Source organism: Lithobates pipiens, unplaced genomic scaffold, assembly GCF_037356315.1.
Source record: "Lithobates pipiens isolate NorthernLeopardFrog02 unplaced genomic scaffold, aLitPip1_a1.2 Scaffold_23, whole genome shotgun sequence".
NCBI classification, from domain to species: domain Eukaryota; kingdom Metazoa; phylum Chordata; class Amphibia; order Anura; family Ranidae; genus Lithobates; species Lithobates pipiens.
Window position 1 is genome coordinate 201,335,913 of NW_027507785.1, and position 136,057 is coordinate 201,471,969.

General features: G+C 44.4%; 1 long non-coding RNA gene and 1 pseudogene across 1 annotated transcript; one reads left to right on the forward strand and one right to left on the reverse strand.

Moving 5' to 3' along the window:
* The first annotated feature begins 21,685 nt into the window (after positions 1-21,685).
* LOC143927017 (uncharacterized) lies at positions 21,686-83,119 on the forward strand. The gene is made up of 2 exons (XR_013262206.1): positions 21,686-21,893; positions 82,343-83,119. It is a non-coding gene; the product is annotated as an uncharacterized LOC143927017 (long non-coding RNA).
* LOC143928952 (5S ribosomal RNA) lies at positions 64,029-64,144 on the reverse strand (annotated as a pseudogene).
* Positions 83,120-136,057: the final 52,938 nt, after the last annotated feature.

A 136,057-nucleotide genomic window follows, 5' to 3' on the forward strand; every position in this document is an offset into this window, starting at 1 on the left:
GACTCTACACCTCAAATACAATCCACCATAGCTCATTATATTAAAGACTCAGGTATGCCATGCTTATCCAAAGAAACTATTCAAGATTGTGTATATCCACTTTCAAATGAAGAATTTAACCAATGAGTGACGCAAGACTTAAAGTGTAAGTCCAGCCTAACACTAAAATCCCTGCACCTGCAGACATCCAGGATCTAACACTAACCTATAAATAAACAAGAAATCAGTATACATACCTTTTTGAAGCTGATCCGATCTCCAGCGGCGGAGGCTCTGCAGAGGACACAGCCAACAATGGCTGTGAAATGAATGGGGAGTGACGTCACCCATAGGCTTACTATGGTGCTTTCATTGTCAGATATGTCCTCTGCACTCGCCTCCACAGTGAAGCCGCAGCAGAAAGCTCAATGTGGGATTGGGTCAGATCGGCTTCAAAAAAATGTATGTACCGGTATACTGATTTCTTCTTTACAGGGCTAGATAAGTTAGTGTTAGATTGTGGATATCTGTAGATGCAGGAATTTTAGTGTTAGGGTGGACTTTTACTTTAAAGCCTCTTTTAGCCCTGATCTAGTTTATTATCTCTGTTACTTATGATGTGGATCTTTCCTAAGGTTACTCACTTTGTGAAGAAGCTGTCCCTATTACACATGCAGTATCACAATTATATTCCATATTCATTTCTGGAGAACATCAAAAAGGACTTAATTTTATAATTAAGTTGGAAAAAGACTTACACAGAACATTCTGTCAAACCCAAAAAATCAAAATTCTTTTTTTTTTCTCAAAAAGCGTTGAACTAATAATTATCAAGAAAATGGTTATAAAATACTTATGAGATGGTATAAGACTCCCTAAAGTCTACATTAAATCAATCCCCAGGTGCTCCCTTTATGCTGCTGATACTTCAAAATGGAGGAACAAAATGAAGCTACATATTTTCTGGGACTGCCCAGTGTTAGCCAACTTATGATCTGATGTCAAGACTTCCATTAGGGATTTGACAGCCTGGCCTCTTCTGAATACTACAGCCGCCTACCTTTTGTAGGATACACAAATATCGTGCAAACATAAAGACTTGCTTATCAAACACCTCCTGAACGCGGTGAAGGCTTGTATACCCGCTGTCTGGAAAAAAGAAGACCCGCTAACCTTAGCATATTGCCATGTAAGAGTTTGTGCAATTCAACTAATAGAACAACTTACAGCATTTATTAAGAAGAAGTCTGACAAACATTTTAAAACTTGGACACCCTGGTTACTATATAGAAACTCACTCTAAATCTGACAACTTTGATAAGGAATTGCTGCAGAGGGAAAATGACTCCCCCCCCCATCCCCCCCTTTGTTCTCATTCCTTTTAATGTCCTACTCCTAGTTACCGCTAACTATGTGGGTCTAAAATACAGATCTAGAAACTTATTGAACTATTTTATTTTCAACTTATCTGACCTTTTCCTACTTTTTTGAAATAGTGATTGTGCTCTAAATATGATCATATTTCCTTCTATAAAATGTATTGTTTAATCTTATGAATAAGTATGTAATGTACCTGTAGCACCCTGATGTTTAGGCATCCCTTGGCCTGCTGGGAGAGCCAATTTATTTTAGTGAGGTCAGGTGATCGGGGTTCTGTGCCACCTGGCGGCTGTCTGGGTGGATGTGTGTTGTACTGCCCCGAGCTGCTAGGCCAGAACCTGAGGCCTATCTCAGGGACATCTGGCTGCTAGGATGTCTGAGAGCCTATCCAAAAGCAGGAGAGCAGCGCAGGGTTGGGACTGCGGCTTGCAGTCTGACCTGAAGTGATGGATCTTCTGGCTGGAGAACCTGTCATGGACAGAGGTAGAGGAGAAGCTGTCGCCACTAAGGGCCCATCCACCTTGTTATCAGGAACCACTGAAGCTAGTACCAGAGCAGTATTCTCACCAACCCGGGCATGGTGAAGAATTGGGAAAATTCAGCAGGTGTCAAGCCAGGGACCCAACCAGGGACCTAACCAATGGAGAGGACACATGCAGAGTAGTCTTTTGCGCCAAGTCAGTGACCAAGCAGATCAGTGGGATGACGCTTGAGGAGTATCTGTGAGTACCAAGCTAGGGACCCGGCAGGGACGCAGGGCTGATGCTTGAGGAAGATACTCAGTAAGAAGATTGGAAGAGCTCAGGAGATCCAGTGGCAGTGGATCAGCGGGTCTTGGTGAAAGACTGGGAGCTCAGTTGAGTGAAGATCTAAACAAGGAGATTGTGAAGGAAGTGAAAGAGTTCATTACAACCTTTGTTAGAAACTGTTCAAGATTGTTGCCATAGTAGATAGTGTGTCTACACATGCAGATGTGGTGTCTTGCTGGATGCCTTTCCCTGCATGATTGTCTACCTATAGAAGTCTTGGAGTCTGCTAATTAACTTAACTACTAAAGGGTATCCTGGCCCTAATCCTCTCGCCCACAGTTCTGTATTGTTTATTCTGTATTATTTTAGCTATTTAATTAGGGATATAATAGAGAAGTCTAAATGTATAAAGTATGATCAGTTACCTACAAAACAATTGCATACTGTCCCTTATCCTTTTTCTTATTTGCACTAACAGTTAAAGCTGAACTCCGGGCTCACAAACTGTCATTTAAATATATTCCTAATGGCTGCAAATGTTATAAATCTTTGTGTACACCAAATGCCTTTGCAAATCCAGATATTGCCTTGTAAAAGTAGCAGTGACATAAGCACTGGCTGTACAGAGCCTGTGCAGAGAACAGAGATGTGGGAGGGGCCCAGAAGCTCCACCCACTACAGATTGTCTGGAGAAAACTACAAGAGGAGGCGGAGACAAGGCCAGTGAAACTGCACAAGGAGAGAAAGCAACAGTGCCTGGTCTTTGTTACTGCACAGATCTTGAAGAAATGTACAAAGCACACCAAGACTCAAGTAGGAATTCATATGACTCTTGTATTTAGACAATATTTGCTTTCAGCTTTACATTTTTAAGCTTTCAATGCATTCCCTTATTCTTGGTCCAAGCTGTACTGATACACAGTAGTGTAAGGCCTAAGTTCTGTGTGTACATGCTGCTAGGACCAGCAGCACAGAGACACCCCAAAAAAGTATGTCTAACTATGTATGAAACTTTAAATTGTGACTATGGTCAAAAATAAGAACAAAATACAGCCTATCACTACAATTAACAAGCTATTTGACACTGAAATGGGTAAATAAAGCATTTATCCCAAAAGGAAACTGCTTAAAGTAGAAACAAACCTAATCCGTAGAAACCTGTGGGCAGGCAGCTCCGTATTGCAGAAGAGGCATGCTAGGTCTCTTCTGCAATAATACACATTACCTGCCTGTTCACAGTTCTCTATTGAATGTACACTGAGTTGTAACCGACACAATGCTGGAAGGTAGAGGTTAGTATATTGTGTATTTGGTTCACCTTTAAGACCCCTTTCACACTTTGTCATACCTGTTTTAGTACTAAACATAGAGCCTGTAAAGCTCCTGAAAAGTGCCTTTTAAGCTACCCCAGTGTGAAAGCCTGAGTGCTTTCACAGTGGGGTAGTGCGCTTGCAGGACAGCAAGCAGCATCTTTGCGGAGGCACGGGGCAGGCGTATACACCGCACCTCCATCGCCCTTGCCTATTGAAATAAATGGGCAGCGCTGCAGAAACGCCTGCAAAACGCTTTGGCAGTACCACAACACGGGCGCTATTAACCCTTTTTTCGGCCATTAACGGGGGTTAAAAGTACCCTGCTAACGGCCAAATAGCGCTGCTATAACAGCAGTAAAGTACCGCTAAAACTAGAGGCACTTTACTGCTAACGCCAGCACCGCCCCAGTGGGAAAGGGGTATAAGTGTTAGCTGGAGTTTAGCTTAAATTGTTAGTCACTTGTGTAAAGTCTAAATCTACTGGTTCATCCAAAACTACGCTCTCCATTGATTGTCACTAATTGGACACTGTCGTCCAAGGGTGGCTATGTTGCTCCACCATAGATACACTGGAGGAGTGAATGTAGCCACCCTAAAATAGGAGATGTGTTCCTGGCCAATCAGCAGATGAAAATAATGGATAACAGTTTGAAAAAAAGAAAACTAATTCATCCACCACAGCCAGTAATTGCTAAGCTACAATATATTGTTTTCGGGTTTAGTAACGCTATAAACTGTTAGTAAATAAAAAGTATCATGGACAGTACTCAGTCAATTTGTTGCAATTGCACTAATATAGCTACAATTGCCTTAAGCATTTCCTTTCTAAAACTAGATTGATGTGAAGATAAACAGTTTTTTGAACAAATATTTTTCACTATTTGCTTGGTAGAATGAGTATTTGCAAATCGCATTTACTCAGCTGCTGCTGTTCCACTGGTAGCGGATAGAGTATCACCCACTAGCAGAAGTCCAGCAACTAAACCCTCTGAGTCTAAAATACATCTTCAGGATGTGGGAATTTAATCTTCCCTACACACAGTTCTTACTTCATGCTTCTGGAATAGCCAACATTGCCGTTTTATTCACAACACCGGGACAGACGGAAGCTGTGAATCACAAATAAACAAGTGTTTTTAATGGATAAGATGGATGATAACTGTGAAAGTTTCCTCCTTGGCTAGTTTAATTAGTAAGACTGACTAAATGACACATTTCCTTATCCTAGGAGTGTTGAAGGAATAAGTCACGTTTTTGGTATTTTTTACAGAAGGCGAAGATTGCATATAAATAAATGCAAATATTACATTAACTCTTCACACCGACATAATGCAAATATGCGGCCTTTGGCTTCAAGGGGTTGTACCGAGGTGATGCCTGCAACTGTACACATTCCCTTGGTACCATTTTTTAGAGTGGACAGTCGACTTTCTTGTAATAACAATTGATGTGCCTAAACAAAAATTAAAAAAGAGTTGATGCTTTAAATGAGGTGCGTAATGATGTCAGTGATAGGTAGTAAAGTGGACACATCAATAATTAATATATAGACATACTCAAAATAGTAACATAATGCAATATTACACAATAATGTCGAGAGCAAAATGTATTATTCAAGTGCCTCATCAACAGTGTGGTATTAAAACATTGTATTCCATGAGCGCATGAATTCATTCAACTATTAAAACATATTCATCATGATTGGGCTGCCTTATAAAACATTGAGAAATTATGCGCATAGAGCTGATTGTGTAAATATATCTCAATATACAGTAATAACATTGGTTCATAGTTGGCAATAGATCATATATAAAGTCAAACATATATGAGCATGATGTAGCAAAGAGGTTGCATCCATGTAGCTCGATGCATTTTGTGGAGAACACTTCCACTTCCTCAGGAGCAGATGCAATGTTGGAGTCTAATAGTAAAGCCCCCTTAGGAAAAGAAAGGGAAACAAAAGGAAAGGAGCCCACTAAGATGGTGAGATATCATACCTTAATTTACTCACATAACAACTCAACGTCCGACATGTGGCGCTGTGAAATGTGGGTTATCTGGGGGTGTCTGCACCCCGAAGCTGTGGGAGTACTGCCCGCGCCCACCGACACATGGTTAGGAGGAGTTGCAAGGGTATAGCGGATCTCCAAAGGGAGGACTTGCAAGGTAATAGTGGATCTACCCGGCTGTTATTATAAGCAGCGGGAGGGGAAGTCCCCCCTCCCGTTGCATTCCGCAGCTCACCTGAGCTCTCCCATCCCACTGGGAGACCCAATCGACCAGCTGGCACATCCGCCGGCTGGCCGGAGACCCGAACAATGTCTGAATCGGCTTTGATCGGGTCTCGGATCTAATAACCCGGAAGCGATGTCATAACATCACTTCTGGTTTACTGAAGACTTAAAGGTGCCAGATTTTTTAAAAATGACAGTATTCAAAACAGCAAACTTGGCATTTTGATTGGTTTTAAGTGCAAAGTAGGGATTTGGGGCCTTATAGACCCCAGATCCCTCCACAAAGAGAAACTGTCCCTGCCTATTACTGTCACAAAGGATGTTTACATTCCTTGTGACAGCAATAAAAGTGATCAAAAATAAAATATTGAAAGGGACAGTGTAAAAATAAAATAAATAAGAAAAAATTAATAAAATAAAATTTAAAGCGCCCCATCCCTCCGAGCTTGTGCGCAGAAGAGAACGCATGTACGTAAGCCTCGTCCACAAATGTAAACACACATGTGAGCTAAATTGAGAAATGATCTCTAGATGGATGTTTTAGGCATCACAGTAAACACAGTCTAAAAATATAATTATTTATTGGTACAAAAATATATAAAGTTGACAAACAAAGTGCAAGGGTGAAGGGGGGGTTAAGAAAAAATGGAGGGGGGGTATGTTGTCCACCCCTCAGCTTCCTGCGATGTTGCACCGGTCGTATTTATGTTTACTCTCGATATTGTTATATCGTTAGATATTTCATAGTTGTTGTTATATATTCTCTCTATTAATTGTTGGTACTTACTGTATATATTTTTATTTTACATAGAGTACCTACCTCAAGCGCCTGAAAAAGCACGTAAGTGCGAATCATGTAGAGCGTTGAGCTCTTCTACCCCTGACATCAACCTACACCAGGCCCATTTTTTGTTATCAATGCTTATAGCTATCCAAGTTCTAACATAGAGTTTGGCCTAAGGGTGGTGGTGATGATTATGTGGTAGCTTCTTTAGCTTATTAAGCTATGAATTTAAGATTGTACTTTGTCAATTTTAGATGTTTTTTGTACCAATAAACGATTATATTTTTAGACTGTGTTTACTGTGGTGCCTAAAAAGTTCATCAAGAGATCACTCCCCAATTTACCTTCAATTAAGGACTTTGCGCATTTTTTTTTGTCTTGCATCCACAGTACCACCCAGTGGTGATGCCTCCCTTAAAAATTTAACACACATGTGAGCTATCGCCACAATCATTAGAGCGAGAGCAATATTTATAGTGCAAGACCTCCTCCATAGTTCTAAAAAGGTAAACTGTAGACATTTTTTAAGTGTCGCCTATGGAGATTTTTAAGTACCGTAGTTTGTCACCATTCCACGAGTGTGCACAATTTTAAAGCATGACATGTTGGGTATCTATTTACTCGGCGTAACATAAGATTTCATATTATACAAAACAATTGGGCTAACGTTACTGGTTTTTATTTTTAATTCATGAAAGTATATTTCTTCCAAAAAAAATACATTTGAAAGGCCGCTGCACAAGTACAGTGTGACATAAAATATTGCAACAATCACTATTTTATTCTCTAGGGTCTCTACTAAATATATATATATATTGTTTGGTAATTCTAAGTCATTTTGTACTGATTTTAAGTGCCAGAAAATTGGCATGAAGGGGTTAAAACTATATTATGCTACAGAAAAACATTGATCAGCCATATGATCACTGACAGGTTAAGATGAAATGGAAGGTAGTAATTTATGAAAGTCCTGAAGGTAAGACGGAGAAGGGACTGGCTATTTGCTGATCCTTTTGTGATATGAAATAAGAATTATAATAATAGGTGCTAATGGCTAAGTCTGACCCTTGAAAAATCCCTTGTTTTCAAAGTGTGATGAAATATTTAAAAAAAAAAAATAATAATAATAATAAAAAAAACGGATAAAAAAAAAACCTTGTCTTTTAGATTTTTAATTTAAGATTTTTGTCCAATATATTAAACGAACACAGTGCTTATGTCTGGTGTAATTTTAAGTGTTATTATCACGTGAGACTATAGTTGTTAATGTCACTTACTCATCAGAGAAAGAAGTGTGATTTTTTAATAATGTGAAAGGTTTTGTCCATGCAGTAATAGCACTTATCTTTTCCTTCTTATAATAGAAATTTATTTTTATTTTCATTTTCACTTTTATTTTTAATTCACAGATATAATCGATTCAAAATAAATTAATAATATTTTTTTCTAATAACATTTTTTCACATAAAAGATTCCCTCAGTCTCACAGTTCCAAATACTAATTTTATATACACATGTATGCATAAATATTCCTTCAGATTTCTCCATATTTCATATTTTCACCATTATTTTTCTTTGTATTTTTTTGCATATAAATGACAGCACACACGTTGATATAAAATCAATACTATTCACTTCTAGAGATATATCAGCATCTATTACATTGCGCTTATATGAATTTTATTAGATTTTAAAAATATAGCACAAAGTCCCAACTCTTACTATTGTTCATTTTTTTAATACCAGGAATTCAACATACTTTTAATGTTTTTAATGTTTTTTATAATGTTTTTATGTATATTCTGTATAGCATTGTAATAATTTATCCAGCTGAAGCCGTTTTTGCGGCACTGCCTATTTAAGCTTGACACTAACGTCAGAGGACCAGCTGATAAAGAAGGCATGGCCGTGCTCCTGAAACGTGTTCTGATTGCCCGATTCCAGTGGTAGGTAGCTCCCAGGTCTACAGTTCCAGATCACCTTCACGCTGGGTTATCCAGCCAGCGTCCACCCGAGGTCCCTCGAGGCTCCAGCTCCACGCTGCCCGCAGCTCACCATCCAAGGATCATACCGGAGGTTTCCCTGGTCTTGGCAGGCCTGCATCCACTGAGCACTATTTGAGTGCAATCCTATTTTTTCCTTGATGATTTATCTTAAATAAATTTATATTTCTGTACTGGGACACATCTGGCTCTTCTCTCCCCTCTCTTGCTTTGATAGTAATGGATTCACTACATTATTTCACTGAGTGAAAAAGTAAAAAAAACAGACCACTGCACCCCAAATTGTCAGTAGTCCGGGAACCCCTTTTCTGCTTACACACAAGATGCAGACTCCTTGCTGCTTCTCACATATAAAAAAAACTTGATTTATCAAAGGGTTCTATTAAGTTCAGATGAGTTACTCCATCTTTGTCAGCAATCAGATTCAAGGCCGCTTTAGCAGTGTAAATCCGATTGGTGATACATTCATCATAAGAATATGAAGTTACATGGCACAGCTTCAAGAAGAAACCCAGCCACTGCCCATGTGAGAAGCACTGTGAAATACAGGAAATGAGCAGTAAGATAATATCAGTAGGCTGTCTAAGTTTAGCACAACTACAGTGTTCCCTGAACAGCATTCATGTCTTACCGAATGATATACTCAAATTGCTCTTTACATTTTTTTTTCTAGCCTTTACTAGCTGTCGTAATGAACTAAGTTGGATGAGATTCATGGATTCGATGTCGAACCAAGCTTTAGCCGAGTCAAGTTTTTCGGTAAATTATACAGTTGTTCTCACAAGTTTAATTACCCTGGCAGAATTTATGATTTCTTGGCTATTTTTCAGAGAATATGAATGATAACACAAAACATTTCTTTCACTCATGGTTAGTGTTTGGCTGAAGCCATTTATTATCTATCAACTGTGTTTACTCTTTTTAAATCATAATCACATGAGAAACTACCCAAATGACTGATCAAAATTTGACATACCCTGGTGATTTTGGCCTGATAACATGCACACAAGTTGACACAAAGGGATTTGAATGGCTATGAAAGGTAACCATCCTCCCCTGTGATCTGTTTGCTTGTAATTCGTGTGTGTATAAAAGGTCAATGAGTTTCTGTACTCCTGACAGACCCTTGCATCTTTCATCCAGTGCTGCACTGACGTTTCTGGATTCTGAGTCATGGGGAAAACAAAAGCATTGTCATTGGATCTGTGGTAAAAGGTAGCTGAACTGTATAAAACAGCAAAGAGATATAAAAAAAGATATTCAAGGAATTGAGAATACCAATCAGCAATGTTTAAACTCTAATCAAGAAGTGGAAAATGAGGGGTTCTAATTAAACCAAACCACGGTCAGGTAGACCAACTAAAATTTCAGCCACAATTGCCTGGAAACGTGTTCGGGATGTAAAGAAAACCCCACAAATAACTTCAGGTGAAATGCAGGACTCTCTGAAAACTTGTGGTGTGGCAGTTTCACGATGCACAATAAGGAGGCACTTGAAGAAAGATGGCTGCATGGTCAAGTCGCCAGAAGAAACCCATTACTGCGCAAATGCCACAAAGTATGACGCTTATAATACGCCAGACAGCACAGAGACAAGCCTCAAACCTTCTGGCACAAAGTCATTTGGAATGATGAGACCAAAATTTTGCTTTTTGGCCACAACCATAAATACTACATTTGAGAGGAGTCAACAAGGCCCATGATGAAAGGTACACCATTCCTACGGTGAAACACGGAGGTGGATCACTGGTGTTTTGGGGATGTGCGAGCTACAAAGGAACAGGAAATTTGGTCAAAATTGATGGCAAGATGAATGCAGTATGTTATAAAAAAATACTGGAGGAACATTTGCATTCATCAGCCAGGAAGCCATACATGGGACGTACTTGGACATTCCAACATGACAATGATCCAAAACACAAGGCCAAGTCGACCTGTCAATGGCTACAGCAGAATAAAGTGAAGGTTCTGGAGTGGTCATTTCAGTCTCCTGTCCTTAAAGCGGGAGTAAACCCAGTTTCAAAAAACACTTACATTCCCGGCATGCCGGGAAATGCTAACTTTCACATTGGTTGTGTTCTCAACCAAACTTTCAAACCATCTAATGGCTGGTTTCATAACTGATCACATGTGCAGCATTATAGCAGTGGAAGAATCATTAGAGGCCAAGATGGCAGCTTCCTTGACTGAAAACGATAGAAGGGTTTACTTCCACTTTAACCACTTGCCGACCGCCGCACGACGATAGACGTCGGCAGAATGGCACGGGCAGGCATATGGGCGTATATATAAGTCCCTGCCTTCCCGCGGGTGGGGGGCCCGATCGGGCCCCCCCGGTGCCTGCGGCGGTCGGCATTCGTTCGGGAGCGATCCGAGATGAGGGGGCGGCCATTCATTCATGGCCACCCCCTCGCGATCGCTCCCGACGAATAGAAATGCTCCGTGACATCACTTCCTCTCCTCACAGGAGAGGAAGTGATGTAATCTCTCCTCCGTGTCGGTATTTTTCGTTCTGGCACCGAGGAGAGAGGATCGGTGAGTTGCACCAACACACCACACGTACAGTAGAACATGCCAGGCACACTCACACCCCCCCTTTACCCCCCGATCACCCCTGCCCCCCCCCCAGTCACAGTGACACCATTGCATTTTTTTTTTGCATTGGTGTCATTTGTGACTGTAATAACTGTTAGGGCAGTTAGGGTTAGCCCCCTTTAGTTCTAATGTGCCCCCCTAACCCCCCCAATAAAGGTTTAACCCCGTGATCACCCCCCGTCGCCAGTGTCACTAAGGCTGGGTTCACATTGCAGCGGTTTATGAGAACGAATGTGATTCGCACCGCACTGCAGTGCAAATCACATCCGATCTCTGTGCGATTCGAGTTCAGCCATACAGATAGTATGGCTGAATTCGCGCCGCACCCGCCGCAAATTCGCACGGGACCCTTTTTTTGGTCCGCAGCAGAATCGGATCGCATGGGTGTTCACACCATGCGATCCGAGTTTGCAGATCGCACTGCGATATGCGAACTGATCTGGGGGTGTCGTTAACATTTCACTGACACTCCCAGCAGTTCGCATAGGGCAGTGTGAACTGCCGCCGGGAGGCATGCGATGCGGGAACCCGCCGCGGATTCGTGGCGTTCCCGCATCGCTCCAGTGTGAACCCAGCCTAATAAGCGATCATTTTTCTGATCGCTGTATTAGTGTCACAGGTGACGCTAGTTAGGCAGGTAGGTATTTAGGTTCGCCGCAACTTTTTATAGCGCCAGGGACCCCCATATACTACCGCATAAAGCCCCCTGATTGCCCCCTAGTTAACCCTTTCACCAGTGATCACCATATAACTGTTACAGGTGACGCTGGTTGGTTAGTTATTTTTTTATAGTTTCAGGGCACCCGCCATTTATTACCTAATAAAGGTTTAACCCCCTGATCACCCGGCGGGTGTCATTTGTGACTGTAATAACTGTTAGGGCAGTTAGGGTTAGCCCCCTTTAGTTCTAAGGTACCCCCCTAACCCCCCCAATAAAGGTTTAACCCCGTGATCACCCCCCGTCGCCAGTGTCACTAAGGCTGGGTTCACATTGCAGCGGTTTGAGAACGGATGTGATTCGCACTGCACTGCAGTGCAAATCACATCCGATCTCTGTGCGATTCGAGTTCAGCCATACAGATAGTATGGCTGAATTTGCGTCGCACCCGCCGCAAACTCGCACGGGACCCTTTTTTTGGTCCGCAGCAGAATCGGATCGCATGGGTGTTCACACCATGCGATCCGAGTTTGCAGATCGCACTGCGATATGCGAACTGATCTGGGGGTGTCATTAACATTTCACTGACACTCCCAGCAGTTCGCATAGGGCACTGTGAACTGCCGCCGGGAGGCATGCGATGCGGGAACCCGCTGCGGATTTGTGGCGTTCCTGCATCGCTCCAGTGTGAACCCAGCCTAATAAGCGATCGTTTTTCTGATTGCTGTATTAGTGTCCAAGGTGACGCTAGTTAGGCAGGTAGGTATTTAGGTTCGCCGCAGCTTTTTATAGCGCCAGGGACCCCCATATACTACCGCATAAAGCCCCCTGATTGCCCCCTAGTTAACCCTTTCACCAGTGATCACCATATAACGGTTACAGGTGACGCTGGTTGGTTAGTTATTTTTTTATAGTTTCAAGGCACCCACCATTTATTACCTAGTCTCACTAGTGTACCCCTAAATTTAGGGGTGTCTACTTTCCAAAATGGGGTCATTTGGGGGGCGTTTGTGCCATCTTGGCATTTTATGGCTTTCAAAACTGTAACGCCCTTAGAAAGCCTGAAGGCGGTGCTTGGTTTTCTCAGGAGAAGCAGCAGAATTTATTTTGGGGTGTCATTTCACATATGCCCATGGCATGCGTGAGCAATATATCATTTAGTGACAACTTTGTGAAAAAAATAAATAAAAAAAAAAAGTTTGTAATTTTCCCGCAACTTGTGGCAAAATATAAAATATTCCATGGACTCAACATGCCTCTCAGCAAATAGCTTGGGGTGTCTACTTTCTAAAATGGGGTCATTTGTGGGGGTTTTGTGCCATCTTGGCATTTTATGGCCTTCAAAACTGTAATAGGTAGTGAGGAGTGAAGTCAAATATTTACGCCCTTAGAAAACCTGAAGGCGGTTCTTGGCTTTCGGGGCCCCGTACGCGGCTAGGCTCCCAAAAAATCCCACACATGTGGTATCCCCGTACTCAGGAGAAGCAGCAGAATTTATTTTGGGGTGTCATTTCACATATGCCCATGGCATGTGTGAGCAATATATCATTTAGTGACAACTTTGTGAAAAAAAAATAAAAAAAAATTAAAGTTTGTAATTTTCCCGCAACTTGTGGCAAAATATAAAATATTCCATGGACTCAACATTCCTCTCAGCAAATAGCTTGGGGTGTCTACTTTCTAAAATGGGGTCATTTGTGGGGGTTTTGTGCCATCTTGGCATTTTATGGCCTTCAAAACTGTAATAGGTAGTGAGGAGTGAAGTCAAATATTTACGCCCTTAGAAAACCTGAAGGCGGTTCTTGACTTTCGGCGCCCCTTACGCGGCTAGGCTCCCAAAAAATCCCACACATGTGGTATCCCCGTACTCAGGAGAAGCAGCAGAATTTATTTTGGGGTGTCATTTCACATATGCCCATAGCATGTGTGAGCAATATATCATTTAGTGACAACTTTGTGTAAAAAAAAAAAAAATATATATTTTTTTGTCATTATTCAATCGCTTGAGGCAAAAAAATAAAATATTCAATGGGCTCAACATGCCACTTATCAATTTCCTTAGGGGGTCTACTTTCCAAAATGGGGTCATTTGGGGGGGTTTTGTACTGCCCTGCCATTTTAGCACCTCAAGAAATGAGATAGGCAGTCGTAAACTAAAAGCTGCGTAAATTCCAGAAAACGTACCTTAGTTTGTAGATGTGACAACTTTTGCGCAAACCAATAAATATACAGTTATTGACTTTTTTTTTACCAAAGACATGTGGCTGAATACATTTTGGCCTAAATGTATGACTAAAATTGAGTTTATTGGATTTTTCTAATAACAAAAAGTAGAAAATTTAATTTTTTTTCAAAATTTGCGGTCTTTTTCCATTTATATCGCAAAAAATAAAAATCGCAGAGGCAATCAAATACCATCAAAAGAAAGCTCTATTTGTGGGAAGAAAAGGACGCAAATTTTGTTTGGGTACAACATTGCATGACCGCGCAATTACCAGTTAAAGCAGCGCAGTGCCAAATTGTAAAAAGACCTCTGGTCATTTACCAGCAAAATGGTCCGGTCTGAAAGTGGTTAATATAATTGAGCCACTCTGGGGAAATTTCAAAACGTGCAGATCATGCAAGACAGCCCAAGAATTTACAGGAACTGGAGGCGTTTTGACAAGAGGAATGAACAGCTTTACCATCTGACAAGATAAAGAGCCTCATCCACAAATACCACAAAAAACCTCAAGCTGTCATTGATGTTAAAGGGGGCAATACACGGTATTAAGAACTGGGGTATGTAAACTTTTGATCAGGGTGATTTGGGTAGTTTCTGTTGTGATTATGATTTAAAAAGAGTAAACACAGTTGATTGATAATAAATGGCTTCAGCCAAACACTAACCATGAGTGAAAGAAAAGTTTGTGTTATCATTCATATTTTCTGAAAAATGGTCAAGAAATCATAAATTTTGCCAGGGTATGTAAACTTATAATCACTCTGTATATACAGTGGTTATAAAAGAAGAATCCCCCCTTTAAAATAATCACATTTTGTTGCTTTGCAATCTGAAATGAAGACAGACACAGTTTTTGTTTTATCCAGCTGTATTTACTAGTGCAAGTTATAACATCTAAGTGAAAGCTATAACACCAACATGTCAAAAAAATAAAAAATAAAATCAAAAAATCAAAAACAAAATCACTGAGTTGGAAAAAAGATCACTCCCCTTATGTCAGCATTTTGATGAACCACCTTTTGCTTTAATTACAGCCTTTAGTCTGTTGGGATATGTTTCTACTAACTGCACATCTAGACTTTGCAATATTTGCCTACTCGTCTTCTTTGCAGAACTGCTCAAGTTCTGTTAAATTTGATGGTGACCGTTTGTGGACTGCACTTTTCAAATCATTCCACAGATTTTCAATGGGGTTTAAATCTGGGTTCTGACTAAGCCATGCAAGGACATTCACCCTTTTCTCCTTCAACTACTGTGTGGTTATTTTCACTGTGTGCTTTGGGTCATTGCCATGTTGGAGGGTAGAGCTGCACGATTAATTGTTAAAAAATCACAATCTTAATCTGGAATTTCCACGATTCATTCATGTAACAAGTGCAGAGCCATTCTCTGCTCACTCACAGCTGTCAAAAAAACCCCAAAAACAACCACCCGGCAATTGTTTATCAACATTGCTAGGCGCTGAGATAAAAAAAAAAACTTTGTATCATTTGGTTCTTTTAGCTCAAGGGATGAACTTCAGTCTGTAAATGATGTCAGTTTAACCACTTAAAGCACAGTTCCACCCAAAAGTAGAACCTCTGCTTATTTGCACATTTGACAGGGGTCGAGGAGGGAATGGGGACCTGTTTTTGATAGGTCCCCGTCCCCACATCTGGGAGATGGCACTGCTGCGCCGTCCCTCTGTATTTCAGCCCCCCTCCTTCTTCCTCCGCCACCGGGCCAATTAGAAAGCGCAGCGTGCTTTGCACATGTGCAGTAGGGAACCTTTCAGCTTTGCAGCTGGTTTCCCTTAGCAGAGATGGCGGTGGCAGCACCTGACAGCCATTCCAAAAATTGGCTGGGTTGCCGACATCGCAGGCTCCCTGAACAGGTAAATGTCCATATAGTAAAAGTCAGCAGCTACAGTATTTGTAGCTGCTGACTTTAACATTTTTTCCCCAGGCGTAACCCCTCTTTAAAGACTAAGCCTTTTTCTGACACTTGTTGCTTATGAGTTAAAAATCTGTATTTTCTGCTAGAAAATTACATAGGACCCCCAAACATTATATATATATTTTTAGCAGAGACCCTAGAGAAGAAAATGGCGGTCATTGCAATATTTTATGTCACACTGTATTTGTGCAGCGGTCTTTCAAACACAATTTTTAGGGGAAAAATACACTTCAGTGAATTAAAAAAAAAAACAATCACAATTTTTTTGTATAATAGGAAAGATGTTATGCTGAGAATCGTGAGAGAATCATGATCTTTATTTTAAGCAAAAAAATTGTAATTCTCATTTTTTCCAGAATCGTGCAGCTCTATTGGAAGCTCTATACTTCCCATTGACAATGGGCTGGCAGAGAGCAGCAGATTTTCCTGAAGAATTTGATGGTATTTTGCCCCCATCCATTTTTCTTCTATTCTGACAAGTGCTCCAGTCTCTGCTGCAGAGAAACACCCCCATAACCACCTCCATGATTTACAGTAGAAATTATGTTATTTGGATGATGAGCTGTATTGGATTTGCACCAGACATATCATTTAGTGTTGAGGCCAAATAATACAATTTTAGTCTCATCTGACCAAAACACCTTTTTCCATGTGGCCTCAGAATCTTCAACGTGCGATGCCTTCTTTATGGTGTCTTCATTTCAACAAAATTTGATTATTTTAAGGGGGGGGGTTCTTTTCTTTACCCACTGTGTGTGTATACACTATATTACCAAAAGTATTGGGATGCCTGCTTTTACACACACACATGAACTTTAATAGCATTCCAGTCTTAGACCTTGGGTTCAATATTGAGTTGGCTCACCTTTTGCAGCTATAACAGCTTAAACTCATCTGGGAAGGCTGTCAGCAAGGTTTAGAAGTGTATATATGGGAATGTTTAACCATTCTTTCAGAAGCGCATTTGTGAGGTCAGGCACTGATATGGATGAGAAGGCCTGGCTCCCAGTCTCCACTCTAATTCATCCAATATGTGTTATATTGGGTGCAGGCCAGTCAAGTTCCTCCACCCCAAACTCGCTCATTCATGTCTTTATGGACCTTACTTTGTGCACTGGTACAACTCATTTGGTGGAGGGAGGAATTATGGTGCGGGGTTGTTTTTCACAGTTTGGGCTTGACCCCTTAGTTCCAGTGAGCATACCAAGACATTTTGGACAATTTCATATTCCCAACTTTGTGGAAACAGTATGAGGATGGACCCTTCCTGTTCTAACATGACTGCGCACCAGTGCACAAACAATATAAAGACATGGATGAGTGAGTTTGGGGTGGAGGAACTTCAATGGCCTACACAGAGTCCCGAACTCAACCTGATAGAACACCTTTGGGATGAATTCAAGTGAAGACTGCGAGCCAGGCCTTCTCGTCGATATCAGTGCCTGGGCTCACAAATGCGCTTTTGGAAGAATGGTCAAATATTCCCATAGACACTGTCAGGAAGATCTTGCCAGTAACAGGCATCCTGTGCTTGCCGTTGCGCGATCGCGTGCCCCTGTGCGTATGCGTTCACATGCGCCCATTAACACCAGGCAGGCTATTTAAACCAGACCTTCACACTGGGATCTTGCTGTTTGCCTGGCTTGCTTCCGACCATCCTTGTTATCCGCCTGCATCCGACCCCGGCTTGCTTCCGACCATCCCTGTGATCCGCCTGACTTCTCTCCTGCTTGATCCTCTGGAACCTCCACTGTCTGCTTTATTACTGACCCAGCTTGTCTGATCCTCCAGTCTCAGTATCCTGGTTCCAGGTTCCGGTCTGCTGTCCAGTTACAGTCTGCTGCCCATTCCCTGCCTCCTGGGTCCAGCTTCCTGCTTGCTGTCCAGCTCCTGTCTGCAGTCGAGCCCCGGTCTGTGGTCCAGCTCCGGTCTCCTGGTCCCAGGTTCCAGTCTGCTGTCCGGTTCCAGTCTGCTGCACCTGCCTGCCGATCCAGCTCCTTCCAGGTTCCTGTCTACCCTCTAGCACAGTCTGAGGTCCTTCTGTAAAGTGCTTCCTGAGTTCCAGACCCATTTCCTGCTGTTGATCCTGCCAGGTACTTGTGCCACTCTTGACTCCTGTGCTTCACCTCACCCTACCAGGGCCCTCGAGTCGGAGCTGCAAGAGAGGCCATCCCCCGCAGGTCGGGCTCGTCCACTAGGTAAGTGACCGACACACTTCTAAACCTTGTGGACAGCCTTCCTAGAAGAGATGAAGCTGTTACAGCTGCAAAGGGTGGGCCAACTCATTGCTGAACCCTACGGACTAAGACTGGGATTCCATTAAAGTTCATGTGTGTGTGTAAAGGCAGGTGTCGCCAGGGCCATCTTTAATATAGATTGGACCCTGGGCAAAATTTTTCTTGGGCCCCCCCCATGCAACTTACCTCTCCACCTACTCTGAGACATATAATAAATAGCAGCTTGACGTAAAATCAGTTTTCCATATCAAATCAGGCAGCAATTGCAGTTACAGCATATCATTACTGCTTACTGACTAGTTGCTAGAGGTTACAGCACACATTACTGCTCACTGATTAGTTGCTAGAGGTTACAGCACATCACCTCCTCACATCAGGGGATCATGATATACCGTATATACTCGAGTATAAGCCGAGATTTTCAGCCTCTTTTTTGAGGCTGAAAGTGCCCCCCTCGGCTTATACTCGAGTCATCGCTGTCTGCCCGCTCGATCAGCGTGTCGAGCAGACAGACAGCGGCCATTCTGATTCAAAAGCCGCGCCTCCGGCTCCCCCTTCGCCTGTGATAGGCGGAACACTGAATTTCCCAGCAGCCTGTGTTCCGCCTATCACGGACTTCGTATCATCCTCGTACTACGGACGAGGATGATACGACGTCTGTGATAGGCGGAACACAGGCTGCTGGGAAATTCAGTGTTCCGCCTATCACAGGCGAAGGCGGCGGCGCAGCTTTTGAATTTTACAATGGCCGCCGACGAACGAAGAGGGCACGGGACGGAGGCAAGGCACAGGACGGCACGGCACGGGACGGGACGGGACGGGACCGGAGGCAAGGCACGGCGGCGAGGCACGGCGGCGAGGCACGGCGGCGAGGCACGGAGGCAAGGAGGCTCGGCACGGGACGGAGGCTCGGGACAAAGGCTCAGGACACAGGTAGGCTGGACACACACACACACACACACACACACACACACACACACACACACACACACGGATACACACACACACACAGGGATGGATGGATGGATGGAGACACACACACACAGGGATGGACGGACACACAGGGATGGACGGACACACAGGGATGGACGGACACACAGGGATGGACGGACACACACACAGGGATGGACAGGCATGTCTTACCCTCGGCTTATACACGAGTCAATAAGTTTGCCAGTTTTTTTGGGGGTAAATTGGGGGCCTCGGCTTATATTCGGGTCGGCCTATACTCGAGTATATACGGTACATGGGAATGCCGCCTTTATTTACATATCAACGCTGACAGCCGCAGCTATTTACTCAGAATTGTCACCGCTATTTACATATGAATGTCGGTTATTTACATATAAACACAGGCTCTGCAGGTGAGTCATCTGCACACAACAATATGGCAGAGCTGGGCAGCATTAGTACCAGCACTTAACACTGAGATATTGGGACACAGCACGGGAATAAAACTTCAAGGGGCAAGGGAATTTAAACCTGGATAGTTGGCAAGTATGAGGCAGCTGTTTTGGGCCCCACAACAATGACAGGGCCCTGGGCAGCTTCCCCTTTTGCCCTGCCTTAAAGACGGCCCTGGGTGTCGTAATTCTTTTGGTAATATAGTGTATTATATATAAGAATGCTTTCAGAAATAGAAGTGAATTGTGGTTAGTTCTCAAAGATGTTTAGAACAACCTACCTACCTTCCTTCTAAAACTATGTGCAAGTGTACCTAGAAGAAAGGAAAAGGGTGGTCACAGCAAATATTGATTCGATTTGGATTTCTTTTCCGATTGTTTACTTTCCATTTTGTTAATTGATAAAAATATACCATTTAACGTTTCTAGTTCTGAAAGCATTCTTAATTTACAGCATTTTTTCTCACCTGCCTAAAACTGTTGCACGGTACTTTATGTACGTCCTCTCAGAAAGTGCCGCTCGCGTGGCTGTGGACATTTTTTATTTTATATTTTTAGGCTAAATTCTGTGCTGCTAGCTGGTGGGGTGCACAGTGGTGCAGCAGCAATAAGACACACAGTCCCAGTATGATAAAATATCTTGTACTGAAATAAAACAAAGAGAGTTCACAAACACCTGGTGGGAAGGCAGCCCAGCCGGGAACACTCACAGTTCCAATAGCGTGTAGGAAGCAGGTTTTTAGCCAAATTGACAGCATCTGTAGAGAGGGGCAGAATGCAGCTTTGTGGTCAGGAACCTTTCCCTACTGCTAGTACTGTCCCTAACAGACAGGGTACCTTTCCCTATGCTACCTACACTACCCAGGGACAAGAGTCTGAAATAGACTCTGCCACATCTAAGATGGCCACCAGAGTAACATAGATGGCTCAGCAGCCAAGCGGATTGTTGCCCCAGTGACTCAGGAAAGCATAGTGGAACCAGGTTCCTCATGACTTTCTCTCCCTCTGCATTGCCGCTGTGGTTGAGCGCCACCTGCAGTGGAGATAGCAGGCTGCACTTGCCCACAATATAGATAATACTGCGTTTATTGAGAATGAGTTTCAGCCATGCTTCCATCATACTGAGACAGCTTTAATGTAACCTGTTATATTTATGGGTAGCTCTCATTTTGATGCTTATTTCAGTGCCCTTACCGTAACCTTATTATAAAGATGTCATTCCTGTTTTTCGATTCTTTAATAACTCTAATATGTACAGAGTCCATTCTGTTTCAGTATCACTGTTTTCAGAATATTTGGGTATTTCTTGTACTTATTCTTTCTGTTTTTCTTTGTATATCTCTATTTGAAAACCAATAAAAGAATTAAAAAAGCAACACTGCTGTCAGGTTTAGATTGCAGGCCTGCTGCCCCCTCCGTTTAAATTCGGAAGCATTCTGATTAGGCAAAGGTCCTGGTAGCATTGCAGCTTGCCTGTCTCATACTGCCCTATTTACATATTCTTTTGGCCAAATCCCAGCATAGGAATGGGTATAAAACAGGATGGATAGCTGAAGCCACATTTACCAGTGAGTTTATTGTAACCCTACATATGAGAATTGTTTATTTGTAACAAATGCTGCTGAAGTTTTGCTGAAATTGGTTGAATTAATTATAAAGAGGTACCCACATTTAAAGCCCCATACACACTATCAGATTTTCTGCTGATTTTTGTCTTCAGAGTTACCAAAACCACCAGGGCCATCTTTTAGGCAGGGCAAAAGGGGCAGCTGCCCTGGGCCCTGTCATTGTTGTGGGGACCAAGAAAGGGTCCAATCAATATTTAAGACGGCCCTGAAAACCATGTAGTGCAAGGGCCTGCCTGATAGCATACAAATTGAAACTCCTAAGGTTTGACCTCATATTATATGCTTTTGGTAAACCTGAAGGAAAAAAATCAGCAGAAAATCTGAGTGTGTATAGGGCTTGAGCCTGTGTAAGGATAAGGCTGCATATAATGGCAAATGCCACCCACCAACACATATGGATTTTAATATTTACAGTAAAATTCAGGTAACATGCTTAGTAAATGATTAGAGGAGCATCCATGAAATGTCATCTTTGTTCACATCTCTTTAGGGCATGATGAAAAACGCTTTGCTTAAGAAGTGCTTTTGTGTTTCCATTTACAGTCTCTGATGTGCTGGTCCGGGGTATTTTTTGTTTTATTGCTGGTGCCTAAGTGATAAGAAGAATTTAAATATATAAATGTGTCCTGTCTTGCAGCTGGGCACTGTATAAATAAAAGGGTAACTGAGAAAAGACTGTGTTAATAAATACCAATGAATGATAATCCAAACAAGTCCAAGAAATGCATCCCAACTCTGAACAGTGTTCTTGTCTGCTGAAAATATATTGCGGTAAGGAGAGTTCACACTGAACATTTATTTTTTCATTTAATATTTAGTTATAGCTTTATACACATAAGACATATAAACAGTATAAAATATACTGTATTTATATTCCAAATTATGTTGCTGTCTAAATAAAAACAGATTTAGTGCAATGTGTTAAAAACATTTCATTTTAAATATAGCGTGTAAAACTGAAAACCATAAATGATAACTATGGCCTGGGTTTAAAAGCATCTTTTATAAACCTGAGGATATGACTCCAGCAGACACAGCTTTTCCTGATTCATGGGCCACACACTAGCTCTGGGGCAGATTCTCTGCAAGTGATGTCACTGCTTTGGAACTAAAACCTCATTCACACTAGTGTACTGATCAGTACACCCATGCTGGATTAACGTAGGGGCTATTGGAGCTGCAGCTCCAGGCCCCTACCTTGATATAGGTCCAGCCACCCAAAAAGGACATGGAAAGCAATGGGTCAACAGGAAGAGATCTCCCCTGACGGGCCCTGCATTCCACATGCACCGCCTGGGCAGGGTGGTGAGATTGATAATGGGCACTGCATGAGCAGCCCTAACAGAAGCCTGGGGCACGCCAATGCAGGGCTCTTACAGAAGTCTGGGGCTTCCATAGTGTTAGGCCTTCGCAGCTGCACTCTTTCAGCTCAGAGTATACGCCAATGCATGGCCCTTACAGAAACTTGGCAAATCAAATGCCAGGCCTCTCTAGTGTTATGCCTGGGCAGCTGCACACTTTTGAGTTTGGGCACATGCCAGTACAGGCTCTTGGAAAGCAGAAGGGTGCCCAGTAAAAGGCTCACCAAAATCCTCAGCACCAAGCACATGATGCTCTTAATCCGGCCCTGATGTAAACACAGCTCTCTGCATGGGTGTACTGATCAATATGCCCATGTGAATGAGGCCTAATATGCAGCCTAGGTGTAAGAAAAATTATAGTTTCCATATGAGGCTCCTTACACTGATATTCTGCCTTGTGACAGTCTCAGTCTCTAAAATCAAATTGTGTGTAGCACTACCCTCATATGCAGGGCAGGACTTAGGGTGGTCGGGGCCCCTGGGCTTGAGTCACTTTCGGCCCTACCTTCTATACATTACCGTATAACACGCGCCGGTGTATAACATGCACCCAAAGTTTAGGAGGGAAGTTTAAGGAAAAAAACTCACATTTAAATGCCCATCAATGCAGCCTTGTCAGTGTCATTTGCAGCCTTGTCATCATTGCAGTCTTGAAGTTTAAAAATGGCACCACAGAGATACATAGTCCTGTGTATCTTTGCGGCTCTTTGGTCCTCTCGCAGTCCTGAGCCGAGCCGAGAGTAGCCGAGTGTACTCGGCTCACAGTCACAGACATCCCAACTAGGGATGAGCTCCAGCATGTTCGCACACTCCACGTGCAGAGCTCGCCAGGAAGTCAGTGCAGCGCGAATCACAGGCAGTGAGACATTGCCCCGATGTGTGCTGCACTGCGCTGACTTCCTGGCGGGCTCTGCACATAGAGTGTGTGAACACGCCGGAGTTCATCCCTAATCCCAACCTGCAAAAACGAATTTCAGGGAGGTGACGCAACAAGACCCCCCACACGACACATTAATACATGTGTGAACATTTTCTGTGTATGTGTGTATAATGTCACTCATATGCAGCCTATGTCACACATATACACATCATATCACTCACATACAGCCTATGTCACACATATACACCTCATATCACTCACATACAGCCTATGTCACACATATACACCTCATATCACTCACATACAGCCTATGTCGGCTGTGTGTGTGAGTTGTATATGTGTAAGACACACTACAGGAGATGATCAGAGACTGCAGACACGGTACAAGAGATGGTCAGAGACTGCAGACACGGTACACGAGATGGTCAGAGACTGCAGACACGGTACACGAGATGGTCAGAGACTGCATTTATGGTTGAACTCAATGTACATATATATAGTATTGCAGGGCTGTGACATTCTATTTAAACTGGTTCTGCAAGATCAAGTCAGTAATTCTTCTTTGAAAAGTGCAACCAAGTGACAAGGCAGCAGCACATTTAATTTCCAAAATAACATTTTTCTTACAGCGATCTGGTCAGGATTAGTGGAGGACAGTAAACAGTTAATGGGTCTGTGAAACTTCCAACCTGAATCAGCAGTAAATCCTTCACAAAAACATCAAACTGTGCAGCTCTGGCTAAATAGCTGAGCTGAAATGGTTAACAGCCAGCCATGTGTGACCTGTCACTGGACACAGAATGCCAGTGGGCTGCAGGGTCTTCCAGAGATCTGATCACAGTGTGCAGCTATAAAGAAAAAACAAAGATTACAGAGGGAGGGGGAGGCTGATCAGTAACATTGCACTGTCTAAAGACACATTTCTGGAAGACATTGACCAGCCAGCATTACATGTGACTGTGCAGGGCTCCCCACCATCTTCTTCCCATTCAGCCAGAATGATGTGTGTGCTCAGTGCTGCAGGATCTTCCCATAGTCATACCTTCCTCTGCTATGTCCTCCTGGGGCTTCAGGTACTGTGCATCTCCATCCCAGCTCCCCCATTCAGCACCTATGTAGTCAAATGTGGCGGGCTGGAGAGGGGGAGGGGAGTTACACTCTGTCTGCTGCACAATACACTGACTTGCTCCTCCAGCCCTCGCTGTTACACATTTCCTCAGCCCCGCCTGCTGTTCACAGCACAGCCCCGCCCCCGCTTCTCTCTCGCTGTTCCAAAGCTCCTAGACGCTGACAGTGGCCCTCTGAGTGACAGGTTCAGCTATGTATCTTGACAGGGCTGCGGGGCCCCCTATTGGGCGGGACCCCTGGGCTTGAGCCCAGTCAAGCCCAATAGTAAGTCTGGCCCTGCTCATAGGAGCTACTAGCTAGGAGGGATCCTCTGCTCTTTGCCTTGACCTTCTCAAGAACCTCAGCCCCTCTGACACACTAGGTTGAGTGTACAAACATACAAAATGACAAGAAATCACTGAAAGTAATACTTAGTAGTACTATAGAAGAGAAAACAGGCACCAAACTAGGTGGTAAAGACAAACTTAATATATTGTCACCTAATATGGTTGGTAACTAGGCAAGCATAAAATGGATTAACCATGGCAATAATGCAATTTAGCATACAGTAAGGTCTAGGCATAAAATTAGATTTGACAGTAGTAAGGCCACTCAGTGGCGTAGCGTGGGTTGTCAACACCCCGGGGCAAGGCAACTAATTGGCGCCCCCTAACCTGCAGACTTTTAGCACGCCCCGAGTCCCTTCCAATACAATAGTACTGACCTATAAAGAAATATTAGAATATCCCCGCGCTACCATAAACAAAGCTACTATGTAACCTAAAAGAAGGTTGCAGCAAACCACCGACAGAGGTGCAAACCCCACCAGGGTAAGTAAATGTAAAATAAAAAAAATAAAAAAATCAATAAATGGTGTTGCGCTACCAAATAATTAAATGAAAGTGCCTAGTACATAAATATAAATCACGTGTGTATGTGCAAAACTATATTGCAGGGGTAACAGACCCCACTAAAATAAATGATATCATAAATATAGCAGTCCCTCAAAAAAAGGAATGAATGCAAATATTCAAAGTGCCTAGCGCCTAAATAAACACAATAAAACTATATCACACTTGCATATTAAAATCTGTAGATCAAATAGTATAAATAGCAAACTCCATATGTGCAATAGTAAAGTGCAAAAAAAATTATCAATAGGCAGATCCAATCAAGTGCATTAAAAAACAAGTGAAATCAAGCAAAAAATAGATGAATAAAAAAACGTGGATCACACAGTGCAAACAAGCAAATTCATAAAGTCCATAAACAGGATGAAGTTTGTTGATATTCACTGACTTATTTAGGTGCTTCTCCAGTGAAAATATAGGTGAAAAATAACCCTCCTGTGCCTCTTCAGTGTTCACAGCACACCAGGTGAAATGGCCCCTTACCTTACTGCTGTAAGGTAAACAGCAGATTAGAGAGATCCAGGGAGTGTATCCCTTTTCTGGCGGATAGTAATACCCGACACGACTGACGCTAATCACTCGTTAATTTTCATGGAGATTCGAGTTTCCCAAGAAAATGGTGCAGAGTGCTCATCTTGCCATGTTATATCCTCCTCCCCGAAGTGGCATTTGCTTGTTTGCACTGTGTGATCCACGTTTTTTTATTCATCTATTTTTTGCTTGATTTCACTTGTTTTTTAATGCACTTGATTGGATCTGTCTATTGATGAATTTTTTTGCACTTTACTATTGCACATATGGAGTTTGCTATTTATACTATTTGATCTACAGATTTTAATATGCAAGTGTGATATAGTTTTATTGTGTTTATTTAGGCGCTAGGCACTTTGAATATTTGCATTCATTCCTTTTTTTGAGGGACTGCTATATTTATGATATAATTTATTTTAGTGAGGTCTTTCAGCCCTGCAATATAGTTTTGCACATACACACGTGATTTATATTTATGCACTAGGCACTTTCATTTAATTATTTGGTAGCGCAACACCATTTATTGATTTTTTACAAATAGTACTGACCTACCTGATTCCTATACTGACCACTACACTAACCTACTTGATTTCAACACTGACCAACCTGATTCCTTTACTGACCATTACACACTACACTGACCACTATACTATACTGTCCACTACGCTATACTATCCACTACACTGAGAATTACACTGACCACTATACTATGCACTACACTACACTGACCACTATACTATACTGTCCACTGTACTGACCACTATACTGTCCACTACATTATACTGTCCTCTACACTATACTGACCACTACACTGACCACTATACTATACTGTCAATTACACTATACCGTCATCCACTACACTAAGAACTACGCTACACTGACCACTATACTATGCTGTCCACTACACTACACTGATCACTATACTATACTGGCCACTACACTGAGAACTACGCTACACTGTTCACTACACTATACTGACCACTATATTACACTGTCCACTACACTATACTGTCCACTACACTGACCACTATTCTGTACTGTCCTCTACACTGAGAACTACACTGACCACTATACTGTCCACTACACTGACCACTATACTGTCCACTACACTACACTGACCACTATACTATACTGTCCACTACACTATACTGACCACTACACTATACTGTCCACTACACTGAGAACTACGCTACACTGACCACTATACTTTGCTGTCCACTACACTGAGAACTTCGCTACACTGTTCACTACACTATACTGACCACTATATTATACTGTCCACTACACTATAATGACTACTATACTGTTCCCTACACTATAAAGTCCACTACACTGACCACTATACTATACTGTCCACTACACTATACTGACCACTATACTATACTGACCACTAGACTGAGAACTGTTCACTACATTATACTATTCACTACACTATACTGTCCACTATACTGAGAACTGCACTGACCACTATACTATACTGTCCACTACACTATACTGACCACTACACTATACTGTTCACTACACTGACCACTACACTATACTGACCACTACACTGAGAACTACGCTACACTGTCCAATACACTATACTGTCCACTATACTGACCACTACACTACTGTCCAATACACTGACCTCTATACTATAATGTCCCCTACACTATACTGTCCACTATACTATACTGTCCACTACACTACACTGAGAACTATGCTACACTGTTCACTACACTATAGTACACTATACTGACCTGCCTACAGTCCCCCCCCCCAGGGCCAGTAACAAGATTCTCACTCACATTCTTGTCCTGGCCTGCATCGGTCCGGGGGAGGAGGAGATAGCGGCGGAGGAGAAGACAGCAGCGGCTTAGAATTTTGCTTGTCTCCCCTGCGCTCCAGCTGCCATGTTTATTGTCTGGCCGGAGCGCTGTGATTGGGCGTATGAGGGGGTCATGTGCGGAGGCGTGACTTCAGGAGCGATCTCAGACTGGCCAGCCCTAAGCCTCACATGACCCCCATACGCCCGATTACAGGGCGCCGGCCCTTTAATATGGCGGTAGGAGTGCGGGGGGAGACAGGAACTTGGAATTAGGAGGAGGCAGCCAGTGACACATACTGGCACTTCTCTAAATGTCGTGCCCGGGGCCACGGCATCCCCTGCACCCCCCACACTACGCCACTGAGGCCACCTCAAGTGCAGCATTGAGCAGTAGTAAAGTTGAATCTACAGAGTGCTGGAAGTATACTGCTGGAGCACATTTATAGAGGCAATGCTAGTCCTAGACTGACTGGGTATGCACTGTCCAAAAGAAAAGAAGGATGGTAGCGGAGGGGCCAGGGAAACAAAGGCGAAAGAATATTTATTACGGGAGGGGCAGTCCTTGGAGATGTTTTTCTGCTGGCTATTGATGGGGCCCTTTAAGAACATCTTTGCACTTACAGATAGTCCCAAGGCAGAAGCATATACATGAAAAAACAGCAGGCTGCATTTTTTGAAGTGCACCATAAAGACTAAGACACTCTTTAGAATTCCGTTGGAGCACAGCACTGAAAGTATCAGTGCTTGCATGGCATGCAGGTGAAAATGCCACTAAAATACAGTAGAGTAGATAGGTTGCACCTCATCACACCAATCACTCTCTTCGCCCACAGCATTCTCCAGAGCTCACCTAAGGCCAACATAAAATGGACAGGTGGAAGGCTATATCTGCACCACCTCCTGAGTTTTGACTTGCTCTGCCTTCCAATGTGTGCATGCATTTGAGTGTTGGCATCTTTGTCCTAGATGTTAAATAACCTTGTCCCAACACTACATATGGCTTAGCTTGCATGCATGCTATGTTGAAAATAAATCTGAAGCTAGGTCTCCTTTTCAGGTTTTTAATATTTATATTTTTTATTTTGGTTTCTCTTTACATTTTGCCTTTTTTTTTGGACTTTGTGCCTATTTATGGCACAAGTTTTTAATAAATGATTACACGGATCAAAACAGTCAGCAATGCATCCCTATGGGTGGGCAGCTGTAAGCACACTTGCGTACAATTATATCTACCTACATCTGGATCTGTTCAGGTTACTCAAAACCGAACTTACATTTTTTTTGTTCAGGACTGCTTTTACTGACGGACCAGAAGTGGGTGGATATAGGTGTATGCAAGTCCACTTAGGTCAATTTCTTCCATGTAGGAAAAATTGGAACGAACAGAAAATCCAAAATGTCCGTTTAGGATCCCCTGCTGAACAAATACTGCCCATGTGAAAAGGGGCTTACACTGACATATATACACTAACTGACATACATACAGAGACATAGGCATACACTGACTACAAAGTAGGAGATTCTGGTTCTGCAATCTTGGTGCATTGAGATGCTGGAGTGTTAGCTTTTGGCAAAGATACTTCCCTCACTCCATAAGACAGCTGTGCAATTTTAGGGGTAAAACAGAATTTAGAAATTAGTAAGGTAAAGATTTAAAGCACACCTTCACTCCAGGGAACTACTTTTACCTCCGGTATTCCTACCCCCTCCGTAATGCCTTTTTTTTTTTTTTTTTTTACAATTTTCTTTTAGTACTGCTCTACCCCCCACAATTATTCTTACCTTTACATATCCCATTTGGCTGCAAAAACAGGGTCTCACAACAGCCAGTAGGTAAAGTTGACATCATAAAAGGAATCGGGGGGGGGGGGGGGGTGATGTTCCTTTTTAAGGGGTACTTTAATGTGAACCTGTTATTTCCTCATGCAGGGCAAACCAACAGGTTCATTTTAATGGCTGACTCCCCAACAACCTAATATTTACCTATTCTTTATTTCCCTACTGGTCCACTCGCCCTCCGAGAGCAAAGCGTCTTAATCCTGTGTATGTTACAAGTTACAACTTGGATCAGAATTCTCCCCCTGCCCTCACCTGTCTGTGCTGGTTAGCTGTTCGACCAATCATCAAACACCAGCCCTGTTACATGGGGGTAAAGGGAGTAAGTTACGTATTGTTCTCCCCCATACTTGGAAGTCCTGGTGGCTAGACAGAGATGTTAAAACGAAAATATAATGCTTTGGGACAATTTAATTTAATTTATTAAACTATTTATATGAAATCCTATATACGTTTATTGTATCTCTAAACCCAATCACTAAAGTCTCATATAAGTATTTATACATCAACATGCTTTCAAAAGTTTTGTTTTCCAATCTTTTAAGATCTGCAGCTAAAAGCAAGATGACCCTGCCATAAAGTTCTTTTCCAGACACCTCTTGTAATCAGATCACAACTTTTCATATGCTTCCATATCAGCCTGTTTCATTTTATTAATTTATTGTGTTTTGTGTGTTCCTTTGTGCTCCTGTCCTGTTTGTGTATTAAATTGGTTGTGAAGGCAGAAGGTTTTTTTACCTTCATGCAGTCTATGTGCTGCTCCCCCCACAGCCCCTCTAATTCTTACCTGAGCTCCCTCGCATTGGAGCCTCAGCTGTCCCCGGACCGGGGCAGGGGCGGACTGACAACTTATGGGGCCCCCGGGCAATAAGAGATTATGGGGCCCTCAGGATTACAGATGGCCGCCACGTGGCAGCCATTTTTTTTTTTAGAGGAGGGGCGCCAAGCTCGGCGACATGCAGGGTGGCAGGAGACCTAGAGCTGGTGACCCAGTAAAGGCACCACGAGCCTCTCATGGGCAGTGCCACCTTAACATCATGGGCCCCTGGGCAAAATACTGCACTGGGACCCCTACCAGGGAGATGATGATCTGTGGCATGCATAGTGAACCATGGCGAACAATGGGCATGGTCAATGGGAGAGTCTTAACCACTTCAGCCCCGGAAGTATTTACCCCCTCCCTGACCAGAGCACTTTTTGCGATTCGGCACTGCGTCACTTTAGCTGACAATTGCGCAGTCGTGCGAGGTGTACCCAAGCAAAATTGATGTCCTTTTATTCCCACAAATAGAGCTTTCTTTTGTGGGATTTTTAGTTTTTGCGCTATAAACGAAAAAAGGCAGACACTTTTTATTAAAAAGCAATATTTTTTACTTTATACTATAAAAAAAAAGTAAGATCGATAGATATACACACACACACATACATACATTTTTCTTTTCCAGAGTTTAGGCCAATATGTATTGTTCTACATATCTTCTACATAAAATAAAAAAATAGAATCACAATAAACGTATATATTGATTGGTTTGCGCAAAAGTTATAGCGTCTACAAAATAGGGGATAGATTTATGGCATTTTTATTATAATTTTTTTTTTTTTTTACTAGTAATGACGGTGGGACTGCGACATTATGGCAGACAGATTGGACACTTTTGACATGCCCTACGGCAGAGCCCCCAGAGTGCCACCTTCCATGAATATCCACACACACACACCTTTGCACCTTGGTGCTTGGTGAGGTAGGCAGCTGGCGGGCAAGGCCTTTAAAAAAAATAAAAATAAAGCCACATGTTGCAGGCTCTGAACTGCACATGTGCTGTCGTAGAGCCAGCGGAATAGTGAACTGCAGTGGTTGGCCTCAGATCGGGCAGTGAGGCATATGAATAAAAGCTGTGCACCATGTTATCACTGCACAGGTGTGCACCCAGACCTGCCTTGCTGCCTGATCCGAGGTTGAGCTCAGCAGTGCACCAATCAGATGGCTCAGAATGGCAACAAGGGCATTTTTCACGGGCACAGGATTGTTGGATCAAATTCTGTTGAGCGGCAGTGAGCACACATGGATCATACAGTATACACACACCCATGCACAGTATACATAAACGCATGCACAGTAACACACAGACACGTGCACAGTATACTTACAGACACACACACACACACACACACACACACACACACACACACACAGTAGTGCACAGTATACACACACACATACGCCTGCACAGTATACATACACACGCACACAGTATAGACACAGACACATGCCTGCACAGTATATACACACACACACACACACACACACACACACAGTATATATAGACACACAGTAGATACACACACACACACACACACAGTATATATAGACACACAGTAGATACACACACAGTAGTGCACAGTATAGACACAGACATATGCCTGCACAGTATATATACACACAAACACAGTATATACACGTGCACAGAGTATACACACACGCATGCACAGTATACACACACACACACACACACACAGTATACACATGCATGCACAGTACACATACAGTATACATATACACAGTACACACACCAGCACTTTTTACTCAAAAAAGTCTGATGGAACACACTGCTGCCTCCATCTCCTGGCATGCTGGGACTTGTAGTACCCCAGCAGCTCACAGACACAGGAATAGTAATGCATGGGAGGGGACTGTGCCTGTGTACTGATGGGCAGGTAATGAGTAGGGAGGTGTAGCACAGATGGGGGGGGGGAGACATTCAGCACATCCTCCAGAAGCAGTTCACTTCTCCTCAGACAAATGATCTAACTGCTTCAGAGACAGGAAGAGCCCTGCTTGAGCAAACACAGCCTCCCCCCTCCCCCTTGCTGGCAAGGGTAAACCACTCATAATAATACATTTATCTTACCTTCTATCAGGCTGCAGGCTGTCCCCTCCTTCTTCTTCTTCTCTCCTCCAGCTGTCGGCATCTCCTGCTCATATCTCAAATAAGCTGCGCTGAAGAAGGGGGCGGGTACACTGTTTTCCCATTGGCTGAGGAGGCAGTGGAGAGGCGGGGCAACTACAATCTCGGAATTTTTACATTAAAAGTATGTCGGTAAGGGACATTTCAGGGACAGAAGTAAAAAAACACAGATTTTTTACATACTGTCCCTGGTTTTTAGTATGGCTGACAACCCTGATGGTTGATGACAACCCCCTAGTGGCCGGGCCCTCGGTCCGTGACCGAGTGGCCAAATGGTCAGTCCACCCCTGCCCCGGACTCCCTCTCCTCACTTGCTTAGACAGCAGCTCCCACTTCTGTCAATCAGAGCCAGTGAGCACAGACCGGGGAGCGGGGCCGAGCCACGGCTCTATGTGTCTTATGGACACATAGAGAAGGACTTGGGAGCGAACACGCACCAGTGTCCCCATAGCAAGCGGCTTGATATTGGGGTCACTGGTCAAGGAGGAGGAGCCAGGAGCTCTGGCGGGGGACCCCAGAAGAAGTGGATCAGGGCTGTTCTGTGCAAAACCACTGCACAGAGCAGGCAAGTATAACATGCTTGTTATTTTTATTTTTTTAAGCTAAACCTTTAATATCACTTTAAATGGTTTAGCCCCAGTTACACACTGACAACCTCTCCATGCTCATTTTAGTTTCACTTTTACTCTAGCTGAGTTAAGCTGGTCATACATTATACCATTTTCTTGTACAATTTTGCCTTAGAGTTGCCTATAACTATGTAGTGTAGGGGTAGGCAACCTTGACCCTCCAGATGTTTTGAACTAAGTCCCATGAGACATTGCAAGACCCTAACAATCACAAGCAGGACTCCTAGAGGCAGAGGCATGATGGGATTTGTAGTTTCACCATATCTGGAGGGCCGAATTTGCCTACCCTTGACGTGGTGCAAGCGCTGATTGGATACTAATTGAAAGTGTTGTTTACGTTTGGCCTCATTCTTGTATCATATATGGCTAGCCAAAAGCCTACCATAGACGGCCATGGTGGCAGGAAAGAAAATCGCTAGATTTCCCCATCAACATGGCCAGTGTTGATGGGGAACAAATGTTTTTTTTTTTTACAGAAAACAAAAAAAAAAACATCCTATGTAATGTAGCATTGGAAGAAACTATACTGGATTTGACTTCTGAGGCTTCTTGGTAGGGTGGCACTGTCTGTGCATCTTGTAGGGTCAATAAGTGCCCATATTTACAGACTGGGTCTCGGGAGGTATGTCTTTTGCATAAATCGACTTCTGGAACAGAAAAGTCTCCCAGTTGTGCTTCTGCACTGTCACGTGCATCTATGATAAACAGTACCAAAATCTATAGGGAGTTGTGCTATACAAAAGTATATGGCATTATGCCTAGGGCTGCAGAAAGAACAAAAATGTGCCAATGCAGCTATGAAATATACATACAGCCATTTTTGTAGCTTAGAACCTACAGCTCATATGTTGCTATTTAGATGGTAATGTTAAAAAATTATTTAACATGCGCAAGCATCCTACATGGCTAATAAAGCCTTTCTCTGTCACTCCCTATTGTTTCCAAAGCCTTATTCAAATACTGTTTATGCTAAAGTATTATATAATATTGTATAAATCACATAACTAATGCCGCACTAGTAAACGAGAGAAAATTGCAAAAGGGGTGCCCCAGGGGATTTTATGGGCAAAGGATGTTAACCAGAAAAAGCAATAACAAGCTTATACAAATATACAAAATGTATTAAATACAAAACAGTAATAAAGTACAGTGCCTTGCAAAAGTATTCACCCCCTTGGCTTTTTACCTAGTTTGTTACATTACAGCCTTTAGTTCAATGTTTTTTTAATCTGAATTATATGTGATGGATCAGAACACAATAGTCTAAGTTGGTGAAGAAAAATTTGAAAAAAATATATATAAAACAATATTTCAAAAATATAAAAACCCATAATTGGCATGTGCGTATGTATTCACCCCCTTTGTTATGAAGCCCATAAAAAGTTCTGGTGCAACCAGTTACCTTCAGAAGTCACATAATTAGTGAAATGATGTCCACCTGTGTGCAATCTAAGTGTCACATGATCTGTCATTACAATACACACCTTTTGGAAAGGCCCCAGAGGCTGCAACACCTAAGCAAGAGGCACCACTAACCAAACACTGCCATGAAGACCAAGGAACTCTTCAAACAAGTAAGGGACAGTGTTTTTGAGAAGTGCAAGTCAGGGTTAGGTTATAAAAAAATATCCAAATCTTTGATGATCTCTAGGAGCACCATCAAATCTATCATAACCAAATGGAAAGAACATGGCACAACAGCAAACCTGCCAAGAGACGGCCGCACACCAAAACCCGGGCAAGGAGGGCATTAATCAGAGAGGCAGCACAGAGACCTAAGGTAACCCTGGAGGAGCTGCAGAGTTCCACAACAGAGACTGGAGTATCTGGTAGGCTTGTGCAATTCGTTTCGTAATGAATCGAAATTCGGCCGAATTTTGCATCTTTTGGACATTCGGATGCATCCGAATAAAAAAATAACGAATTACAACGAATACGAAAGAACTATAACGAATGAATTTGAATGAATTCGAATGAATTCAACATGATTCGGTAATTCTTTAAAGATCAAATGAAACAAAAGGTCAGCTCAAAGTAAATCTTATAGTCCAATCAGCTAATTAATTTTGTGCCGGAGGATGGATTACTGGCAAAGTGCACTCCTGAGAACTGAGTTAGAAGGGTGTTGTATTGTATTTGAGCCGAGGAGAAGAGACGTTGTCATTGTGTGTGTTAAAAGATTCAACAAACAAGCGACTTTCCAAACTACGAATCATTATCATGAATGTCTATACATACATAAATAGCGAATTTCAACGAATACAAACGAATGAATTCAACACTCTACGAATAATAACAAATCATCCGAAAAGGTATTAACGTAACATAATGAATATAACAGAACGAAATTATGTATTTTACGAATGACAACGAACCAAAACGAAACAAAATTTTCCATTGTGCACAAGTCTAGTATCTGGAGTATGTGTACCTAGGATGACAATAAGCTGTACACTCCACAGAAATGGGCTTTATGGCAGAGTGGCCAGAAGAAAGCTATTACTTTCAGCAAAATTGTCACGTTTTGATTTTGCAAAAAGGCACGTGGGAGACTCCCAAAATGTATGGAGGAAGGTGCTCTGGTCTAATGAGACTAAAATTTAACTTTTTGGCCATCAAAGAAAACTCTATGTCCGGCGCAGACCCAACACATCACACCACCCAAAGAACACCATCCCCACAGTGAAAGATGGTGGTGGCAGCATCATGCTGTGGGAATGTTTTTCAGCAGTCAGGACTGGGAAACTGGTCAGAGTTGTGGGAAAGATGGCTGGTGCTAAATACAGGGATATTCTTGAGCAAAACCTGTACCACTCTGTATGCAATTTAAGGCTAGGATGGAGGTTCACCTTCCAGCAGGACAATGACCCCAAGCACACTGCTAAAGCAACACTTGAGTGGTTTAAGGGGAAACATGTAAATGTGTTGGAATGGCCTAGTCAAAGCCCAGACCTCAATCCAATAGAAAATCTGTGGTCAGAATTAAAGATTACTGTTCACAAGCACAAACTATCCAACTTGAAGGAGCTGGTGCAGTTTTGCAAGGAGGAATGGGCAGAAATCCCAGTGGTAAGATGATAGAGACTTATCCAAAGCTGTGGATCTTTTGTGGCTATCACAGCTGGAGCTGTGATAGCTGCAAAAGGTGGCTCAACAAAGTATTGACTTTAGAGGGTAAATAGTTATGCACATTGAGTTTTTCTGTTATTTTGTCCTATTTGTTGTTTGCTTTACAATAAAAAAAATCTTCAAAGTTGTGGGCATATTCTGTAAGTTAAATGATGCAACTCCTCAAACAATCCTTGTTAATTCCAGGTAATGTGAGGCAACAAAACACGAAAAATGCCAAGGGTAGTGAATATTTTGCAAGGCACTGTAGGAACATAGGGTATATAAACCTAAAAACAAATTAGTCAGACTGGATAATTACATAACAGCTATATGCCAAAACACACAGTTGATCTCATAGTAGGAGGTCAAATGGAGTGTGTGTGCATAGAAGTCCCAACATGTTTCGGAATACAGGTATGAGTAATAAATTCCTTCTTCAGGTACTTATTAGAAGCAAGCTGTTTTTTTTTGGAGAAAATGAACAAATGTAGAAATGCGAGAACACAGTAGGTAATAGCATGACATATATATATATATATATATATACACCAGGGCCAACGAGGATTGACCACAAATGTGGGGACGAGTCTAGCACGAAAAATATATATGTGTCTGTATGAGAACATAACATATTAAATTAAGGGGGGATATGCAATATTATGTGAGTGTAGGTGCGTCGTCATGTAGTGCAAGTGCATACATGGGGGCGCAACAAACCATCATAAAAGGTCAATACCTTATATGACCTTATATATACCAATAACAGAGGCACACCATTCCCAGAAGGCCAGGTGGGCCGCACAGGTAGGATATGCAAGAAGTGAGGGCAACAGGACATAAAATCCATCATAGTACTTACTCACATTGGCCATTTATTATAGGTATCTGAAGCATGGATTGCCGTGCGATCTGGCTGTGCAGCAGTAAAGGATTAAGCTTACCTGGCTTATAAAGGAGTGGGGGGGTCATGTGGTAAACACCCATAGTACTAGCAGAGTCCAATAAATCTGGCGGATAGGTGTTAGGTGATCAGGGGGCCCATCAAGGGTGATGAGTCTTACCGATCACCTGTATACCTGATGTGCGTCAGGACTCATCTACTCAGATGATCCCCCGACACAGGCAGGTCCAGCGTCACCGCGCAGGGTGGTACAATGAAGTCAGACATCACAAGGCCGCCGACACGCAGAATGGGCAGTATGTCTTAGATCAGATGGCAGAGACCCTTATGAGCCCAGAGGGATGCCCCGAGTTGCAAATCACAACAAGGGGCTCCCCGTGTTCCGGGGAGCCCTGGTGCTCACAGACAGCAGAGATGGTATATGTAAAAACGAGATCACTTTGTAAAAAAACACTGAGACATATGCGATAGCACATGGATAGGGAAAACGAAGTCCGACCTGTACAAAAAAAATAAAATACAGACAAGTTAATGATGTAGATATAAAACAACAAATAGTGTAGCGCTAAATTGAGTAACAAATCTATAAAAAATATATTACAATCATGAAAAAGCAAAATATTGATATATAGACAATCGTGAATACTGGAAACACGTGAAACACGATAGATAAAGTCCTCTTAAATGAAACTAGTGCACAAGTATTATAATAAATCTTCTTCGAAAGGAATAGAAGTTTCACTGATCAAGTGCAACCAGGGGCCCCTGTTGAAGACATACTTTGTCGAAACGCGTCGGGCTTGCATCTGGCACCCCACATTGCTTTTATCCTGTTTTCTGTGATCACTTGTCATAATTTTGGTCCATTTTTATGACCTTTTAAATAAAACATAATGGTTATTTTTTGACCTGCACCATTTGGAGCTTTCTTTTTTCTTTACTATATTTTTGCGAACCCCCTCCTACATTTGGGGCTGGAACCCCAAACGGGCCACATCTGATCCGGACAACCTGAGGAATATTCCGAGAGACGTCCTCCATGGGCTTTCATCGTTTGGAGTCTCCCCAGCATCCGGCCCGACTATCTTCAATCCATCATTTGGTTCCATATTTGGATCCCAAGCGTTTTTGACTCAACTGTCGTAAGACTGGCGAGTCCACCTTCTCTGGTAAGAGTATTCTACCTACCCTCTAGATCACTTCAGACAAGTTGATACATCTGGTTGCACTTGATCAGTGAAACTTCTATTCCTTTCGAAGAAGATTTATTATAATACTTGTGCACTAGTTTCATTTAAGAGGACTTTATCTATCGTGTTTCACGTGTTTCCAGTATTCACGATTGTCTATATATCAATATTTTGCTTTTTCATGATTGTAATATATTTTTTATAGATTTGTTACTCAATTTAGCGCTACGCTATTTGTTGTTTTATATTTGTTGAACTTTGTTTGTTTGAAGTGTTGGCAGCTGTTTTTTTTTTCTTTTTTTTCACTTTTTTGTGCTGGTTTAGCATAGCGCTGCGTTTTCCCCCACTTTCTAATGATGTAGATAACAGATATATAACTTAATGAGAAATCACTATAACATGTATGTTACACATAGATAATTCAATATCATCTTTTTGATATCTTTGTTATTTCATTATCAGACAAAAAACAGCTTGTTTCTAATAATGCCCTGAAGAAGGAATTTTTTTTTTACTTCAAAATGCGGCTTTATTGAGCATAAAAGACAAGTTAATAACAGCATCGCCTGGCGCAACAGGCGCCACAAACACAAAAAAGTGCATTTCACATACAAGGGTTGAAAACATTTGGGCAGTTGCAAGATTAATACATGAGACAGGGGGCAATGAGGTAACTGTACAATAAAAGTTGGCATGAAGGAGAGAGATATCGACCCCACGGGAGATCCGCTGACGCAGCAAGAGAGGAGCACCTAGTCCTCGACACTACAAGTGGCTGGGTCTTCCAGCCACCCATCCCAAATTTTATTAAATTTATAGGGGCACCCTCTATGAGAGTATAGCAGTTTCTTATGGGGGAGAGTAGCATTAATCGCTCTTATCCATTGTTGTAGAGTAGGGGGGTTGCCCCTTAACCATGTTCTGGCTATCTGCAGTCTGGCCTGAAATAAGGTTTCTTGTAGAAAGATGTTAAGGTATTTATCGCTTTCAGATAGAGAGAGGAGCCCCAGAAGGCATTGTCTAGGGCATAACGACAGCGGGGAGCCCATGCGATCATGAAGGAACTGGACAACTTGTGCCCAGTATCCCTGTATGATCGGGCATGCCCAAATTAGGTGGTAGAAGGAGGCGTCTGAAGAAGTACAGCGGGGACAACGGGGATCATAATCAGGCCTGTACTTGGCTATACGATGGGGCGTGAGGTAGGACCTGTGTAGGACATATAGGTGGGTGAGGCGGTCCGAGAGCCTAGGCGACACCATTTTGTGGTTCGCCAAAGCCTCGTCCCAATCCTCGGTCGACACTGCTCCAAGATCACCCTCCCACCGAGAACGGACCTGAGAGGCAACAGTCAAGGCAGTGGGAGTCAGCAGATAAGTATACAACCGTGAAATCAACTGTGCGTGCTCCAGACCCAATACTGTATCAACCAAAACCGGAGTTCCAAGTCTCGGAACGTGATTGGCGAACTGGGTGTGGAGCGCGTGTCTGAGCTGGAGATAACGGAATAACATATAATTGGGGAGATCAAATTCGTCTTTAAGGGCCTGGAACAATTTAACCATCCCATTGGACACCACCTGATGGAGATAGATGACCCCCCTGCTTGCCCACAGCCCAGAATCCGGGATGAGGGCAAGTTCTGACATATCAGGATTATCCCATAGGGGAGTGTGAGAGTGGAGGGATGGGGCCTGGCTCAACTGTGTGGCAAGGTGCCAGACCTTGCGGTGGTGCGAAAGCATAGAGTGCCCGTGTCCTGAAGTGAGGGGGTGGGGGGGGCCACAAAATAAAAGTTGAAAAGGGTGGGTCAGCGGGCCAGGTACCTGTGAACATACCAGGGCGGTGTATCGGGGCCTGTCAGTGTGATGAAAGTGAAAAAAGTGGGAGAGCTGTGATGCAAGGTAATAAAGGAACAGGTCCGGAAGGGCAGTCCCGCCAGAGTCTGGGGGGCATTTCAAAACCCGCCATGGCAGTTTGTGTCGGGACGAGCCCCAGACGAACGTGTTGAAGATCGATTCTAGGGATTTAAATATACGGGGAGGGATGCGTAGTGGTGCCTGCCAGAAAACGTATAAAAGCTTGGGGAGGAGTATCATCTTAACTAAATTTATTCGGCCCATCACCCCCAGGGGAAGACGGGACCACACCTGCGTTTTGGATTTTAGAGTATCAAATAGGGGCTCAACATTAAGGACGAGGAAATCTGAGAGGGACCTGGAGACGTGCACTCCAAGATATTTGATGGTGCTTGTCCTAGCAAGCGGGAAGGCCGCCTGCTCGGCGGTGGGAGGCCCCAGGTCAAGTGGCAAAATTTGGGATTTGGTCCAATTGATCTGGAGCCCAGAAAAGGCTCCAAAGGCCGTGATGGTTCGCAATGCAGCCTGCAATGAGGGGCCAGCGTCCGCTAAATAAAGGAGCATATCGTCCGCGTATAGGCTGACCACCTCATGCAGGCCGCCACAGCGAAGCCCACGGATGTCAGGGTGAGACCTGAGGGCCGTGGCCAGGGGCTCCACCGCCAGAGCATATAGGAGCGGTGAGATGGGGCAGCCCTGACGAGTCCCCCTGGAGAGCGAGAAGGGAGGGGAGATCCTGCCGTTTACCAGAATACGTGCCATGGGAGCATAATAAAGCAGTTGGAGCCATTTAACAAAATTGGGACCTATACCAAATCTGCGCAAGCATTCCCACAGATAACCCCACTCGACAGTATCAAACGCCTTGGCGGCGTCCAGGCTGACAACCACCCTTGAACCAAATTCAGAGTGTTGGGCTTGTATATTCATGTGAAGCCTCCGAAGATTAAATGCTGTGTTTCTCTGGGGCATGAACCCGGTCTGATCAGGGTGTATCAAGGAGTTAATGACTTTGTTCAGGCGTAGGGCAAGAATTTTGGCCAGGATCTTGACATCTAGTTGGAGCAGGGAAATGGGTCGGTAAGACTCAGGAAGTAGCGGGTCCTTGCCTGGTTTGGGGATAAGGACTATTAGGGCCTCTCCCATGGACTTAGGAAGGGTGGCGGAGTCGAATATATGTGAATATAGTTTAGTCAATTGGGGGATCAGAGTCTCGCCGAACTGGGCATAGAACTCCAGGGGTAGGCCGTCAGACCCCGGGGCCTTAGAGGTGGGAAGCGATGACATGGCCTCTGCCACACAGTCGGATGTGATGGGCGCTTCAAGTTGTAATCTCTGCTCAGGCGTGAGGGTCGGGAAGGGAACAGTGTCGAGGAACGCTTCGAGCTCAACCTGGGTATACTGAGCAGTGGAGGAGTACAGGCCCGAATAAAAGGATCCAAACTCCTCCGCCACCAAGTCGGGATCAGTAATAATTCTCCCACCAGTGTCCCTAAGGGACACCACTACCGGGGGCCTAGGGTCCAGGTGGGCCATATATGCGAGTAATTTGCCAGCGCGCTCCCCGAATTCAAACAGGCGCTGTTTAGCGTAGAAGATGCCCTTCCTGGCCTTTTCATGATGGAGTTGGTCTGTGACCCTAGTTTGTAGCTTCAGCAGGGAGGCATTAGCCTCCGACGGGTCAGCCCGAAAGGCCCGCTCAAGTGCATGCAGACTGTCCTCCGCTTGCTCAAGAAGGCGCTTGGAGGAAGCCTTGTGTCTGGAGATGCGTGAGGAGAGGATCATACGAGCATGCACCTTAAAGGCCTCCCAGACGGAGCCGTACGAGGCGGAGCCCTCGTTGGTGTGGAAAAACGTGTCCCATTCACGCTGGACTGAGTTCAGGTCCGGCAGAACGGATAGCCAGAAAGGATTAAGTTTCCAGCCACGGGGTCCAGGGGGACCCGGCAGACGCAGCCGGACCCAGTAAGGGGAGTGATCAGAGAGCACCCGGGCCCCAAACCCCGCGTCAAGGAGGTGGGGAAGGAGGGGGGGCGAGATAAGAATCAGGTCTATACGGGACATGGCCGAACGGGATGGAGTAAAGCAGGAGTAGTGTGCTAGTGAAGGATGTCTGTGTCTCCATGTGTCCGTAAGGGCGAATTCCCCCAGGAACCTCCCAAACCTAGTAACAGCCTGGGACGGAGGTGACGAGGCCAGCGGGCTCAGTCTATCAAGCAGGGGGTTTATAACCATATTGAAATCACCTGCCCAAACAGCGGGCACCTGGGGGTGCTGGGCCATAAATGTAACACCCTGCTGCAACGCAGCAAAAGTGAATGGTGGGGGAATGTAAAAAGCAAGGATAAGGAGTTCCAAGCCACCGATAGTGGCATGGAGAAATAGAAAGCGGCCCTGAGGGTCCGATTGCAAGCTATGTAGCTGAAACTGAGCTGTTTTTGCAATCAGAACCGCCACACCCCTGGAATTCGAGGTGTGGGGGGCCTGATAGAGCCAGCCCACCCAGGGTTTCTTGAGGCATAACTGTGTCTGGCCTACCAGGTGAGTTTCCACCAGGATCGTAACCTCCGCCCGCTGTGACTTAACATGAGACAGAACCGCAGCCCGCTTAGCCCGATCACCCAAGCCCCTCACATTCCATGTCAAGATCTTAAGGGAGGCCATGTGACATGCAATAAGTGTATAGTCCCGCAAATTTTCCCGCCTCCAATAGCAGTTGTAAACACATTAATAGTCCCAAAAAGAAATGCATAGTGGATAATATTGCATAAGTCCCCTTGCAGTAGAAATAAAAATACTGTAAAATGCACATAACATAAAAAAGGTAACCAAAGTACTGCTTTAGCGCTGGACCGACTAAGCAGGTTCAACTCTCCTGCCACCTCCGGAGGCGGAGGGGTGGAGGCCGGCCAGGGAAACATAGGCTTGTGAGCAGCTGTAACGAGCTGCAGAAATAACAATGTCACTGAGTAAGCCACGGTGGGGGGGCGAACAAACTGCAGAGCGCACATCAGTTGCTGAGGAAGTTCAAAATCAGTACCCAAACAGGACGGGTCAGCAAGGGCCGCCCGAGACTAAGTGGCATAGATACGGGCGTGTGATGCAGGATGTGGGCACGCCGTGCCAGGGTCCGGGGATGGCGTGTTACCCGCAGGGGGGACCAGGGAGAGAAGGGGAGATGGCATGGGGGGGGGGCCCCGATAAAGACTCACATGTCCAGAGTTGCGCTTTGTCCGTGGGCCGGGTGCGTGGCGTCCATCACGGGATCCGGACCTTAAGGATCTGGGCGGCCGGCTTCTCCACGGCGCTCCAGCCAAGCAAAAACGGCCTGTGGATCCTCAAAGAAGTGTGACCTGCCATCTCTGGTCACTCGGAGGCGAGCAGGGAAGAGCATCGCGTAGGGCAAGTGGAGTACACGTAGCTGGCGCTTCGCCTCAACAAACTTGGCTCTCTTCTTCTGTACCTCCGAGGAGAAGTCCGGGTACACTGCGACCGTGACGTTGTCAAACGGTATATTGCCTCGCTCCCGCGTGAGTCTAAGGATGGTGCCGCGGTCGCGAAAATTGAGGAACTTGGCGATGAGGGTTCTCGGCGGGGCCCCCGCCGGGGGCGGCTTTGCAGCAAGGCGATGGGCGCGTTCCACCACGAAGGTCGTGGAGAACGCCTCGCGGCCATAGGTGGTGACCAGCAAGTTCTCCAAGAACGTGGGGGGGTCAGCTCCTTCGCTACGCTCAGGTAGACCCACAAACCGGAGGTTACACCTCCGGAGACGGTTCTCCATATCGTCTTGCTTGGAGAGGATGGAGGTCAGCTGGAATTGCATCTGTTCAGTAACAACTTGAAGGGGATGCAGGCCGTCCTCCACGTGGCCGACCCGGCGCTCGGCCTCTGTTACCCGCTCCCGGAGTCTGTGGATATCCTGCCGGATTAAGGATATGTCCACCTTCACCTCTTCAATCCTGGAGGTGAGGGTCGATTGGCAGAGTGCTATGGCCTCGAGCACGCGGGCAGTGTCGTTGGCGGGCTGTGTGCTGCACTCGGAGGGCTGAGCGGCGCCATCTTCCTCGGCAGGGTTGCGGTCCTCCCGACGGAATTTGTCGAGCTTGGAAGCCGTACCGGAGCGTTTAGGGGGAGACATCTCAAGCGGGGGAGTCCCAGGGGCCGGCAGCGCGAGGATTTCCGAAAGAAAAGGCCCAAAGGATCAGTATAAGGATATGTCTCGAGCGGAGCTCCTACACCGCACGTCCTATTCCATGTAGCTCCAGACCACGCCCCCTGAAGAAGGAATTTATTACTCATACCTGTATTCCGAAACACGTTGGGACTTGCACACGCACTCCATTTGACCTCCTACCATGAGATCAACTGTGTGTTTTGGCATATAGCTGTTTTGGAACTATCCAGTCTGACTAATTTGTTTTGTGCCTACTTTACTACTGTTTTGTATTTTATAAATGTTGTATATTTGTATATGCTTGTTATTCCTTTGCCCATAAAATCCCTCGGGGCACCCCCTTTTGAAATTTTCTCTTTTGTACTGGGATGTGGCGAAGGTTTCCAGCATTATACCTATAGGTGGTTTTCTTTTATCTATACTTCTTCTTCATTACCGGGTAGTAGATACCCACAAGCCCCCCTCCCATTGGAAACCACCCTATAGTTACCAGTAGGCTTTCTTAGCATGGCAGACTTTTGCGGTCAGGCATGGGATGACTTTGCGTCCAAACTCCAGAGGGAGTATGGCCAGAACGAATCCTGTGAATCTGAACTAACATTTTTATTTTCCAGCCTTACCAAATGGCTATCCAGGAACGGCTGTTTGGGGATGATCTGGTTAAAAACATCCAAAGAGAGACCAGTTTAAACAGGTGCTCAAGGTTATGATCAGCAGCCCCAAGATTTGGCCAAGCTACCAGGGGCGTTATGTTTTGCAATAGACGCTATGAGAGATTCTATTCTCCAGGCCTCACGCCTTATGCTTGGGCTGGTGCATATGCATGGAATTCTATGGTTGCAAAATTTGGCAGCCGAAGCGCCATGCAAAAAGCTCCTGGCTAGTTTTCCTTTTTGCGGTGAATGGCTGTTTGGGAATGATCTGGTTAAATACATCCAAAGAATTTCTAATGGGAAAAGTACCCTTTTTCCAGTTAGGAAAAGGAGTAAGCATATTTAATTTAAACAAGCCTCTTCTCCAGTGCCAGGAGCATCAGCCTCTAGGCAGTCTCAACGGCCTCCACCGTCAAATTCAAGAGGTAAACCTCAGGGTCAACTCTAGGGACAAAAGAAGTCCTGAGGAAGGAAACCTACAAAACAAAATACTAAAGCATCCTTATGAAGGGGCGCCCCCACTCACTCGAGTCGGGGGAAGACTCCTGTAGTTCTCAAGGGTCTGGCAGGAAGAGTGTCAAGACAAATGGGTGGCATCCTCAATAACTCTAGGGTACAAACTAGAGTTCTGAGAGTCCCCATCACCTCATTTTCTCAGATCAAACTTTCTGAGGGATCCAGAGAAAAAGAAGTCTCTCTTTCAAGCATTGGACCATCTTTTGTCTCAAAAGGTGATATCGGTGGTCCCCATGGAAGAGCAGGGATTGGGTTTTTATTCAAACCTTTTCACGGTACCAAAACCAAATGGAGATGTCAGACCCATTCTAGATTTTAAAGATCTAAACCGTTTTTTGAATATCCGCTCTTTTCACATGGAGTCAATCTGATCAGTAGTCTCCATCCTACAAGATGGAGAACTTCTGGCGTCAATCGACATCAAGGATGCATACCTCCATGTGCCTATTTTTCCCGCTCACCAGAAATATCTACGTTTCGAGATAGAAAATCTTCATTTTCAGTTTGTAGCCCTGCCTTTTGGTCTAGCTACTGCACCTCGAGTATTTACAAAGGTTCTGGCCCCTTCTCTAGCCAGATTAAAGGCTCAAGGTATAACAATTTTAGCTTACCTGGATGATCTGCTCTTGATAGACCAGTCGGTAGCCCTCTTAGACCAAAGTATGGTCACCACAGTAAACTACCTGGAATACCTAGGTTGGATTCTCAACCTAGAGAAATCTTCCTTAAAACCATCAAGGAGATTGGAATACTTGGGTGTGATCAGGGCCGCTGATAGGGGGGGACCACCAGCCCTCCTGTACTGGGCCCTGCCCTGTAGGGGGGCCCAGAGGCAGAGGGGGGACTCCCACATTATAGGGACTATACTAATCCTGAGCTAGGGTCCCATGTAGTGTGCGTGGGAGGAAGCAGAAAGCAAATTATTTAAACACTTTTGGGAGTAATCTGCAGCCGTATGTCCAGACTATTACATACAGTACATTACACAAGTCCCAGTCTCTTCTATATCAATACGCAGGCCGGGACTTGTGTAATGTAATTGTCTGGACACACGGCTGCAGATTACTCCCGAAAGTGTTTAAATACTTTGCTTTCTGCTTCCGGCTGTCCAACTTCGTGCCCATGTGGAAGGAGCAGAGGTTTTAGAGGAGCTCAGCTTCTGGCTGGTCCCCACGCTCCCAGATCCAGAGGATCCAAGCCCCCCACCCCAGGAGAAGCAATGCATGAGGACCCCAGATAAAAAAAGCCAGCAGGACCAGATACTTGTGAAGTCGGGGGATGTTAGGTGGAGGTAAAGACTGGGCCCAGGCTCTGAGCATAAAGTTGGACATACTGCATACTGCTCTCCCACATATCTAAAATATTGTGGGTATTCACCGTGCCCAGAGTGAAAGTCTTTTCCCTGCTGTACTTTCTATTGCGTTAATATACATGTATATGTATATTAAACCCTGCATTTCTCCATTGTACACAGTCCACGGGTTAGAGGGAGGGGTGCTCAGGTTCAGGCTTATGTGGGGGGCCCCGCCAGGTAGACTGTACGGGGCCCCATGATTTTTAACAGCGGCCCTGGGTGTGATCATAGACACAGCCCAGAAGAGGGTATTCTTACCCCAGGCAAAGATCAGTGCCATAAGCAAGCTGATTCGGGTAGTCAAGGCAAAGAAGAATCCTAAACGCGTTTGCATGAGGTTGTTGGGAAAGATGGTGGCTTCATTCGAGGCCGTTCCTTATGCTCAGTTTAATTCGAGACTGCTGCAAAACAGTATCCTATCGGCTTGGAACAATAAGGTCAAAGCTCTATATTTCCCAATGTGTTTATCGCCAAAGGTGCGCCAGAGCCTCAGTTGGTGGTTTATAACCAAGAATCTTCAGAAGGGAAAATCCTTTCTACCAGTTACCTGGAAGGTGGTAACAACAGATGCCAGGCTTTTGGGTTGGGGAGCAGTCCTGGAAGAGGCTACTGTCCAAGGGAAATGGTCCAGATCAGAAATTACCTTGCCCATCAATATTCTAGAAATTGGGGCAGCGCACTTGGCCCTGAGGGCCTGGATGTTCAGGTTACGGAATTGTCCTGTCAGGATCCAATCCGAAAATGCCAGAGCAGTGGCCTATATCAATCACCAAGGGGGCACCAGAAGTCGTGCGGCCCAGAGAGAGGTGAATCATATCCTAACTTGGGCAGAAAAAAATGTACCTTGCCTATCGGCAGTCTTCATTCCAGGAATAGAGAATTGGCAGGCAAACTACTTGAGTCGCCAGTTGTTCCCGGGAGAATGGTCTCTTCACCCAGATATCTTCCTGACAATATGTCGAAGATGAGGGATTCCGAACGTAGATCTGTTTGCGTCCAGGTACAACAAAAAGATTGACAACTTTGTGACAAGAACAAAAGATCTGCTAGCTTACGAAACAGGTGCCTTGGTATTCCTATGGAATCAGTTTTCACTGATTCATGCATTCCCTCCTGTTCTGCTGCTTCCACGACTTCTTCGCAGGATCAAGCAGGAAAGGAAGTCGGTGATTCTTGTGGCCCTAGTGTGGCCCAGGAGATTTTGGTATGCATAGATCATAAAGATGGTGGTAGGGGACCCATGGACCCTACCACCAAGTCCAGACCTTCTCTCGCAAGGTCTGGTATTCCATCCTACCTTACAAATTTAACAGTTTGGCTATTGAGACCCACATTCTGGAGAAGCATGGGCTGTCAGGTTCAGTGGTATCTACCTTGGTTAATGCAAGGAATCCGGCCTCCAGAATCATATATTATAGAGTCTAGAAAGCATATGTCTCCTGGTGTGAATCCAGGGGTTGGCACCCCAGGAAGTATAATAAAAACAAGAAAAATGTCCACCAAATTCCACATTAATCCAAAGGAAGATGGATAGAAAAACACAGCAATGGATTACTAAACATAATTGAACATGATCAATAAGTCCATTGATAAATCATAAGTCTGAATAAACACCACCGTGATACACAAATAAATGTCACCCACCACCGAATGGAAAGCCGCTTACCAAAGGACAAGCACAAAACAATGTTATAACCCAGCCACGACCTTTATCATCCACAGGGCTCAGGGGAAAACTTTTCAAGATGTTCCAGGTGCTAAGCTCTTTTTTCCATATGGCTTACAGCCCAGAAGATCCTGGGGCATATGAGAAGAAAGGGGACCATAGCATAATACCGTAACATAACAAAATGTATTAAAAAAAGTAAATGGTACTCACAGACATCGCACCATTTACTTTTTTTAAATAAAATGCAGTGTACTGCAGGCATCAATGTAAGTCCTCTGATCTCATGGTGCCCTACTTTTGTTGTGTCTCCCTCCCTTCAGTTGGCATTGCTCTAGGACATTCCGCATAGTAATTACTATGACCCTGTGTCCAGTGATGTACAATTAAGAAAATAGGATTTTTATAACAGCTTACCTGTAAAATCCTTTTCTTTGAAGTACATCACGAGACACAGAGCCCCCCCCCCCCCCACCCCTTTCTGGTATACAAGTGTATTGCTTTAGTACAAAAACTAAGGTACTCCCAGTAGTGGGAGGAGTTATTTAGGGAGTGGACTTCCTGTCTTTAGGGTGTGCCAGTGTCCATCGCCTAAAGGTGGCCTATAACCCACATAGTAATTACTATGGCTCTTTGTCCTGTGATGTACTTCACAGAAAAGGATTTTACAGGTAAGCCGTTATAAAAATTCTATTATTGTGTGGGAGGGTAATCTCAAACTGTGTTCTACTAAAATGATGATTTTCCTAATTGATGAATATCAGAAACATCTAATTGAAATTGAGTAGAACTTAGTTTTAGAGTTGAAATTTAAATCTAATTGAAATTGAGTAGAACTTAGTTTTACAGTTTAGTAGTACTGTGTTCTACTAAAATGATGATTTTCTTACTTGAAGAATATCAGAAACATCTAATTGAAATTGATATTAATATAGATAAAATTTATTCACAGATTAAACTACTGCAAGCTCACTCTTCCTTCCAGGAATTAAATGAAAAATTGAGGACTCTAATAAATCAATACTTTCCAGGAAGGAAAAAAAAATCTTGAGAGACAAAACAGGCTTTTCAGGAAGGCAGAGCCTATAAATGGCAACAGAAAGTAAATAGCAGGGGTACCCAGCGTGGTCCAGTTCAGCCCTCCAGGCAGTTTGGCATGTCAGATACCTCTTATATATCCTCTAATGTCTCCCACCTTTCCTCTAAGCAGTCTATACGTACCAGATGACCTAAAAGTCGGGACGGTGAAACCTCTTCAACAACTATTCCGATCTAACTCTCTTCTGGACATCACACCCATACTGCCTCTGACAATACCAGAAACAAACCAGCACTGGCACAAGGTGAGACTCTCAACATTGGAGTGCCTTTGGCCACTGCAGCCAACACTCCTTAACTCCTTCCCACACAATAAACTCCTCTGGTTCCCCCGATCCAAACACCACTATAAACATGCACCACATGCTGGACAAATTTGAAGTGATTAAAGACCTACATCTATAAACATGCAAGCTTTTATTGAGAAGCATGTTTGATAAAGAGAAGCCGGGATCCGAAGGATGTCGTACGTTTAGTGAATGACAATCCCTGGCGAATCGTCACTCCCTGTTAGAAGAAAGTGACTCCAGAGACTTGATCTTCACCATTGATCTAGAATCTCTATTAAAGAGGAAGTAAACCCTGATGGGTTTACTTCCTCTTTGATTCCCTGCAAAGGTAAAGCATAATGGACTACTATGCATCGCATAGTAGTCCATTATGTGTCACTTACCTGACACAGGAGCCAGCAAAGTCACCGCTGTCACCTTGTGTACGGAGCCTCCATCTTCTCGGTGGGTCTCGCTGAGCTTGCACGAGAGCCGCCACTCGCGGCATATCGCCGTTAACAGTGGCGCGATCAGTGTGCATGTGCACCACTGTCTACAGCGCATGCGCCGTAGACAGCAGTGCCTGTGTTTTGGCAAATATCTCCTAAACCGTGTAGGTTTAGGAGATATTTCTTAGGCCTACAGGTAAGCCTTAATCTAGGCTTACATGTAGGTCAAAGTGATTTGTAAGGGTTTAAAACCACTTTAAAACAAGTAGATGATTCATCCACTCATACTATCACTACACATATTAAGTCATCATTAAAGAAAAAAATCGGATATGTACCCTGCCCCTAGCCCTAACCATGGAATAGCCACCTTTCTAAAACTCACTTGTCAGGAGATCAAAGCCTTAGATCCATCGTCCAATCACCTGGGGAACCTTACTGTAAGCAAAAGAACAGCTTTGAAAAGTCTGTCCAGTAATTACAATTTAACCATTAAGCCTTCTAACAAAGGGGGAAGAATTGTGTTCGTACCTCCTTTCCTAGAACAGCTACCTTCTACTTGCTCCCTAAAATTCATAAAAACAAATTAGATCCCCCTAGTAGGCCCATAATATTGGACAATGGTGCTATCACTGAGAATCTGTCTAGATTAGTGGGCAAACACCTTAGACCATTCGTTCTTGCTCTACCCTCCTATGTCTGTGACACTATCCATTTTTTACAAATAATTGAGGGCATTTAGGTATAGGGTGGCTACATTTTGGCCACCATAGATGTGGAGGCCCTCTACAGTTCAATACCATACTCTAGAGGACTTGCATGCATTTGTAGAGTGCTATCCCAAATTAGCCATCATGAAGAATCCTTTTATGAATTTATTTGATTCAATCTAAGACATACCACCCATCCTGCATGTCGACGGTCTTGCGACGTCTGACGTCATCGCGCCACCCTGCACGGTCACGCCGGACACAGCCTGTGCCAGGGGAATGTCTGAGGAGACGAGTCCTGACGCCCATCAGGTATACAGGTGATCGGTAAGACTCATCACCCTTGATGGGCCCCCCGATCACCTGATACCTATCCGCCCGATTTATTGGACTCTGCTAGTACTATGGGCGTTTAACACATGACCCCCCCTTTATAAGCCAGGTAAGCTTAATCCTTTACTGCTGGACCGCACGGCACTCCACACTTTAGATACCTATACCAAATGGCCATTGTGAGTAAGTACCATGACGGACTTTATGTCCTGTTGCCCTCTCAATTCTTGCATATCCTACTGTGCGGACCACCTGACCTTCTGGGAATGGTGAGCCTCTGTTACGATATCTTTTATTACTGTTTGTTCCGCCCCTCCCCCCGTGTGCACTTGCATGACATGGCGACGCACCTACACTCACATAGTATTGCATACCCCCCCTTAATTGAATATGTTATGTTCTCATACAGAGACATATATTTCCTTGTGGGCCCTGGGTGTTTTCTATGCCAGCCGGGATGCCTCTTATCTCACTCACGCCACACAACGCAATCATTTTGGCACCAGCAACCGTACATCATCGGTGCTGTGGGGACGCACACCCAGCCCCCCAGCCAATATCCAGAGCATTCTCTTATGGCGATGGGGCATTCTAGGCATTGAAGCCCCTCCTTCACATGAATCCTGTTGTGCACTTTAATTTGCTAAAGATAGTTATATTGTAAGTATCACTTCCTTTATTACTTGCCATATATATATATATATATATATATATATATATATATATATATATATATATATATATATATATATATATATATATATATATATATGCCATGCTATTACCTACTGTATTCTCACATTTGTTAATTTCCTCATCTTTTTGATATCTTTGTTATTTCATTATCAGACAAAAAACAGCTTGTTTCTAATAATTCCCTGAAGAAGGAATTTATTACTCATACCTGTATTCCGAAACATGTTGGGACTTCTATGCACATGCATGCCATTTGACCTCCTACCATGAGATCAACGTGTGTTTTGGCATATAGCTGTTATGTAACTATCCAGTTTGTTTTTAGGTTTATATACCCTATATAGATTTGATATACCCTATATAGATATTTAGGTTTATATACCCTACTTTACTACTGTTTTGTATTTAATACATTTTGTATATTTTTATACGCTTGTTACTCCTTTTTCTGGTTAACATCCTTTGCCCATAAACTTCCCAGGGGCACCCCTTTTGCAATTTTCTCTTTTGTACTGAGATGTGACGAAGGTTTCCAGCATTATATCTATAGGTGGTTTTCTTTTATCCATAATTTTTCTGCAAACACCATACTAAATGAGCCTTTGAAGAATCTGGCACAATTTACTAGCAAGAAAAAGTGACAGCATCCTTTCAAAATCATAAAGAGATGCTTGAAATGTATGTATACACATTTCTATGTATTATGCAGTATAACAGTACACTCCTAAGGAGGTACACATGACAAAATGACACTTGTGGGAATAAGAATTTGCTGACTAATATGAATGGAATATATCATAAGACAGTTGAGATAAATTGTGATACACAACCAAATTACTTTAAATTATTATGCCTCGTACACATGACCGGTACAACCAAATAACTTTTTTTTTAAATCAGATAATTTTTTTATTTATTGAAAACAAACACAACACAAGAAAGAAAAACACAACAACAAAAACAAAAAAGAAGACATAATGCAGCAGTTTTTCCATATAGCTATACATATCATAGCTTATTAACGTGAGGACATATAGGTATCAACATTACACGACCTTGTGATCTATATTGACATACCTAACAGTAATAAACAGATCAGAGTGTTTAAGTATAGATGTATTGTCGTGTAGTAATACTGCTATAGTTATGATCATTCGTATTTTTCACTTGCATTTTGTGTCCTTCTGTGTGGCTTTTTCTTTCCTTCCCTTTTCTGCATTACCTAGCAGAGAAGGGTATCACTCTCCCCTAACTGTCGGGGAGCCATGTGTAATAGTTACATCTCCTAACCGTTGGGTAAAGCAAACTATATACAGATCATCAACCTCTGCAGGACTAGATGCTTCTTACTTTTCCCCCCTCCCCTATTTTATTGTAATAGTAACCCCCTTTAAATATCCTCAACCAAATTACTTTAAAGTATTATACCTCGTACACACAACCGTTTTTTCCGTCAGAATAAACTCTGACGGTCTTTCCGGTGGAATTCTGATGGAGTTCCGCTGAAACGGACTTGCCTACACACGATCACACCAAAGTCCATTTGTTTAGAACGCAATGACGTACACCAGGACTAGAAAAAGGAAGTTCAATAGCGAGTAGACAAAAGCTGCCCTTGCGTAGTTTTTGGTCCGTCGGAATAGCATACAGATGAACGGTTTTCCCGATAGGAATTGATTCAGTTGGAAAGATTTAAAACATGTTTTATTTCTAGGTCTGTCAGAATTTTTGAAAAAAAAAAGTCAGATGAAGCACACACACGATCGGAATATCTGATGAAATGATTCCGTCTGACCTTTTCTGACGGAAAGTCCGGCCATGTGTACGTGGCATTACTAAACCCAGGACCCTGCGTTCACTATATCAGGTCTCCCCCTGTACACAGAACATGGAAATGCAATTATTTTAGTAACTATAAAAGCTGAATAGTTTTTCTCATTGGTAGTATACAGCAGTCTTGTGACTTCTATCTGTGTCCGGCCAAGTACTGGAAAGTGGTTAAAGTTAGAAGGTTTTTCATCTTAATGCATCCTAAAAAAGCCTTCTGTGTGCAGCAGCCCCCCTAGGCCCCCTAATACTTACCTGAGCTCCTTCACTGTCCAGCAATGTCCACAAGTGTCTCAGCTATCCTAGACTCTCCCTCCTGATTGGCTGAGACACAGCAGCAACATCACTGGCTCCCGCTGCTGTCAATCAAATTTAGTCAGCCAATCAGGAGAGAGAGGAGGGTGGGGCTGGGCCGCAGCTTCGTGTCTGAATGGATACAGGGAGCTTTGACTCAGCTTGGCTGCCCCCATAGCAAGCTGCTTGCTGTAGGGGCACTCAATGGGAGGGAGGGGCCAGGACCACAGAAGAGGCACCCGAGAAGAGGAGGATCCAGGCTGCTCTGTGCAAATCCACTGCAACAGGGCAGGTAAGTATAACATGTTTGTTATTTTTATAGAAAAAAATTAGACTTTGCAATCAATTTAAAGCTTGTGGGAGAAGTTTTCATTCTCCTCATGACTCCTGATCCTCTGCCTGGACAGTGCTGGCCCTGTACTGATCACATGCATCATCCTAAGAAAAAGAAAAAAACTGTCTAACAATACACACCAGACTGAGCATATGCAGAGTGACCCCAAGGCTTTGTACTATCAGTAAATGGATTGGGGACAGTGGAAGAAGGGGAGGATCAGAGAAGACAGGATCAAATAGCCTTTTTACACAATGTGCAGGATTAACCACTTAGGTTCCACAGTGTGTATAACAAGCATGATTTACTGCATACTGTATACAAACTGATTTTACTGTTGTGGGTTTAGAAACATTAGCATTGTCAAAATGAATAAGATGTTTACAACAATAACTATACATCTTTCTTTAACAATAGTTATTTTCTGTCAAGATTGAAAGATCACAAATTGACTTTTTAAAATCTGACATCCCTGCCAGACTCACACTAAGCAATTTGTATAATCATGTATTCACATATTTTCAGTCTTCACGTCTGTTATGCAAATATAATAAATGACTGTGCTGCTGTAATAAAGGAGGTTGAATTGGGCAATAACAGGATTCACACATGAAGCAATGCCTACTGTAAATAGCTCTGGTTGCATAATGGGTGTAACCACAGAGGAAGGAGAGCTGAATTTATACTCTCATCACATATACAGTTATAGAGGATAATAATAGTTTTGGAGAAATGTATAATTTATTAGGACCACTACATTTACTGTTGCACTGGTATAGACATTCAACATTCTCAACAAAAACGTACATCCATTACATATAATAATTTACATAATATACTATACATATGGGTATAAAATGGTTGAGTGACTGAATGACTATGACAATGGCTGTGCACCCGTGTCCTCCATATGCTCATTCAAAAGGTACTTGGAAGGAAAGGGCAGGAACTTCTATGCTATATGTATGTAACTGCTGGAAAGTGGCAGCGTATCCATTAGGGGGGCCCATGTGCCACCCCCTCTCGCCAGGCCACCCCCTATACGGTAATGGATGGATTCATGCATAGCATGAATCTATCCATGGCTGCCGTGGCTACCCCCCATTCATGTGTCCATCCCCTTTCGGGTCACCGGGCACGTGAATTACTGCGGCAGGAGTGTTTTTTGAAGCACCTGATTAGAGCCATAGGCTTCAAAATCAGGTGGACTTGGGTCGCAAATTTAATATTTGCTGTTGAAAAACTGATCCTCAACCCAGCCAATCAGAAGCAGGTGTGAGACCTGTTTTCCAATTGGCTGTAAAAAGAAGACTCCCAATTGACCGCTGAGGAGGGAGGAAACAGAAGCTGCCAGTGTGGAGAGCAGGAGAACAAGAAGCCGCCGGTGATGGAGAAAGGGAGGCCGGCACCGCTGAGCAGGGGGAAGTCACCAGTAATGGGGTAAGTGCTCTCGACTGACTGATCGACCCACCTGCGGGGTGGGGGTGGCATACTGTTTGCTGCCCCCCCAAAAAATGTTCTCACCAGCTGGAGGCTTGGTGATGAAAAGATCTGAGAGAGGAGCTACATATATATTTTTTTCAGTAAACACTACAGAAGATCTTCATCAAGAACTTTTAAGATGGACTAAGGAGATATTTTGTTTCTAACATTTGTGGAGAATTTCTTCCTAAATGGGAAGTTCCGCTTTATGCCCTTCTCCCCCCTCTACTGTTTTTGGCACTTTTTTGGGGGGGGGGGGTGGAATCGACTGGGAATCCCCCCTCAACCCTCTGGGAAGCATCACAGCTCCCAGGAGACTGTGGGTACCATTCACAGTGGGCAGTCGGCTATGAAGCCACAAGGAATCACAGCTGACTGCCCACAGTAAATATTCCAGAGCCAGAGACCCGAATACCGGCAAACAGTCAGTTTGGTTGAGCACAACGCTGGACCCCTGGATAGGTGAGTGTCCTTTTATTAACCCCTTCCTGCCAACAGTATACATATATACAGTATCTCACAAAAGTTCACATTTTTGTAAATATTTTGTTATACCTTTTCATGTGACAACACTGAAGAAATGACACTTTGCTACAATGTAAAGTAGTGAGTGTACAGCTGGTATGATAGTGTAAATTGGCTGTCCCCTTAAAATAACTCAACACACAGCCATTAATGTCTAAACCGCTGGCAACAAAAGTGAGTACACCCTAAGTGAATATGTCCAAATTGAGCCCAAAGTGTCAATATTTTGTGTGGCCACCATTATTTTCCAGCACTGCCTTAACCCTCTTGGGCATGGAGTTCACCAGTGCTTCACAGGTTGCCACTGGAGTCCCTTTCTTTTTTTTTTTTTTTTAAACATATTTTCTTCTGGAAAAAGCTCAAAAGTACAAATGAACAGATATTTCCAACAACAGGTTGTATACAAAATCAGCGGAGTTACAGAGTATTAGAGTGTACATAGTATGGAAACATACTGAAATTCACAGGACCAAATCTGTTTGGGAAATAGAACCGACTAGGTGCTCGTCCGGTGGATAAGCAGACTACGAGCTATCTGGTGTGGTCCATAACATATTACTCTGGAAGAAATTGCCCCAAGGTCTTTGAGAGGATCGATTAGAGGGAGGGTCAAGGGACTAATAATATAGCATGGTGGTTCAACCCTTGTGAAAACAAGGGGCTGGCGCGTGTACTGGGACATTGCAGGGGAAACCCAGGTGGGGGTCCACCTAGGATGGGGAGGGCTACGTGTTGTTGGGGGCGTGTGGTATTTACATGAGCTATCATGTGTGTACGTCTATTTTGGGATGGTATGGTACTGGACTAGGACGGGAAGGGAGCAGGGGGGGAAGGGAGAAAAAAAAAAAGGGAAGGGGGGGAGGAGGGAGGAATGAAGGGATCATGTCAAGGGGGGAGGGGTCCCCCTTTCCTATGACCCCCCCCCCCCCCCAAAGCAGAGCAGTGGATATGTATCTTAAATTCTTACCCTTCTCTCGGTTTCTGTAACAAAAAGTTCAATATTGGAAAAGTAGATTAGGCCCCGTAGGGTAAAGGCAGCAAATCTGTGGACCTGAGGCCTTCATTTGTATACCTCTGCATAGGTTGTGGTGGTCTGGAAGTGTTTCCAACAGGCCCATTTTGTGCTAAATTTCGAGGGGGTGTCCTTGGAAATATGAATCAGCTCTTCCATTTCGGCTGTTTTGTTGATTCTGGTGAACCATTCTTTAATGGAGGGGACTCTGGGCGACCCCCAGTGAATGGGGATACACTGTTTTGCCGCGTTGAGCATATGCATCACCAGGGAGCCATGGTAGACTCGTCTAGGTAAGGGCGAAAGATGGAGAAGGCATTGGGACGGTGAGGGCTCAATGTTGTAGGTGGTAATTTGGGAAGTGATTCTACATACTTATCTCCAGTAGCCCTGAAGGGGGGTACAGGACCACCAAATGTGCAGTGGCGTACCCTTGTCTAGGAGACACCTCCAGCAAATGTCGGTGGTATTGGAAGCTAATTTGTGTAAGAGTGAGGGGGTGCGGTACCATCTCGATTGGATCTTATAACTATTCTCCTGAGTGCTAACCTGGAGTCCCTTTCTATCCATCCATGACGACATCATGAAGCTGGTGGATGTTAGAGACCTTGCGCTCCTCCACTTTCTGTTTGAGGACGCCCCACAGATGCTCAATAGGGTTTAGGTCTGCTTGGCCAGTCCATCACCTTTACCCTCAGCCTCTTTAGCAAGGCAGTGGTTGTCTTGGAGGTGTGTTTGGGGTCATTATCATGTTGGAATATTGCCCAGCAGCCCAGTCTCCAAAGGGAGGGGATCATGCTCTGCTTCAGTATGTCACAGTACATGTTGGCATTCATGGTTCCCTCAATCAACTGTAACTCCCCAGTGCCAGCAGCACTCATGCAGCCCCAGACCATGACACTGCTACCACCACGCTTGACTGTAGGCAAGACACACTTGTTTTTGTACTCCTCACCTGGTCCTGCCACACACACTAGACACCATCTTAACCAAATAAGTTTATCTTGGTCTCATGAGACAGGACATGGTCTCATCAGGCCACAGGACAGGACCACAGGTTCCAGTAATCCATGTCCTTAATCTGCTTGTCTTCAGCAAGCTGTTGGCAGGCTTTCTTGTGCATCATCTTTAGAAGAGGCTTCCTTCTAGGATGACAGCCATGTAGACCAATTTGATGCAGTGTGCAGCGTATGGTCTGAGCACTGACAGGCTGACCCCCACCCCTTCAACCTCTGCAGCAATGCTGGCAGCACTCATATATCTATTTCCCAAAGACAACCTCTGGATATGACGCTGAGCATGTGCACTCAACTTCTTTAGTCGACCATGGCGAGGCCTGTTCTGAGTGGAATCTGTCCTGTTAAACCACTGTATGGTCTTGGCCATCACGCTGCCAAGGTCTTGGCAATCTTCTTATATCCTAGGCCAGTGATGGCAAAACTTGGCATCACAGATGTTTTGGAACTACATTTCCCATGATGCTCAGCTACACTGCAGAGTCCATGAGCATCATGAGAAATGTAGTTCAAAAACATCTGGGGTGCCAAGGTACGCCACCACTGGCCTAGGCCATCTTTATGTAGATCAAAAATGATTTTTTTCAGATTCTCAGAGAGTTCTTTGCCATGAGGTGCCATGTTGAACTTTCAGTGACCAGTATGAGAGAGTGAGCGATAACACCAAGTTTAACACACCTGCTTAACATTCATACCTGCAACCTTGTAACAATAACCAGTCACATGACACTGGGGAGGTAAAATGGCTAATTGAGTCCAAATTGGACATTTTCACTTAGAGGTGTACTCACTTTTGTTGCCAGCGGTTCAGACATTAATGGCTGTGTGTTGAGTTATTTTGAGGGGACAGCAATTTTATACTGTTATACAAGCTGTACAATCACTACATTACATTGTAGCAAAGTGTCATTTCTTCAGTGTTGTCACATGAAAAGATATAATAAAATATTTACAAAAATGTGAGGGGTGTACTCACTTTTGTAAGAGACGGTATGTGGCCTCATTGAACTGGGCTTTTCTTGTGGCCACATTTATGCATATATTTCTTTGTGCTAGGAAGTTACTGCACAGCGCACTCCGAGCACAGAGACCAGGCGCTCACTGGGAGACCCAGGTACCATACTAACGATCGGGTCCTGGAACTCCTGGTTCTGGGTCATCTGATTGCTCTTATAACCTCTGATTTGCTATCACAGGGATCAGTTATTGTGCAGCCCACCCCTGTGTTTTCTTCCTTTCTAAATGGAGGGAGAGATAGATTGTATCCATCTCTCCTTGCAGGGAGAAAGAAATAAAAAAAAGTGTGTAAAATAAAGAAATAATAAAAATAAAATAAAAAATTGCTGGATCAAGGTTTGATCTCGGTCAGTGCCAGGGTTAGTGTTTAGGTCAAGTAAGGGTCAAAGGTCAATGGCGGGGTCAAAGATAATGGTTAGTATGTTTTGTGCAGTTTTTTGTTTTTTTTTGCAAAAAGCGTTTTTTAAATTAGTACCAGTGTCAGTTAGTGTCAGTGTCGGTGTGTTTTAGGTATGTTTTAAAAAAAAACACAAAACGTGCACTATTGTTTCTGGGCTGTACTACGGGTACAAACAACTAACATACACACTTGTGGTATTGCTGAGATCTTCAGGAACAGGATATTTTTTTTTGTGTTGGCCTTTGTTTGGAGATTATGGTAGGAGAAAGAAATATACAGCTAAATTAAAAAAAATATATATATTATTTTACTAATTTGGGTCAGTTTTCCTTTGACAATAGAAGAAAAAAAATCAGGGGATATCATTATCATTTACCACAAAATAAAAGCCTAATTTGTCTTGAAGAAAAGAAAACAAGGTATAATCCACCTGGATGCACAAAGTAGTTGTGACGATATGTACAGTTTTACTAACATGTCAAAGTTGCAAAATTGTGTTCAGGCGTTACCATTTATTTTACTCTCAGGCACGAAGGGGTTAAAAGTCACGAGCTATAGTATTTGTAGCTGCTGACTTTTCATTTTTTTAAAACAGGGGGAAGAACCACTTTAATGCCCTTAGTTTTCCTCTATGTCAGCTAATATGACATTCTGGTTAGAAAATAAGGCAGTAATATACAAGTTCAAGTTCCTTCATTCATATTGCTTACCCACCTTTTTTCATATGCCTTTCCTAAAGTCTTTGGTTGCGCTTCTCCTAAAGTTTTCTGAAGCAAATATGAAGATGAACAGTTTTAGTACTGTAGCGTTACCTGGGCAAAACACAAGTATCTCATTGCCTTAACAGGTTATAGGTCAGTACAAAGATCTTTGGTCCCTAAGAAAGATCTGTGTGGCCTCAAGTTGTTTAAAGTAGGATTTTTATAACAGCTTACCTGTAAAATCCTTTTCTTTGAAGTACATCACGGGACGCAGAGCCATAGTAATTACTATATAAGTTATAGTCCACCTTCAGGTGCTGGACACTGGCACACCCTAAACAGGAAGCCTCCCTATATAACCCCTCCCGTACCAGGAGCATCTCAGTTTTGCAGCAAAGCAATACAAGTGTATACTAGAAAGAGGGGCAGGACCTCTGTGTCCTGTGATATACATCAAAAGAAAAGGAGTGAGCAAGATTATTTAGAATAGTAGATTTCGATGCTGCCTGTCCTCTTTTAGGACCTTCAGGTAATACGAACAAAACATCCGTTTTCTGAATCTGAGCAGTCGTGTTTAACCACTTGCCGCCCGCCCTATAACAAATAGATGGTGGCAAAGTGGTTGCATAATCCTGACCGGACGTCATATGACGTGATCAGGATTATGAGCTGCTGCGCGCCCCTGGGGGCGCGCATGGCGGCGATCGTTGTTGCGGGGTGTCAGTCTGACACATGGCAACTACGATCTCTGTAAAGAGTCTCCGACGGAGACTCTTTACCACGTGATCAGCCGTGTCCAATCACGGCTGATCACAGTGTAAATAGGAAAAGCCGGTGATCGGCTTTTCCTCACTCGCGTCTGTCAGACGCGAGTAGAGGAGAGCCGATCGGCTGCTCCTCTGACAGGGGGGGTCTGTGCTGATCGATTATCAGCACAGCCCCCCCGAGGATACCCACACTGGACCACCAGGGACACCACCAGACCACCAGGGATGCCCAGGATAAGGTATGCCACCCTAGACCACCAGGGATTCCAGTCAGTACCACAATGGATACCAATCAGTGCCCATAATGGATGCCAATCAGTGTCCACAATGGGCATCACTGATTGGCATGCATTATTGATTGGCACTGATTGGCATCTATTAGTACAATATATTATAATACAATGCCGCCTATCAGTTCCCATCTGTGCCGCCTATCAGTGCCCATCCATGCCCACCTGTGCCGCCTACCCATGTCCACCTGTGCCGCCTACCCATGCCCACCTGTGCCGCCTACCCATGCCCACCTGTGCCGACTAACCCATGCCCACCTATGCCACCTATCCATGCCCATCCATGCCAGCTATCAGTGCCAATTTGTGCCACCTATCAGTGCCCATCCGTGTCGCCCATCAGTACCACCCATCAGTGCCGCCTATCAGTGCCACATATCGGTGTCCATCAATGCCACCTCATCAGTGCCACTTCATTGGTGCCACCTCATCGGTGCCCATCAGTACCGCCTTATCATTGCCCATCAGTGTAACCCCATCAGTACCCATCAGTGAAGGAGAAAACGTACTTATTTGCAAAGTTTTGAAACTGAAACAAAAAAAAAACATTTTTTTTTTCAAAATTGTCGGTATTTTTTTATTTGTTTAGCAAAAAAAAAACAAAAAAACGCAGAGGTGATCAAATACCACCAAAAGAAAGCTCTATTTGTGGGAAAAAAATTATAAAAATTTCATTTGGAGACAGTGTAGCATGACCGCGCAATTGTTATTCAAAGTGCGACAGCGCTGAAAGCTCAAAATTGGTCTGGGCAGGAAGGTGTTTAAGTGCCTGGTATTGAAGTGGTTAAGTAGACTGCTCTCACCACATCAAGAGGATGTAGTGATTTTTCTTCCATAGAACAGGATTCTGGGAAAAATGAAGATAGAATAATATCCTGGTTTAGATAAAAACCTGATACTACCTTCAGTAAAATGTTAGGATGAGGACGCCATACTACCTTATCCGTATGAACAATAATTATATGGCTCTTTACAAGAAAAAACAGCCAATTCTGATACCCTTCTTGCAGCAAATATGGTTACCAGAAAAAATAGTTACCTTGTCAAAAAAGGACCAAGGGAATATGTTGTATCAGTCCAAAAAAAGGCTGTTTTGTAATGCCATCAAAAACGAAATTCAAGTTCCAAGGGTTCAGGGGTGACCTAACCAGGGATTAAGCCGTGTTACCCCCTGAGTAAAGTTACGAACCAAAGAAAGCGAAGCAAGTGGTCCTTGAAATAATACCAATAAGGCCGAGATCTGTCCTTAGAAAGCACTCAAGGCCAGCTTTATATCTCACCCCATCTGTAGAAAGTCAAGGATTCTACCTTTGACCTATTTCCTGGGGTACAACCCCTGGTTTCACACTAGGAGACATATGCTTCCCTTGCTCCTTTGCATTAATCAAGATAGAAACCACTGAACCTGACAGCCCACCTTTCTTCAGAGTGTGGGTCTCAATAGCCAAACCGTTAAATTTAGCGTTTGTAAAGTAGGATGGAATACCGGACCTTGCAAAAGAAGGTCTGGCTGTGTCGGTAGGGTCTATGGGTCCCCTACTGTAATCTTTAAGATCCCTGCATACCAAGATTTCCTGGGTCCTGCTGAAGGCCACAAGAATCCCTGACTTCCCTTCCTGTTTAATCCTGCGAATAAGTTGTGGACGCAGGCAGAATAGGAGGGAATGCACAAATCAGTGAGAACCGATTCCACGGGAATAGCAAGGTATCTGTTCCACATGCTAGCGGATCCTTTGTTTTTGACACAAAATTGTCGATTTTTTTGTTGAACCTGGACGTAAACGGATCTATGTCTGGGATCCCCAATCTTTGACTTATTGACAGGAAGATATCAGGGTGAAGGAACCATTTTCCTGGGAACAACTGCTGGCGATTCAAGTAGTCCACCTGCCAATTTTCTTTTCCTAGAATGAAGACCGCCGATAGGCAAAGTACATTGTTTTCTGCCCAAGATAGGATGTGATTCGCCTTTCTCTGGGCCGCACAACATCTTGTGCCCCCTTGGTGATTAATATAGGCCATTGCTGTGGCATAGTCAGATTGAATCCAGGCAGGGCAATAACGTAAACTGAATGTTCAGGCCCTCAGAACCAAGTGCTCTGCCTGAATTTCTAGAATGATAATGGGCAAGGTCATTTCTGATCTGGACCACTTCCATGGTAACTGAAGAAAGGGTTTTCCCCTTTGCAGATTTTTGTATATTAACCATAAACTGGGGCTCCGGCATACCCAGCCTACAGTATCCGGTATTTCCGGGTGGTCCATCCGGGTGCTAACCAGGCCCGACCCTGCTTAGCCTCCAAGATCAGATGAGATCGGGTGCTTTCAGGGTGATGTGGCTGTAGGCTTTGGAGTCGGACACAATGGGAATCTAGAGCTTGAACGCTTTGTTCCAAGCCGATAGAATAATGTTTTGCAGCAGTCTCAAATGAAACTGAGCATAAGGAACGGCCTCGAATGAAGCCACCATCTTTCCCAACAACCTCATGCAAAGTTGAATAGAAGAATTCATCTAGCTTCAACCACCTAAATCAGTTACTTTATGGCGCTGATCTTTGCCTGGGGTAAGTATACCCTTTTCTGAGTGTACCTATGACCAGACCCAAGTATCTTAGCCCTTTTCATGGTTTTAAAGAAGATTTCTCCTAGGCTGAGAAACCAACCTAGATATTCCAGGTAGTTGAATGTGGTGACCATACTTTAGTCTAAGCGGGCTACCGACTGGACTATCAAGTACAGATTGTTCAGGTAAACCATAATCGTTATACCTTGGGCCCTTAATCTGGCTAGAAGAGGGGCCAGAACTTTTGTTAACACTCAAGGTGCAGTAGCTAGATGCATCTTTGATGTCAATTGATGCCAGAAGTTCTCCTCCTTGTAGAATGGAGATAACTGATTTGATTGACTCCATGCGAAAAAAGAGTGGTTATATTTAGGAATTGAATATAGATTTTTGAGATCGAGATCCAGAATGTCCATTTTAATTTAACCAAACCCCAACCTCTGCTCTTACATGGGGGCCACCATTTTTTGCCAAAAGATGGTCCAATGCTTGAGAGAAAGACCTCTTTTTATCTGGATCCTTAGGAACATTTGAAAGTTAGGAACGTTTGATCTGAGAAAATGAGGAGACAGGAACTCTTGGAACTCCAGTTTGTACCTTGGAGCTATTGAGGAAGTCCCCCATTCGTCTTGACACTCTTCCTGACAGATCCTTGAGAACTGCAGAAGAATTTCCCCTATTGAGTGAGCAGGGATGCCTCCTCATAAGGAGGCTTCAGTACCTTGTAGGTTTCCTCCCTTAAGACCTCTTTTGTCCCTGGGGTTAACCCTGGGGATTACCTTTCGAACCTAAGGTGGAATCCTTCGGACTGCCTGGAGGCTGATGCCCCTGGCACAGAAGAAGGAACTTTAAAAACAAAAATACATTCACTCTTTTTCTTAAATGGCAAAAGGGGTACTTTTTCCACTAGAATTTCTTTGGATGTATTATCCAAAACATCCCCAAATAGCTGTTTCACTGCAAAAGGAAGACTAGCCAGGAGCTTCTGCATGGTGCGCAAGGCCTGAAGGATAGAATCTCTCAAAGCACCTATTGCAAACATAAAGCTGCCAGATCCTGGGCCTGCTGAGCAGGATAACCTTGAACACCTGTTTAAACTGGTCTCTCAATGATTAAGTAATTATTGTCAGCGCAGGCTGAGACACTCAATCTGCTAGAGAAAAAAGTGGTTTGTGTTTTTTTTTTAATAGGAATTCCAACTTTTTATCCGTTGGATCCTTAAGCATTTGAACATTGTCTGCCGGACAAGTCAAACTCGTATTCACAGAGGATATAGCAGCGTTAATTGCTGGTATACCCTACTTAGTGAATTTCCTCCACCATAGGATAAAGTGTGAAAACTTTTTAGGAGGGAAAATAATGCTTATCTTGGTGATCCTCTCAGGTACAAAAAAACTTTTCCAACAATGAATGGACAGAAAAGGGCATTCACAGCTTGATGAGGCTTTAACAAACCCAAACACTCAGTTAATGGTACATAAATGTGGAGCGGACCATTCAGCAAGAAATTGCACCATCAATCATTAAAGCAGGAGTCCTGCCATTTTTTTTTAAGTCAGCAGCTATAAATACTGTAGCTGCTGGCTTTTAAAATATGGACACTTACCCCTCCAGCGCGTCCGCGATGTCGGCACACAAAGCCGATCTGTCAATCTGCTTTTGGGTGCTGCCGCCACCATCTTTGGTCTGGTAATCAGGAAGTGAAGCCTTGCGGCTTCACTTCCTGGTTCTCTATTGCACATGCGTGAGTCGCGTTGCACAATAAGGATGGTCCCTGCTGTCTCTGGGATCCGTGTGTTTCCCAGCAGACAGCGGGGGCCCCACAGGAAGTGGTGTAAATACCTGCAGATTCTGTGGCTATCTATGCCCGGAAGTGGGTGCAGATACCTGTATTATACAGGTATCTGTAACCCCCTCCCCACTGAAAGGTGACAATTGTAATTGTGGCACCGGAGGGGGGGGGGGAGGGTTCAGATGTGCGGAAGTTACACTTTAGGGTGGAACTCTGCTTTAAGATTGAAATAGCTGCCTGCATAAGCCTCACCATGGTCCCCTGAGGGAATTCGTCTTCTCCCGCCCCTAGTTCCTCAGTTTAAGGGTCCTGATCAATGGAAGAGAACCTGTCACATTTTGACCCATACTAGGATACAAAAAAAGTCGCTAAACTAAAGATCTTTTTAGTAAAATAAACAAGCAAGCCCCAATGCTCACTCTGACCAGCCACCCTCTCTCAGGGGAGGATGCCATTTGTAGAAATGAGTAGGCTTTCCAGAACTCGAGGGAGACGCATTTAGCTCTTTTTTGGGGGAGTTTCAACCCCCCCTTCTGACCCTAGCCCGATGCACAAAGCAGAGGTACTACCAGAAGAAATCGCATCCACTGCTTGAGCAATAGTCCAGCCACTGTCGGTGCTATTAATACTCAGCCTGATGCAAATGGTAAATGTGTCAAATAGGAAATGCCTGTGTTACCAAAACCTCTTTCATGCTCCTCTATGCTCTTATGTCTCTCTGACAATTTTGCAGCCAGCACAAATGGAGTTTTTTTTAAAAACACTCCCACGTTGGAGGACGCGAATGCCGCTCTAAGCCCCGCCCCCACCTCACATCGTGCCCCCCTCCTTCCTCTTTTAAAAGTGAGAGAGGAATGGTGTGGAGGAGACCTGGAAGCCACCTCCGAGTAGGGGCGGTGAAAGAAAACGGCATTGCCGATCGTTTTCAGTTCTCCCTTATATTCAGCCTCATGAAGAGGGGAAGAGTTTAGCCCGGGTGGGGGTGTCTGGAGCAAGCAAAACCCCCCAAACTTACTGGAAAAAATTCTGCAGCTTTTGTGATACAGCGTGATCTCTAAGCAAAGCATGAGAAGGTACGTGCTCCATACAGCCCCCAGTGGTGACACTTAGGCATGACAACATTTACTTTACCTGACATTTTCACAAGAACATTTTAAAATTCCTTATAAAACTCCACTTACCTTTCCCGCCGCAGGATTTTCTGTGGTAAAACCAACAGACCCAATCTTCACCCTTTACGGTGGGTTCCGTTATCAAACCTTCAGGAACCGGGGGACCCTCAGGGGAACCTACAATCCTGGACCTGTAATAGTACCCCATGGCCTTAATACCAAAAGTACTGGTTGCAGCTCTCTAAAAAAAAAAGCGTTTACAAGCAAAGACCTTGTTTCTTCAGACATGAGGCCCAGGCACCATTCAATTTGGCCTCATAGGCACTTTGAATGGATCCGGCTGCATAGCTAGCCCCAGCAAGGATTGCTCCAGTGGAGCTAAGCACAGCACATCTTAACTCATGACCAACACCTTAGACACTGGCGAAAAAACTAAGATGCTCCTGGTATGGGAGGGGTTATATAGGGAGGCAACTTCCTGTTTAGGGTGTGCCAGTGTCCAGCACCTGAAGGTGGACTATAACCCACATAGTAATGACTATGGCTCTGTGTCCCGTGATGTACGATTAAAGAAAGAAAGATCTCCACCTTATAAACAAAAATGTAAAAGTTAGCAGCCACCGATATACTCACTTACCTGTCCCAGGATCCTGAGCTGAACTGTTGGTTTCTACATACTGTGCATTTGCCAAGTTTCTTACCACTATTAGTTCCAGTATATTTTTTTGTTGCGCAGTGTGTACCTTCTGCTGATTACAATCTAGGTCCCGAAAGAGGAACACCGACAGTGTGCCTGAGTTTTCACCAAGGTGCCAGTTCACAAGCTGCTTAATGCACTGTCACATCCTGTAATCTTTGCATTTCTGACAGATTATTCTGATTGATTCTAGTTCAAGAGTGGTTGTTGCTTAGATTTCTTTGTCCTTCTGCTTGTTCTTACTAAGTCCTTGGCCCATAATTTGATACCTTATCTGCTCGCCTGTTGTTGGTTGTCAGTTGTAGCCAGTTTGGCAAACCCAAAGGGTGCAGTTCGGGGGCTGCCATTCAGCCAAGTGCTGACCTTATTTGTAGGGGAAAAAGTTAAGGCAAGCCACTCCTTATGCTCAATGCAACAATTTCAGTCTATGGGGTTGATTGAGCTGTGAAAATGTAGAAAAGGCTCCCTCAAGAACTGGTTCTGGACAGCTCAGTAAAAAATTTGGATGCATTCCTAAATGAACAAAACATAATTGGATGTTAACATTTCTACTTAATAACACCAGGGATTATTGATTCAGGGAACATCTGATTTGCCTCCTGGGGGATCAGGAACGTATTTATTTTTCCCTCGCTGGAGCAAATTGGACCATACCTTATAGTGTTTTTTCTTCCTTCCTCTGCATCAACAGTGGGTATAGGATTCTGTATTAGGAGGTGTTCTTTTTAGCTACTACAATATTTTTTTCTTTATTTCTGTTTGTTAAATCAGATGGACTTGTGTCCTTTTTCCAACCTGACTATGTGACTATGTAACTATGTTTAACCACTTAAGGACTGAGCCCCTTTCTGAGATTTGTTGTTTACAAGTTAAAAACTGTTTTTTTTTGCTAGAAAATTCGTTGCAATACTTTCTGTCACACCGTATTTGCGCAATGGTCTTACAAGCTCACTTTTTTTGGAAAAAATACACTTTTATGAATAAAAAAATAAGACAACAGTAAAGTTAGCCCAATTTTTCTATACTGTGAGAGATAATATTATGCATAGTAAATTGATACCCAACATGTCACGCTTCAAAATTGCGCCCGCTTGTGGAATGGCGACAAACTTTTACCCATAAAAATCTCCATAGGCGATGTTTAAAAAATTCTACAGGTTGCATGTTTTAAATTACAGAGGAGGTCTAGGGCTATTTGCTCTCACTCTACTGATCACGGTCGATACCTCACATGTGTGGTTTTAACACCATTTTCATATGCGGGTGCTAGTCACATATGCGTTGGCTTCTGCATGTGAGCTCGTCGAGTCGGGGCGTGTTTAGAAAAAACATTTTTTTTTAAACTGTTAAAAAAAAAAAAATGTGTCACTTTTATTCCTATTACAAGGAATGTAAACATCCCTTGTAATAGAAAAAAGCATGACAGGACCTCTTAAATATGAGATCTGGGATCAAAAAGACCTCAGATCTCATATTTACATTAAAATGCAATAATAAAAAATAATAATAATTTTGTCATTTAAAAAAAAAAATTCTTTAAGAGCTATGGGCGGAAGTGACCACCCTGCAGTGATATGGAGACGGGTGGAGGCCATCTTCCCCTCACTCGTCTCCATACCAAGGCAGGGGACAGACACGATCACCTCCGCCATTACCGACGGCTCCGGTAAGCAGTGGAGAGCACCAGATTGCGGCAGGGGGGCCCTCTCCCGCCACCCATAAAAGTGATCTTGCGGCGAATCCACCACAGAGACCACTTTTAAACCGGACCGCCTGCTGAAGACGAGGATACCGGAGTTATGGCAGCTAGCTTGCACTACATGGTTTTGGTAAATTTGAAGACAAAAATCAGCAGAAAATCTGATAGTGTGTATGGGGCTTTAGGCCTGATTCACACTCATGCAAGTTGCAGTTTGCATATTGCAGGTGCATTTTGCATTTTTCAATACATGCTTTTCATCCATTGAAGTCTAAAAAGAAAAAAGTACCTGGCCCTTTCCGTAAAATGCACAGATGTGAACTAAATCCATAGGAAACCATGTTAAATGGACTGTAGTGTGTTTCTGCAAAACTGAAAATGCGCTAATAAATGCAAAGGTTTAAAAAATAAATGCACCAGGCTTCAGACCCAAACTGTCTGGATAGTTTGGTCACCTGCTGACTTGGCACCATCCACAGGCAGCTCAACACTACAATAAGACACAGAGGTCAAATGAAATGCAATGCTAGTTCAGATGAGTGCAGGCCACAGGAATGTTTGATGCCACGTACACACGACCGGACTTTTCGACAGCAAAGGTCAGACAATTCGATTGTGTGTGGGCTCCATCGGACCTTTGCTGTCCAAAAATCTGACGGACTTTAGAAATAGAACATGTTTTACATTTTTCCACTGGACCCAGTTCCTATGGAGAAATTCGCTCGTCTGTATGCTAGTCCGACGGACGAAAACCAATGCTAGGGCAGCTATTGGCTACTGGCTATGAACTTCCTTATTCTAGTCCGGTCGTACGTCATCACGTTCAAATTCATCGGACTTTGGTGTGATTGTGTGTGGCAAAGTCCGTTCATTCGGAAAGTCCTTTGGAACTTCGCTGAAAGTCCTTCGGGAAGACCGTCTGACCTAGTGTGCTGGAAAGTCCGATCGTGTGTACGGGGCATTACAGTTGTTTGAAGCAAAAAATTGCAATGAGCAAAGAAACAGGGCAGGTCCAGCTAGGACAGAACTAACTAGCTCTAAACAGGGGGGGGGGGGGGATGACTGAGGGAGATGCTAAATCACATAAGTAAACAATTTCTAGTGGCCCTAAACAACCTCTAGATATCAGCATATGTCCAAACAATAGTAGCCAGAAACAGTTCAATGCAAAAACAGAAAAAAAAACATATAGGTGGCGGCACACCCTCCTAGCCTGAAATCTTACTTTTCACTATTGACCCTGGTTTACACTGATGCAATTTTGGATGCCTTTCGGAATGCATAGAATCACATGACAAGTGAAATAACATGTTTTGTATGGAGGCCGTTCACATATATGCAGTGCAAATGCAATGCGATTTTAGAAAGGGGCCTGTGCCTCTTTAGAGTGGTATGGAGCAATTTTGAGCACTATAGAGTTGAATGTAAATCGCATGTCAAATGTTTATTTGTTCAAAGATAAGACGATTGCAGTGTATTTTTTGCAAGTCTCTGCTGTGTTCCTGAAAGAGCAGCTATAGCCAAATCACATGAAAAAGGCAATGGAATCGCATCTGAACCGCAACACTGGACATGCTCCTTGAAATGGCAAATACAAGTCCATGAAGATGGGACCTCCTTGCTATGGAAGCCCTATTTATCTCCTGATTGAAGTTCCCCCTCCCTACACTGTCTTTACATAAGTTATTGAGTTCATGCAAATGCTTTCCAGTTTTCTAGTTTGTATAAATGTGTAAAAAGTATTCATTCATTTTGACACTTTTTATGCTTTTTGAGTTTGGAAACAGTTTTACATCAATAAACCTGCTGGGGCATTTAGTGGAGCTGATCTCTGAGTGTGTTTATCAGCCTGTGCCAAGTCCTTATTTGTATAAAACACAATGGTTTGTTTTCATTTTGAACACAGAAGATAAGTATTAGACAAAGATCCTAAGATGGTAATATATGTTTTCCTGAAAATGTTCATAGCCACAGTACAGAATTATAAGTATATAGTATTTGATAAGGGAAACAAATAATGAATAAATTATGTCCTTGGAAACATTAATTACAGTCACATCATAAAGTGTATGTAAGGCCATGCTTTGTTTTGGATAGAGTAGGGAAGGAATAAAATCACTGGCAGATTGTTTTTTTGCTGGAGACACTTCCCTTTATTTCCTGCCCTGGGGACACCATAATAACACGAGCGGAATGCCCGACGGAAAAAGTCAGTCGGAAGCTTTTTATCATATATTCCGATTGTGTGTATGCCTCATCTGACGTTTCTAGAAATAGAACATGTTTTAAATATTTCCGACGGAACCAATTCGTCTGTATGCTGTTCCGACGGACCAAAAAGTACACATGCTCTGAAGCAAGTATGAGACGGAAGTTATTGGCTACTGGCTATTGAACTTCCTTTTTCTAGTCCCGTCGTACGTGTTGTACATCACCGCGTTCTTGACGATCGGACTTTGGTGTGATTGCGTGTACGCAAGGCAGTGTCAGCGGAACTCCGTCTGAAAAACCTTCAGAGCTAATTCCGACGGGAAAACCGGTCATGTGTACGTGGCATAATGCCGTGTACACATGACCGGACTTTCCAGCAGACTAGGGTCTGACGGACTTCCGCCGGAATTTGGCCGGAATTCCAGCGGACTTTTCGCACGAATGGACTTGCCTGCACATGACCGCACTTTCCGGTAGACTAGGTCCGCCGGACTTCCAAATGAATAAACTTGCCTACACATGGACTAAAGTCTGTTCATTTTGAACGTAATGAGTTACGACAGGGACTAGAAAGGGAAGCCAATCTCACCGCTTTTATTGGCAAGATTGATACATTGGGAGCCCCGTCGCCTGGTATGGATTTTAAGGGGAACCCCCTTACGCCGGAAAAATGGTGTGGGGTTCTCCCCAAAATCCTTACCAGACCCTTATCCGAGCAAGCAGCCCGGCCGGTCAGGAAAGGGGATGAGGACAAGAGAGCGCCCCCCCTGAGCCGTACCAGGCCGCATGCCCTCAACATGGGGGGTGGGTGCTTTGGGGAAAGGGGGCGCCACAGGTTTTAAAAGTAGTTTATTAGGCAGCTCCAGGGGTCTTCTTCCTCTTCTCCCACTCTCCGGTTCTTCTGCCGGGCTCCACTGCTATCGGCATTCTCCTTCGTCGACGTCATCATCTTCTTCTTCCTTCTTCTGTTCTTCCGATGTTGACACGGCGCTCTCTCCCAGTGTAATGCTGTTGACACGGTGAGCGACGACTTATATAGGCATAAGGGGCGGGGTTATTTTTATTTTTTTATTGAGTTTCAGATTAGAAATTAAACTAAACAACTAGAAAATAAAAAAGAAAATAAGAAAAACAAGACAATGATTTTTACTTTCTGCTATAAAACATATCAGAAAAAAAAATAGAAAAAAAATCAAATTTCTTCATAAATTTAGGTCAATATGTAGTCTGCTACATATTTTTGATAAAAAAATGTCAATAAGTGTACATTGATTGGTTTGCACCCTAGCGTCTACAAACTATGGGATATTTTTATTTATTTATTTTTAGTAATGGCGGTGATCAGTGACTGCAATATTGCTGAAGACATTCTGACACTTTTGACACTTTTTGGGAACCTGTGACACTAATACAGTGAATATGCACTATCACTGTACCAATGACACTGGCTGGGAAGGGGTTAAATCTCAGGGGGAATCAAAGGGTTACCTGTGTGCCTAGCTAGTGTTTTACTATACTGTGTGAGGTGCTTTTACTGGGGGGAGCAACAGCTTAGGTACCATCAGACTTCTCCTCTAACCTGGCCTGCTGGTTACTCTGTTATATCTTTGCATTTAAAGTGTGTACTTATGATAGCTTTTTCTTTATAGGTTATATACTGTTGATATGCAAAGTTCATTGCGGATGTCCAGAGTGAGAAGTGAAATACACTGCTTTCTACCAAAAAATGAACTTGCATCATACAGAATTCCAAAATATGGATAAGCTTGTGTTCAAGAAACCCAAAAACCCTAATGCCCCATACACACCATCAGAAATTCTGCCAGCAAAAGTCGGATGTGAACTTTTGGTCAGAAATTCCGACCGTGTGTATGCTCCATCGGTCTTTTGCTAGCAGAATTCCAGCCAGCAAAAGATTGAGAGCAGGTTCTCTATTTTTCGGTCGGAAAAAGTTCCTATCCGAAAATGCGTTTGTCTGTATGCAATTCAGACGAGCAAAAAATCACGCATGCTCGGAAGCATTGAACTTCATTTTCTTCATTGCTCGTCGTAGTGTTGTACGTCACCGCTTGGCGGTCGAAAGTTCAGAGAACTTTTGTGTGATTGTGTGTATGCAAGGCAAGCTTGAGTGGAATTTATGATCGTGTGTATGGGGCATTAGGCTTAATGTACACGGGATGTTTTTACAACCTCTCCTGAACAATTTAACTTGACAGATAGTAACCCATGTTTAAAGCATACGTTTTGCCGCCTTTACATGCTGCATTTAGCCGCGTTTGCGTTTAGAAGCGTTTGAAAAAAAACTTTTTTCAAAATAGCCAAAAATTGAAAACGCCTGTAAACGAAACGTGGCTAAACGCGAGTTACTGCATTTAAAAGCAGTTGGTGCTTGAAATGTCAATAAACTCACTGTCTAAACTCATTTTTTTACATTCCAAAAAAGGTCTCTAAACTGAACTGCCTAAAAACGACATTAACCACTTCCCGACCAGCGCACGACGATGTACGTCGACAGCATGGCACGGGCAGGCATATTGGCGTACATGTACGTCCAATATTCGTTGCCGCCGTGCCATCGGGAGCGCGCCGCCGGCGGGGCGCTCCCGCGCTGGTCGGGACATCCGTGAGTCCGGTCGCGGGACCCGCGGACTCGATCGCCGCGGGCATCACCGCGATCGTCTCACGGAGCGGCGGAATGGAGGAAATTCTGTATAAACAACATTTTCTCATTCTGCCTAGCAACTAGTGACGCTGATCTCTGCTCCATGTGATTGGAGCAGAGATCAGTGTACACTAAATGAAAGCCCAACCCCCCCACAGTTAGTAACACACCCCTAGGAACACTTAACCCCTACACTGCCACCCACAGGTTAACCCTTTCACTGCCAGTGTCATTTACACAGGAATCACTGCATTTATATAGCAGTGATTACTGTATAAATGACAATGGTCCCAAAAATGTGTCAAAAATGTCCGATGGGTCCCCGACAATGTCGCAGTCACAATAAAAATCGCAGATCGCCACCATTACTAGTAAAAAAAAAAGTAATAAAAAATTATTAATAAAAATGCTATAAAACTCTCCCTATTTTGTAAACGCTATAACTTTTGCGCAAACCAATCAATAATCGCTTATTGCGATTTTTTTTACCAAAAATATGTAGAAGAATACGTATCGGCCTAAATTGAGGGAAAAAAATGTTTTTTTATATATTTTTGGGGGATATTTATTATAACAAAAAGTAAAAAATAATGCGTTTTTTTCAAAATTGTCGCTCTATTTTTGTTTATAGCGCAAAAAATAAAAACCGCAGGGGTGATCAAATACCACCAAAAGAAAGCTCTATTTGTGGGAAAAAAAGGACGTCAATTTTGTTTGGGAGCCACGTCGCACGACCGCGCAATTGTCAGTTAAAGCGACGCAGTGCCGAATCGCAAAAAGTGGTCTGGTCTTTGACCAGCAAATTGGTCCGGTCTGAAAGTGGTTAAACAAACCTGTATACATGTACTGATAAGATAACATTGGATGAGTTCAGGGGCAGCTGAAAAAAGCATCCAACTGCCTCTGAACGTCCGCTTACCAGCAGCGGTGTACATGAGGCCTTATAGCCTTATAGCTCAGGCTCCTCAATGGCTAAAGCTGTTCAGGATAACAACAGTTTAAAGCAGGAGTGACACTTACCCGCCCAGCGCGCCCGCGATGTCGGCACCCGAAGCCGATCTCTCGATCGTCTCTCGGGTGCTGCCGCCACCATCTTAGGTATGGGAATCAGGAAGTGGAGCCTTGCGGCTTCATTTCCCGGTTCCCTACTGCTCATGCGCGAGTCGCGCTGCGCAATAAGGATGGTCCCCGCTGTCTCTGCGATCCATGTGTTTCCCAGCAGGCAGCGGGGGACCTTCGGAAAGGGGCGTAGATTCGGCGGAAAGGGGTGTAGCTTCTGCAGAATCTACGCCGGAAGTGGGTGCATTACTGTACAGGTACCTACACCCCCCTCCCCCCTGAAAGGTGCCAATTGTGGCGCCAGAGGGGGGGAGGGTTCCAATGAGCGGAAGCTCCACTTTAGGGTGGACCTCCGCTTTAAGTGCATGTAAGTCAAGTAATAACCCAGAAGAAGATACTATTTATCTTAGTTCTGATCAGTACATTGTACACTCCCAGGCATCAGATATACCAACTGATCACTCAATGGGAGTTATTTACGAAAGACAAATCCACTTTGCACTGGAAGTGCACTTGGAAGTTCAGTCTCTGTAGATCTAAGGAGACACGCAAGAAAAATAAAAAACAGCATTTTAGCTTGCACCTGATTGGATGATAAAATCAGCAGAGTTTCCCCTCATTTCAGATCTTCCCCTCAGATCTACAGCGACTGAACTGCAGTGCACTTGTAGTGCAAAGTGGATTTACCTTTCGTAAATAACCCCCTATGTGTAGTTTCACCAAGTTCCAAGCAATAAGTGATGACTTTATGGGGGTTATTTACTAAAAGAAAATCCACTTTGCACTGCAAGTGCACTTGGAAGCAAAGTCGCTGTAGATCCGAGGGGGACATGCAAGGTAAATAAAAAACAGCATTTTAGCTTGCACATGTTTAGATGATAAAATCAGCAGAGCTTCTACTCATTTCAGATCTACCCCTTAGATTTAGAGCGACTGCACTTCCAAGTGCATTGCAGTGCAAAGTGGAGTTGCCTTTCGTAAATAACCCCCTATGTTCAATAAAGCTGAATAATAAATAAATACAATTATCACATAAAAAGATAAATTAATAAGTCCATATAGCAAAAGTGCAAATAGTGCTAATAAGACACAGATGGATGCTCGTCAAGGTCCAAAGTGCACTGTGCAGTGTGAAGGTGTTCTATAGGAACATCAGGTGGAGGTGTTCTATAGTGACATCAAATAACTCTGTGACTTTCAGTGGAGGGTGGATCTTCGGTATATAAAACACCCGTAGGTGTACTAAATTATTACCTTACTGCTGTAAGGCAAACAGCATTAAGAGAGGGCGAGGGAGCAAATCAGTCGAGATGAAATGGTACCTGTGCGTTCCTCCTTTCTTCTGTATCCCCAGTGTGTGCAGAGCTGTAGTAGGTAACTCCTTTTCATTACAAAACAATGGGTATCAAGGATTGCTCAAATGCAAGGATAACCGGACATAAAAGGGGATATATAGAGCCTTCTATAGTGTAGTAGTTTTGTAAACTGATGTTTATTAAATAATAACAAATTTACTCACATTTTTTAAAAGAATAAAGCGTAATGTAAAAACGAGCTCGTAGCCTGAGCGTCACTTTCGGTGTCCGTCTGCCTATGTCCTATGCGTTACGTCACTGTCGCGTGATTTCAACGGGGATAAAGCTAAGGGCAGCAGAAATGTCTTTAAATAGGTTAAACAGAAATGTAATTGCCGGTTGGCCACTTTCTAGAAGCCCACATATTAGGTTGAATGGAGCCGCCATTTTCCTAGAGGTCTTCTTTTGGGCTATGACCGCGGCCATTTTACTGTGGATCAAAACAGTTCAAAATAGCGGCGCACGATCGATTCAGACGTGCTCCAATGCTTAGGGATAAAATAATCAAAAATATCCCCGACCTACCAATAAATGGGTACACGTCTTTCACAGGGAAAGGTTTCTATCCGTGCAAACGTTTTGCCTGCACCAAGACTAAAAGACCAGCAGAAAAGGTGTTTAAATTTACATCAACCAGTACTGGGTACACATATGAAGTTAGCGACTTAATTTGTTGCAACACAGAAGGCGCAGTATATGCACTCAAATGTAGCTGCGGCCTACAGTACATTGGTCGCACAAAAAAAACCCCTGAAAGTGAGGATAAAGGAACATGTACAAAATATTATTAAGCGGTTTGACAAACACACTTTGCCACACACCATAATCAAGACCCCTCACATCTCAAGTTTTGGGGCATTGAACCATACATACAAAAAACATTGAAAGGGCACTTGAAAGTGCAGTTGCTCTAAATCTAATGCCGCATACATACGATCGGAATTCTCATCGGAAAAAGCTGTCTTGCCTACACGCGGTCACACCAAATTCCGATTGTTTAGAATGCGGTGACGTACAACACATATGACTGGACTAGAAAAAGGAAGTTCAATAGCCAGTAGCCGATAGCTTCCGTCTTGTAGTTGAATCTGAGCATGCGTGATTTTTGGCGTGTCGGAATTGGATACACACGATCGGAATTTCTGATAGAAAGTTTTTCCGTCTGGAAAATTCAGAACATGCTATCAATTTTTGGCTGGCGGAAATTCGGACAGATAAATTACAATGGAGCATACACACGGTCGCATTTTCCAATGAAAAGCTCTCATCTGTCTTTTTCTGGCTGGAATTCCGATAGTGTGTACGCAGCATCAGAAGTAGATCTGAAGAAAAAAGAGTGGAAGCTCAGCTGATTATATCATCCAATCATGTGCAAGCTAAAATGCTGTTTTTTTATTTTACTTGCATGTCCCCCTCGGATCTACATCGACTTTACTTCCAAGTGCACTTTAAGTGCACTTTCAAGTGTGCTTGCAGTGCAAAGTGGATTTTTCTTTAGTAAATAAACCCCAACGTTCTTGTCATGCGGATCCAGCATTTATTGAAAAGGGATTCAGAAACTGGCACAGGGCTAATGAATGTTTTAAATATCACCAACTTTCAAAATCTCATATGCTAAGCACTTCTGCATGGTCAAGCTTTAATGAAGGAAAACCTATTGATGTTTTATTGGATAAAAGTAAGCAGGCTTACCTATCCATAAAAATAAGAACAGAATTGTTATGGAGCGACTGATTGACATTGTTCGGTGTTTGGCAATAGGTGACAGACCATTCAGAGAATGCAATGAAAAAACTGACAGCCGTGAGAAAGGTCTTTTTCTTGATATTGTCCATCTACTAAAAAAATATGATCCTGTCATGGAAAGACATTTTCAAGAATCTCCTCGAAATGCTATGTATTTGACTAATTGCATCCAAAATGATTTAAAGTGATTGTAAAGTCTCGTATTTTATCCCATAAAACAAACATGTTATACTTATCTGCTCTGTTGCAGTGGATTTGTACAGATCCTCCTCTTCTCGGGGGCCTCTTCAGCTCTCCTGGCCCCTCCATCCTGTTGAGTGCTCCCACAGCAAGCAGGTTGCTATGGGGGCACCCGAGCTGAGCCCCGGCCCGGCCACGCCCCCTTTTTCTACTGATTGGCTAGCTGACTTTGACAGCAGCAAGAGCCAATAGGGCCATTGCTGTGTCTCAGCCAATCAGGAAGGAGAAACTCAGATGGCTGAGACACTCGTGGTCATTGCTGGACAGAGGTAACTTACCTCAGGTAAGTGTTAGAGAGGGGCTGCTGCACACAGAAGGCTTTTTATCTTAATGCATAGAATGCATTAAGATAAAAAAAAAACTTCTGACTTTACAACCACTTTAATTATATTTTTACATAATGTTTTGCAACAAAAAATTGTGTCATCAATAAATGGAAAAATGATTTCAATAATTGCAGACAGTGTTGGCTGGTGAAGTTTTAGGAAGGGGAGGCGCCAGACCCCGCCCTTCCTTTATCCTCCTCCCTCCCACTTCTCATATGCCTCAACCCTTATATAATCCACCTACTCCATCCCCTGTATTACACTTGTTTCCACCCATAGTATACAGTTCAGCATCACAGGACAGAGTGTACAGTATCAGAATCACAGGACAGAGTATACAGCTCAGCATAACAGGACAGAGTATATAGCTCAGCCTCACAGATCAGAGTATACAGCTCAGCTTCACAGATCAGGGTGTATAGCTCAGCCCCACAGATCAGGGTATATAGCTCAGCATCACAGATCTGGGTATATAGCTCATCATCACAGATCAGGGTATATAGCTCAGCATCACAGATCAGGGTATATATCACCCCTCATCAGTACAGATGCCAAAGGACAAACCACCCCCCCCCCCCAAAATCAGCACAGACCCCCCAGGACAAAACACCCCCACCATCAGAACAGACCCCCGAAAGTGCTGCAGTGCCGCAAAAAGCACCATCCACTGTCCTCCGGTCCCAGCCATTAAAATAAAAGAATAGGAGCAATGACAAATCACTGAAGAGTGGGGGAGTTATTGCGGATGCATCGCTTGCACCCTGAACACTCCCTAAACACGTAAAATCAGCTACCCAGCTTGCAATCAGCTGATTGTAAGCTGGGAAGCTTACCATAGATCACTGTGTGTCCAGTGCCTGGACACTCTTATGCCATGTACACACAGTCAGACTTTCTGACGGAAAATGTGCGATCAGATCATGTTCTCGGAAAATCCAATTGTGTGTGGGCTCCATCTGACTTTTTCCGTTGGAATTTCTGACATACAAAGTTTGAGAGTTGGATCTAAAATTTTCTGACAACAAAATCCGATCATTTCAATTCTGATCGTGTGTAGACAATTCCGGTGGACAAAGTGCCACGCATGCTTAGAATAAATCACAAGACAAAAGTTATTGGCTACTGGCCCGTTTATAGTCCCATCGTACGTCTTCTACGTCACCGCGTTCAAAACGATCAGATTTTCCGACAACTTTGTGTGACTGTGTGTATGCTAGACAAGTTTGGGACAAAATCCATCGGAAAAAATCTGGTTGATTGCCGATCTGCCTCGTACAAACGATCAGATTGTTCGCCAACAAAACCTTGGATTTTTGTCCGAAGGGCATTGGCTCAAACTTGTCTTGCATACACAGGGCCACAAAGATGTTGGCCAATAATTACAAACATAGTGACGCACTAGACGTACTATGAGCCGATAAAAAGGAAGTTCACTAGTCATGCGCCACCCTTTGGGCTCCTTCTAATAATCTCGTGTTATTAGAAGTTTGGTGAGTGTTGATTTGCGCTTTCAGCCTCATGCTTATCAGTTCGTTTCTGTTTTTCAGGTCATACTTGCAGGTTCGTTTCTGTTTTTCAGTGCGTGCTTTTCAGGTCGTTTCTGTTTTTCAGTGCGTTCTTTTTTGTTTGCTTCTGATTTTCAGTGTGTGCTCGTCAGGTTGTTTCTGATTTTCAGGTCGTGCTTGTCAGGTCCTTTCTGATTTTCAGTGTGTTCTTGTCAGTTTTTTTCTGAACAGCCATTCGTCTACTAGCCATGTGGCATTTTTGTCAGAGAGATTGTGCTATTGTTGGGCTTGGAGTTATTGCTTTGACCCAAGTCCAGTCCAGGAACGGGGGGGGGACCATGAATTAGTTGCTTAATCGTGACCAATTCTGTCATATGCCTTTGTGCGGGAGCTCCAGGAGAATAATCCTGAGGTTTTCAGGAATTATCTCCGGATGACGGACCCCTGCTTTCACTGTCTTTTGGCTTTGCTTACCCCCTATATTAGTAAGCAGGACACATGCATGCGGCAAGCCATTGCTCCCGAGCAAAGGCTCATCACCACCTAAGTCTCCAGGACCTCAAGTTTACAACTGGGATCTCCCCCCCAGGCTCTGGAAACCCATTATTCCAGAGACCTGTTCTACCATCATAAAAGTCCTGCAGAAGGACTATACTCGCGTAAGTTTTAGCCTTTAACATCAGACTCTATGTATTTAATGTTTGCTAATGTATTGTATTAATTTCATCATTCCATAATTACCATTATTTTAATATGCTGTGAATGTCCTCTTTGTCCTCATGCATGCTGTAAGCTTTTAATGCTCTTTTATTTTGCATATTTTCCTTCACTAACCTCCCCAGAATGCTATCCTGAGCCCATACACAGCTAGCCCAATAACTAAACAATGTATTTTGTCAGCTTTATTTTTGTGCTTACCCTAAATAACCCCTAAAATGTGTACAAATGTTATTGTTGTCCTCAAATTCAGGCAAAGTGTAAGAGGCTATTTTTTTGGGAGCCCAAACTCATTTGGAACCCCCCCAACCGATAACAATACTTTATTTGCTGATTTTGCCAAACCCATACACGCTATACCTCTTTTGTGATCATATTTATGGATGAATTCACCAAAGCATGTAGTGCAAGGGCCTGCCTGAATACTTTCAAATGGTACTGTTGGAAGATTTTGTTTCCTATTATCTTGATAGGTAGTTTATGAATGTAAAAATATGCTTCAGTTTGGACAATGTGTATCCATATTTTTGGATTATGACACTTCTTACTTGTCCAGTGCACTGCCAATAGTGTAAGGAGGGGCTGGCCAAAGTATCACACATTATTTATGCATTCAGCTCTCATGGAAGTGGACAGGGTTACCTGTTCAACACATCTACCCATTCCCTTCCCCACCATAACATTTTTAGAATGGTCCACCAGAGGGGGTGAGGAATCTGATAAGTTGACATTATGCTTTTGTCTTTAAATACTCATTTAAATAAATGTTATACTTATTTTGGCAAAGAATGTTTGTGTCTAATCTGCTTGCAATGTTATTTGCAAAAGTAGTAATTTTCTTTTTCTTGTTTGATTCCACAGTTTCATTCCAACCCACAGGAATGGCAGGCTGTTACTTCCCAATTTCACCGTCAGTGGGATTTTCCCAATTGTGGTGGGGCTAGTGATGGGAAGCATGTGCATATTGTCCCACCACCCAGCTTTTTCAGTATAGTGATGCTAGTGGTGGTGTCAGCAAATTATGAATTCCTCTACCTTGATGTTGGGAAGAACGGCCGCAACTCGGACAGAGGAGTGATAGCCCAGACAGAATTCTACCATTGGCTTCAAAATGGTACCTGGCGTTTGCCACCTCCTGAGGAGAATGTGGAGGGCCTCAACTTCGTCTTTGTTGCAGATGAGGCCTTTGCTCTGGGGGAACATTGTATTAGGCCATTTCCCATGAAGAACCTGACCCCAGAGCAGAGGATTTTCAACTATAGGCTGTCTCGTGCCCGAAAAGTTGTAGAGAACGCTTTTGGAATACTGTTGAGTCGGTTCAGGCTTTTTCTAACAGCGATTAACCTGGCCGAATACAAGCTTAATCATGTGGTCTTGTGCTGCTGCATTCTGCACAATTATTTAAGGCGGAATGCACGCAGCTAGCTTGCCTCACTTTCAAGTGAGGTGGACTTTGCTGTGTCTGACCCAGCTGAAATCAACAGTGATGACAGCTCTTGAAAGTGGCCGTGCTGGGTTGCCCTCCCAAACTGCCAGAGATGTCCAGCAAAAGTATCTGTATTACTTTGTGGGTAGAGGGGCAGTGGCTTTACAGCAAAATGTTGCTGATGTTGAATAAAACTTTTATTTTATACTAAACTCATATTTCATTTGAATTACTGTGTGTGTTTCTTATCTGTCTCCTAGGTTCTCGAATGGCTTTTTTATTTTGGCCATTTTCTTCAACAGTGCAAATGTAAATTATTTGCTCCATGAGGTGACAACCTCTTCTTCAGCTATTATGTTGTGCTGTGAGTCTGCTACACACACACAATGTTATTGTTGTTAATGTATATATTGCATTAATGATAAAAAAATTCAGCCTTTTCAACTCCTTTATTTAATTGCTTGGAGTCCCAAAAATTGCCTGAGTTTGCCACATTTTGCAGCACATTGTCACTGTAACTACACCAACTTAACAAATACACTGGTATTGAGCATTGAAATAAGAAGCCACACATTGTTTAGTATAAAACATTTTACTCCAAGAACATTCACATGTGCATTATAAAAGGTTTTTGAACTAACCAACATCTTGGTGTATAACACGTATGTTTGACATTATTTTGCCTTTTATGAGGCTAAACGGGCATGTTTAATAACATAACATACACACCCCCAACTCAGGAACTTACAAAGTTCGACTTTGCTAAAGTGAAGGCCATATGAGACATTATTATCCCACAACTGTGTTGATGTTGCCTTCCTCAGATGGGGTGAACTCACCCCTCTAAAGGCCTAAATTTGAAGCCACGTACACGTAGAGGCATAACTTTTAAATGTCCCTTATGATCCCCTGCCAAAAGTGTGTATAGGTACAAACAGGTTATTTCCTCAAGCCCCAAAACACACAATGTGTCACCATGTGCTATCTCCCATCACGGGATATAAATGTACGCATTTTGTGGTTGCAACCCCTTCCTCCAAACTAAACTAGGTGAGAGAAAAGGGTTGCACCCCCGAAACAACACCTCCATTGATCCCCCATGATCGGTGCTAGCACATGTTGACACACTGGGGCTTATTTCAGAAAGGCCAATCCACTTTGCACTACAAGTGCAGTTTCAAGTACACTTGCATTGCACTTGTAGTGCAAAGTGGATTTGCCTTTTTGAAATAACCCCCAGTTTGACAACATGTGCTAGTTCCCATCATGGGTGATCAATGGAGGCATTTCGGGGGGTGCAACCCCTTCCTCTCACCTACTTTAGTTTGGAGCAAGGGGTTGCACCCCCAAAATGCGTACATTGATATCCCGTGATGGGAGATAGCACATGTTGACACACTGTGTGCTTTGTGGCTTTAACAAAATAGATGTAGGGAAGGATACACATTTTAGGCATAGGATCATGAGGGAATTCCTAATTTTGTGGCCCAATTTGTGTGCATCTTCAAAATTTGCAATTCATAAAAACACATAAAGATTACAATGAAAACATTACTTAGGGCAGTGTTTCACAACTCTCCTTCTCCAGATGCATTTCTAGGTCATGTTTTCTATATTTTTTGGTTTTGGCACAGGTGATGATGTCATTTTCGACGTTAGCAATTCACACATTCATTTTTAAAATGCAGGAAATAAAGAAAACAGAACCTGGTGGTGTACCTAGAGAAGTGCAGTGTCTAAACATTGACCTCAGACACTGTAAAGCCTAGGTTCACATTGTAGCAGTTTGTCATGCGATTTGATAGCTAATATCGCATGGCAAGGCGCAGCCTATTTGAGGCAATGGCACTGTTCCAATCGGTGTGACACTGATTTAGCGACGCCACAACAATTTGCAAAAGTAGTTCAATGCTTTTTCCAATTTCAGGTGCAACTGCAATAGACATCTGGGCATGAAGTCACACAAATGTAATCAATTTAAAACTGTACAAACACATGCACAACATAACAACAAAAATCAAACATGTTTGATTTTTAGATTTTCTCTAAAATATAGATGATGTTGATAACTCTGTTTTGTACATCATGGATGTTTTCTTTCGTTTTCTCCAATTCCCTATTGCAAACCAAGAGCTCACTGATAAGGATTTGTGCACTTGCACTGTTGAAGTGATTTTGGTCATCCACAACATCCACATTACCTAAAAAAAAAAAAAAAACACCATGTATTAGAAATATGCAGGCATCCATCTATTACTTAAAGCTGTGGTCTCAGACACTGACCTGTGGTCGACACCATTTTGAGAACTTCACACAGTACTTCCTGCACATCAGCATCTACATCTTCAGGGTGTGTGGTGAGTCGACTTTCTGTATCTTCTGGCAGTGCTGGGTTACTCGTGTCCACACACAGTACAGATGTTCGAATAAGGATTCACGCCATCGGTAAAAATTAGAGTCTTTGAGTGTGTTTTGGTCAGAGGGAGGCAGTGTTCATGATTTCAAGACCAGCCATGTGGCTTTCTTTGTCTAGCTGAAGATGGCTTAAAGAGACGGGGGCAGAAAATCATACACACTGCCCCTGCCCAGACAAGCCCATAGACTCCCCTAGTTGTTGTTCATTGGCTAAGATCTGTATACCTCCTCTTGTTTGAAGGATTGATTGGCTGATTGTGAAACTATTAAATTGTCAGGGCTGGCTTAGCCCTTCCTCCTCTGGGCTGGCCGCGCAGCTGTCGGCTAATTGCCAGCTCTCTTCTCTTTCCACAGTTACCAGCTGTTCCCGATGATGCTCGTCGGAGCTGCCTATTTAAAGCATTCCTGCTCACTTTTTCATTTGCCTTCACGTTGGTCACATCACAGGGAACCATCTCCTGCTGTTTGTTTCAAGACTGGCTTGCTGACATCCCACCTGGCTTCTTATCCTGCTTGCGGTTGCTCTCCTTAGATCCCTGACTTCCGGCCTGGCTGATTACCCGATCTGGTTAATGAACTTTGGACTGGCTGACTACCCGATCTGGCTACTGGACTCTGGCTATGCTTGACTACGTTTTTTTCTATTTACCTTTTTATTTTTATTAATAAACAAGTGTGATTTGATTGTACTTCTGTCTCAGTCTGTTTCATGGTTTTTTACACAAACTCTATTGTTAAGTACTCTAAATAAACAGAACACATGGTCTCAAGAATCAGTGAACTGTGGAGCTAAGGATGGTGGTCATGTCTGGTTACTTGGGAAGATACAGGAAACAGGGGTTTACTAAGATACATTATACCAAGAAGCTGAAAGGGCGCTCTATTAGCGCAGGAGACATGGATTACACGCAGTGTATGGTGGAATTTCCCCGACAATGTACACTGTTAAGCCCATTGTTTGAGCCTTTTCCTAGTAAATGCTTGCACTTCAAGTAAGCAAAAACAGAACAGTATTTGACTCTTTTTTTTTTGCCATTATTCAGACTCTTTATACCTTCATGGAGGCAAGTCCTGTGCGGCATGTTGTAATGGAGAAGGTTTCACCAGTAGTAGGATCTCAGTTGAAATCTTTAAAGTCACTAATACAAGGTGGGCATGCAGAGTAGATGCAGTGGCCACAGTAATTTTTCCATTATTCTACATGCTTTAAATTAGATTGTTGAAACAAGTCATTTAGCTGATGTTAAAATAATGGCAAGAGGCCTTATTAAAGAAAAGTTCCACCCAAAGGTGGAACTTCTGCTCATTTGTCTTCTCTCCCCCCTTCAGTGCCACATTTGGTACCTTTCAGCAGGAGGGGAGAGCGTATACCTTTGACAGGTATCCTGTCCCCACTTCCGGGAGTCCGGGCTGCGGAAAATTACGTCAGTAGTTTGGCTCCCCTCTCCAGTAGGAGAGCACGGCAGTGCCTCGCGCATGAGCAGTAGGGACCCAACGTGAAGCCGTAATGCTTCACTACAAGGTTCCCTTCCCCGCAGTGGCGGCGGCAGCACCTGACAGCTGATGGAAACATCAGCTGCGGTGCTGACATCGCTGGAGTCCAGGACAGGTAAGTGTCCTATTATCAAAAGTCAGCTGCATATATTTTTTTTTCATAATTTTTTTGTTTTAATCAAAAAGATGTAACAGAATACATCTTGGCCAAAATTTATGAAGAAATTAGATTTTTTTATTTTTTTTTATTAGATACGTTTTATAACAGAAAGTTATTTTTTTTTTTCTAAAATGTTCTGTCTTTTTGTTTCTATAATAAAAGATAGAAAAATCCCAGTATTGATCAAATACCACCAAAAGAATGTTCTGTTTGTGTGAAAAAGAATTATATACATTTCATTTGCATATAGTGTTGCATGCCTGTGCAATTGTCAGCAAAAGTAGCGCAGTGCTGAATGGCAAAAAATGTCATGGTCATTAAGGGGGTAAAGCCTTCCAGAGGTCAAGTAGTTAAGAACTACCTGAATCTGCCACAGATGTCCAGAAAGTTACCAAAATGGACAGCAGGGATTTTTTTAGATCAGTATTAAATCCAAAAGTGCAAATGTATGATATTGCAGTTTCCCAATTCTTGGATGTGCTGGATGCATTCATTTTCATTCTTAGGCTTTCCTTCTTGTATTTTCATCTGGTGATCCAACAAGTCTGTTGTTTCTCAAAAGAACAAGCCCCCTTCCAGATGTATCAGTTTACCAGAATGAGACAAACTATTTAACAATGGCAGAAGTGCTTACAATGATTACCTTTTTTTATTCATGTAAAAACCTTTAACCAAAAAGGAAAAAAAAAAACAATCTGCTGTAACTAATTATAATGTATAAACTGGAGTTCAACTTAAATGTGTTTGTTTATTTAAATCTGCTAGTACATCTAGCATTACCTCCCAGCTGACAGTGCTGCTGTGTGCTGTGCCTCTTGTGCACCTTCATTCAGAGTGGGTGACTCTACTACGGGAGGTGTGATACTGGCCAGATTAACAGGTGAAAACTAGGGGGGAAAAGACTAAAAATAAGAAAGCTAATGCAGCCACCACATGTAGGGATTGGTAAGCTGCAATATATGACATTTTTGGTTTTAGGTTTAATACTCCTTTAAATCTGGCGCAGGCCATTTTAAAAGATCATACTGCCAGAAATGTGTCATTAAAACTTTATTGAATTAGTATGGTTTAGCAAAGCTAATGTAAGTCAATTACAGGGTTTAAATCTACTTTAAAGTCTAACTCCAGTTGGCCCACACACTTTGAATTTAGAAAGACTTTGGCAGACTGATATATATGGAAAGGCCAGTATGGTGGCCTGGAATTATGGGTGGAGCCCGGTGGAGTATATAACCAGCCCGTTCGCCTAGCTCCCTCGTCGGTTCCGGTGCGCGATATCTGATACGTCAGAAATCAAGGGCCGACTATCCTCGAGACCTTTCAGTGAGCCGGGTTCGTGAGTTCCACGCTGTTCCGTCCGCCTTAGTGTCGACAAAGCCTTGTCGTTCGTCAGCGTCCGTCTGATTGCCGTCTGAGTCGCTATACTCAAATCGAAATTTTCCGTTGTCGTACAAACACGTCTGGGCCGGCTGTCGCAGGTAGGGCTTCGGCACCCATTTCATTTCATGTGTTACAAAGTCACGTAAACTAGATTCCTGAACTCACGAACCACTCACTTTAGATTGCACGAACGTCTTAACTGTGGCACTCGTATTCGTTACTACATGTCACTACCCCTTCTTCGAAAGAAGCCGTTATCACTTTTTCGGTACATGCCGTTCGTGCCACCAGGCACCTCGTTTCGTAGCACGTCGCTGCAAACCGAACGACTCCCCCGATCATTTCTATGTTCGAATCGATCGAACCGTTTCGAAATTACAGCCGTCTGCTTGTCACGTTAAACTGAGCACTCCGGCCAATGGCAATCTAATGTTGTTCAAAATCATGAAACGGTCGGACCGTTTCAAATCCGAATAAGTTAAGCATTTCAATCATTTCATGCCGTTTGTACTATGTCTGTCATTTCGGTTCATTCCATTTCAATCATTTCAGTCATTTCTATCATTTCGAGTCATTTCAATCATTTCAGTCATTTCAATCATTTCGAGTCATTTCAATCATTTCAGTCTGTTATGTCGGATCATTTCATTTCTACCATTTCTAAAGACATTTCATCATTTCTGTCACTTACCGCGCTCCGATGCGAATCCTGTCGCATCTCCAATGCACCGATTCGCTTCGAAGTGCCCCAGGGTTCGGCCTCATTTCTGTACATGCTCCAGAGACTGAGTCACTCGCAGGTTCAAGCACGGTCCTTGATTCTAGTCTTTGTCATGGCTTTCATTTCTGTCACTTATTACACGCCAATGCGAATCCTGTCGCATGCTGCTATGCACCGATTCATCCTGGCGTGCCCAGCTGCTACGCCTCATTTCAGTATATGCTCCAGAGACGGATTCTTTTGTGGTAACCGTCAGTCCAGTCGTTGAATGTTGTCTCTGTCATGGCATATCATTTCTGTCACTTATTACGCGCCAATTCGAATCCTGTCGCATTCTGCTATGCACCGATTCGTCCTGGCGTGCCCAGCTGCTACGCCTCATTTCGGTACATGCTCCAGAGACGGTTTCTCTGTTGCAACCATCAGTCTAGTCGTTGAAACTTGTCTCTGTCATGGCTTATCATTTCTGTCACTTATTACGCGCCAAAGCGAATCCTGTCGCATTCCGTTATGCACCGATTCGTTCTGGTGTGCCCAGCTGCTACGCCTCATTTCAGTACATGCTCCAGAGACGGGTTCTTTATTGTAAACCATCAGTCCTGTCATTGAATCTTGTCTCTGTCATGGCATATCATTTCTGTCACTTATTACGCTCCAATTCGAATCCCATCGCATTCCTTATGCATTGATTCGTTCTGGTGCGCCCAGCTGCTACGCCTCATTTCAGTACATGCTCCAGAGACGGATTCTTTGTGGTAACCATCTGTCCAGTCGTTGAAACTTGTCTCTGTCATGGGATATCATTTCAGTCACCTATTACGCTCCGATTCGAATCCTGTTGCATTTGGTTATGTACCGATTCGTTCCGGTGCGCCCAGCTGTTACGCCTCATTTCGGTACATGCTCCAAAGACAGGATTCTTCTGTTGGGTTCATGGGCTCGTCCTTTGATTCATGTCTTTGTCATGGGTTTTCATTTCATTTCACTTATCACGTTCCGGTACGAATAGCCACTTCCGTGTACTAAATTCGTATCGGCGTGCCCCAGGAACGGCCTCATTTCAGTACATGCTCCAGAGTCCGTTTCGTGCTCGGTCGCAAGTTTGTGGCATGGCGATTCAGATCTCTGTCATGGCGGATCCACTCATTTCACGGTCACATACGGCTTCCCGGTTAGTCCAGTTGACTCTTCAATATCGGATTTCTATCGGGGGGCCTTGACCATCAGCCTCATTTCACTATTGAATTGCCTCAAAAGAATTAAAAAGGGAAAAAAAAAAAATATATATATTTTTGCATCGGCGACGCAACCAAGTCACGTCTCTGTTGTCGTACGTACGTTATTCTAAAAAGAGCAAATTTCGGTTGTCCATTCATTTCATTTATGTCATTTATCACATTTCCAGTCTCACCTCCACTAGTTAGCTAGACATCTCTCTTTAGGTGTTGGATTCTCAAACAAAACTTCACCTTCATCTCCTCAGGTCAGTCGAGTTCTCAGTAGGTCCAACCTGCACCTGGTCGAACGGTGCCTCCGTAGGTAAGAGAAGGTCATCTGGGAGGGGAACGCTTACGAGCGGTAGTATCCTTCTCTTCAAAATGTTTTCTCAGGAGTCTCCTACGAGTCTTGTAATCCATGTCACCCTCATAGGTTCCGTACAGGAGAAAACCCGGACCCAGTGATTAATAGGCTTACCAAGCCTGGATTTTGCCACCATGTCCCAGGCTGGCAGCGAGGACTACACGGCTCCGTTGTCCCCTTCTCTTGTCTCAGAGAGTGGCAGCCAAAGGTCCTTCAGAGCGTGGACCATTCCCAGGCTAACAGCCGAGTTAAGGCGCAGGGGTGTACCCTTTCCAGCTACAGCCAGGAAGGCCGAACTTTTTGGGCTCCTCTTTCCTCCCCCAGCCGCGGTTGAGGATAGTGCCCAGCAGGCCTCCCTGGGCTCTATCGCTGCTTCCATCACGCAGCTTCACACTCTGGTGTCATCCCTGACGACCTCAATGTCAGAGGTTCAGAGTCGGGTGGCCCTCCTCGAGACCCGCCCAGTCGTTTCTCCTCCAATACCAGCTTCACAAGCAGTGGATAACACCAGCGCAGGTACCCCCGGGTGTACACCAGTAGTGTACCCTTCTCATTTAATATCAGCCAACATCAGGAAGGACATCCTAGAGGGCAAGGACGTCAATCTGGCTTCACTCCTTATATCCATTCATGAGCTGGCAGAAAACAAAGCTTACACTTGGGTGTGCCAGCTCAGTGGCAGCCCCGCCCGTAGACGGTCCATCGACCTCAGGTACTGCCCAGGGCCTACCGGCGCCGGTACGCCTGCCGCAGACGGATAAACTGGGGCGCCCGGTCAAGACCATGGGAGGCGCAGCCATCTGTAACAACTACAACAGCGGGTCGTGCAATTTCAGCCAGTGCAGGCTGCTCCATGTATGCACACGGTGTCATAGAGCTCATCCCAGGCTCATGTGCGAGGTCAAGCAGGCTAAAAGATCTTGACTAAGCCGGGTCAACGTGTTGTGGCTCAGTGTCTACCTCGCCAATCATCCCACCCCCTCACTTGCCACCTACCTAGTTCAGGGCTTTACTCAGGGCTTTCATACAGGACTTGTCTCTCTCCCTCACCTTACACACGAGTGCCAGAACCTGCGGTCAGCAGCCACGGATGTACAAGCCATCGACCAGCTATTACAGGCAGAGCTAGACCGGGACTTCATCATAGGCCCTTTCACAAAGCCCCCATTTAACACCTGGCGAGTCAGCCCTATTGGGCTTGTCAAGGGCAAGTTCTCCAATAAACTTAGGTTGGTCTACGATTTGTCAGCGCCTTATTCTTCCTCTGTCCCCAGTCTTAATTCCCTTATCCCCTCTGAGGAGTTCTCCCTTAAATACGCATCCGTAGATACGGCCATCCAGGCCATTCTCAAGTCAGGCACAGGAACATGGCTCTCCAAGGCCGACATCTCGGACGCCTTCAAGCTCCTTCCTATCCATCCATCTCTCTGGTGCTGGCATGGCATCAAATGGAGGGAGCTCTACTATTTTGCCACTAAGCTAACCTTCGGGTCCAAGAGTAGCCCCTGGCTCTTCGACTCGTTTGCGCAGGCTCTCGCATGGATCTTGCTGCACGTAGCCCAGTGCCAGGGAGTCATACACTATTTGGATGACTTCCTGCTGATCGAGTCACCTGGCTCCCTTCCAGGGGATCTGGATAAACTAAGGGTGGTCTTCAATAACCTTAACGTCCCTATTGCTGAGCACAAGGTGGAGGGCCCTGCGCAGGCAATCACCTTTCTCGGGGTCAGCTTAAACACCAGCACTATGCAGGCCAGCCTCCCCCCGGATAAACTAAGCCGCATCAGGACGGTCATGAGGGACTTCACCCGCACCAGAACTTGCACCAAGAGGCAGCTACAGTCCCTTCTCGGTATGCTTAATTTTGCTATGCGCATCATCCCTCAAGGTCGCGCATTCGTATCGCGCCTGTTAGTCCTACTGTCCCATTCACAAGACCCGGAGCACGTCCTCAGCCTGGACCCCGCAGCTATAGCAGATCTTGCCATGTGGGAGGAATTCCTGACGTCCTGGAATGGCGTGTCCCTGTTCATTCCCTCCGTGTCCTCCTCGTCACCGCAGGTCGTGACCGACGCAGCGGCCTCCACGGGTTTTGCGGCAATTTTTGGCCACCTCTGGCTCGCAGCCCCCTGGCCTCCTCAGATACTGGCAATTCCGGGCTTCACCGAGACGTCCTCCCTATTCGAGTTGTACCCCATCGTAGCCGCTGCCCACACATGGGGCCGCAGTTGGTCGGGTCAAACAGTGACCTTTTCAACGGACAATCTCGCCACTGCGGAAATCATTAACAAAGGCAGGTCTAAGTCTCTGGAGATTATGTCCTTCCTGCGGCGACTGGTCCAGCTCTCGTTATTATTTCAATTTAATGTTCATTGTGCCTTTATCCCCGGTAAATGTAATCGGGCAGCGGACGCCCTCTCCCGCTTTAACTTAGTTTCCTTTTTTGATCAGGTGCCCGGAGCCGGACCAACGTCAGCAGCTATCCCGGACTGGTCTCAACTGACCCTGGATTAACCCCTCACCTAGTAGCCGCAACTCAACTCATCAATCACTCCCTCTCAGACAATACCCGCAAGGCCTACCAAACAGCCTGGAGGGCCTTTAACCGTTTCTTAACATCTCACTCCACAGAGACCTCCCGGGTCAAGCAAGTCCTGGCCTTCATTGCCCATTGCCACTCGGACTTGGCGTTATCCTTTAACACGATCCGGCTATACCTGGCCGGGGTACAACATTTTACGTCCCTCCAGGACCCTGCCGAACCCTCCTTGTTCACTTTTCACGCCATTCGGGCTGTCATGCGCGGCATCCAGAAACGCCAGCCTACGGCCTCCGCCAAACGCCTGCCTATCACAGGAGACGTTTTCAGAAACATGTCTGATATTCTGGCCACTGCACCTTTCGGGCTCCACACTAGTATCATTATACAAGCAGCCATACACCTGGCCTTCTACGGCTTCTTACGGCCAGGCGAGTTTACCTCCAGTAGCCCCTCAGCTCGCATGCTATGCAAGCACCACCTGGTCAGGCACGGAGACCATTTCATCCTACATATAGCAGTATCCAAGACGCAGCAGCTTGGCCCAGGTACGGACATACATTTTTATAAAACCAACAACCGCTGGTGCCCGGTCGCCATTCTCACCCGCTTGTTGACCCTTCTGGCCGATCAACCAGGAACTGGCCCGCTTCTGCCATTCCACGGTAAGCCACTGAACGCAGCCCAGTTCATGGAGCATGTCAGGATACTCCTGGGCATCCTTCACCTCAATCCGGCTCACTACTCCGGACATTCATTTCGTATCGGAGCGGCTTCAACTGCCTCCCGCCAAGGGGTCCCGGTCCACGTTATCAAAAAGTTGGGTAGATGGAAGTCCACCTGTTTTGCCCGTTACATACCCAATCCGCAAGTAGAGATGGCCCAGGCCTTTGTCAAGCTCACCCAGTAACAAACTCGAATCAATAAAGGCATTCCCTACCTGTATGTTTTTGCCCCCTTATTTTGGTATACCCTACGTTAGGCCAGGGCACACTTTCAGGTCCGGTTCAAGTAAGCGAGTTTATGTTAACCTTGTTTGTCATCCTTATCCGTATCGGTCAGAGGGCTCTGGGCCATAAATGGAAAGGCCAGTATGGTGGCCTGGAATTATGGGTGGAGCCCGGTGGAGTATATAACCAGCCCGTTCGCCTAGCTCCCTCGCCGGTTCCGGTGCGCGATACCCACCCACCCATCCCCTGTCAGGGCATTTCTCAAGCATTATACTCCTCGGGTGAGTACTCATTTCACTCCATTTCATTTTCATTTCATTTATTACTCATTTCTCTATCTAGGGTATGCCCCCTTATTTTGGTATACCCTACGTTAGGCCAGGGCACACTTTCAGGTCCGGTTCAAGTAAGCGAGTTTATGTTAACCTTGTTTGTCATCCTTATCCGTATCGGTCAGAGGGCTCTGGGCCATAAATATATATATATATATATATATTTTTTTTTTTTTACTGAAATGCATTTTTAAATGGGATGATAAGCCTTCAGTATAACTAACTGGTGAACTATCAACAATATTAGAGGAAGTTGCAGCCCTTTAAAAATGCTGTAGGGCCAAGTCACACCAAATATCCTGTCATTGGCGAGATCCTGTCGGCAACAGGATCTCTATACAGGGGTAAACTTGGAAGAAGAAATACTCACCTACTCCCACTGGTCATTTCCCAGCTGGATGAGCAACATATCGCTTTTTTTATTGGCAACTTACATTTTGCAGCATTTCTGTCATCAAGTGGGTGACACCACACTCAACAAGGTGAAGAGGGAACGACGTATGGAAGTAGGTGATTATTTTCTCTGCAGTTTTTTAATGATCCTGTCACTGATGAGTATTCACCAATGACTGGATTGCTAGTGTGACATGGCCAGAGGCTTATCTAGTGAAAATGGTGCCCATGGCAAGCACTAAAACTGTGCCCCTGTCAAAACATTTGAAACCCATCTTTCAGATAACCTAAAGGGGGTGTCGTTAGAACCTGGAAAGAAGGAAAGACAGCAGGCCCAGATCCTAGACCACAATAGTAATATGTGTCTTCCAGAAAGTTTATCAATCACCAGATAAAGATACTCCAAACACCATCCTCTTAGGCAGATCCCATCAAACAGATACAAGAGATGGTTAGAGAGTGTGCAGACATGGTGCAGGAGACAGTCTGAGACTGCAGACATGATACAAGAGATCAGAGACTGCAGACATGATACAAGAGATCAGAGACTGCAGACATGATATAAGAGATCAGAGACTGCAGACATAATACAATAGATCAGAGACTGCAGACATGATACAAGAGATCAGAAACTGCAGACATGATACAAGAGATCAGAGACTGCAGACATGATAGAAGAGATCAGAGACTGCAGACATGATACAAGAGATCCCAGACTGCAGACATGATACAAGAGATCAGAGACTGCATACATGATACAAGAGATCAGAGACTGCAGACATGATACAAAAGATCAGAGACTGCAGACATGATACAAGACATCAGAGACTGCAGACATGATACAAAAGATCAGAGACTGCAGACATGATAGAAGAGATCAGAGACTGCAGACATGCTACAAGAGATCAGAGACTGCAGACATGATACAAGAGATCAGAGACTGCACACATATTATTCAAGAGATCAGAGACTGCAGTTTGCCTTACTAACAGTCCATTTGCCAAGCACAGTTAGTAATACCAAAAATTGTTAATAAGTCTGTAAAGATCCAAGCCTGACCAGCCTAAATCCTGAAAGGCAATATGAAAGCAAACAAATCATGCAGAGCAGACTGGACTTTGGCACCAAGAGCTCTTTAGAAACAGCTGAAAATCATCATGAACATGGTCACACTCTTGAGTCTTCCAGGAGTCTAATCATTATCAGTGTTCTCACCCTTCCTGTGTGCAGTGTAAATAAAGAAAAGAGCAAGGGGAACCATTTCCTAACCAGTGTGAGCATTGTCTGATCTGCATACAGGACAGGCGAGCTGCTGCTTAGACATCTGCAGCTGGTATTATGTGTGTGTGACACAATGTGAGAGAGAGACCCATCTCCTGGTATCACCTTAGGGTAGGGTTGCCACCTGTCCGGGATTGACCCAGACAGTTCGGGTTTGAAATCAAGTGTCTGGGTTTTCAGGCTGCCTGAAACCCAGACTCATTATTCAGACTGGAATATGACTTCTCAGCAGGGTTGCTGGCTGCAGTTGTCTAAGCTGAGAGTGTCTGTTACACTCTCTTTTATGCTGCCCAAAGCCAGCACTAACACCCCCCCCCCCCCAAATACATACACAGACAGGAGAGAGGACTTGATCTGCACCTCTTCCTCCCACCCCTACCCCTCTGTGTTTGCCCACACTCCAATCCCCAGGGCTGTACCTCAGAAAAGAAAAGTGTGGGCTGTAAATTTGAAGTCCAGCAGCCTCAGATACATCTGGATGAGAGGTGCTGACTGCCAAGGGGTGAGTGAGCTCACCATCCATCCCTGTCTGTGACTGAAGTCTCCCCCCTTCTCTCTCCTGCCTCTGCGTGAGTACACTAAGGTAAATCAGGGTTCTCAGAGCAACCCTTACATCAGAGTTCCCCTTTACACCAGAGGCCACAGTGTTCTCCCTTACAACAGAGTCCCCCCTTAAATTAGGGTTCCCAGAGCATCCCTTATGTTAGAGTCCCCAGAGTTCTCACTTACATCAGAGTCTGCAGAGTCCCCCCTTAAAGTGAATGGGAACTTGTTATTAACTTCATATGACTAGAAATGTTATTTAATAGCAAAATATATCTATAGTTTATACAACAACAAAAAATTGCTGTGTGCCGCTAAAGTGTTCGGGTTTGACTTGAAGAAAGGGTGGTAACCCTAGCTATGAGTGCTCCTCCATCCTCTTTAGGTGTCACATAAACTATGGGAAATCATGCAATGGCAGTCAGTTTAGCTAGTAGCTGGATGTTACATCCCTCCCAGCCGCTGTGTGGGTGGCTCGAGGAATCAAACAACTCGGCCTAGTCCATCCCTGCCTGGGACAAAAAAACAATTTTTCAGGAAACTACCCAGGACGACCACAGCCCAGGAATGTCCTAGCAAAATCATGACTGTTGGCAGGTATGCTCTGGTAAGTGCCTTGCTGCCCAGCCACTCACGAGCACCCCCTTCAGGTGGTGCCCATGACACTTGCCATATCTGCCACTGGACATGACCCTTAACCACTTAAAGACTGGAAGGATTTGCCCCCTTTATGACCAGGTCATTTTTTGTGATACGGCACTGCGTCCCTTTAACTGACAATTGCGCAGTCATGCAATGCTGTACCCAAACAAAATTGGAGTATTTTTTCTCCCACAAATAGAGCTTTCTTTTGGTGGTATTTGATCACCTCTGCGGTTTTTATTTTTTGCACTATAAACAGGGCCGTCTTTAATATTGATTGGACCCTGGGCAAAGATTTTCATTGCCCCCCCCCCCCCCCAGCTAGACTCAAAATTAGCTTACGGCAGCAGATCAGGCAGTGATTGTGATTGGCTGCCAGAGATTACAACACATCATTACAGCTCACCGATTAGTTTCTAGAGGTTACAGAACATCATTACTGCTCACTAATTAGATTCTAGAGGTTACTGCATATCATTATTGCTCACTGATTTGTTTCTAGAGGTTACTACAGTGCAAATTGTGGGTGTGGCCAAACTGCGCTAGCATTGAGGGGTGCACTATGTGCAGAGTGCAGGGGTGAGGTGGGTGCAGATGGCAGGACTGAGGTGGTGCAGATGGCAGGACTGAGGTGGGTGCAGATGGCAGGACTGAGGTGGGTGCAGATTGCAAGAGTGAGGGGTGGGTGCAGAGTGCAAGAGTGAGGGGTGGGGGCAGAGTGAGGTGGGTGCAGATTGCAAGAGTGGGGTGGGTGCAGAGTGCAGGACTGAGATGGGTACAGAGTGAGGTGGGTGCAGATTGCAAGAGTGGGGTGGGCGCAGAGTGCAGGACTGAGGTGGGTGCAGAGTGGGGTGGGTGCAGAGGGAGGTGGGTGCAGAGGGAGGTGGGTGCAGAGTGAGGTGGGTGCAGAGTGGGGTGGGTGCAGAGGGAGGTGGGTGCAGAGTGGGGTGGGTGCAGAGTGGGTGGGTGCAGAGTGGGGTGGGTGCAGAGTGGGTGGGTGCACAGGGAGGTGGGTGCAGGGGGAGGTGGGTACAGAGTGGGGTGGGTTCAGAGGGAGGTGGGTGCAGAGTGGGGTGGGTGCAGAGTGGGGTGGGTGCAGAGGGAGGTGGGTGCAGAGGGAGGTGGGTGCAGAGTGAGGTGGGTGCAGAGTGGGGTGGGTGCGGAGGGAGGTGGGTGCAGAGTGGGGTGGGTGCAGAGGGAGGTGCGTGCAGAGTGAGGTGGGTGCAGAGTGAGGTGGGAGCAGAGTGGGGTGGGTGCAGAGTGGGGTGGGTGCAGAGGGAGGTGGGTGCAGAGTGAGGTGGGTGCAGAGTGAGGTGGGTGCAGAGGGAGGTGGGTGCAGAGTGGGGTGGGTGCAGAGTGAAGTGGGTGCAGAGTGGGGTGGGTGCAGAGGGAGGTGGGTGCAGAGTGGGGTGGGTGCAGAGGGAGGTTGGTGCAGAGTGAGGTGGGTGCAGAGGGAGGTGGGTGCAGAGGAAGGAGGGTGCAGAGTGAGGTGGGTGCAGAGTGGGGTGGGTGCACAGGGAGGTGGGTGCAGAGTGAGGTGGGTGCAGAGTTAGGTGGGTGCAGAGGGAGGTTGGTGCAGAGTGGGGTGGGTGCAGAGTGAGGTGGGTGCAGAGGGAGGTGGGTGCAGAGTGAGGTGGGTGCAGAGGGAGGTGGGTGCAGAGGGAGGTGGGTGCAGAGTGGGGTGGGTGCAGAAGGAGGTGGGTGCAGAGTGGGGTGGGTGCAGAGTGGGGTGGGTGCAGAGGGAGGTGGGTGCAGAGTGGGGTGGGTGCAGAGGGAGGTGGGTGCAGAGAGGGGTGGGTGCAGAGGGAGGTGGGTGCAGAGGGAGGAGGGTGCAGAGTGAGGTGGGTGCAGAGGGAGGTGGGTGCAGAGGAAGAAGGGTGCAGAGTGAGGTGGGTGCAGAGTGGGGTGGGTGCAGAGTGGGGTGGGTGCACAGGGAGGTGGGTGCAGAGTGAGGTAGGTGCAGAGTGAGGTGGGTGCAGAGTTAGGTGGGTGCAGAGGGAGGTGGGTGCAGAGGGAGGTGGGTGCAGAGTGGGGTGGGTGCACAGGGAGGTGGGTGCACAGGGAGGTGCGTTCAGAGTGGGGTGTGTGCACAGGGAGGTGGGTGCACAGAGAGGTGGGTGCAGAGTGGGGTGGGTGCACAGGAAGGTGGGTGCAGAGTGGGGTGGGTGCAGAGGGAGGAGGGTGCAGAGTGAGGTGGGTGCAGAGTGAGGTGGGTGCAGAGGGAGGTGGGTGCAGAGGGAGGAGGGTGCAGAGGGAGGAGGGTGCAGAGTGAGGTGGGTGCAGAGTGAGGTGGGTGCTGAGTTAGGTAGGTGCAGAGTTGGGTGGGTGCAGAGGGAGGTGGGTGCAGAGGGAGGTGGGTGCACAGGGAGGTGGGTGCAGAGTGGGGTGGGTACAGAGGGAGGTGGGTGCAGAGTGAGGTGGGTGCAAAGTGGGGTGGGTGCAGAGGGAGGTGCGTGCAGAGTGGGGTGGGTGCACAGGGAGGTGGGTGCAGAGGGAGGTGGGTGCAGAGAGGGGTGGGTGCAGAGGGAGGTGGGTGCAGAGTGGGGTGGGTGCAGAGTGGGGTGGGTGCACAGGGAGGTGGGTATAGAGTGAGGTGGGTGCAGAGTGAGGTGGGTGCAGAGGGAGGTGGGTGCAGAGTGGGTTGGGGTGGGTGCAGAGTGGGGTGGGTGCAGAGGGAGGTGGGTGCAGAGTGAGGTGGGTGCAGAGGGAGGTGGGTGCAGAGTGGGGTGGGTGCAGAGGGAGGTGGGTGCAGAGTGAGGTGGGTGCAGAGTGGGGTGGGTGCAGAGGGAGGTGGGTGCAGAGTGGGGTGGGTGCAGAGGGAGGTGGGTGCAGAGGGAGGAGGGTGCAGAGTGAGGTGGGTGCAGAGGGAGGTGGGTGCAGAGAAAGGAGGGTGCAGAGTGAGGTGGGTGCAGAGTGGGGTGGGTGCACAGGGAGGTGGGTGCAGAGTGAGGTGGGTGCAGAGTTAGGTGGGTGCAGAGGGAGGTGGGTGAAGAGGGAGGTGGGTGCAGAGTGGGGTGGGTGCAGAGTGGGGTGGGTGCAGAGGGAGGTGGGTGCAGAGGGAGGTGGGTGCAGAGTGGGGTGGGTGCAGAGTGGGGTGGGTGCAGAGGGAGGTGGGTGCAGAGGGAGGTGGGTGCAGAGTGGGGTGGGTGCAGAGTGGGGTGGGTGCAGAGGGAGGTGGGTGCAGAGTGGGGTGGGTGCAGAGGGAGGTGGGTGCAGAGTGGGGTAGGTGCAGAGTGGGGTGGGTGCACAGGGAGGTGGGTGCAGAGTGAGGTGGGTGCAGAGTTAGGTGGGTGCAGAGTTAGGTGGGTGCAGAGAGAGGTGGGTGCAGAGGGAGGTGGGTACAGAGTGAGGTGGGTGCAGAGGGAGGTGGGTGCAGAGTGGGGTGGGTGCAGAGGGAGGTGGGTGCAGAGTGGGGTGGGTGCACAGGGAGGTGGGTGCAGCGGGAGGTGGGTACAGAGTGAGGTGGATGCAGAGGGAGGTGGGTGCAGAGTGGGGTGGGTGCAGAGGGAGGTGGGTGCAGAGTGGGGTGGGTGCACAGGGAGGTGGGTGCAGAGTGGGGTGGGTGCACAGGGAGGTGGGTGCAGAGGGAGGTGGGTGCAGAGTGGGGTGGGTGCAGAGGGAGGAGGGTGCAGAGTGAGGTGGGTGCAGAGTGGGGTGGGTGCACAGGGAGGTGGGTGCAGAGTGAGGTGGGTGCCGAGGGAGGAGGGTGCAGAGTGGGGTGGGTGCACAGGGAGGTGGGTGCAGAGTGAGGTGGGTGCCGAGGGAGGAGGGTGCAGAGTGAGGTGGGTTCACAGCTCTCCTCCCACCCAGATTCCAGGACAGAGCTCCTCTCCAAGGCTGTCCTCCCACAAAGCCCCCCTATTCCAGTACAGAGTTTTCCTCTGTCCCAAGTGCTACTCACAGGCACAGCATGTTGTTCTCTGATGTCCGTGCAGCATGCCAGAGTGCCAGTCCCAGAAGCAGCTTCCTCTGTGTGGAGTCCCCGCCCCTTTCCTCCTCTTCTCTCATAGAGCAATGTGTATACCCGAGGGATGAGAGAGAGAGGAGCGCGTGTGTATTAGAGCCAGCATGCGACCAGCACCAGAGGTGGCCGAACTCCAGCGGGCAGCGCAGGGCCCCCCAACAAGGACAGGGCCCTAGGCAGATGCCCCTTTTGCCCCGCGGTAAAGACGGCACTGACTATAAACAAAAAAAGACTGACAATTTTGAAAAAAAAAATATATATTTTTTACTTTTTACTATAATATCCAAAAACAAATAAAAAAACAAATTTCTTCATCAGTTTAGGCCAATATATATTTTTCTACATATTTTTGTTTAAAAAAATCACAATAAGTGTAAATTGATTGGTTTGCGCAAAAGTTATAGCACCTACAAAACAGTGGATAGATTTATGGATTTCTTATTATTTTTATTTTTTTTACTAGTAATGGCGGTGATCAGTGATTTTTAGCAGGACTGCGATACTGTGGTGGACAGATCGGACACTTTTGACACTTTTTTTGGGACCAATGACATTTATACAGAGATCAGTGTTATAAAAATGCATTAATTACTGTATAAAAGACACTGACAGCGAAGGGGTTAACACTAGGGGGCGATCAAGGGGTTAAGTATGTCCTAGGGAGATGTTTCTAACTGTGGGGGGATTGGACTAACAGGGATCACTAGGAACAGACATTCTCTCTAAACTCCACTGACAGAACCGGGATCTGTTTGTTTACATTGACAGATCCCCGTTCTGGCTCTCTGTGGAGCAACCGCGGGTGGCCGGCTAACATCATGGCCGCTGGGCACGCGCATCAGCTCCAGCATCGCAGGTGCGCGCCTCTGGCGAAGTGCGCACGTTCACTTTATCTATAACACAAAGCGTTGTACTGGTATGACGATTCACGCAATAGAGCTGACCTGCCACAGTATAACTGCAGCGGCTGGTCAGCAAGTGGTTAAGGCCCATACACATGATCAGAAAATTGTATGAAAAATACCACTTTCAAAGCGATCATATGATAACCTGATGGTTAGTACACAGCTTTCAAGAGCCAATCATGACAGTTTATTTGATATTATCTGAAGGGACAAACACCATTTTTTTCTCGGATGATACCAGATTATACGATTTTCATTTAATCAGTACAGTCTTTGTCTGAAAATACAATACAATATGTAGCGGACCCCATGTTTAGATAGGGGAATAGATTGGGTTTTTGTGAGTACAGGTCAGATGCAGGTAAATTTCCTGGGCCTAGTTTGTTTATTTGGGGATGGGAGTGTTAGTGTAGAGTGAGGCGTGACTGCCTGCATTTGGACTCAGGGATACCTCCTCTGCTGGACAGTGGGCATGACTGAACAGAGAGGAAGGACTGAGGTCTGAGTGGCAGAAAACCCATGTGAGAGAGTGGACCAATGATTAATTTCCATGGTCAATGGGTGTCACTCATATAAAAAGGGGGAGTCACACGCTTAGAAGGAGGCTGAAAGTACTGAGAGAGGAGAGGAGGAGAGCCGGAGGGCCGGGGGTTCCGAGACCCCGGAGCCACCAGGCGGAGGTTTGAAGGCCCAGGGGTTCAGAGATCCCAGTGCTGGATAACCGGAGGAGTAGGAGTCCCGGGGACCCACAACTGGTCCCTGGAGAAGTCTCAACCATGTAAAGATCTAACAAAGACCGGGCGTCCCATGCGGGGATACACTGGACCTAAACGGAGGAAGAAGTAGGAGTCAAGTGGACTGAGAAAACTGGGAATCGGCTTTCTGTGAGTAACGTGGACTGTTGATTGGGAATGAGCAAAGTGAGTGCAACCCAGTAGTTCTATTCCGTGAACACATTGTAGGTCCAAGGACTGCAGTGATGCACAAATTCCAGGACTTGACAGAGGAAAGACAGCAAGGGTCATGGAAATAGGCAGTGTGGCCTGTGATTTTGTCATCTGACTCAACGCATTATTCAGAGTGATGCTGGCCAGTCCATATTGGAAGTGTTAAGTTCTAACTGAGCCAAAGTATAAGTGCAGGAGGGAGTCACCAGGAGAAAAGGTGTAACATGCCAATATGATAAATTAACGGGGCATCCCAAACCATCTGCTTCAGCATTACCCCAGAATAAAACATTATCAACTTTGAAGTCGTCTGGTGTGTAAATGCAGGGGGAAAGAAGAAACGGGGCTAACTGACAAAAAGGTAATGAACAACTTTGCAGCTCCCAAGGGAGTAGTGCGCTACAAATACATGACATCACTTCTGAATTTTTATTCTGTTGTACTAACATTTTTGCAACTTTAATAACCTCTTAATTTTTGATATGGAGACAAGCATGCAAAAAAAAAACAACAAAAAACAAAATGGATTGTCATGCGTCCGATAATCTGATGTGTACCAGGCATTAGCCCAGGTTCATACTGCTCCAACATGAAGGTCGGGCGACTTCCGATCAGTCTGATTTTGATTCAACTAAGGCTCAGTTCACACTGCCATGATCTGAAAGTTGCGCGACTTCAGGGAGACTAGAGTGAAACTTGAAGAGACTTTGAAGCAACTTCAGGGAATACTGGGTAATCTTCCTGTAATGTCGGATCCAAATCACATAAATTAGAATGAGGATCCGACTTGGAGGCGACTTCCATTAAAGTCTATGGGCACAAGTAGGCTAGAAGTTGCCTTGAAGTAGTACAGGAACCTTTACTAAAGTCTGAGTGACTTCAGTAGTGTGAATTAAGACAGTTCTCATTGACTAAAATGGGAATTTGCATGTCACGCGACTTGGGTCTCACAAATCAGATCCCAAGTTGCGGCAGTGTGAACCGAGCCTTAATGTGACTTTTTACACTAAAGGCGTATCAAAGTCGGACCAAAGTAGTGTAATAACCTTTTCTAAAGTCAGAGTGACTTGTGTAGTCACAAGTCGGCTCCCATGTCGCACCGGTGTAAACGGAGCCTTATTAGAATATCTTATTAAAACTACAACACCTGTTGCCGGTAATTGCCTGAAACTTGCCTTGTTCCTATCTGCAGATTTCTGAGAAAAGTGAGACCATCATACAAGCAGGAAATTAGATTTATGAGGGCCAGTCCTGTACTTCTCTAGGTAATTATATTGCAAGGAAGTGATATTTACATTTTATGACAGTTTTAAAAAATTGCAGCTGCACTGCAGACAATAAAGAAGTCATTTTTAAAACAATACAGTACAAAATATAATGGTATCATATAGATATATTATCGTTTACAAAGAGTTTTTATTCAATGAATGTAAAAATGAGTACAACAGTAGCGTCAGAACGGATTTGGCATACAGAGTGAGATAAAGTTTACATATACAGGATGGGATATAACAGGTTAGTAGGTACAGAAATTGGTCTGAAAGGGTAAAAAGCAAGACAAAAACTGAGGGGTGGAAGTTTGGAAAATGTACAAGGCATTTATAGTAGTGATGTGTTCCAATGTTTCCATTTATCATCAAATAACTGCATAGTGTCGAATAAAATATGGTGGATGCGTTCAGATAACTTAATAGTTTCCATTCTTGTCATGACTTGTGCCCAAGGAAGAGATGGAGAACGCCAGTTAAAAGCAATAACCCAATGGATCGCTATAAAGAGTGTGTAAATAAGCTTTCTACAGTGTTTTGGTATATTAGGGATGGAAGAAAAACATAGGCAGGTTTGCATCGTAAAGGTAATAGGACGGCCTACTATGGAGGAGACCACGGCCGAGGCTTTCTGCCATATTGGGGAAAGGCGGCTACAGCTCCAAAAGATATGTGATAGTGTGCCTGTTTCGTTGCATCCACGGAAGCAAAGTGGGGAAACTGCAGGGTAAATCGAATGGATTTTTGCAGGGGTCGTGTACCATCTCATATGTTATTTGACAGCGGTCTCACGTATCGAGTAAGATCTTGTACTTTTGAACATATTGGACAGCATTTTCTGCCAATCAGATGGACTAAATGATAAGCCCATATCTGTTTCCCATTTGAGCATTGGTTTGGTTTTATCATCTATTGTGGTTTCCATAAGTGAGCGATATAAGATAGAAATTATACCTCTATCTCTAGGGGAATGAGAGCAAATACGTTCAAAGCAGGTACTTTGTAGGCGTGAGTCTAAGGGGCCTCTAGACTGAAAAAATTGTTTAACTAGTTGCTGACCGCCGGCCGTCAAATGACGGCCAGGCGGCGCACCTATCATATGACGGCCTCCCGTTTAAACAGGGAATGCGCGCGATCGTGCGCGCGCATCCCTGTTTCTTCGGTGGCGGCGTGTCACGGAGACACCACTCGCCACCGAAGGGGGTGAACAGCCATTCGTTATGGCTGTTTACCACGTGATCGGCCGTGATGAAGTCACGGCCGATCACAGATGGTCACACCCCGAATGTGCACGGCGCATGCGCGTGATCGCGAGCGCGCTGCGCGTGCACGTCGGTGGCGGCGTGTTCCCCGGGAACACTGCTCGTCACCGACGCTGGTAAACAGCCATTGGCCGGCTGTTTACCCACGTGATCGGCTGTGATCCTTTCACAGCCGATCACAAAAATGTAAACAAACTGCGGTAACGGGATGTTACCGGGTTCTCCTCCTCACACCCCGATCGTGTGTGAGGAGGAGATTGCGGTAACATCTCGTTACCGCATACAGTGTACACCAATCATACTGATTGCCCCCCCCAATAAAGAGGACCTGTCACCACCCCTCATAGTACCTGTCAATCACAGTCCATCAGAGTACCTGTCACAGCACATCAGAGTACCCGAGTACCTGTCACAGCCCATCAGAGTACTCGAGTACCTGTCACAGCCCATCAGAGTACCTGTCAGCCCATCAGAGTACCCGAGTACCTGTCACAGTTCATCTGAGTACCCGAGTACCTGTCACAGCCCATCAGAGTACCCGAGTACCTGTCACAGCCCATCAGAGTACCCGAGTACCTGTCACGGCCCATCAGAGTACCCGAGTACCTGTCACGGCCCATCAGAGTACCCGAGTACCTGTCACGGCACATCAGAGTACCCGAGTACCTGTCACGGCACATCAGAGTACCCGAGTACCTGTCACGGCACATCAGAGTACCCGAGTACCTGTCACGGCACATCAGGGTACCCGAGTACATGTCACGGCACATCAGGGTACCCGAGTACCTGTCACGGCCCATCAGGGTACCCGAGTACCTGTCACGGCCCATCAGGGTACCCGAGTACCTGTCACGGCCCATCAGGGTACCCGAGTACCTGTCACGGCCCATCAGGGTACCCGAGTACCTGTCACAGTCCATTAGAGTACAGAGTACCTGTCACAGTCCATTAGAGTACCGAGTACCTGTCACAGTCCATCAGGGTACCCGAGTACCTGTCACAGTCCATTAGAGTACCGAGTACCTGTCACAGTCCATTAGAGTACCCGAGTACCTGTCACAGTCCATTAGAGTACTGAGTACCTGTCACAGTCCATTAGAGTACCGAGTACCTGTCACAGTCCATCAGGGTACCCGAGTACCTGTCACAGCCCATCTGAGTACCCGAGTACCTGTTCCAGTCCATCTGTGTACCAGAGTACCTGTCACAGTCCATCTGAGTACCCGAGTACCTGTCACAGTCCATATGAGTACCTGTCACCGCCCTTCAGAGTACCCAAATACCAGTCACCAAACCATCAGAGTACCTGTCACCAGGCCATCAGAGTACCCGAGTACCTGTCACCAGGCCATCAGAGTACCCGAGTACCTGTCACCAGGCCATCAGAGTACCCGAGTACCTGTCACCAGGCCATCAGAGTACCCGAGTACCTGTCACCAGGCCATCAGAGTACCCGAGTACCTGTTACCAGGCCATCAGAGTACCCGAGTACCTGCCACCAGGCCATCAGAGTACCCGAGTACCTGTCACCAGACCATCAGAGTACCCGAGTACCTGTCACCAGACCATCAGAGTACCCGAGTACCTGTCACCAGACCATCAGAGTACCCGAGTACCTGTCACTAGACCATCAGAGTACCCGAGTACCTGTCACCAGACCATCAGAGTACCCGAGTACCTGTCACCAGGCCATCAGAGTACCCGAGTACCTGTCACCAGGCCATCAGAGTACCCGAGTACCTATCTCCAGCCCATGTCTCATAGAATATACGTTGGGGTGTTTGCTTTCCAAAATGGGGTCATTTTGTGGGTAATTTCACTGTCCTGGTGGTCCAGGACCTTCAAAAGTGTGATGGGTAGGAATGAAATGAGATGTGTCATTTATGCTCCTAGAACGCCTGAACATACTACTTCAATGTGGCCAGGCTGTGTAAAAGTCCTACACATGTGGTATCGCCATACTCGGGAGGAGTAGCAGAATGTATTTTGGGGTGTAATTTTTGCTATATACATGCTATGTGTTAGAAATATCTTATAAATTGACAATTTTGTGTAAAAAAAAAATGCATTTAAATTTTTTTCCACATATTCCAAAAACTTCTGGAAAAAAATGAACCGTTCAAAAGACTCATTATGCCTCACAGATTATACGTTGGGGTGTTTGCTTTCCAAAATGGGGTAATTTTATGGGAAATTCCATTGTCCTGGTACTCCAGGGCCTTCAAAAGTGTAATAGGTGGTTGAGAAATGAGATGCGTAATTTTTGCTCGTAGAACGTCTGAAGGTACTACATCAATGTTAGTGCTCTGTATGTGGCCAGGCTGTGTAAAAGTCCTACACATGTGGTATCGCCGTACTCGGGAAGAGTAGCAGAATGTATTTTGGGGTGTAATTTGTTGTATGCATATGCTGTGTGTGAGAAATAACCTGATAATATGACAATTTAGTAAAAAAAAATAAAAAAAATAAAAAAATCTTCATTTTGCAAAGAATTGTGGGAAAAAATGACAACTTAAAAAAACTCACCATGCTACTTACTTAATACCTTGGGATGTCTACTTTGTAAAAAGGGGTCATTTGGGGGGTATTTGTACTTTCCTGACTTGTTAGTGTCTCAAGAAATGAGGTACACCTGATGTACTGAAGGCCTGATCAGAAGTGATCAATTTTCAGTGATTGGTACCATAGTTTGTAGACTCTATAACTTTCACAAAGACCAAATAATATATACTAATGTGGGTTATTTTTACCAAAGATATGTAGCAGTATAAATTTTGGCCAAAATTTATGAAGAAAAATTACTAATTAGCAAAAATTTATGACAGAAACGAAGAAAAAGGCATTTTTTTCACAAAATTTACGTTTTATTTTATTTATAGCACAAAAAATAAAAAAACCCACTAGTGATTAAATACCACTAAAAGAAAGCTCTATTTGTGTGGAAAAAAGGACACAAATTTCATATGGATACAGTGTTGGATGACTGAGTAATTGTCATTCAAACTGTGAGAGCGCTGAAAGCTGAAAATTGGTCTGGTCAGGAAGGGGGTGTAACTGCACTGTACTGAGGTGGTTAATTAAAGTGTAATTATGTAGTTGTGAGGAAGGAAGTTTGTATTGCATTTGTATTTGAGGAAAAGACTTAAAGTGAGATCCTGTTATAAAGCACTGGAGTGTGTTTAGGTTAGCCTTTCGCCAAAAAAAAAACTGTGAGGAGTCATGGAACGCTTGGGGAAACTCAGGGTCTCCTAGATATGACAGTAAGGGCGAGATAGAGGAGGCTAGATGGAATTTCTTTCTATAGAGTGACCATAAATATATGGATTGATAGATGATTGTATTGCGAGAGGTGAAACAACTGGGTTTGAATGAATTAGACCATAGTAATCCTGAGGGTAGGAAGGGGAAGATGGAGTTGCTTTCAAATTTAAGCCAAGGGATATCGGCTGGAGGGCTATGCCCTTGAGCCGATTGGGCTAGTCTGGCGGATAAATAGTAAAGCCATAAATTTGGAAGTCCTAGGCCTCCCACACGAAGAGGTCTGTATAGCAAGGATTTGTGGAATCTGGGCTTTTTATGGTGCCAAATAAATTTGTTGATGTCTCTTTGAATAGAGTCTATGTAGATTTTTGTGATATAAATAGGTAGGGATCTAAAAAAAAAAAGTAATTTTGGCAATATAGCCATCTTAATGGCTGTGACCCTGCCAAGAAATGAGATATGATACTTATCCCAAGTAAGTAGAAGCGATCTAATATTTGCAACTACCGGGTGATAATTTGCTTGGAACAAAGTTTTAAAATCAGGGGTAAGTTGTATACCTAGGTAGCGAAACGTTTGGGTGCACCAAGCAAAGGGGAAGAGGCGTTGTAATGATAAGGCTAAGTCGTTAGGGATGTTAATGGGCATAGCTGAACATTTGGCTAAATTAACTCCTAACCCTGAGATAGTGAAGAAAGAATCTAACAAAGTAATCAAGTTGGGGAGCGCAATTAAGGGGTTAGTTATAAAAAGAAGTACATCGTCAGCATATAGGCTTATTTTAAATTCGTCTGGGCCTTTGTGATAACCTTGAATGTTAGTGTTATCTTTAATGGCACGGGCTAGGGGCTCTATTGCTAGGGCAAAGAGGAGGGGGGATAAAGGGCATCCCTGCCTTGTGCCTCTCTGCAGTGGGAAAAATTGGGAGTTATTACCTGGTAATTTGATTCTAGTTTGGGGTTCCCTATATAAGGCGTGGAATCCGTGTAAGAATTCGCCAGAGATACCGAATTTGGGTAATAGGTGGTCTAAGTAGGACCAGCTGACGCTGTCAAATGCCTTGTGAACGTCAAGACTAAGCAGGAGTGTTTGGTTCGAGTTAAGATTGGCATCCTGGATTATGTTGGTGACCAAGCGAATATTGTCGGTAATTTGTCTGCCTGGAATAAATCCGGTTTGGTCAGGTGAGATGAGAGAAGATATAACAGCAGCCAACCTGTTGGCTAACAACTTACCGAAAATCTTCAAATCGTTGTTAATCACTGATATTGGGCGAAAATTTTGGGGGAGAGTATGGTCTTTGTGGGGTTTGGGGATAAGGGACATGTTGGCTAATAACATTTCTGTAGGGAAGTCATTACCCTTTAATACATGGTTATATAGAGAGGTCAGTTTGGGTGATAGGATGTGTGCAAATTTTTTGTAGTAAGAGGCTGAGTATCCGTCGGGGCCTGGCGCAGTAGAAGTTTTGATAAGCGTCAAGATCTCTAGCTCTGTGCATGAGGCATTCAATGACTCTATTTGTTGAGGTGACAAAGATGGCAGTGAGAGGTTGGAGAACCAAGATTGGGAGGAAGGATCCTTAGTAGGAGAGGGAGCAGCATAAAGTTTTTCATAATAATCTACAAAGATTCTAAGTATATCTTCAGGGTGTGTAACCAAGGAGCCTGTGGAGTTACGGAGTTTGTAATTGTGAGTCGGTTTAACCGTTTGATTGAGTTTGCGAGCGAACATTGTAGAAGCAGTGTTACTGTAAAGGAGGAACTTAGCTTTAGCCCAACGTAGGGATTTTTCTGTTTTGTCAGATAATAAAAGGTCTAAGGTTTGTTTTTTGCTATTTATTTGCTGTAATAAGTCGGGGGTGGGTGATTGGTTGTAACAATTGTAAAGTTTATCAAGTGTTTTAGTAAGTGATTTGAGTTCCAACAACCTAGCCTTATTCTTCTTGGAGGCTATGTTGATGAGATGACCACGCATCACTGCTTTGTGGGCAGTCCAAAGAGAACCAGGTTGGGTGTCTGGTAGTTGATTCTCATTAAAGTAGTTATGGAGATGTGTTGTAAGATTCTCCATGGTTGACGGGTCAGTTAGCAGGCAGTCATTCAGTCTCCAGGTGTAAGTGGTGGGCTTAAGACCTAATCTAGAGATGCTGAAAGCCACAATTTGATGGTCTGACCATGGGCAGACATGTATGTCAGCATTGGTGGAATTCGCAAGTACTAAAGGAGTACAGAAGATGTAGTCTATGCGGGCTGAGCTATCATGTGGGTGAGAATAGAAAGTGTATGATTTACAGCCGATATTGTGTGCTCGCCATGCGTCTAAAAGTTGATGTGTGTTTAAACTGTGTGAGAGTGATTTAGGGAAGGCCTTGGAGGAAGGGGTAACACTGCTTCTGTCAAGGGTGGGGTGTGCTGTTAGATTAAAGTCGCCACCTACTATCATATGGGGAGATATGTACCTATCAAGAATGGTAAAAAATTGTTGAAAAAAAGTTGCTTGCGCGACATTTGGGGCGTAGACAGAGGCAATTGTTGTGGTACGGCCTTGCAGTTTGCCTTGTAGAATTATAAATCTGCTACCAGGGTCTCTATAAATATGTTCGGGGTCAAAAAATAGAGAGTTTCTAATAAATATATGGCCACTCCACGAGACTTGGAAGAATAAGAGGATACAAAAAATTGTTTAAATGATTTATCAAAGTATTGTGGGTGGTTATCGGTTGAAAAATGGGTCTCTTGGAGCAGGAGGATATCAGCTCCCAGGCTTTTATATTGATAAAAGGCTTTTTTGCGTTTTTGTGGTAGGTTAAAGCCTTGAACATTATGTGATAAAATTTTTAAAGCCATTGGTAAAATATCAACACTTTGATTAGGATAGCATAGACAGGATAGAGGGGGATTACGTATCGTGGAGAGACCATAAGCAGAATGCATACCTACATAGTAACAGAAATAATGACCAAATCCATGTGTTAGTATTTTACTATAGTCTGATCGACTATAACACACTGAATATTTAAACGAGTGTAAAAAGAACAAAATGATGTAACTAAATTTTCTAGCATCATTGAAAAAATCTGAAAAGAGAAAAGACCCAGAGAAAAAAAGTGGATCAATGAGAGGCCGGAAAAAAGGCCGGATCTCTTTCTCATTAATCTGAAGGCAATGGGGTCATAAGAAAAAAAAATCTTAATGACCAAAAAATACAAAATAACCATGGACAATACGTCCAATATCAGCCAGTGGATCCGGCAAAAGGAGGATACCAGTGGCTGATAGGGGGGCATAACAGCGGACGAGGGGAGACCAGCCGCCCAACAGGACTACAGTAACAAACTTAAAAGTGCATAGGTGTAGGAAGGCCATCCCCATTTTGTTGGATATAAAAGGCGAAAAGGGTGGAGAAAAAAGTAGACACACGGGGGGGGGGGGGTATGGGGGGCAGGGGGGGGGGAAACCCAATGTTCAGCCATAGACCTAGAGACTGGTCATAGAGGACAGATTGAAATGTTAAGTGGTGAACAAATAGGCCAAGTGGCCAACGGCTAGTGGGTAAAAAATAGCTGTTGGATTAAAGTTTGAGTTCGTGATGACCAAAAACGTGAGGGAAATGATGAATCAGGCTGGCTTGTCACGGAGGGATTGGCGCCAACTACCTTGACCACGGCGTGAAGAAGGTGTGTTCCAAATAGGACTAGGTGCCGGTGTAGAAGGGCGGCAGTTTGGAGTATTCGGTTCCATGAGGCCCAGCTTAATCAGTATCTCCTTTCCTTCTGTTGCGTTGTATGCTGTATATGTTGAACCATTATGAGGTATCGTAAGTTTAAACGGGAATCCCCATCTGTAGCGGATCCTAGCAGCTTGTAGCACAGAGGTGACTTCTTTCATCTTACGTCTACGGTCCAATGTAGCTTGGGAGATATCTGGATAGATTTGAATTTTGTTTCCCTCCAATTCAATAGTGGTGGAATTTCTTGCCGAGCGCAGGATTTCTTCCTTAGTTAAATAGTCTTTGAGACACAGAATGATGTCTCGAGGCGGTTTGTCTGCGGGAGGCTTGGGGCGGAGAGCCCTGTGTATCCCGTCGCATGTGAACGCTGAAGAAGGGGTAGTGGGGAGAAGAGATAGAAATATTTTAATGGCCGCCGCAGTGAGGTCGGTGACAGTTTCGGGAATGCCACGCAAACGAAGGTTATTTCTGCTGTTACGATTGTCGAGGTCCTCGACCTGTGATTGAACCATGTGAAAGTTGTCGGCAAGGGATTCGTATTCTTTACGAAGATCCGCATGCGCTAGTGCCAACTCATCGTGTTTGGTCTCTAGGATATCCGTTCGGTTGCCTAGGTTCGTAATTTCCAATGATAAAGTGTTCGTAGCTTTGTGCAGCTCTGATTGGAAAGTCCCAGCTAACTTTTCATACATGGATGTCAGGCTATCTTCCAAATCTGCTTTAGTGAGATGTGCGGGGCACTCACCATCATCCTGGACAGGAGAGGAGATTCCAGGGCAGACCTCCGGAGATAAAGCGGATCGCTGCGCCTTGGCGCCATCTTTAGCCATGCTTGTTCTGGGAGTTGTGCGGAGGAGGTAAGTTGAAAGCGACCCTTGCAGCTTGTTGTTTTTCAGTTTTTTGCGGGACGGCATACACCCGGAGTTCCCGCAGGGGTGTCTGGCAATTTCGGTTAGGTTTGGTGGGATATTAGCCCTGCGGGAAGGCGAGAAGTCTCCGTGTCTCTGGAGCTCTCTCTATGGACGTCCGCTCTCCATCGCGCCGCGCATGCGCCCCATCATATAGATATATTATAACACATTTTAACAAAAGAAATACAATGTAGCAATATTGTTTTATATGTCTCTATAATAGAACTAAATGCAAACCTTTTGTTTTAATTTTGAAAAGAGTAAAGCCGCGTACACACGATCGGATTTTCCGATGGGAAATGTGTGATGACAAGCTGTTGGCGGAAAATCCGACCGTTTGTACGCTCCATCGGACAATTGTTGTCAGATTTTCCGCGGACAAATGTTGGATGGCAGGCTTTGAAATTTTCCACGGACAAATGTCTGTTGTCGGATTTTCTGAGCGTGCGTACAAAAGTCCAAAGTACAAACACGCATGCTTGGAAGCAAGGACGAGTCAGAAGCGGTCAGTCTTGTAAACTAGCATTCGTAATGGAGAATTAACATTCGTGACGTGGCAAATTATGAAATCTTGAAATGCAGCGCACATTCTCTTGTTCTTTAATGGGATAATAATGAAGCTGCTTTGCTGGTGATACTGATGGAGTTATTAGGAAATTTCAAAGGCTTTCTTTTTTTTGTGATATCAAGAATAATATTTTTATGCTTGTTATTTTTTTTTTTGGTGCAAGTTACCACAGCACCATTATCTCATAGTTTTTAAGACCAGAGATACAACTATGTTGGTGTCCCTTGCAAATTTTACATTGCATTGTAAAATGTAACTGCCTACTCCAAAACTGTCATTTGAAGTAAAACACATAGCTAAATGTTATTCTACACAATTTTTTTATTGTGCATTCAAAAAAGGAAAAAAATAAAATTAGATATGCTATCTGCCAAAAGAACTTAACCAAAAAGTGCATTCTATGCATCCAAAAATATAGAAAATATACCAAATCAAATCTTATTCAACCAAAAAAATAAAGTCAACTCCAAGGCCAATAATAACACGTTATCTTCTCCGATTCCGCAACATGGCTGGTTGACGAACGGCTGTTCAGAAACGCACTAAAAACACAAAATGAAAATCGCAAATGAACACTCACCAAACTTTTACTAACACGAAATTAGCAGAAGGAACCCAAAGAATGTCTCTAAAGGAGATGAAAAACCACGTAGTACATCTAGTACGTCACTACGCCTGTGATTGATGGCCAACAATTGTGTGGCCGTATAAAATTAGACATGCTATCTGCCAATAGAACTTAACCAAAAAGTGCATTCTATGCATCCAAAAATATAGAAAATATACCAAATCAAAACATTATTCAACCAAAAAATTAAATAAAAGCCTCATGCATGTGTTCTGCTTCTTAATATAGGGGGTCAACAATGCCAGAAGTTGGTGAAAGCAGGGGTCCGTCATCCGGAGATGAATCCGAAAATCATCCAGATATTATTCTCCTTGAACTCCCGCAGCAAAGGCATATGACATAATTGGTCACGATTAATAAAGCAACCAATTTTTGGTCAAAAAAATCCTTCTCCTCCTGTTCCTGGACTGGACTTGGGTCAAAGCAATAACTCCAATGCTAATAATAAATAACACGTTATCTCCTCTAATTACGCAACATGGCTAGTTGACGAATGGCCGTTCAGAAACGAAATGAAATGTACGAAATGAAAAGCGTAAATCAACACTCACCAAACTTCTACTAACATGAAATTAGCAGAAGGAACACAGAGGGTGGCGCTTGACAATTGAACTTCCTCTTTTTCATCTCATAGTACGCCTAGTATGTCACTACACTTGTGTTTGTTGGCTGACAATTGTGTACCGTTTGTATGCAAGACAAAATCCAGGCACACGCCTTCAGACAAAAGTCTGAGGTTTTGTCTGTGGAAAATCTGATCATGACATGTGTACGAGGCATTAGGGAGGGTTATGACTCCTGACATTTTTTTTTTTCAATCTGTGTTCTTTTTCAGGAGTTTTCCCTTTACTTCCCATCCTATAGGGAAAACAGGAATAATAAATCCCTCCAGCGTGAGGGAATACCAGGTTCACCAAAACTATTGTCCCTATTGGAAGATTCCCCCTCTTTACTAGACATGAGCATTCGTTTTCCTCCGATTGCATTTTTGTCCGAATTTCACGTATTTTCATTATCGTTTTAACAAACGATAACAAACGTGCAGAATCCAAAAACCGAAAGATCCGACATAAACAAATGCTTTATTTTCATTTTCATTGCAACTGCAACTTGTAACTTAGTCCAAGATTATTCTACACAGAGGGAAATGATTCGACATTATAGAGACAATAGCAAAAAAGGTCAAATTTGCCTAACCTAACTCTATTAGTCTAAAGTCCGATGCAGCCCACACACGATCGGATTTTCCAACAAGGCGATTCGATCGCATATTTTCCATTGGAAAGTTGGACCTTGTGTACAAGGCATTAAACTAAAAAAATTACCAAGCCTTTTCCTGGCACTCTTTGTTTACAAGTAACATTTTTTTGCTAGAAAATTACTTAGAACCCCCAAACATTAAATATTTTTTTAGCAGAGGCTCTAGAGAATAAAATGGCGGTCCTTGCAATTTTTTATGTAAAACAGTTTTTGTGCAGCGGTTTTTCAAATGCAATTTTTTTTTAAATAATACACTTTAATGGAAAAGAAAAAAAAAGGAAACACAATATATACCCCAATTTTTCTGTAAAATATGAATGACGATATTACGCAGAGTAAATAGATACCCAACATGTCATGCTTTAAAATTGCCCATGCTCCTGGGATGGTGCCTAACTACGGTACTTAAAAACCACCGTAGGCGGCGCTTTAAATATTTCTACAGAATACCAGTTTAGAGTTACGAGAGGTCTAGTGCTAGAATTATTGCTCTTGCTCTGATGTTCGTGGCGATACCCCACATGTGTTCTGACAAAAATCGCAGATCACCGCCATTACTAGTAAAAAAACTAATAAATAATAACAATACCATAAATCTATCCTCTATTTTGTAGGCGCTATAACTTTTGCTCAAACGAATCAATATAAGCTTATCGCGATTTTAGTTACCAAATATATAAAAAAAAAATAATTCAAAATTGTCGCACGTTTTTTGTTTATAGTGCAAAAAATAAAAACCACAGAGGTGATCAAATAGCACCAAAAGAAAGCTCTATTTGAGGGGAAAAAATGATAAAAATTTCATATGGGTACAGTGTTGCATGAAAGCGCAAATGTCATTCAAATTGTTACAGTGCTGAAAGCTGAAAATTGGCCTGGGCAAGAAGGGGGTGAAAATGCCCTATTAGTATTGAAGTGGTTAAAAAAATACCAGGGTTTTCTTACACCCATCTTTTTGAAATAACATTTATATATATATGATTGCAATTCAGTACATTCCAAAGTCACTTATCCTATCCTATGATAATATGATAGACTAAAGCCTAGTACATCCTGCTAGTTTTTTTTTTTTTCAACCTGGTGGGCTGAACGAAAAAAAAAACTGAAAGCTCAGGTCAGAGCCAATGTACTAACCACTCCTCTGCTGTTCTATTGTGTACTGACAGGGGACGGCTCCCCTGCCAGAACACTCCGGTCATCGCTCTCAGCCATTGATGAGAGATCGCTGACCAGGAGTCAGTTGGCAGATCTTTTTCAGTTATGCCCCTTCAACAGAAGCCGGCTGAAGTACTAGCTTCTGTTAGACAGGCTGCAGTACACATTGACCAAATGTCGGAAGGTTTCCAATCAAACCGGCCGTTGCCATCCAACATTCGGCCCATGTGTATGGGGCTTAATTAAGGTGATAAGGGCTTAACTCGTTTCCTATAAAAAAATATTTCACATCTTCAAGTTTGCATATGAAGTCATTGATTCTGTCTGTGGTTTGCAATAAGGCATCATCAAGGGTTTTTCAAGAACCCCAACATCCAGCGACAGCTACACTTCAATAGGGCCAGGCTTTTACACTCTTAAGCCTCGTACACACGATCAGATTGTTGGCCAACAGAGCGTCAGACTTTTGTCTGAAGGGAGTGTGCCAGAAACTTGTCTTGCATACTAACGGCACACAATTGTCAGCCAACAAACATGAACATAGTGACGTACTACGCCTTTTTTGCACCTTCTGCTAATGTCCTTTTTGGAGAGCATTGATTCCGAGCATGTTTGTACTTTAGACTTTTGTGTGATGGACTTGTGTACACACGATATGAAAATCTGACGACAGATCGTTGTCTGCCGAAAATTTACTAGCCTACAATCCAATATTTGTTGGCGGAAAGTTGGACAACAATTGTCTGATGGAGCGTACTAACGGTCGGATTTTAGGCAAACAGTCTGTCATCACACAATTCCCTGTTGAAAATCCGATCGTGTGTACGAGGCTTGAGTGATGGCTTTACCTTTGGTCTGTTTATTATAGTTGTCCTCTTTTAAGAGTAATATTCATTAAGAGTGGATTACCATATTCCAAATGTGCCAAGTCTGTGTATTTAGTACAGAAATATCACATCAGCAAGATTAATGCATGTATACTCCAAGCAAGTATAATATAATATTTATGATTAGCTTTAAGGCAGTTCCAGTTCATTTTTTTCAAGTTCAAATATTTTATTAAAGTATAACAATGTGCAAATCATATTATACTTGCCAAGCAGATAAAGAAAAGCACAACAAAAAGATTCAAAGTAAATGCCATCAACAAATGGTTTGTTGTAGAGAACAGTAGCAATGTAACGATAACAGTAGGGGGCCATACCTTGATCTGTGGATCCAAGCAGTATAAGGTTTAATTGGGCAGGCCCCACTATGCAGGGAGGGTAAGTAACAGAGTGGACATAATGTAGAGAATACCAACAGATAGCTTCAGTTAGAAGGGTTTACAGGATTACCTAGGGGTATCAGAAGGGGGTAGTGGGGGCAGGGTATGAATAGCTCAATCAGGGATCCACCAAGGGTACAGCTTGTATAACAGTGTATATTTGCTGTCCCCTCAAAATAACTCAACACACAGCCATTAATGTCTAAACCGCTGGCAACAAAAGTGAGTACACCCCTAAGTGAAAATGTTCAAACTGGGCCCAAAGTGTCAATATTTTTTGTGGCCACCATTGTTTTCCAGCACTGCCTTAATCCTCTTGGGCATGGAGTTCACCAGAGCTTCACAGGTTGCCACTGGAGTCCTCTTCCACTCCTCCATGACGACATCATGGAGCTGGTGGATGTTAGAGACCTTGTGCTCCTCCACCTTCTGTTTGAGGATGTCCCACAGATGCTCTAAAGGTTGGGAGACATGCTTGGCCAGTCCATCACCTACCTTCAGCTTCTGTGGCAAGGTAGTGGTCATCTTGGAGGTGTGTTTGGAGTCATTATCATGTTAGTATACTGCCCTGCGGCCCAGTAGCTGAAGAGAGGGGATTATGCTCTGCTTCAGTTTGTCACAGTACATGTTGGCATTCATGGATCCCTTAATAAACTGTAGGTCCTCAGTGTCAGCAGTACTCATGCAGCCTCAGACCATGACATTCCCAACACCATGCGTGACTGTAGGCGAGACGCACTTGTCTTTGTACTCCCCACCTGGTTGCACACCCTTGACACCATCTGAACCAAATACCTTTATCTTGGTTTCATCAGACCACAGGACATGGTTCCAGTAATCCATATTCTTAGTCTGCTTGTCTTTAGCAAACTGTTTGCAGACTTTCTTGTGCATCATCTTTAGAAGAGGCTTCCTTCTGGGACGATAGCTATGCAGACTAATTTGACCAATTTGATGCAGTGTATGATATGAGCACTGACAGGTTGACCCCCACCCCATTCAACCTCTGCAGCAATGCTGGCAGCACTCTATTATATAGATAGATATTATCTATATCTATTTCCCAAAGACAACCTCTGGATATGATGCTGAGCACGTGAACTCAACTTCCTTGGTAAGGCCTGTTCTGAATGGAACCTGTCCTGTTAAACTGCTGTATGGTCTTGTATCTCATTGTTCTTTCATTCACCCACTTTCATCCCCTCTTTCCTTAGTCACATACATCTATTCCTGGGTATTCCAACTCCAACCATTGCTTACGTATTTTTTCAAATTTCTTGTAATTACACTTCCTCATATATATATATATATATATATATATATATATATATATATATATATATATATATATATATATCTGTTTCTCATCTTATCTTTTACTACTTTCACCCATTCTGCAACCGTTGGGGGATTTTTATTTTACCATTTATATGCGATCAATTTTCTTCCTTGGAACAAGCATCTAGTTATTGCTATCTGTGTGGGTCCCGGTACACCCTCCTCTTCTATTAAGCCCAAAATACACACCCTGACCTCTGTGTCCAATGATGTCCCAAACACAGAATTTATTTTTCCCAATATTCCTTTCCAATACCTATACAGTTTGGGACATCGCCAAATCATATGCACCAGGTCTCCCCTTCTATCCCCACATCTTCGACATTCTGCATTTGGCCTCCTTCCAAACAAAAACAATTTTGCAGATGTGTAGTAAGACCTGTGTACCAGATATAAGTGGGACATAATTTGCGAAGGGGAGAGCAAGACCCTAGGTCCTAATGTCAGGACCCACTTCCATTACTCCTCTGTTATTGTCCCCACATCTTTCTCCCACTTACACCTGTTACCGGGTTCCACCTCTCCTTCCTGTCCTGCTTCCATTATATGCTTATACATATTTGATATTAGCCCTTGGGATGTTCTGGCATTTGCCAGTTTCCTTAGAAGAGGCATTTCACTCCACTCTGGTTCCTTCCCACTCAATTGTTTATCCAGGGCATGCCTGACCTATAAGTATCTATAAAATAGTTGGTTTGAAATCTCATACTGTCCACTTATCTCCTGAAATGATTTCAGTGTCCCTACCCTATATAACTGTGCTAGGTAGTGGATACCTTTCTGGTCCCACTCCTCTATTTTCCCCATTACCTTAAGTTCCTTTAAGTTTTTATTGTCCCATAAAGGGGAAAACTCAGAGAATCCGCCATAACCCAACATGGCCTTGACGAATTCCCAGATCCTCACCATTAACTGTGTCATTCAACAGCAACCTATTTCCTACCTCCTTTTCTTCTGATAAGTTGCTTCCCCTCAAATACTGAATTTGAGCCACCAAAAAGTAATGACTTGGGCTTGGCAATGCCAGGCCTCCCGCCTCTCTCAGCCGCCGCAGCATCTGTAGGCGGATCCTGGCCGCTCTATCCTTCGCAATTAATGCCCTGAAAACACTGTCTAGTTTTTCAAACCAATGTTTTGGAATGCTTTGGAGTGTCCTTAGAATAGGTAAGTAATGCCACGTACACACGATCAAACAAGCGGGTGGAAAAGTCTGGCAAACTCAAGTCCGCCAGACAATCCCCCCGTGTGTAGCCTCCGACATATTTTTTGACCCGAAAGTACGGCGGACTTAGAAAGAAGTTTTGCACTCCAATCTTCCTGCCGGACTCGCATTTCGGCGGACATTCCGGCCGTGTGTGTGCCAGTCCACCGTACTTTTGAAATGAGCGGACTTTTCCCGCCCGGAGAAAAGTCCGCTCAATTCGAGCGGGTCTGCAGGTAGGCGGGGCCCGCGAAGGAGACGCCGCTGGCCCCGCCACTTGGTATGGACTTAAAGGGGAACCCCAACGCCGAAAAATCGTCGTGGGGGTCCCCCCCAAGTCCACAACAGACCCTTGTCCGAGCACGCTACCCGGCCGGCCAGGAAAGGAGGGGCGAGCGAGCGCCCCCCCTCCTGAGCCGTACCAGGCCGCGTGCCCTCAACATGGGGGGTGCCTTGGAGAAGGGGGGGCCGCGCGCCCCCCCCTTCCAAAGCACCTTGTCCCCATGTTGATGAGGAGAAGGGCCTCTTCCCGACAACCCTGGCCGTTGGTTGTCGGGGTCTGCGGGCGGGGGGCTTATCGGAATCCGGGAGCCCCCTTTAATAAGGAGGCCCCCGGATACCGGCCCCCCACCCTATGTGAATGAGTATGGGGTACAATGTACCCCTACCCATTCACCTGTGAAAAAAAGTGCAAAAAAAACACAACACAGGGTTAAAATATTTTATTGCACAGCTCCGGGGGTCTTCCGTCTTCAGGGGTCTTCTCGCCGGACTCCTCCGCTATCTTCTTGTAGCTCTTTTACTAGCGGAGGAGCCCGGCATTCTTCTTCGTCGCCGCGGCCTCTTCTTCTGACTTCCGGGGTCTTGTCCCCCTCTTCGGTTCTTCTGCCTGGCCACCGCGCCTTCTTCTAGCTCTTTTACAGGCGGTCGCCCGGTCTTCTGTCGCCGCCGCCGCCTTCCGTTCTTCTGTTCTTGTCTTCTTCTTCTTCTTCAGATGTTGCCTCGCCGAGTCCTCCGCTCACAATGACGGGGAGCGGGCACGCGGCGACTTATATAGGGACAAGGGGTGGGGTCTTCGGTGGATGTCACATGGGTGGATGTCACATGGGTTGATGTCACATGGCGACAGTCCCAGCATCCTCCGGGACTGTGACATCGTAAGGGGGTGGGGTCACCATGTGACATCCACCCATGTGACATCCACCGAAGACCCCGCCCCTTGTCCCTATATAAGTCGCCGCGTGCCCGCTCCCCGTCATTGTGAGCGGAGGACTCGGCGAGGCAACATCTGAAGAAGAAGACAAGAACAGAAGAACTGAAGGCGGCGGCGGCGACAGAAGACCGGGCCACCGCCTGTAAAAGAGCTAGAAGAAGGCGCGGTGGCCCGGCAGAAGAACCGAAGAGGGGGACAAGACCCCCGAAGTCGGAAGAAGAGGCCGCGGCGACGAAGAAGAATGCCGGGCTCCTCCGCTAGTAAAAGAGCTACAAGAAGATAGCGGAGGAGTCCGGCGAGAAGAACCCCGAAGACGGAAGACCCCCGGAGCTGTGCAATAAAATATTTTAACCCTGTGCTGTGTTTTTTTTGTACTTTTTTTCACAGGTGAATGGGTAGGGGTACATTGTACCCCATACTCATTCACATAGGGTGGGGGGCCGGTATCCGGGGGCCCCCTTATTAAAGGGGGCTCCCGGATTCCGATAAGCCCCCCGCCCGCAGACCCCGACAACCAACGGCCAGGGTTGTCGGGAAGAGGCCCTTGTCCTCATCAACATGGGGACAAGGTGCTTTGGGGTGGGGGGGCCGCGTGGCCCCCCTTCCCTAAGGCACCCCCCATGTTGAGGGCACGCGGCCTGGTACGGCTCAGGAGGGGGGCGCTCGCTCGCCCCTCCTTTCCTGGCCGGCCGGGTAGCGTGCTCGGGCAAGGGTCTGTTGTGGACTTGGTGGGGACCCCCACGCCGATTTTTTTTTCGGTGTTGGGGTTCCCCTTTAAGTCCATACCAGGCGGCGGGGCCAGCGACGTCTCCTTCGTGGGACCCGCCTACCTGGAGACGCGCTCGAAATGAGCGGACTTTCCTCCGCGTGTGTGGGCGAGTCCGTTCATTTCAAAAGTAGGGCGGATAGTACGCCGTATTAGTCCGCTCAAAAAGTGCCGTGTGTGGGCAAGTAGCCCGTTCGGAAAGTCCGACGGACAGTCTGGCGGGAAGTCCGCCAGACTAAGTACGTCGGACAGACGGCTACGTGTGTACGCGGCTTTAATGCATCATCCTTCTACAGAGTAGTTGGTATATGATTTAGAAGGGGGGTGGGGGCAGATTTAGATTTAGTTACATAGTTACGCAATAGGTGAGGTTGAAAAAAGGACACAAGTCCATCAAGTCCAATGTGTGTGATTATATGTCAGTATTACATTGTATATCTCTGTATGTTGCGGTCGTTCAGGTGCTTGTCGTTCAGGTGCTTAGTTTATTTTTAACTATCGATGCTCCCCGCTGAAACCATCGCTTGTGGAAGGGTATTCCACATACTTGCCACTCTTACACTAAAGAACCCTCTACATAGTTTAAGGTTAAACCTCTTTTTTTCGAATTTTAATGAGTGGCCACGTGTCTTATTAAACTCCCTTCACGGAAAAGTTTTATCCCTTTTGTGGGGCCTCCAGTATGGTATTTGTAAAGTAAAATCATATCCCCTCTCAAGAGTCTCTTCTCCAGAGAGAATAAGTTTAGTGCTCGCAAGCTTTCCTCATAACTAATATCCTCCAGTCCCTTTATTAGCTTTGTTGCCCTTCTCTGTACTCGTTCCATTTCCAGTACATCCTTCCTAAGGACTGGTGTCCAGAACTGGACAGCATACTCCAGGTGAGACTGGACCAGAGTCTTTTAGAGTGTGAGAATTATCTCTTTATCTCTTGAGTTAATCCCCTTTTTATTGCATGCCAATATTCTGTTTTCTTTGTTAGCAGCAGCTTGGCATTGCATGCCATTGCTGAGCCTATCATTTACTAGTACCCCTAGGTCCTTTTCCATCCTTGATTCCCCCAGAGGTTCTCCCCCCAGTGAGTAGATTACATTCATATTTTTGCCACCCAAATGCATTATTTTGCATTTGTCTACATTAAACCTCATTTGCCATGTAGTTCCCCACCCCATTCATTTGTTCAGATGTTCTTGCAAGGTTTCTGCATGCTGCAGAGAAGTTATTACCCTGCTTAGCTTAGTATCTTCCACAAATACAGAGATTGAGCTGTTTACCCCATCCTCAGGGTCGTTTATGAGCAAATTAAATAGAATTGGTCCCAGCACAGAACCCTGGAGGACATAATTTCCACCCCTGACCATTCAGAGTACTCCCCATTTATCGCCACCCTCTGAATTTGCCCTTGTAGCCAGATTTCAATCCATGCCAACAGAGCATACTTTTTACAGTAAACATTTGTGGGGAACCGTGTTTCCTTCCTTATTTTTTATGGGGCCAATATGGTCTGTCCTCCCTTTTTTACTGTTTATATACTTAAAGAATTTCTTGGGATTTTTTTTGCTCTCCTCCGCTATGTGTCTTTCGTATTCTATCTTAGCCTATTTCCACCCTTACATTTCTTGTTGCATTCTTTGTAAAGTCTGAATGCTGATGATGATCCCTCAGCCTTGTATTTTTTTTAAAGGCTTCCCCTTTGCTTTTATATGCATTTTTAGATTGGAGTTAAGCCATCCAGGACTTTTTTTTGCTCTTTTAAATTTATTTCCCAATGGGATGCACTGGCTCATGCTCTTATTTAATATGCTCTTAAAGCAAACCCATCTCTCCTCCGTCACTTGTTTACTTCCCTAATCTCCCTCTGCCTTTTTGATGTGGCTTGAGGTACCGATAGTATTTCTGAGAATACTACCTTAGAGGTCCTTTTCCTCAATTTAGCTCCTAAGTCCCTAAAATTGTTCTTTAGGTCACTGCTTCTGCCTCTGAGTTTGTCATTGGTGCCAATGTGCACCATGACAGCTGGGTCTTTTCCAGCCCCTCCCAGTAATCTGTCCACCTTCAGGTCTTTGTCACAGATTCCCCTCTCTGTCCTTCTAAAAATGTAATCCCCTACCACTAGAATCTTTCTTTCCTTTCCCTTCGCTCTCCCCCCACTCTCACTGGAGGAGTTCTTTCCATGGAAGCTAGGGGAGTCCCTCAGCTTCAGCAGTGCTAGTCCCTGACTGGTTTCACCAATGTCATTCAATGGAGCGTACTTATTGGAATGTTCCAGCCCAAGATCAGCCTCCTTGGCACGTTCCCCTCTACCGTTCCTGACTATCTACTCTTTTCTAGTGTCTGCCCCACTTTGTCTCCACCCACCTAGTATGGAGGATCTTCTCAGTGCTGACAGTTGCTTCCCTAGATTCAGAACCTGGGATTCCAGGGAAACAATGTGCTTACATTTTGCACAACAGTATTCACCCTCGATCAGATGATCAAGGAACGCATAAATGCTGCAAGATGTACACAGAGTTGCACCTCCACATCTGTCTGGCATCTTACCTACTAATTTAATGAGGATTGGGGATTATACCCTGACCAAATTACCCAATAACTAGTTTTCTGACACTAATACTCAACAATACCAGGTACTCAACAATACAATACACAGATACTCACAGTCCACGTGTACTCACAGCCCACAGCCCACATGCGCTCACAGTCCATGTGCACTCGCAGCCCACGTGTACTCGCAGTCCTGCAGAGAATGCATTAACTAGATGCTGACCGCTGGCTGTCAAACGACGGCCAGACGGCGCACCTATTGTGGCAGGAGGCCGTCATATGACGGCCTCCCGTTTAAAGAGGGAATGTGCGCGATCATGTGCGCGCATCCCTGTTTCTTCGGTGGCGGCGTGTCACGGGGACACCGCTCGCCACCGAAGGGGGTGAACAGCCATTGGTTATGGCTGTTTACCACGTGATCGACTGTGATGAAGTCACGGCTGATCACAGATGGTCACACCCCGACTGTGCACGGCGTATGCGCACGATCGTGAGCGCGCTGCGCGTGCACGTTGGTGGCGGCGTGTTCCCCGGGAACACTGCTCGTCACCGACGCTGGTAAACAGCCATTGGCCGGCTGTTTACCCACGTGATCGGCTGTGATCCTTTCACAGCCGATCACTAAAATGTAAACAAACCGCGGTAACGAGATGTTACCGGGTTCTCCTCCTCACACACCAATCGTGTGTGAGGAGGAGATTGCGGTAACATCTCGTTACCGCCTACAGTGTACACCAATCATACTGATTCCCCCCCAATAAAGAGGACCTGTCACCAAGTCTCACACATGTGGTATCGCCGTACTCGGGAAGAGTAGCAAAATGTATTTTGGGGTGTAATTTGTTGTATGCATATGCTGTGTGTGAGAAATAACCTGATAATATGATAATTTTGTAAAAAAAAAAAATAATAATAAAAAAAATCTTCATTTTGCAAAGAATTGTGGGAAAAAATGACAACTTAAAAAAACTCACCATGCTACTTACTTAATACCTTGGAATGTCTACTTTGTAAAAAGGGGTCATTTGGGGGGTATTTGTACTTTCCTGACTTGTTAGTGTCTCAAGAAATGAGATACACCCAATGTACTGAAGGCCTGATCGGAAGTGATCAATTTTCAGTTTGTAGACTCTATAACTTTCACAAAGACCAAATAATATATACTAATGTGGGTTATTTTTACCAGAGATATGTAGCAGTATAAATTTTGGCCAAAATTTATGAAGAAAAATGACTAATTAGCAAAAATTTATGACAGAAACAAAGAAAAAGGCATTTTTTTCACAAAATGTACGTTTTATTTTATTTATAGCACAAAAAATAAAAAACCCAGTGATTAAATACCACTAAAAGAAAGCTCTATTTGTGTGGAAAAAAGGATGCAAGTTTCATATGGATACAGTATTCGATGACTGAGTAATTGTCATTCAAACTGTGAGAGTGCTGAAAGCTGAAAATTGGTCTGGTCAGGAAGGGGGTGTAACTGCACTGTATTGAGGTGGTTAAGGTAAAAAAAAACTTTAGCATATACTACTTTATGTTAGGCTATGTGAGTGGCCAATATAAAGTAGATGTTATTCTCAATTTGCCTACGAAAATGGAATAAGTGATTCTAAAGCCTGAAGGTTTTTTACCTTAATGCATTCCCTGCATTAAAGTGTAAGTCCACCCTAACAATAAAAATCCCTGCATCTACAGATATCCATGATCTAACACTAACCTCTCTAACCCTGTAAAGAAGAAATCAGTATACATATCTTTTTTGAAGCCAATCCGATCCGATCTCCAGCTCTGCAGAGGACACAGCCGTCACCCATAGACTTCCTATGGGGCTTCCATTGTTGGCTGCCTCCTCTGCACCCACCTCCTCAGCTCAGCATGGAATCCGGTTGGATCGTTAGCTAGGTTAGTGTTAGATCGTGGATATCTGTAGATGCAGGGATTTTAGTGTTAGGGTGTACTTCTTTAAGGTAAGAAACTTCTGTTGAGGCTCTATCGACTCTCTCTCCTCATTGGCTCAGACACAGCAAGGAGAACCATTGGCTCTTGCTGTTGTCAATCACAGCCAGTGAGAAAGGAGTGGGGCGGGGCTAAGCTGAGCTCTCTGTGTTTTATGGACACACAGTGCTGGCTCGGAAAGGGAGCACGCACGAGTGCCCCCATATCAAGCAGATTGCTAAGGAGGCACTCGGTGGGGAAGAGCAGCCAGAAGTACCAGAGGAAGACCCCAGAGGAGGAGGATGGGGGCTGCTCTATGTAAAACCATTGCACAGAGCAGGTAAATATGGCATGTTTCTTGCTTAAAAAAATTAAAACGTAAGCCATTGCAATCACTTTAACAACTTGGATGCTATGAGTTTTTATACAATAGGGTTCCTTTGACATTATTTAAAAGCCTAAGTGTTTTTACTTTAAAGCAGCGTTTGAAACTCTTTCATGATTATCTAATAATTCCACATTATTTTACATATGTAGCACCCTCATCCTAAAAGTAGGGCTACAGGTAAATTTTAGTGCTGTCAATATAGTAACACTGCGATATGGCTTTCTAGAATATGTGATACTATATGTGTTTTTGATATTTTGTTTTGATATGATAGCAGCTTGTAGTTTAAATCTCAATTTTAAACATCTTCTTTGGAGCGCTGGGATCAGTGATATTTGTCAGTGGATACTTATCAGTGATACTTGTGTGTGATACAGGTAAATTTAGTTATACTGGGTGGTAGCCAGCCTGGCTGATTTGTAGTGTTTAGTGGTCAAATGACTTCTGTTCTAATTCTATTCAGTTGTGGCTTCTCCGTCATGTCAGTAGGTGGCACCGTTGCCTTGTACATTAGTATGAGGACCTAAAGTACATTCAAGTTATGGCTAAACATACTTTTTTCAGCTAATCAGATTCATTGCTATGAATGCTGGGAAAAGCAATTTATTGGGAAGAAGTCAGGTGATCTTAATCTTTCCAACCAGGGCTGCGGCCTGTGTGGATGTGTGTGTGAAACAGCTCCTGGTTGCTAGGCTTAAAGCCTGAGGCCTATCCAGGTGGTCGCGGGCTGCTAGGCGTATCCAGGTGTTCAAGGTTCTGTTGAGAAAAGCCAGCCAAATTCTAAGAGAGATGGAGTTCTACAGAAGAGGGGGCTCTTCACAGACCAGGCATTCATGAGGTGGCTGGTAGATATGTGCAATTTGTTTTGGAACAAATCAAAATTTGGCAGAATTTTGCATCTTTCGGACATTTGGATGTAAAATTACGAATTTCAACTAATATGAAAGAAATTATAGCAGCTATAACGAATTAATTCAACGTGATTTGTTAATTCCTTAAAGGTCTAATGAAACAAAAGGTCAACTCAGAGTAAATCTTACAGTCCAATCAGCTGATTAATTTTGTGCTGGAGGTTGGATTACTGGCAAACTGCATTCCTGCAAACTAAGTGAGAAGAGTGTTGCATTGTATTTAAGCAGAGGAGAAGAGATATTGGGGGTTATTTACTAAAGCTGGAGAGTCCAAAATCTGGTGCAACTCTGAATAGAAATCAGTCGGCTTCCAGGTTTTATTGCCAAAGCTTAATTGAACAAGCTGAAGTTAGAGGCTGAATGGCTACCATTGCTAGCTGCTCCAGATTCCTAGTGCACCAGTTTTAGTACATGTCCCCCACTGTCATTGCGTGTGTTAATAGATTCATTAAAAAAACTACTTTCCAAACTATGAGTCATTATCACAAATATATATACATACATAAATATCGAATCAAATTGATATACATACAAAACTAATCGATTCAGTATAACAAATATCGACACTACAGAAATAACGAATTATCCAAAAACAAATTAACATACCATAGGTAATATAACAGAACGAAAATATATATTTTACGAATGAAAACTAAAAAAGAAACTAAACTAAATTTTCCGTTGTGCACAAGTCTAGTGGCTGGGAGAGCTTCAAGAGAGAACTCATCCAAATAATTCAGTAATGCTGCAGTGAGAAAAGCTCAGTTACTATAGGAGACAGCCTATCCTACAAAGTACAGATGTGCTGGTTCAGCTTAACCACTTGTCGACCAGCCGCTGTCATTATACTGTGGCAGGTCGGCACGATCCCACAAACCGTTATAGCTGTATGTGGGCTCCTTTAAGTGGGATAACAGGCTTGCGCGTCAGCTACACTGTGGGGGTGCCGATGCTCGTAAGTGGCGGTCGCAAAGACTGCCAGTCATGCGCGATCGTGGACACGAGAAGCAGAACAGGGGCGTGTGTGTGTAAACACACAAATCCCTGTTCTGTGAGGAGAAGATTGTGAGTTCCTAATAGCTATGAACCACGATCTGTCATCTCCTATAGTCAGTCCCCTCCCCCCACAGTTAGAACACACACTAGGGAACACAGTTAACCCCTTGATCGACCCCTAGCCGTAACCCCTTCCCTGCCAGTGACATTTATACAGTAATCAGTGCATTTTTATCGCAATCGCGATAAAAATGTGTCAAAAGTGTCCGATGTGTTTGTCATAATGTTGCAGTCTTGATAATAAAAAATCGCAGATTGCCGCCATTACTAGTAAAAAAATAAATAAGAAAAATGCCATAAATCTATCCCCTATTTTGTAGATGCTATAACTTTTGCACAAACCAATCAATATACGCTTTTTGCAATTTTTATTACCAAAAATATGTAGAAGAATACATATCGGCCTAAACTGAGAAAAAAAATGGGGATATTTATTATAGCAAAAAGTACAAAATATTGTGTTTTTTCAAAATTGTCGCTCTTTTTTTTGCGCAAAAAATAAAACCCTGCAGAGATGATCAAATACCACCAAAAGAAAGCTCTATTTGTGGGGAAAAAAAAGGAGATAAATTGTGTTTGGGTACAGCGTTGCACGACCGTGCAATTGTCAGTTAAAGCAATGCAGTGTTGTATCGCAAAAAATGGTCATTGAGCAGCCAAATCTTCTGAGGCTGAAGTGGTTAAAGGCTCTTTTCTTCTGTACTGCTGTCTGCCTTCTCACCTATTTTTGTCTAAGGAGTCTGCCAATCTGCCTACTGCTGATCGTTACTAAGGGTGTCCTGTGTCCTATTCCCTCTCTCCCACATTTTTCCTGTTATTAGAAATAAACTTCTCTCTTGTTTAAGCATAAAAGTGGCTGGTGCCCAACTTTCTTTCTTGTTTTTTACCCACCATGCCTAGTAACCTGCCCCTTGAGGAATTATTTCAGCCTTCCCTACCCCTGGTAGTCACCATCAGGCTCCCGGAAAAAATTGGGGTAGGCGCTACACATATTTATACTGTACTGTATACATGAATGCATCTACTGACATGTACAGTACAAGGGAAATGAGTGATGAATCAGATGGTCTGATACAAGATGTGACGTTTCAGGAGACACGTGGGTTAAAGATCACAGACATGTTACAGTCGAGTAACTGAAGACACAGGAAGCGCCACCTGCTTCCTGCAGCATACTAAACATGTTTCCTGATTTCTGCATTACAGGGCCATACACGGTGTCTGCCAAATGTCAAAGCTGAAGTTCCACCTGTATGCAGGATAAACATACAGAAAACTTTAAAATCTCATTGCATGCGTAATCCAGGAGTAAAATGTTTTATTAGGGGAAGGGGGCCGTGGTAATGTTGCAGCATTCAAACGAATGTGCAGTTCTGCAGCTGGTATCTTATGTCTACAAAGGAACATTTTTATATCATTAAATGCCAAGCACTTGCTTGCATAAAATATGTGCATAATGAGGATTGTTAAGATAGTTATTATTTAGCAACCACCAACAAAAAATAGCTCAGAAAATAGAATATTGGCTCTAGAACCTAATATTGTACATCGTGATAACCAGAAAGTGCTCTCTTTAGCAAAGAAAGTGGTGTTCTATAGTTACGTAATCCAGTGGTTAAAATTAATTTCTAACAACCTACAATGAGTTCACTAGAAGCCTTGCCATGCACGGGGATATTTTTGCAGCTTAAAACCCCTCTCCGTGAGAAAGATCACTTCTACTTCCCTCAATTACAGTAAAGAAACTCCTTTTTTCCTGGAACGTGCACTGCATACACTTTGTAGAGAACTGATTTTGTTCGTGAATCAGCTATTTGTATGCTATTTGTATCAGAATTCTGTGCATCTCTGCAACCCCTGTGTGCGTAATAAATACTATGAGGGTATTGTTGGGTTTCCAGGCTAATTAGTGACATAGCAATTCAATGGCAAACACATGTAATCTTTAGTAAATTAGGTCCTATTAGGGTTGCCACCTTTTCTTCAAGTCAAACCCGAACACTTCAGCATTTTTTTTTCATAGTATGCATAGATAAACAATGCATAGAGGTTGCAATTAAATAACATTTCTAATCATATGAATGTAATCACAAGAGCAGGGGCGGACTGACCCTTGGGGCACTCGGGCACCTCGGGCATAGCGTACTAACTTAGAAGCTGGAGAGAGAAGGGGGGAGGGGGGAGACTTCGTCCGGTCTGAATAATGTGTGTGGGTAAGACAACCCGGGCGCATTATTCCAAACCCGAACTGTCTGGGAGAATCCCAAACAGGTGGCAACCCTAGGTCCTATTCATATGTGAATTAATAATTTTACCAAAGTCGGCATTTTAAAAAAACTGCAAGACCCATTAGATGATTACCTTTGAAAACTATTGCTAGGTACATACATCATAGTTTTTTCTGATTATACTAAAGCTTACTGGTAAAGTATACAGTATGTAACCAAATTACTAAAAACTTCTATAAGGTTTAACAAATTATAGGAACTTCAAAAGTAATTTCAATATTTTTCAATTAAACATTTATTAAAGTATTTATATGGTCAAAATGTAAAATCATATATTCATTTCCACATTCAATTTCAGTTATTTCTAATCTATTCCTATTTGGGCCCTTTCTGATGTGATTTTGCAGTGTTTTTACCTTGCTAAAATGCAAGAAAAAACACAATAAAAATGTTTCCTTTTAAATCCAATGGAATGCTTCACACCACAGCACTGCAGGTGCGGTGCATTTTGAAAAGACCTGCATGCTGCATTTTTTATGTGATTTTCAAAACCACACCAAATACACAGCTCCCCATTAAAATGAATGGCAAATGCATCAAAATGCCTAAAAAATACACTGCAGTTCCTTTTTTTTTGTTTTTATTCACATTTTTCACAATACAGCTAAGCTGAGAATGAAAATGGCATATGGTGCATATACATCAAATGATGACATATATAAATGAAGCGAGCTAACTAAATCGTTCATGTCTGACCGATATGACAGAAGCATCCCAGAAGTATAATAGGAACTGAAAAGCATAGATGATCCAGGTATCTTTGTCTCATACCTTGGGCACAATGGTAAGAGATATAATAAACCTATAAGCTAGACTTTAAATCACAAACAAAGCTGTAAGTTTTAACTAGACTAGACTTAAAGGGGTTGTAAACCCTTGTGTTTTTTCACCTTAACCACTTCAATACAGGGCACATTCGTCCCCTTCCTTCCCAGCCCAATTTTCAGCTTTCATCACTCTAGCGCTTTCAGTGACAATTGCGCGGTCATGCTACACTGTACCCAAATGAAATTTTTATCATTTTGTTCACACAAATAGAGCTTTATTTTGGTGTTATTTATTCACGACTCCGTTTTTTATTTTTTGCGATATAAGCGCAAAAAAAGCGGAAATTTGGAAAAAAAAATATTTTCTTTTTTCTATTTTAAAAGAAATCCAATAAAATCAAATTTAAGCCAAAATGTATTCTACTACATGTTTTTGGTAAAAAAAATTCAGTTAAGTGTATAATAATTGGTTTGTGTGATCACGGACATATGTACGCAAATGATCATGTACATATGTGTGCAGGTGATCACGTACATATGTGTGCAGATAATCATTGGGATTTTAGTGGGACATATGTGGGGGACATGTTTTTATTATTAGGGACATGTGTTTTTATTATTAGGGACATGTATGTTTTGGGGACATGTGTGGGAACATATGTGGTGACATGTGTGTTTATACTCTCCTCTCCTCAGCGATGACTTCTGTGTAAGGAGAGGAGGAGCCGATTGCCTAGCAACCGGCTGTTTGTTTACATCACATGACGGCCGTGATTGGACACGTCATCAGGAGGGCCAATCACAGAGCCCTCCTGCCGATCTGAGATGCGCCGTGTCCGGGTGACACAAGCACATCGGGATCACGCCGCTGCGTGGGCACGCGCGCGATCCCGCTCCTTCTGAAGGATGTTCCTGAACGTCCTATCAGAAGTAGACGGCTCCCACCCGGCCGTATATGTGCATTGTGGTTAAAGTGGTGTTCCACCCAAAATAATTAAAATTAATATGCCTCTAAATGGCTGTTGCTAGGGGGTCCCTCGTAGTCTGCCTCCTTCAGTGCCTGGGCTCTTGGCGTCACTTCCCCTCGGCGCAGGAAGGGTTCAGCTCTGCCCCCTCCCCCTTGTCAATCATCTGGGACATGTGACAGATCCCAGATGATTGCGTGGCCAATCACGGCACGCGGCGCCACTCACGTATGCACAGTGGGTGCCTGGCTGTGAAGCCACAGCTGTGCACCCACAGTTAGAATGCTGGCGCCGCCGAACGGAGGGGGAGACGAGCGGGACTTAGATCCCCCGCATCGCTGGACCTTGGGACAGGTAAGTGTTTGATTATTAAAAGTCAGTAGCTGCAGTATTTGTAGCTGCTGACTTTTATTTTTATTTTTTTATGTGGGAACCCCGCTTTAATGCATCCTATGCATTAAGGTGAAAAAACACCTGGCAGTCACCGGTCCCCCAGCCCCCCCCCCATTTTACTTACCTGAGCCCCTTCATCTTTTCGGCCGAGACACACTGTCCCTCTCTCCTCGGGGTCCCGGCTTTTGATTGGATAGATTGATAGCAGTGCAGCCATTGGCTCCCGCTGCTGTCAATCAAATCCAATGACATGGGCTCCCGAGCCGAGGCCGAGTCTGGCATTTGTGTCTGTGGACACAAATGCTGGACTTGGGAGCATGCCCGCAAGGTAACCCCCTTGGGAGGGCCCTTCTCCTAAGGGGTTATCTGATGTGGGGAGGAGCCACAAGGGCCGCCGGGGTACCCTGGAAGAGGACGATCGGGGCTACTCTGTGCAAAACGAGCTGCACAGTGGAGGTAAGTATGACAAAAAATGATCCTTTAGAATCACTTTAAGCCTTGTAAACACTACTATTTGTTCACTGGGTTGAACATTACAGTGTTAGTACAGTGATCTCCCCTGCTGTGCTATTGTGTTCTGACAGGGGCTTGCCTCCCCGCCAGAACACCCTAGTCAGTTCACCCAGCCATTGACTGAGAACGTTGATCGGGAACTGGTCAGCAGACCTTTTTCGGTCATGATCCTTCGACAGAAGCTGAATGCCCGACTTCTGTCAGACCGGTTGCCATACACCCGGGCAGAATGTTGCCCGGTTTCTATTAAACTGCCGATGTCTGCCGACATTCGGCTCATGTGTACTAGTTTTTAAACTTTTAGCCTACAGAGTCTTCACAAAGTCATATAGCTAATGGATGCAGGTGGTACAGGTGTCACAGGAAGTAATCACAGGGTGATGTCATGTCAGGGCAATAACTTCTCCGCAGGATGTGGAAACCTTGCAAAAAAATCTGAACAAATTAATGGGGTGGGCAATTAAATGGCAAATGAAGTTCAATGTAGAAAAATGTAAAAATGCATTTGGGTGGCAAAAATATGAATGCATCCTATACACTTGGGGGAGAACCTTTGGGATAATGTAGGACTGAAAAGGACCTGGGGGTCCCAGTAGATGATAAGCTCAGCAATGGCATGCCAAGCTGCTGCTAACAAAGCAAACAGAATATTGGCATGCATTAAAAAGGGGATTAATTCCGGAAATAAAGCGATAATTCTCCCACTCTACATGACTCTGGTCCGGCCTCACCTGGAGTATGCTGTCCAGTTCTGGGCACCAGTCCTCAGGATGTACTGGAAATTAAGCAAGTACAAAGAAGGGCAACAAAGCTAATAAAGGGTCTGGAGGATATTAATTATGAGGAAAGGTTGCGAGCACTGAACTTATTCTCTCTAGGGAAGAGACGCTTGAGAGGGAATCTGATTTCAATATACAAATACCATACTGTTGACCCCACAATAGAGATAAAACCTTTTCGCGGAAGGGAGTTTAACAAGACTCGTGGCCATTCATTAAAATTAGAAGAAAAGAGGTTTAACCTTAAACTACGTAGAGTTCTTTACTGTAAGAGCGGCAAGAATGGAATTCCCTTCCACAGGCGGTGGTTTCATCGATAGTTTCAAGAAACTATTAGATAAGCACCTGAATGACCGCAACATACAGGGATATACAAGGTAATACTGACATATAATCACACACATAGGTTGGACTTGATGGTCTTTTTTTGACCTCACCTACTATGTAATTATGTCCATTAGAGGATGGGCGTAGTTAACACCCCTCAAGGGTAGGGGGTTCACTGCCCAGACTGGGTGCAGAATGCAGTATT